We start from the raw sequence: 144,179 nt of genomic DNA on the forward strand, positions 1-144,179 counted from the left end.
ATATAATGTATTAAATTGTGCTTGCATGTGTGTATAAACACACACATGCATACAAAATGATAGTCTTATAAAGAGGTTTTCTAGGATATTAAAAAATACGTGTAATAGTGTATATTTGTTGTTAGTTCCAGATGATATCAATATGTGAGAAGGGGGGAAATGAAGAGTCATATTATTCTTAAATGTGCTGATACGGGAGGGGAGAGGGAGGGAGGGAGAGAGAGAGACAGACAAGTAATACAGCATAAAGAACCCACAGGCATCTGGGCTTTCCCACTTCTGTAGCAAATAGGGGGAATTATGGGTTGGTGGTCTACTTCACATTAAGAGGACACCCCTCCATCTGTTCTCAGTACAGCCTGTTTCCAATTTAAAACACAGATTTCAATACAAACCTCAATCTCTTTTCTCCATTTTATATGCAAAGTGAGGTTTACGAATCGGTGTCATTGCCATAAGGGCTCAGACCAAATTTCCCCCTAAAATTCACAGGCTGTTCATTTGAATACCTGCTTACAGTGGTACACAATGGGCAGCTTTGAGAAGAAAAATTGATAATCTTCACGGAAGAGTAATTTGAATGAAATTACACTTGACAGCCCGTCTCCAAGCAAACAAGGAGAGTGAGGGAGCCTTAGCTAAGCTCTGAGGACTTGCCTAAGCCTCTGCTGTTGGAGCTTCCAAGGGAAAAAAAAAAATCCACACTTTTTCCTACATCTGACTGAAGCTTTTGATTAATTCTGTGTAGCTGTTTCTAGTGAAGAAAGGTAGCCATGGAAGAGAATATGGAAGAGGGACAAACACAGAAAGGTATTGTGATAAAATTGCTTTCTGTTTGTGAGGAGATAATTATTTTGCAGTTCCTTGTTTGCTTTAGCAGCATGCTGTAAGGTTAGTGAATATCCTTATGTGGCAGATGGGGAAAGGTTGCCTTTTTTTTTTTTCCCCCCTGTATCACTTACGTTCATTTATCTCTCTGCAGTAGCACCTAGCATTAATATAGTGATTGTCATCTTATATTTAATATTAAACAGATCTAAACATCGAATTTCACATTTATACTTATAATTTTTCAAGCATTTAGTGCAGACTGCTTGCCAGACCAGTCTTTGTTAACCTTCATTTATTTCATGTTTTCACGCTTGTCTGGCTGGGTCAAGGGAGCCTAGTGTGAACTATGAGAGAGCTACTCACACAATATCTGGAGCTAGTTGCTGTTGAATATCTAACAATATAACCAGTATTTACACCTTGAATGAGAATCCAGTCTGAACAAAGACATGGGGTATATATTGTATGTATTTAGGCAGTACTGATATTTCTCTGCATTTTTTCCACTTTTGCTTTGCTATGTGTTGAAGCAGCCTTGCTATTTACATTGTACAGATTTGGATCTTGTTGAATTTCATTTTGCACAGTGCAGCTGAAATTGCTTTAGCAAGATGTACATAGCACGTTCAGAGCATTTCTGTTCTAAGGTTTCTAGTCAAGTTGATAATAACTGAACACAAGAGGATGTGTTAGCACTTAAAGATGCAATTTAAGATTATTGCTGATCGTTTATTAATTTGTGAATCTCTGAAAAACAGTGTTCACAATGTCCCTACACTTAAATGCTATTCTGTACAAGTAGCATTACAGTCAAAGGAATCGAGTTTTTTTTTCTCCTTTCACTTTCGTGCAAGCACAAAGGGTAATCCTGATGAATATTTGCCACATTAAATCATGTATGCTCTTCATTTTGCATTTATTTCCATTTCTGAGGAGGATTTAGGAACTCACCAAGTTGGTTAATATAAATTGCCTGCAAAGGCATATTTTTCTGAGCTGATGACATATTCTGTTTTCTGCTCCCTGATCAATCTGCTTGCTACGTGTAAATGTCATGCTTTCTCATTTAGTGACCCATTTAGACAGAATACAGCTTTGGATTGCTTATGCTCTTAATTTTGTCTAGATGCATGGTACATATAAAGAGAAGACTAAGGGAAGACAGATCTGCACCCTTGGTGTATGCATACTTATATATAAATAGATTAGTATCTGCAGGTGATTTCAGCAGTTCCTTCAGTTAAATTTTATTTGCAAATAGTAGAAATAATGGAAAATAAGGCTTTTCTGCATATAAAATCAGTGCTTTCATTACATGTTTGAATTACTTAGGTTTTCATTTAGAAATTGAAGATATGCTTTTTTTTTTGTCTGACATTTTTTTTCTCTTTAGAACGAGTAAATCCAACTGTTTGATCACTGAATCAAAATGTTTCATTGTTATTGCCTGAATAAACAGTGTGAAATGCAAAATTCCTAAATTTTCATTGGGTGAAAAAATCAGAGAAAAAAGTGAATCAATTCATATATTAAAAGCACACGTTGTTATTGATGAACTGTGTCCTCATTGTTCATATGGTAAGCAGTTGAATGACCAATAGCCAGGCAAAATGGTGTGATTAATAGTGTGATTACAACAGCTAACACTACTTATTCTGCCTCCCCCCCCTACCCCCCCTTCCCATTTATAAAGCCATGTGTTTCGCCTTTTTTCCCCTGTATTGGTATCCAGCTGTCATCATGGACAGTGACAAGAGAATGATACGAGCTGACAAATTATATTTCTTCTTCCTTACTAGTGTGGAAGGGGATACTGCTTGGTTGCTGTCACCATATTTGTGAACCTGTCATTTCAACCTGTCGTGTTCCCACTTTGGATTCTGATGATTTTTAAAATGTATTTAGAGTTTGAAGAAAATGTATGGTTTAGGATCAAAAAGAAAAATTCCTGAGAAATAAATTTTGGGGGATGTTTGAATGCAGATGTTGGAATTTTAGCAAAGTATAGGGGATGATCATGAAATCATGGGTCCCTTTAAGGTTTGTGCTTTGTACTTGAAAAGTATTGACTGTTATTGACTACTTGATACTCCTCTTTCATAGTGCCTGTTTTCTGGTTTTACTTAGCATAATCTATCTATTATGTGTTTTACTGATATCTTTAGTATAGTTCCAGACTAGTTCTTCTAACTATAGTGCCCTAAGAACTTTAATTCCTGGGTTCTGATTTTCATCTTCCTACCATTTTGAGTGGAACTGTTTTTCTTTCTTCCTCCTCTGCTTCCTACAAAATCAATGGGAGTGTAAATTGCCACTGCTTACCAACTCCTGTGCTCTTCACAGCAGATGTTTTGAACCTCCCACTGAACAGCATTACGTCTTCCTAGCAGCCATGATGGAAGTGAATAGTTTGATGCATTTCATAAATATGATAACGATAGTTCTAATAAGAGGCTTGCAGTTTCGGGAGTCTTGTTATTTTACAGAATGTTGTGCAATAAGATATTGATAAGTGAAAACATAATTCTTACCATAGTGATTCCAAATAATGATTTTCTGTCTTACACAATCTCTGTACATTCTAGCATTTAACACGTACAATTTGTTTCTGGCTTTAACTTGGAAAATTGTCAGCAGGGGAATATATCACATCCTGTTTCTGTAAGTAGTGCACTACTAGAAATGATACAGTTCAAATAAGGATTAGAAATCAGAAACTGTCTTATTTTTTTCCACCGATATTTTCTTATATTGCCCTTGGAAAATGTTTTTTCTTCTTGCATCAGTATCCTTCATTTGGTAAATGGAAATAATGCTGTTGTCCAGCAGTTTTCATGTGTGAGGCTGTAGAAATCTAAACCACGTATAATCTGTATTTATACTTCTGCTTTAAAGTATTATACTTTTTTTTTTCTTTGTTGATATCCTATTTCTTTGGTTTGCAAGCCAGTGCAGGTCAGGGAGGATGCTTCAAATATATTTCCTACTCAGCTATCTGTAGCTGTCCAAGAAATGAAGGTGCACAGAAAGTCTGTATGAACTGTGTGCTACAATATGCTAAAAACGCTAAAATATTCTAAGAAAGTAAAAAGTCACAACATCTCAGAAATATCAACTTGTTAACAATTTCCATAACACTGACATTATGCTACATGCCTAGGAACTATAACTTATGAAGAACTTTGATTGCAAATTTGCTGTCCGGATAATCCGAGATAACTAAAGCCTGTAATTTCAGTGACTGGCTTATTATTCAAAAATGATCAGGTCGACTAAGAAGCATAAGTTTAAGTCGTGTCTTTAGGGATGCATGCTAATTTTGAAAATCTCGTGCACAAATTAGCATGTGTGTTAGTGGTAGGTTTCAACTGCCAGTGTCTGAAAGACAAGGATGTCAAACTGTCAGCTATGTGCAAAAAGCTCCAGCTCCTGCAGAACAGGTCCTCTCTCCATGAAAGCACTGATGATGCGATGATGTCCCCCACCCCAGTCATTCCCATGATGAAAGCGATGATGTCCCCCACCCCAGTCATTCACCATGCTAGAAGACTTCAGAGGGCAGGCACTGTAATTTTTGCATTGTGTGGGACTTAGCAGTGTGGAGTTTAGAGTTATTCTTACTGCGTATCTATTTCAGGAAAAAAAATAATAATCTATAGCACAGCAAGATATACACCACTTGAAAACAAACATGCTTTTTTATGGCTCATCCATAACTTTTAGTAGTTTGAATTCCTTTATAGAATAAACTATCGGGAATGGGCAGAGCGTCTATTTTTGTGCAGCAGCAAGCACAGGGAAGAGTTGATTTTATTTTAGCTCTCTTGGCTGTAGCATACCTGACAAACATGGAAAAGGTTTCACTGGTAACATATAGAAGTACATAATATTACTGTGACAGGTAATGGTTGTATATTAGAATTAGTGAGTTAGCATTTGGTCTGAATTAGTGATCTCAGTGGATTTGCAGTCTATTACCAAAGCTCTTTTGGTTTGGTCCACAGTATGCCAGTGAAGGAGAGCTTTAAGAAGTTTCAGAAGAATGTAATGGAGTCTAGGGTGCTATCTCATTAGTGTGTACACACACACTCTGTTTCTTCAGCCATGAGAAAGAGGTTAACTGCTTCCTTTTACTCTGGTATATGGAGTGAATTAGTAGGATAATATAAACAAGATGAAAGTGACTTTTATTTCCTATTCAGAAATAACAGCTGAAATAGTCAAAACATTGCTGACATTCTTTGCAAGTTAGTCTTTTAAATCTTTTTACTTCTGAAAGAGAGTTGTCCAGTTTCTCATTTGACTATTGCTATTAAGTAGGTTAAAAATGAAAAAATCACAATATTTGGCACTTTGATTTTTGTGGGTGCCTATATCTGTAAATAAACCCAAGCAGTTAATTTCCATCCTGTAATGTAAATGCCAGACAAGTGTGAGCCATGCTTGTATCTTCAGTTAGATTCTTATGTTATTAGCACTCTGTTTGGCCTTCTAGGACCCCTGAACTATAATCAATTTAGCAAGTAATTTTTGTACAAATTACTGTACAATTTGGTCTTATAAGTAGGAAGTAGAAGAATTTTGCCAGGTGATGTTCTTCATTCAAAACGTGGATTTGCAATGCTTCTTGAAGAAAACCTGATGGGCAGAGGTCAATCTCTCTTTACTTTGGGAATATGTTTTAAGATCTATGCTTAGTTACCAAACTTGTGTTCAGGATGGATTTTTACAGGTTCCTTCAGAGTAGCATGGTCTTAACTTTCAACATGTTTATTAAACTGCTCTTAAAAATGTGTGTATATGTATAGTAAGAGTCAGATAAAATACTCACTTGACAATCGCAAAGCCACTAACAGAGTAATTTTCCTTCTTAATCAATGTTAAATATGGAGGAAAATTTTAGCATCTGGCAAAGTCTCTCACTATATTTCTTGCTTAATACTCCTTAGTGGTTAATCCATTATTTTTATTAAATAAAAATGCCATGACATCATTCAATATGGATTTGAAATTAATTGTTCTAAAATTGTATGTTATTTTCCTTTAATGTAATAACTACAGACTACATTACTTAAGATTCTTATGTTAGGAGCTGTAATTTGAATATCTGTTGTTATTCAATATATTAGGCTGTTATTCACAGATAATGATGCAAATAAATTTAGTCTTCCTCCTTTATTTAATCTTTAACATTGAAGCGTCTCTCTTAATAGCAGAAAAGGGTATTTCTTACTGACTTAATATGATAGGCATGATGAAGTCATAGGCATGAAAATCCAGCATCAATATGACCTAATTGTACTTTTCTATGAATCCTTAAAGGGCAAAAAGTATTCAAATGAATCTTTCTTTCAATGTGTGAGAATTTAAGACTTCATGGTAATTTTGACACTTAACGTGTCAACTTCATAAATAAGCTATTTTAGAAGAAAGTTCTTTCATATGAAAGATATGTAGATGTTTAGAAAAAAGTGTCAAATGTATTCCAAATGTCTAATTTATGCCAATTCTTTAAAAGATATAGTATCAAAATAGTACTATAAATCTGTGCAAAACTTTGCACAATTTTGCACCACAATTGGGGGAAAAACAGTATGCTGTTTTTCTAATTACTCTGAAAAAATCAACATTTAATTATGACAAAATTCTTCAGATATAGCAAAAATAAATTAGATTCAGTTTAGTGGTTAGGCTCTAAATGGAATTGATATATATAAAAATTATTTCTTTTATATTCTGACTATGCCTTCATTTCTGATAAGCACTTTAAACAATTTTGCCAATGTGATTTTTCAATCTGTTTTCTCCAACTGGTGAGAACCTGCTCTTTCCTGTTAAGTCTCATATGGTGTAGGAAGTAGAAAATCATCAGCTACTACTAAGTGCAAGAATTTCTTTTTCTGTTTGCATTTATAATAATCCTGATATTTGCGCTTGAACAGTTTCTGAAGAATTTTCATTTGGTTCACATAGTAGAGGTTTCTAGTAGTTTTGTTTTTTGTTCCCTGGTGGTGGTGAAAATACATCAGTGAAATAAATGAATATTGTATTAAAGTCAGTATCAATTTTAGCAAAAATCTGTCATTTTAAGAGGGGTGTGACGGAAGCTATGCATTTGCTGCACTTGTTGTGACTTCAGACTTTTTAGCAGAAGGTGCACTTGCTGCAGTTTTGGTATATAACCTTTGCAGGAAGGTGCTACTGCTGGAGTATAAATAAAACTCAAACAAAGTATAGTATTTGCAGTTCCAATAAGTATTCCTAACTTCTTAGTATCTTCCCATTTGTACCCCCAAGAATGTTTTGTTTTTCTTCTTCCTATTCCTAAACAAAACCAAAACCAAAGATCTTTGTGGTTACTGTCCCACTTTTCTGTTTCTGTGGAACCCTTTTCTTAGCATCTGGAATGCATGGAAATGAAATCCTACAGCATCTTGTATTACGTGTTCCCAGAAGAAATCAAAACAAGTACTACATGAAGGACTGAAGGAGAAGAATCTAATAAAGTACAAGAATCTTAGGTGATCTGGAATTTTAATCTTTATTAAGCGAGTCATAGCTGCTCACATCCCACTCTTCTATCTGCAACAGGGTGATTTTTCCATAGGTAATTTATGAAGGTAATCAGACATTAAGGAGAAATATGAAGGAATACAGTATAGTAGCATAGCAAAGTGATTAAGCAGGGATTGCTTTGTATTAAGGCACAATGGGAAAAAAGTAGAGGTGATTATGATGATTAGATGATTAGATGTTAAAGTGAGGCGGTATGATGGAAAAAGGGAAGGAAAAAGAGGTATGACTTGCAACACCTTCGAAGGGATTCAGAAGCTTGAAAATGCTATGGAAAGATTGGAAGACAATATTTGACTAAAAAGAATGAAAGATACATTTAGTCTTTCAGGCCAGACCTGTAGAGGACCTTAATGGAAATTCTGGCACTTTATGCACAAAACTTGTGTTTTGAAGTGGGGTGTTTTGAAATGGTTTCCAAATCTTTACATTTTGTCTTTTAAGGAAAAAACAAAACCCCGTTAAGGTGTTGATATCATGATATCAAGTTCAATAATTTTAAATACAAAACAACACAAACACAAGCACTCTGATCAGAGTAGTAATAGATTTATATTTGTGGATTAATGTTGGTAAATGCATCATTTGAGAAGTTTTACACAAAAAAAATTCAGAAGCATAAGTTCAGATTTTCTTTTTGAAATAAAGCATGTGTAGCTTAACAGTTTTGGTTTTTATTTTTCTCCTGAGAGAAGCCTGTAACATGCTACATTCATGGCAGCTGCATATATGAGTAATATGGCAACAGTGAGCAATGTCTTAGTACTTTGAATTTATGCACAGGTAAGGAAAAGAGGGAGAGCAAATTTGTTTTTACCTTAACTCAAAATGATGAGAGATAGAAAAGACTTTCTTGCTTGGAAAAGGAGAGTATATCACTTAACTTTTGCAATAATGTGATCACAGTTGACCTGTTGGCCTAGATTCTCTGGGGAAGGAAGCCAGCCTGCATATCCTGCCTAGCAAGGTGATGTAGTCAGTGTGGGAGGTTCCACACTGTAGTGGCACCATCTACTACTGGTGAATCAGCTTAGCTTTTTGTGTGTAATTCATTAAAACTTGCCACCCCCTGATTTTCCACCAAATCTTCTCGGACTCTGTTAGGCTATATGCAATAGCAAGCAGCTGGCATAGTTTTGGATCAACTTAGAAGCCTTTAGAAATCTACCATGGGAAGACTCTGGTGTCTCTTTACAACTCTTAAGTGAGCTGTGCTGGAACATGTTTGGCTGTAGCTAAGAATTTAGGCTTCCAAAATTTTATACAGGAGGGAAAAAGCAGATCCTGAGCTTCTGGTGACATGGATCTGGTCTATCTCAGGGGATATATGAAGCCTAACGGAGCCAGGTTTTGGATGACACAGTGCTCCGATTCTTGCCTTTCCAGAACAAAAAAGCTAATGCATACATCCTGTCACGTTCTGCTTCCATCTACCAAATCACTTGCTTTCCATCTCCTCTAACTTTCTACTACAAATCTCACCTCAGACAACTCTTCACCTTCAAAGCTCTCCTACTTTTATAAAATGCTGATTACCAACAGTAACCTGCATTTCGATGCTTTGGTGGTACTTAAGATTTCCAGGCTAGAATTTGCATGCAGAAGTTCATAGTTGATGCTGTCATAAGTTTCTCTGGTATGACAAAGGGAATCTGGACTGTGGTGGGCAATACATTGTTGCAGCTACTGTGGGTGAATCCTCCAAGACTGCGCTGGAGGTTATGGAAAGGCTACGGAAATCTGGCACTGTTGCTAGTTCTCTTACTTCTGTTCTGTCAGTGATAAAGTCCTGACTCTTAGGGCTATTCTTTAACATTTCACATTAGTAAACATCTGCAGTTTGGGGTGTTTTTTTTTTTTTTCCTTCTGATGGTGTTTTTCTTTCTTCTTGGAGGTTGAGTCTGGTCTCAGGGATGCTTACACCTGATATGCTCCCTTTTTTGAGCAGACCCATGCTTCTAGACCTTACCTGAGTACAATGTTAAATACAGCAGATAGATGCTGTAGAAGAAAGGGGATGTAGTAGCTGCTACTGGGCACAGTGAGCCCCATTCAGCCTCTCTGGCTGTTGGATCGGTCCATTGTGGAAAAACCTTTAATTGAGCAGACTTCCCTGAGCAGATCTTTATTGTTATTTTTACTGATAACAATAATGGTAAATAATACCATTTTGAATCCTGCATATGACACAAAAGAGCTGATAAACTTTTAAAGGATAGTGTTTTAAATAAGGGTTATACCAATAACAAGCACGTACTTGTTGAATTTATGGGGATAGTAGGTTGCTAAGTTACTGTAAATAGTAACAGAATATGCATAGATGAGTATGGAAGTAAATGTTTGAAATTGCCTTGAGAAAACGACTGTTGACTACTGGCTGCTGTTGTTCATAAAGATATTCATTTATATTATTGAATGGTGTATTATTGATTTTTAACAGAGTAGCTTTAGCAGGAAATGCTTCCCACTCTATGTGGTTTGCTTTCATTCATGACTTGCTGATAAACCACAACTATATAGAAAAGGAAGCTTACATTTCTAGTTCAGTGGTACAAATACAGTGATTTACTTTCTCATGAAATAGTCTGAGCGTGTTAGATTTATAAACTGTTTTTCCTATCTGTTGGGGTGCTTCAATACAGCGGTACAATTGTCTTCAGAGATTTTTCCAGCCTTGTGATTTCTCATTGAGAGGTTATTGGCTACCTCTGATTAACCAGTCATTCTGATCCTCCTTAAACTCTTTTAAAATAATAAACAAGCATATCCATGATCTTTCACTGCCTTTCCTCTTCGTAGGTTGCATTTCCTTATAAAAATCTGCAGATTCTGTTTGTAGTTGTCATGCTATTCAAAAGAATCTTAATACCATGTGGCCTAACAAGATTACTGAACTAGACAAAGGGGGAACGATCTCTTGTTTTCCAAGTGTTCCTTCATAACTAGCTTGAGATCTGCTCCTCTTCAAGCCATAAAACACTTCTTCCATTTTGTCTTGACTGCATTTGTTACATAATGCTTCTCCTTTGCTGGAAAATTCATAGTCCTAGTACGTATTAAGGACCACTTTGATTCACACTATCCAGCATTGCTGTAAAAATGAGTACCATTTTTAGATTTATATATTGCTCTTGATTTTAATGTAACATAATGCCACTGAAATAATAGACCTAAGTAACTTCAGTATCTGGAAAATCAGTAACCAGGGCTCTGATCCTGAGAAGACTTACATATATGTTTTTGCTGTCATGCACTGTCAGTAATCCTATAGGTTTTATGCAGATTATTCACTTATGCAAAAATGAAGCATGTGCACGGTTTTAAGATTAGGTCCTAACATTGCCACAGAGTAATTTACATGTAGCTGTCAGGTTTTTGGCAGGAAATCTGTGAGAGGACATTGTGAAGCAATTAAATGGGGTCTGAGAGGAGACTGGAAGGAAGGCTGAATGGAATTTAAGATTTTTTATTTTATTTTATTTTTTGCTTGTTTGCATGGTATTACAGTAAATTAATATGCTTTGAGGTCTACAGGGGCCGTATGTAGGTTCCAAGAAATACTACTCTTTTTCTCTGGCTGGTTTAATTTTTGTGTTTTTCCTTTGAATTACTAGAGGTTGGACACACTATTGGGCAGAGTAAAATGGACCTTCTAGCAATACTGAAATATGTTGCTGGTGTATCTTGTTCACACACTTAAGCCAAGCTGATCATCAAATTTACCATGCAGATGGAATTCTGCCCAAGGCAGGCTGCTAGTGACCTTCTTTTTACCTTTCTCCTGTAATATGGGAATGGTCTGCTTTCTAAGATTATCTGGAAGCTTAATTTCATAAAGTTCATGCTGCTAGTGCAAGGACATGCAAAATTGGTGTTATCCTTCTTGTTGTCATCCTGTAATGAATTATAAGTGAGACTTTTGGTCTTTCAATGCAGATCTGATGCAGCATGCTGGTTAGTTGCCTGTGTTTTGTGGGGAAGAGTGCAGTAGACCTTTGATTTTAAAGCCTTCTGAACTGAGTGTCTGTTACGTGTTTGTCTGTGATTAGTAGACTCTGATATCAACGTCTGATGTGAACACAGAAAATGGATGCTTGTTTGATTTTTTTTCCCATATTAACTAACTATGCTATTAAAATCTTAAAGAGAAAAATGAAACAAATTTCAGCTATTTGTAGAAATAGCAGGAATAACTTCTAGTTTTATAATTCCATTTTATTATGCAGATAAAATTAATCAGAAAAAAGATGCTTGTCACTGTGGCTAACCAAAGTTTAGTAAAACATGTATCTACAGTCACACCCAGGGCATGTAGTGCAAAGGCCAGAAAATAAAAGTAAATTTATTGCAGCTGTTCTACAGCATATGGAAGCTACCATTTCTCAAAGATGTCATCTTTCAAAATTATTATAGGTTTATGAACAGTGTTCACTAGTGAAAACACTGGAGTAATTATAACCTAGTGGTGAGTAGGCCTGTCAGGTCAGCTGTGTTTATGCTAATGGTTCAGACAAGATATGTTTTCTGCCCAACCCATCTGCTGCAGTCATTAAATATTTAAGACACAGGGGAACCTGTTATGTACATTGGGGGTCCTTTATTGGTTTTGTGGCTGTGTTTGCATAGGGGGGACTTTTGCTGTTAATTTTTTTCTTCATTTTGACACGTCCCATACCATCTGTATTGTCTGTGCTTCCAACAGATATCTTTCCGTTATTACTTGTCATATCCCATGCTACATGAAAACAGGTAATTTCTTAAATATTTATTAACAGCCTTGTTACTTTCAGAATCCAGCTCAAGCACCACTACCTTTCCTGAATGTGTCTGAAATATGCGGGTTCAAAGATTTTAAAGTACCTGTAGCTATCTGTTGATGTATTTTGTGAATATTATAGATGTTCAGAGAGCTGAAATACTCTGTTCTCTATTCCTGAGAGAGGAATGCAGTTATGTACATGTTTGTGGAGTTCTCTTTTAATTTACGGTTATTCCTACTTGTCTTCCTTGATTTATTTCTCATATAGGCTTATTTTTATTATTATTATCTTTTAACGTAGACTCAACTAGATTTGACATAGCTTCTGCAGTTGCTAAATCTTGTGATGTCCTCTGGGATCTCATTTTTCTCTTTTGGTTGTTCTTGCCTGTGTAATTCCTGATCTGTTTTGAATGTGTACAAACTTGGTACTTTAAGCAGGAGAGACTGACTGTCTACTACTAGAGGTCTGAAGGTACTGCCACTCAGAAATGGCTGATCTGTAATCATTCCTTTAATCTAATATCCTGCCAAGGCAATAGACTTCAGAGTTGCTACAGAATGTGGTTGTTTTATTTCTAAGGGATAATTTTACTAGGCTTTTTGTAGTCCTTCAGGGACAATGAATTACACAGTGGCACAGATGTAACAACCGATATAAGAGTAGCAGTCATTAAACTAAATTACTGCAGTCAGCCTTACTGTCCTTATTTTTCTTAATTATTTTTATTTTTTTACCTATACCATCAGTGTGATAGACTGTATAATTTAAAATCTTCCCTTCAGCGTGAGGAGTAATAATTTGGCTAGGGCTAGTAGTGGGTGGGAATGCTGCTGAGCTTTTTCAGGTAGGCATGGTCATAAATTCTGCAATAAATTAAGCCAGCAAGAAGAATGGAGAATACTTGCATGGAATGACTGTAATGAAACAAACTTACTCTTTTCAAGTGGGGAAAGTAGGTTAGAAACCTCCATGTCAATTGTCGCTATTGTCAGAATATTAAAAAAAAAAAAAAAAAAAAAAAGCTATATATATTTTTTTCATTTTAATGACGTTATAAAAAGAGGGCAATTATTTGCATTAGCTTTATGCAATTGCTTTGACTGTTTGTTTTTATTCTTTATCCATTATGACTCTCTGAAATTGTTTATTATTCCTTTGTTAAGAAAAATTGAGGAAACACTGGTCTGTTTTCTAAGTGCCTTTATGGTTGTTGGGATAGAATAGCAGTTGCTCTGTCAGTGTCACAGTGTTTATTTTAGTCTCTGAATTAATTTTCTTGGTTGCTAGGCAATTCTATTTCATAGTTTTAATGGAAATGACTAATTCATTCTCTCTTCTGCTTTCATTCTATAATCTGCAATGGTTTCAAACTAGGTTTCTCTGACATAATGCTTGGCAAATACTCCTGTCAATGTACAGTTTTAGGACTATAGTTTATAAAATGTGTCCAGCCCTATATTTCTTGTATGTTCCAACAAAGCCATTGTAAATCTAAGGTATTCAATAAAGGAAGAACTGGGCTTTTATGTGTAGAGGATAAATATCTGCCCTCATGTCTGACATTTTAGAAAGTTCTAAGGGGTGGGTTGTGTTTGGAGTTGGTACCAGCTGAGCCTTTTTACCTCCAGTGGTGATGGTGTAATATCTGCAAGCTAAGGAACTGAGATCTTCAGCATTTATAGTCAGCAGGTCTTGCTTATTACTTAGCAGTGCAGAAAGGTTCAAAAATAGGTATGAATATTCAAAGAACTGATAACCACATTATTAAAGAAAACCTCTAAACAGTCCACAGTTCCAGAGCTATTTTTCATACTGGAAAATATAACACCTTAGGACAGTTTGTTTAAAGTATTGTTTTCTGATTCTTTAATCCTATTCTTATTAAAGGCAAATATGAAGGAAAAATAGCTTTAAATGAACCTTCAGGATAATGCAGAAGCATAGGCCTTGTTTATTTTGTTACTATCAGTTATGCTTTCATTTCTTCTGAATCAGCTAGTGAAATACAGTCTTTTGGCTTGCTATCTTCATTCATCTTCTTATGTTTCTGTGCTGGTAAACTGCACAACTTGGAAATGATTGAAATCCACCTCACTCACCTGTAGCAGGAGAAAAAGCATCCTGTGGGCCCAGAATGTCAATGGCATCTTCTGTTACGCCCTGTGCTCCTGACATTGGTTCAAGGTCTGTCAGCTTGTCCAAAGTGTGAATTCTCAGTAAGAGTAAACTATTAAAAACATGAAGCATCACAGCAATAATTTCCATCGTGCTTGATAATACTCATGAACAAAGTCATTATCTCAGTACTGATACAATACTACAGTCAAAAATTGTATTATTGGATTAAAAAGTAAGCTATTCTATCAGCCAGTAACTTACAAATTACTGTTTTAGAGATAATGGTGTCCTAATAAATTTCACAAAATTTTAAGATTCTGGATCAAGATATGAAAGATCTGAAATGGATTATGTATCTTTTGCATTTTTCAATTTGACCTACAGGAACTACTACAAAATCTTGCCTTTGAAAAAAATCTCACTGTGCCTTTGTTTCCCACGTGTCAAAAATATATAAAACTTTTCTTCCACCTATTCTATGATTTTCTTATTGCTTTAGTAGGTCACAGTCTTCCCACTTCTACAGTGGGACTCTCATTTTAGTTGAGGCCTCTAGATACTACAGAAAGATAAAGTATGCAAGGGAACACTTACTGATTTATTTTTAAAAAAGTACAGCCATTAATTAGTGTTCTTTTCTATTAAAGGTGGAATAAAGGGTAATTGAAGTATCTTGTCTGGATTGTCCCACTTTAGAGTTTCTAACCAAATATTGCATTCAATTGAACAAAACTAAAGGAGCTGCAATCATTATGCATATGGCATATGTGTTGTTAAAATGAAGAGTGATAGACCTTGATTTTTAGCAGAGACATAATCTAAGGCAGAATGGTGTGATATACATATGGTGGATGTCTGTTCAGTATGCCAAAAGAAGGAACAGTTCAGAAAGTTGTAACTTCAGCCCCTTTCAGTAGAACTACGTTCCTTAGTGATAATAGATGTGATATGGAAAGTCCAGGACAGATATGATCAATGCATCTTTTTGCTCATTTCATGGAACTGATGCCTAATGGTGACAAATTGGCCCATGTTGGCCTGCTAGTTTGTTTAAATAATGCATTTTCTCAAGAATATTCTTCTCTTTGCAAAGGTGATCACATTTTTGTCTAATGATGGACAAATTTGTTTTGTCTTTGGCAGCTGAAAACATAGACTCTCTATTAACAGCAAGATTGAACTTAACCCCAAATACAAAGAAAATTTCAGACCGAAGGAGATTAGCAGACCTAACTCATTAGAAATATCTTCAACAGACTGTTTCTTGTATTCAAAGAAAGTAGGTAAATCCATTTGGCATACTGCCCTCACCAGAAGGGACTCTGAGCATCTTCCCCAGCTGGGCACAGGATGAGTGCCCCATCAGGCCACCACCAGCCTCCACCCAGAACCCAAAACACCACCACCATCTCATTTATCTTACTGGATATACTGTGTTGAGCTCTGTAGTGTTAGAGCAAGATTTGTTTCTGTTCTTTAAGCTATCTTGTTTAAAGGTTGTTTATACATCTTTAACACTGGTGTCTAACAAGATGTATGCCTAGATTAATTGTTGAAATAAGCAGCCTTCTGCATGTCATGCCCCTCATTTTGTTGGAAGTCTGAAGTACTCTTAAATAGCAGCTCTTGAAGTCACATGATACGAAGAAAATCTTGGCAATTGCATTTTAAAGGCAAATTTCTGCACTTCAAGTGTGCACTTCAAGACTTGAAAGAAAAAGTTGTTCTTAAACTTACGTATGTACCTTATTCCGTCCATAGGACACATTATGCAGAAGTTTTGACCATGCTGGTTAAGTGCATATGCCCTACACTTATGCTTCCAAATAACTTGAAATGCTGTTTTTGTTTGTTTGTGATAAAGAAGTGTAGTTCTCAGGGTTTTGGATTTTAATTTAGTTTTAGGGTCAAAGCACATGATTGACCTAGCCTTTGCAGCTAAGATACTGTATAACAGTGACAAACAATTCTACCTTTCTTGGGGTCTGATTGCATACAATAAGTGTCAAGAGTAGAATGACTGAAAACAATGTCAAACTATTATCAATTTCCCTAAATATAAAAATAAGAAGGAAGGATTTATTAAAAAGGAAACAGATGAAATTATGTCTCTGAAATTAGAATCTCTAGTATGAGGGTTGAGGAAAAGAGGATGGAACTTTATCTTCAACATCCAGTCAAGAATAATAAAATCAGAGGAAACTTGCTAGAGAATATTAACAATAATGCTGAACAGTCAATCCACTAAATCACCAACTCATGTGCCACATCCCTGAGGAAACATAGTTTCATGCTGTGTGTGTGAGTCCTTTCTTAACTCTTTATTTCTTCATGCTCTGGAGAACAAAAATGCTTTTTAAAGGTGCATCTTTCAAGTGGGAGGGGAGGGAGGGGAACAGACTTCGTTTCTGCTACTAACAACTTTCTTAAGAGTGTCAGTGGGAAGTGACTTCTCCAGCCTTTCACAGAAGGAATTAGAATTCCTCTCCTGCTGTTTTATGAAGACTGCGAGTTTTCTGTGTAATTTTATTTAGTCTATAAGCATTTGTCTCCTTGCATGATGGGGAGCTAAGTTTTAGGAAAAACAAACAAAAGAAGTGAATGGCAAAGTTTTTATAGTAGTCCAATATCTGAATGTAGACTAGTCATAATATATTGGTGTATTTGTCACTGCTTGTAATGATTATCTGAAAGTTGATCCAATCACTTTCACGATGAGCTCTTTAAATTAGTATCCTGGTGACAGCAGAAGGATGTGGCCTGTTTAAATCCTGTACATCACAAGAAAACATGAAGAAATTGCTATGACTCAATGGCAGATTACCAAAAGCAAGCAAAAGGAAGCTTTTATTGCTGTGAACTTGAAATGGCTCATTGCTCACAAACAGTAGAACCACAAGTAAGTTATTAGGTCATGCTAGATCATTTTGAGTAATGAAGTAATATTCATCAGCATGTTATGTTATATATGTCACGTATACAAATATGAATACTTGCTGATAATTTTGCGGAATTATCTCTTTCCTGCAAAACAAGCCTTAGCTCTGCAAAGCCAGCTTTTTTCTTTAACAATACATTTTGTTTTGCCACCTTTAGACATCTTGGATTACAGAGATAATAAACATTTCCTGAAGGGGTCCAAAAAAGAGTTTTTGTAACACATAAATCGCAGTGTCCTTTAAATATCAGTACCCTGAAATGCTGTACAACTTAAGTACTTGATTCTGCTAGAAATGTGAAGGAGGAGGATGGGAGTAGCAAAGGGAGAAAGCAAGTGGAGAAACTGCATTTCCAATTTTTTTCCTCATGAACTCAAAGGAAAGCTTTGCATGAATTTTATATAATTTTGACACAAACCTACAGACTTGTGTAATTTGAATTACTTTTAGTAATTAAAAATTTTTGAAAAAACACGATTCTCTTAGAAATTCTATCTAATCTTATGGCAGTTTCTTGGGAAGGCTGAAAGTTTTATTCTTTTTTTTTCTTTTTCTGCTGTTAAGTGTAGTGCTTTCTTTATATTTTGACACACACAAACTGCTATTTGTCCAGAAGTAAACACTGCTATTCCTGAGAGATAGATACATTGCAGAAAGAGGCAGTTGGTTTAGTCATAAAAAAGCAGAAATGCTTTTCTGAGTCCTAAGCAGAGGTATATATGAAGTAGCAAAAGGTTTTCAGAATAGAAGTGTAACATGGCCCTGTGGTCTTTCACCTAGATATGCTAGGTGAGTGGGAACTCATGGCAATTTTATCTTTCATGCACCTTCTGTCTCCCAACCAGTAATATATAAACATGAAATAAATTTTCCTGGCTACGTCAAAACTAAGCAAGGATGCACCCCCTCATTTCCTCAAATGGCTTATAGGAACCTAAGGGCCCCATCCATAAAAGTTACCATATTTAATAGGGCTGTGGCACAGGTGTAATGTAACTGAGGTTGAACCTCCTCATTTCTGTTCTCTGAAGGCAATGCTTTCTAGAGAGTAGCAGCTTTGCACACTTACTGGATAGCATTTAAAGACAGGTTGTTTAGGGCTGAGGCACCGGGGGGATGGCTTAGCTGGAGCTGCTCATGAATGATCTGGAGATCACAGAGAGAAAACAGCTGATGGGGATATGCAGGAAGGAGGATGGAAAATGAGGAAGAAAGGTGGCTGTATGTGATGGGAGGCAACAGAGGTTAATTGGTAATTGGGAGATGAGATGAAGCCTCTGTTCAAAAGAGACAGAAAATGTACTTGCTAATAAAGATCTGGGAAGGGTTTCTTATCTGCTCTGAGAGAAATAGCAGGAAAAAAAGAAAAAAAAAAAAAAAACCCTTTGCCTTATGTCTCATAATTTTGAGGTTTTGGGGATTTCAGTATTTTGTGAGACCTTGTTCATATCTATCAACAAGGAGAAACTGTGGTTTAGTAGATCCAAGTAGTACTTACTAGTACTATACAACTAGTACTATTAGGTCCTATTTTTTTCTACTTCTCTGATAGATTTCAAACTCTGGGGGACAGGGATTACATTAATGTTCTGACTTATCTCACACACAGCTTGTTACTTAAACATGTTGTCACCTCTAAACAATTTTATTACATGCCATGGCCTGGATTTCTGTTTATTAATTCATTTTTTTTCATTAAAGGAAATAATCTGTATCTCACTGGTGATAAAATTCTTTGGTTTCTCTTGAGTCACGGGTTATAGTACATGTTAGGTTGTACTAGATATGCAGTAATTATTGTATACCATTTTGTAAATACTGCAGTTGCCAGAAAAGCAGTGTGCACAAGTTTTTGCAGAATAAATTTTTTCTAGATTCTGTGGTACAAACTAAGTCCTATAAACGATGACGAATACATCTTTAAAAAAAATATTTGGAGGAAAAAGTGCATTTTGTAGAGTACCTGCCTTTCTTGTGAACCAAGTGTTAGGTGTTTCAGAGTTGTGATATCAGAGACCAATAAGTCTTCCTCTACTAGCAGCATGGATAGAGTACAACTGAATGTTGGTATTTCTTGCCAAATAAAATTAGGAGAGGGGAAAATGGAAAGTGATCACAGCTTTCCCATGCTCTACTGTTCAGCAGAGCCAAGTAGGTCTAGGGGTGAGCTAATCTGGAATAAAGAAATGATTGCCATTATTCATTGCCACTTGAGAACAAAAAGCCCAGAGTGAATAGGACTTCCATCACGAGGAAATTTTGAGCAGCTATGCAGCGCACAAGGTGGCTGTTGCCTGGAGTTGTATGGCATGGCTGCTTAAGTTTTTAAAATTTCCAGGTAATAAGGATTAAATGCAAATATCAGTCTTAATGTTATAAATGTAGAAAACACCTTGAAAATATGGAGCAGATGGATTCCGAAGGCTCGGGAATCAGAAAACAACTCAAAGAATACAAGCAATCTTTTCTTTCTTTTTCAATTAAAAAAAAAATGTTTTAAGTGTTCAGCATGCACTTTGGGGATCTGGGATATAGAGCCCTGGTATCTTTACAGTTTATGGCAATTAATGTAGTCTTACACAGATAATTAGTTTACAACAGCAAAGCTCATGACCCTGCTGCTGCTGCTTGGGTGAGAGCTGTCCTTCACTTGTTCCTTTCACTAAGACATGGACTTTCTGGCTCCTAAAGCAGGTAATAACAGATCTACTCAGAGGCTGTGTGTCTGTGGGAGCTGTAAAATGCAGTGGGTGGATAGATACTGAGCGTATAACGTTAGGTCATTATATCTGTTCAGTGAAGACCTTCAACACTTGCAGCCACTGGAAAACGAAGCATGTCTGACAGCTCAGAGACTGCCAGGGTTGTATGGTGTTATATGGCTGAGAGGGAGCTGCTGGAGTTTCTGACATAAATAGATGGGTTAGGAGTGTTTAATGTAAAAATAGAGCCATTAAATTAGAGGGTCTTTTGTCTTTTATTCTGTGTCTAGGGGATGTGATAGGATATCTGCATGACATTTTACTCTTGCTATTTGCTATCAAAGCATGAAGCTGAGAGAAGAAAGCTGGAATCCCTCTTCAGCTAGAAGGCATTTCTGTAGCAGTTACGCTGAATCTGTGCAAAGCGGTGTCGGGGGCGGCACTGGCACCACGACTTTAGCCAGCGAGGAAGTCTTGAGGACTTTTAGCATTTCCCCTGGGCAACAACAGAGAGAGAGAGAAAATGCTATGTCTGCTTCTAGCTGAAGAGTTCCCATGAACTCTTGGCCCTGTATCACTAGTTACCTTGTAGTGCTGTGTAGGATGTGCACATTAATTTTTATAAAAACATTGCTTTGCTTTGAGCTGTAAGTCTTAAATATAGTCCAATGATAAAGCTGTTCTTTGGTGATACTTGCCAAAAGCTGAGCGCAGCATGTGCAATCAATCATAAAGTGTTCCTCTAGTACAAAAGAGTAAATTATCTCATTTTTACTGCCCTCAGCCTTTGGCTTTGGGAAATGCAGCACAGTGTCAGAAAGCATTTGTTAGTGGTGAATGTATTTTCTGTGGTTTCTCATGGAGATTGGAGGCATTGGATTGGAGATTGGATTCGATTCTCCCTGAGCTGCTAACTAGGAAGACGGGTCAGAGTTGTATAGGGGAGAGGAGAAAGCTACCTAACGGTGAAAGCAGACAGAGTCTGGTTTTCCCTTCCACATGGGGTTTGAGAAGTAGAAAGAAAGCCGTAGTACTTTCTTCCCTTCCCAAGTGCTTCTGTGAACATCAATGCCAAGTAAAATTTGTGAAGCTTTGTTTCCACGGAGGCAATCAAAAATTCTGAAATCATTCTCTCACGACGATTCTCATTTAGAGATATGTTGAAGGGAAACCACGGTACTGGCTTTTAGTCAATGGCAAATGTAAAGAAGGTGATCTTATGGAAATATGTAGAAGCTTCACATGCCTTGCAGTCAAGGACAGCAGACTGTGCTGCACAAATTCTTACCGAATTAACAAGAATTGGAAATCATGATGAATTTTTTTTTTTATAAACTAGCAGATACTCCCTCTTTACCAGGGCACCATAGGCTTTGAACATGATGCAGTCAGTTCAGGTAATTCTTCCAATGCCCAGTTTTGCAGAGATGCAGGAGAAACCATGCTGTGCCCCATCTGACATGGACTGGACTCCTGACAGAATTTGCACAGACACAGCAAATCACTGCTGGATATTTGCATGTGTGTACCACAAATTTCATGGACCAATTCCAAGGCGATATTTAGGAATGCTTCAAAGAACAAATTAAGTCTGTCCTATTGCTATTTTCAAGTCCCTCCTGTAAAGCCTAAAGGAAATCCTAAAGTTTTTAAAGAAAAGCTTGCTAGGTTTCCCACCTTGAGGGCAAATTAACGTGTTTTCCTTTAACTTCACTCTTTGGAATAGCGGGAGGTTTTTTGGCTGAAACTTTTAAGACTTTAGCCTCGAGGGATTACCCTACATAAACAGTTTCATACTAAATAATTGATTTAGAAAAATGAGTAAATAAACTCAAGTGTTTTACCATGAAAAATATTGGCAGAATGATGGAAGTCCCTAATTCTGAGAGAAGTTGAGCATAAAGAAGAGGGGGAAAGGCGTGGGAATAGCAAATTAACATAGGTATGTATCTGTATTGTTGGTGTGGAATATCTGTGAAGAATGAGAGATTATGGGTTTGATAAAATATATGTTGTGTAAACTATTAATGTGTATAATTTTATAAAGCACTATAATAATATTTTGATGTTCTGAACAGCAAATATGGAGATGAATACGCTGTGTAGGGAACAAGGCAAGACTGTAGACAAAAATAATCCTCCTGGAAGCTAGAAAAGAGAGCCCATGTCTTAATTTTGCATGGCATAGTAGCATGGGCCTAGGGAGCGCTTTCAAGATATGACTGTGTGGATTTAATTCTGGAGGAAAAAAAAAAAAAGAAAGGAAGTCAGAAGCTCAGAGGAAGGACTAAGTGCTCAGTAGCGTTGAATCGAAGGAAAGGTGGCTGGAAGTGAAAGGATTGTGAGTGGCTCGCTGTCTATGTAAACTAACTGAACTATTAGACAGTGCTGCAGGAAGATTATGTAATTGAGGTAACATCAGATTGCTGCAGTATGCATTCATGTCGTCAGGCAACTAAGACATATGCAAAATATTAGGAATAAACATGTAAATAAACCCTCAGTGGTTTAAAAAATAGCACGCTCTATGGAGACTGCAGAAGGCTGCAGCTCTGTTTTGCTCTCTGCACGGCTCCTCAGATGCCACCAGTTACCAGACGGAATTAAATGCCTTCAAAACGAAACAAGAAATTGCTGATTTTCATTTAAAGTGCCAGGGCAATATTGCTAAGAAACTAAAGAATGTAGGTAAATATATATTAAATATGTATCTTCGCATTTGGCAATATGCCATTATGTACATTTATTTCTCTTGATGGTTGCCAGTTTCATAAAGCAAATTATTTAAATCGAACAATCTGGTTGCGGAGAATGGAAGTAGCAGAAGGCAACAGGGAAGCGAAGGGGGAAGCTTTAAAGCCTGAACACGCCTGTGGTAACATGCCTGTGAAGGTGCAGCACAGCACGGGGAACGTGTAGCTAACCCGCACGTAGATCGTTTTGAAATGTAAATTCAGGGCGCACTATTTGTGCAGTTTTTGAGGCCCCAGTACGGTCGTCCCCACCCGCTGCCTGGACCGGGCCGTAACTGGGTCAAGGCGCTGCGGCCGGGCCCGCCTCGCCCGCCCGTTGCCGCGGCAACCGCAGCGCCCCGCCGCGCATGCGCGCAGGTGGCCTGGCCTGTGTGTCCGTTTGTCTGTCCGTGCGCGTTTGTCCTTCCCTTTGTATGTTTACATCAGTATTGAATATAGTATTCCAGAATAAAACTGAAAACATGCCATAAAGCTAGGACTGGTTTCATGTTCAGTGTTTGTAGTAGCGTGTTCTTGATATCCTTAGAGACAGCAGCTAAAACAGCAGTTAAGTAAAAATCACGTGTAAAGCCACCTTTAGTTAGAGGTAGCATAAGGTGGACGCTACGTGTCTGCATGGTGAAATTTAAAGACAGTGGAGCTATGTAGGATCTTTGCTTAAGTGAAATAGGTTTGGAATCTGTGGCTCCAAAAATCTCAAGCAAGGAGAGAAATTCCTTTGTATCTTACTGAAGAGGAATCCTCTGTCCCACCAACATATCCGAAATTAGTTAAATATTTCAGAACCATAATAGATAAAATACTTACCTGTTTCCCTTCCTGAAAATTACAGGTTTGTCATTATTTTCAGAGTCTCTTGAACCAGTTTAGAACCTAAATGGGCAGAAATGTATGGGAAATGCTCTTAAACTGCGTAGTGCAGATCACAGAATTGTAGGGGTTGGAAGGGACCTCGAAAGATCATTGGGTCCAACCCCCCCTGCCAAAGCAGGATCCCTAGAGCAGGCTGCCCAGGTAGGCGTCCAGACGGGCCTTGAATATCTCCAGAGAGGGAGACTCTACAACCTCCCTGGGCAGCCTGTTCCAGTGCTCCGTCACCGTCACTGTGAAGAAGTTTTCACATGTTGGTGCGGAACTTCCTGTGCTCCATTTTGTGGCAATTACCCCTTGTCCTATCCCCACAAACCACTGAAAAGAGGTTGGCTATATCCCTCTGTCTCACACACTGCAGGTATTTATAAACATTAATAAGATCCCTTCTCAGTCTTCTTTTCTCCAGGCTGAACAGACCCAGGTCTCGCATCTTTCCTCATAGGGAAGATGCTCCAGGCCCCGTATCATCTTTGTGGACCTCTGCTGGACTCTTTCCAGGAGATACCTGTCTTTTTTGTACTGGAGATGCTTATCTCTCCATAAGTTAAGAATCTTCACTTGCAAGTGAAGATGAGAATTAGTAGTGCTGTTCATTGCTGTTTTAGTCGCTTTTCTCAAATGGGTAGAAAATTGCAAAATTCTGCAAAGCGAATATAAGTTGCTAGCACTTTCTATTTATTATTAGCATTTATATTAATACTATAAGCTGAATATTTTGATTTAGCTAGAAAAGCCCAGAGTAGAAAGAACTGCTATTTTACCGTAATCTTTAATATACGTTAATTTAAACCAGGCATCCAACGTTCAAAAGCAATTGGCAATAATTGAATTCATACCAGTTTCCTAAAAGTAGTTCAAGTACAGAGGAAACTGATTTCAACATCCATAAGTTCATAGCTGATCAAATTAACTGATTTCTACAGTTGAAGATTAAACTTGAATATTACCACTAAAATACTTTGCAAGAGAAGGGCTGTGAATGGAAGCAGAAGGAGGTTTATAATGGAATGGAGATTGAAATCTTTCCCCTGACCAATTCAAGGCATCAATGAAACTCTTGCATCTGCAGGAAGCTGGCTTTGTTAGTGACATTGCTCCATGGACTATGTGTTCATCTGCTTCAGTCGAGTTGCTGGTAACTGGAGGAGAGGGTATTACTGTTAACTTGATGGGCATTAGTAAAATCAACTTAAAAGTATTGTACCAAGCTGAGGGACATACCATGTTCTGTAGTTATAAATTTTTTTTATATATGTTTTTTCTTGTTTACTTGTTTCTTTAAAGAAATAAAAAGGAATTGCCACTATCAGTTTTGCACTGGTTACAGTAGCAGCAGCTTGCAGCTCTGTTTTGCCATTACTACTGACATACGGACCCAGGCTTTCCTATACCTTTTGCATAAATCAGCTAGTCCAAAACACTGGGAGCTACAGTGTGGTAATGTTGCATGTCTGGACCTTACAGAGCATGCAGCTCTTGTCACCTTCACAGTGCTTCCCTTCCCCATCAGCTTATCCAATATCATTTATTTTTGCTGAAGAGGTAACCAGCATTCTCAACACTTCCCTCAACACTTCACACTTGAGGCCTGCAGATGTTTCGGAAATAGCATAAAAAATACAGTTTGGAACCCTGTTTTATGTAAACAGAAGTCGAAACTACTGGGGATTTTAGAGGGGTTTTAAAATATTTCAAAATATCCATGCTTATAAACAAAGGGCACACTGGGCAGCTAAGAAGTTGGTAAGCTCCAACTCAAAGTAGCTGAAAATGAAGAGTGGGAAAAATATTTATAAAACTTAAAAACTGAGGGTGGTTGAACACCAAGTCATGGTCTGGTGCAATGCCACTTCATGCTCTGCGTATACTTTAGGCAAAAGGGGGAAGAATGTGGAGTTATCGAGTTTTGGTTCTCTCAATGGTTTTTTTTAGGTTCTCTTTCTCTCTTATTTTCTCAGAAACCATCCATGTCTGACTTAGTTCTTGCCCTGCATAGTTAAATAAACCAACCTTTAAATAAAAGAATTTTAAAATTAGTTGATTATTTTTTTGTGTTTTTATTTTTTTAAATAATAAAAAAGGTTTAGGGAGAAGAACAGGACATTGGTTTTGTTTTGTTTTGTTTTTAATTTTGTTATTACAGTTTCTAAAGTAGTTAAATTGTCTATTTTAACTTTTCACCTTTATTGCCTAATTATTACCTAGACTATTAAAAACTTTTTAATAATAAAGAAAGTATAAACAACAATATGTAAGCATTTTTAAAGGCCAGCGTAGACATATTAGCTAGTCTATTTGTTCTCCTTAGTCAAAAGATCTAAGAAAATTCATTCATTTTGGGTGCATGTTTGAAGGAACTCCATGTCATTTGAAATAATTATCCCTTGAATAAGTGGGAGGAAATCTTTTCTAAAAACATTTTCAGTGTTTCACTGCCACTTTTTTTTTTTTTCCCACTGTTATATAGTCAGACCTTAAATAATATGCCTCTGCAGTGCTTTGAATTTCTTTAAGTCCAGGAATAAGTACATCGTATTTCATTGGAACAAGTTAAAGAATGCGAGGGACAGAGCTGAAAAAACGACAGGGACAGTAAATAAAACCTGCCACAACTCCAGTTGTTTGCAGGAGGGCCTCAGATTTCTGGAGGCTGTGCTTAAGGAGTTTATGTTCAAGTGGGTGCACAGCACAGGACATATGACACAGTTTTAAATCTTACAGCTTCTCTCCCTTTTATTTCCTGTTTGTAGCTTCATAACTTCCAATGTGTTATGTACTTCCAAAATGAACTTTTGATTTACAGAAGATTTGGGAATTTGATCTTGTTCATCTGTAGTGATGCATTGTTCTCTTTCAGTTAGAATATTTAGAGACGGCTATTTAGAGACCTGTAGCAAGATGAATATCCAGTACTCACTGAATATCTGTTTTAACAGATGGACAACAGTGAGCATACATGAAGGTGATGCCAGCTCCCAATTAGCAAAGTGTCTTAGAGACAAGGATATCTTTAAGAGGTTAAGGAAAATAACTTTCTCCTTCGATAAAAATGCCCAGGCCCCCCAAACAAAATAAGCTTAAAAATCCTAGCACTTTCAATTTCGATGAGTGATTTGCTGTATATTTAAAGTAATGCATTCCTTTTTCAGAAAAAAACAGGCATTTTCAAATTAAAATTATTTTTTGTTAAATATTTTTATTAAGATTTTTTTTTATTATTATTTTTTCTCCTGGGGCTGGTTGTCATGTCTGTTGAGTAGCCTACTGGAAGTGAAACCAGAAAGAAATTTAAGGCACTCTAGAAGAGATGTGAAGACCCTCTTTCTCCGTAGAGCCTGAGATCCCATAAGGCAGGACTTCTTACAGTGTATTTTCCAGTTATATTTAGTTGGATAGATGGTTTTGAAAGTGTTAGATATGACTTCTGCTGCATTCTTGGGGAAATAGCCCATAGCCTAATGGATTTAAATATCACAGGGTCTGTTTACATTTTTCTGTATTTTGAGATATTACTGAAGTTAATGGAAAGCCACTAATCATCTCTCTCCTCATTTCCAATTTGCATAGTAGATATATTATTGGAACATATCCTACAGTAGTCTTTTATTTTTTAAGTTTCCTTGGAAACTTGAAGTTCTTCTTTTCATTTCTCTTCTGTAGCAGGACAGTATTAAAAATGAAGTAAAAAATGTGAATGGAATAGGAGGAAGAGTAGTTTTTGAGATATCTTTCTGCAATAGAGATGCTGGGGTTTGACCATAATTTTGTCACAGTTCATATGAAAGTAGAAATACATTTGCATGTATGCAGCCTTAAACCACAAATATATTAGTTGAAATCTTGATGTTTTCTTCCACAAGTTACTCAACAATGCTCCTCAGGGGTTTACATCAAGTGTTTGCATCTTCGACTTCCAAACAGGATGATTTTAAAGCATATCTATGATTTAGGATAAATGAAAGCTATTTCTACTCTATGCAAATGTGGGAATACAAGCTATCTAATACCAACAAGAAGATTTAAAACTTCTCACTCTGCTGTTTGATTTATTTTTTTCCTTCTCCATCTTCCCCAAAGGCTCCAAGGTGCTTGTCCGCAGAGAGTGGAATCTGTGGCAGTAGTTCATGTGGCTATGGTGGACAGTAGCTCTGTATTTTCAGGTTCCCAGCTGAATCTCTTGCTGTTGCTCATGTAAAACAAGTGGACAATTCAGGACCCGTCAAAATGGAATTAGAATTTAGGTTATGTGCATTTTAAACTTCTCAATAAAGCTCGCAAAGTTTTGCCTAATCCTGGAGGCTTCTAAAATCTGTATGTACCAAAATATTTAAGCTGCATTAGAGACATCCTAGAGGTGGAACTGCCAGTAACTGGCTTAGCAGGTTTCACCTCTTTGTGCAGTTCATCTACGTGCAGGGTGTTGCTTTGCCTGTGCTCATTTACAGGTTTCACCTGTGAAGTGTGATCCAAAAATGCATCGGGGGTGGGGAGTGCTAAGTTAATGGCTACAGAATGTGCTTGAGATCAATTTCTTTCTCACCCGCATCTCCCCTGTCCCTGAGCATGTTCTAACAATCTAGCTGTAGGTCAGCTTACAATGGGACTCCTTCTGTCCCTAGTGATGTTGGATTCTACTGAAAAAGAGTATGTAGATTCAGTGGATTAAAAAAAAAAAAAAAAAAAAAAAAAAAAAAAGTATGGAGCTGTAAAGAGAGCATTATTATGAAGCCTAGTATTTGCATGCACGTTTTAAATAAGCTGTCACTAAATTTATTTATTGAAATAAGAATTTCAAAGTTTGCTTATTGTGCTGGGCTCTCCCATGGTGATCTCCCAATTCTGATGCATGTAATTCTTGCCCTAGCCCTCTGTAGGGAAACTGTATCTTCTGAGGATTTGGGGGGTACTGTAAAAGAGATGAGATACCGAGGTTCATTTTGGACGTACATCTAGGTGTGTGTAAGGCCAGACACTGAACTAAAAAAAAAATTCTGTCAAGTTCATTTGTAATGTAGAAATAGTAGTCACTGTGTATCATAATAACTGTGTCTTGAGGGTTGTGTTTTGTTGTTTTGTTTTTTGAAAATGTAATGCGATGAATGTGAAGCCCTTTAAAAATACAGCTGATTACTCTCAGATAGTCAGCTTCTGTGGTTGTTACTCTTTTAAAATCTTTAAAATGGGGTTCAATTTAGCACGCACACCTAGTTTCAGTCTTTTCCATCGCATTAGAATACACAGGACAAAGCACTGAAGATCTTAATGGGTGCATTTTGTATATATTATTAAAGCACTTTCAATCTGGCCAAATATATAAAACATAACCTCTTGCCTAAACAGCTTAAATCTTAAATGATACTGTAAATGAAATATGTAAGATGAAGGTAAACCATGCAGTTGACCCATGCAAATATTTGGCATTTTAATATTTATTGTATTTTTTCATTTGAGATGTAGAAAAATAAAAGTAGTAGTTCATAGTAGTTAATGGAAGATATTTTAAGATGAATATGCTGGGGGAAAAACAAAGCTCATATAATGAGTGAGACATAGCAAAGGAAACTGTGAAAAACATTTTTTTCTGACATCTTCTATATGAAGTTGTTTTATTTATAGCTCATTGTTAAATGAAGTATTCATAAATGAGGCTTGAATAATTCTGTGAAATGTGATAAAGTAACAAAGTTCTGTAAAGTTTAAATTGTTGTTTGTTCTGTCATTTTCTATCTCTTTTCTTTTTATGTAAATGCATTCCAAATCACTTTAAGATTCTTTTTCAGTGACTGGTATTAAATAGGATGAGGAGACTGGAAGAAAATGGCTTTGTTAACATCCAAAATAACTCATATTGAGCTTACAAAGAAAACAAACCAACATGGAAAAAGGAAAATAACTTAAATATTTTTTGTTTGTTTGTTTTTAAATGATCATTATTACAGCTATACCTACCAGTTTTCTTATGGTCTGAATAGGTATCTAGCTAGTTCATTCCAATGTAGTCCTCATCTCCTGGGTTCATACCACTGTTTATGACTTTTCTGTGATCAGAATTTATTTTCTGTCTGTCTGGAGAAGTTCAGCTACACTGATCACAAATGACCATTATTTTCGTCAGTAATTGTAAAAATAAAGCCTAATTTTACTGACAGTGTCCAGAAAATATGAAGCAGTACTTTATGTTAATTAAACTGAAGGTGCTTAGTTTGCCAGTATTATGATTGCATAGAACAATTCCTTCCAAGTGTAGAATGATTTAATATGCGCTGAAGACAGCTTATTCATAGCTTAGCCTAACGTAGCAAGAGAAATATTAAATCAGAGTAACAATCCTTTATGTGCCTAGAGTGGCTGCCAGGCTGTGTGTATACACACACACACACACACATATACACACACCTGTAAATTTGTAAACAAGCTGTGCAAAAGCAGTATCTGCTATAACACCGCATAATCAACAGTAGTGGTGACTGTCATTATTATGTCCAGATTTCTTATTAACTTCTGTTGTTATGAGTAGTTGCACCTCTTCATTACAAGTTTTTCTCCTTGTTCTAGCATTATCTGAATTTGCTGATGTAAGCATGCTACAAGAAGCAGCTGGCTGCAGTGAATTTTGATAGCTGGAAATAAAGCCTTGATTCTGTGCACAATCTGAGTGTCCTCGCTTATTTGCTAGTTGTATCTTTGCAATCTTCACAAATTTTCAAAATATTTTAGTTTTCCATCATTAAATGTTATAGAGTTAGTTTTAATATAGAAGATTATAGAAATGTCATGATAATAAAAAGAGTTTAAATCACCTTCAAATCACACATACCCTTCAAAAATAGGCTATGTATATGTATATTGTTTTGCTTCATTTGTATAAAAGTTTGTGTAAATAAAACAGGGCTCAGTAAAGTCTGCCTAGAAGTTGGCCTTTTAAGCAAACAAAAAACTACTAGCAACCATCAAAAGTGGATGAAGAACCAGTCTTGTATATACTTATGTTTTATGTTATTATACAAAAATTTACAAGAATGTAAGATAAATACTGATTAGATTGCTCCAAATACACTCAATATTATTTAACTGGTTAGGTCTACTTAGGTTTCAATGGTTTGAGCAAAAGTTATGCAAGTATATGACTGTGCCTCTCCCAAACTGTTGAGTAATCTGTAATTTTAATTCCTTCACTGGTTGATTTGTTCATCCAGCATTAGCATTGCAGTGGTGTTATGTTTACTGGCATGCTTTATTGAGCTGGGCTGCCAAAGCAGGTAAGTTTCTCAGGAACTTATTCAGGACAGTAGCTAGAATGGTTTTTTTGTTTTGTTTTGTTTTGTTTTTTTCTTCATTTAAAATTCATTTCTGAGTTTCATTTTCTTGACCTAAGTGTCAACTGATACAAGAAGCTAGTGCAGAAAAGCATATTGCCCTTCACCTCCTGTAGAGTCCATCGTTGCACTCTCTTTGGTGATTTAATTTCTGCTGCATCAGAATATGAAAGTCCACAAACCGTTCCTTAATCCAGCCTGGTAAGAGCCATGCCACTGATCTAAGATCTGTTTTTCTTTACTAACTTAAAAAACCACCAGGCAAATAACCTTAAGCTTTGGACATAATCAAGCTGTGGACCTAGACTTAAATTACTCTGAAGTTGGCTAATAGAGATACTGGGTAGCTGATTTGTTTGAAGAGTTGAGACAAAATCTGTGGCTTAACTAAGTCTTCTGGCTTTCAATTTTTCAAAATTGTAAAATCAAAGTGTGGTAAAAGCCCAGTACATTTTATTCACATTTGTTTACAGCTATGTAGTAGCTCTGCAAGGGTAAAAGTGGGGCCACATTTTTTTTAATTTGGCCAGTACACTTGGAAATAGTAATAACTGCTCAAAAATACTGTGGTTGTCCATCTAAAATCTGGACCTGGAACTCTCTCCGTAATCGTATTGATTTTTTTTTTCTTGAGTATTTTTAGTACTTGGTATTCAGTATTTTTCATCCAAGTATGTGATTCAATTTAATTCTCTATAAATGTGCTTGCAGTGCGGACCAGTGGTAGACACATTGACATGTAGATTGACGTGCTTGCATGCTGCTTGGTAGCGAGATGTCTTACTGACTTCTGGGTTTGCATCTCTTTTTTTTTTTTTTTTTTTTTTTTTTCCTAAGAAGCTTGGATTGTCTTCTTGACAACTGACACTTCTCTTGTGCTTGCCATTACAAAACTACTGCATGTGATGGCGACACTGCTGGTTTGCACTTACAAAGGAAGAACTAAATACAGTGCTTTAAGTTGTTTTTCCTGTTGATACTGTCAATAAGCACGAAATAAAAAAAAAAATAATAATGTTTATGAAATTGTTAGTTACAGGTACCTAACATTTGTCTTTCACAATTAACTTCTGTTTATCCACTGTCTTCCTCCTAGAAATCTTGTAGGTAACAATGATGATGACAGGCTCATCTGGTGATGAACCCGTCAGCTTGCCATTTTAATGACAGTTAAGCAAACATTTAGTGTGTGTATATTAGCATTAGACATTTATTTCAGCTTCTGGCTGGGAGAAAGATGTCCATTCAATCTGTTTATCAAGTGCTGGTGTTTTGTGTGGATCTCATAATCAAATAATCAAATATTGTTTTTCTATGAGTTGTGGTTTTATATATATATATATATATATATATGTAGTAGTTACTTACAGGAGACAGGAATGTACTTATCACTTTCAAAATGCTCCACGTTAAATTTTTTAGGTATGCAGCGCTTATTAAAAATTTCAAAAGTAACACGAAGCTGCTCAGCATGTGCATTCTATATTTGTTGATATTTGAAATGCTGGCATGATAAATTATTGAACATATTTATCTGGATTGACCCCTCAGGGCTTACAAGTGAAATAGAGTATTTTTTTTTTTTACCTTAAAGTTGCTTCACACTGGTCTTGATTTTCTAGGAAGGTTTTGAAGGCATTTTGTATGCATAGAGTACTTGTGATATAATCCATTTAAGTCCTGTCTATTTAATTTGAACTGTAAAGTCAAGTGCTAGTCTGTTCTTCCTCTGCATTAGCATGTCTGGTATTCTATCTGCATTAGCATATGGTAAAGCTTCTATTTTGCATAGATATCAGAGGCGTATGGGCAGCAGCTCATCCAAGACCAAATCAATTTGCATTTATGGCTTACTCTTTAAGAGCTACCTCTTCATGTTTTGTTCATGTCAATAATCCTTACACTGATTCTCCTGAGACCCATAAAGAAGTCTTGTCTTTGTGAATACCACCACTGGTGCTATGCAGCTGCAGTCCTAGTTGTTTGCTGTGTTCTTGGTCACCTCTTTTAAACACACATAGAACATTTTTGGTCAGCTGGTAGGTATTATTATTATTATTTTTAAATGCAGTACTCAGTAGTGATTATTTGCTAGAATCACCTTTTATATGAGTCTATGAATTTTAGAATATATTATTAGCATCCTGACTGGATGGTGTGCCAATGAAGTGACCTGAATAAATTACTTTGAACTCCCCACCCCAGGCATGAATTCTTAGCATGTGAAAAAGATAGGTCTAAATAAATTGTGAAAGGTGATGGTTTTGGGAAGAATCTATCTTTCACTTCACAGATGATAGAGATGAACATATCAGTAATTAACTCAGCTGTGATTTCCACGTCATGCTAGGACACTAAATGTTATAGCATATATAGCTCTTGTGTAAAGAGGATGAAAATATGAAAACACCAAATTGCAATTGAATAGTAATACTCCTCTTCCAGTAGCACTCTTGTATTACTCTGATGTTGCCCATCTCAGAGATTTCCAGGATGAAAAGCAGGAGGTAGAATAGTCAATGTATTCATACTTCGCCCTTGAAGGAAAGGCTGTCTGTAGACTAATAGAGAGGATATTTTATTCAAGGACACTTATTTATTTTTATTTTTTAAAGCCCATCTTTGTAATGTTCCTAGGGTCAGTATCTGAATAAGCTATACATAAACTAAATTAACGCATCACAGAGAGATTTTTTCACATCTGACTCTCTTTGGAACCGATCCAAAATTTGGTTTTCTGAACTGTGCTAATTAGTTTAAATCCCACTATTTTTTTCAGCTGCATCTGAATTCACCTCTTTTGTGCTCTCAAGTAGCTGAGTCACTGTCTGTATGCCAAGTGTTATGATGAATACCCACTTTGAATGAGTTATATGAAAAAAGACTTGACGTGTTTTTTTTATTTTTCTTTTGAAATTAACTACTAGTTAATATGCAAAAAAGTCATTTTCTTGCCTTCTGTGTTACGTATAATTGAATTTTCATTGATACAACTAAAAATTTGCCACAGAAAAGAAGTCATTTAGAATATAGAAAGAGTATGTACTTTCTTAAAGATACATGAATGCACCAAGATACAGACAAGCATACCTAGATTTGCATTTCTGTTCCAACAGAACAGACACATGACCTTAAAATTAAGATCTTCCATCTTTCTAAAAAGACTTGGATAGAGTTATTGTGGCTTTCAAGGTTTTGCATCATGTTAACTTTGAATTTTGGAAGTGAATCTGTTCAATGCATTAATATAGCTTAAGTATACCTTCTTGAATAAGAAACTTTACTCATTTTATATCTTATAAGTGTGTAAGCAGTTCCTAAAATACACAATAGTAGGTGGAAGGAATTTCACTGTTCAGTGGTGTGCCAGGAAGCAACACCGTCTGTGCTTCTCTGTGGATTTTGCTAAGGGAGTACAAATTGCAAAACTTGCTCATATTCTGGCCATCTTCAGAGAGGCCAGAGACCATCAGCTTCAACAAGTCAAAATTTATTTTAGCTGAAAAAAGTATAGTATATTTTAGCTGAAAAGTATACAATTCCCCTGTGTTTGTTAATTTTATTTTTTTTTCACCAGCAAATGAAATTACATCTGGATGTTTAAGTAACCTAAACATACAAGTCCAAGCTGTATTTTCAAGCATTCAGATTATTTTCTTGGTTTTCTCCGCTTTCCACAAATAATTACTAACCAGTGAGTATACCATTTAAAAAGATCTCTGAGCTTTTTAAAGCAACCAGGTTAAAATGTCTTAAAAAGTGCTGGGCAAGTGTTCTTGATAAAGTGTCGTCCAGTGTACAGTATCCCTGTAATAACAGTTATTGGGACAGAGACCACATAGTATACATGTTCTCTGATAAAGACATTCCAGTGTAGTAACATCTCCACCCTTTCTCTCCCTTTCTTAATTGTTCTGTTCCATCCAAGATTTTTCTCCTTGCAGCTTGGGTAACAATATCACTTCCTTTTACCTTGACTATTTTATGGTTTTGTTACTGCTGCAGTTTCATATTTTAGGTAGGTGTTTGTATTGGAAAACCATCATCTTTGAAATTAAAACTAAAAAAAAATACATAAAATCATTGCTAGATTATGTGCCAGGACCCCAAGGCTGTGAGATCTTTCTAATGAAGGTTACATTTTCAACCCATGTGGAACAGTTTCTTTCTGAATTAAAATGTAGTCATTACTAAAACAAAAAAAAGGTTTTTGCCAGCATTTAGCAACTGGGTAATATCTAAGATGTGCTGGTTTTGTACCTTATTTTGAAGTTGGGAAACATTTTTTTTTTTATTCCTGCTTAAACAATAAGCTCAGAAAAGACACAGATGTAGACATAAAATCCAAGTACAAACAGCAATAAAAGTACGAGTGCATGTTTGTGTCTTGTTGTCCAATACTTCCAGAAGTACTATTAAAAAAAAAAGTATTGTATTATTTTAGTTTGTTTGTTTCTTTGTTTTTTTAATTTACTTTTAGCCCTAAATCATAGATAATACATAGTGAATAACCTGCAATTCTAAAATTCTCCTAGGGTATACCATTTGCACTACTTTCTCACTGATATTAGTTGTAAAATAAGACACTACATTATTCTTTACTCAGCTTATAGTTGTTATCAATTGGCTGACTGCAGCAAAAAACTGTGGTCAATTTTTCTTCGAAGAATACCATGGAGTATTATACTTATTTAAATATATTTGATATTACCAAATGTATTTTGATGTCTATTTAAGATATTTAGTGGCAGTAACTCTCTCTTTCCTAGTTGTCGTATAGTATACCAGAAGTAAAGGGTCAGCTCTTAATGAGACATTGATTTGTACGTAAGAGGAAGAGACGATAACGCAAAGGACAAATGCATGTATGACCAACACATGGATGTAAATGTTTATCTTAATAAGCTGCAATACCTGTAGTAGTAATGTAGTAAGCTGTTTTAAAATAAATTGGAAGTCTTTGCACACGTGCTTTTAAACTTTAACTTATTTTTTATTTAGCTTTTTCTGGAAAAGCTTCATGTTTCTATGTATTAGAATATTCTATTCCTTTAAGTAATAAATATTAAGACAGTGTCTTTGAGGTACATATTAGCTAGTTACAGCTCTTAAAGCTTTGTGTTTGTGACATTGATTGCCATTAATTTGATCATATTTTGAAAATTAGAAGAATGGGCATTAGAGACAGTGGCTGGTGCTGAAATGTGGCCAATTCTCAGGGAGTACCAGTTTTCTGTCACTTGAATTTCATTTATGATAAGTGTAAATTGCTCAGAAGAGAAGACTTCAGACCTACTATTTAATATATTCATAGCTTAGAAACAGTACAATTTAAAAATATTTCTTTTGTTGCTATTTCTTCTTGTGTACTTAACCACACAACAGTGCTCTGCATTGTCAGCAAATAGAGGAATGGCATTAGCAAGATGTGCTCCAGCCATAGTTTTGTTGCTATAGAAACTGTTGCCTCTTTCTCCTATATCTGACAGTATTCTAAGCTATGTAGGCAGAATGGTCCAGTCAAATCAATGTAGTGATTTTGTACGAATGCCGTTAATTTTAAACTCATTCTTATGGACAAATTATGGACAAATTCTTCTGAACTGTTGTTACAAACACACTGTTTGGCTGGAGAGAGTTAACAGAGAGGACAGAGGGGAAAAGGGGCATGACAGCTCCAGTGAGATTTCTATTACCTTGCACAAAGCATAGAAAACCAGGGAAAGGAAAGACCAGAAAACGTTTACCTTGTTTCCAAAATGTTTGTTTATTTTGAGGTGCCAACAGCAGGTTGTAGAGGTCATGCCATAGGGTCTCTAGCCTGAATTAAACAAGGACATTCATAAAATTATCTTGAATAAAAAGCTTTACTTTGATTTCTGTGCAAATAATTCAGAATTTAGTGTTTAAAAAGTGGATGTTCTGATCTAAAGGCTTTGGGGGAAAAGGGTTTATTTCAGGTTCTATTTTAATAACTTTAACATAAAGGATAAGTGGGATATACTGAGGTATACTGAAGTTTATAAACAATTTGTAAATTGCCCCAAATGCTTTAGAAATGAACTGTATAGCAATGAAATTTTATTGCCAAATAAGTAAAGGCACTTGCCCTTTGAAAAATAATCTTGGCATTTGTTGTTTAAGGAAATTGCATTTTGTTTCCTTTGAATCTTTCTAAAGGTACATGATTTTCACTCAGAAAATAACATTCATGCTTTAGTTAAATATGTCTGAGCATTCGTGTAGGTAAGAGATATAAGATTAAATTTTTTTGATGTATTTATTAAAGGTGTCATATGCCTAGTTGTTGAATGATCTTGATTTTTCATAAATGTTTTATGCATTTTTATTTTTTATTTTTTGGTAATACTACTTTTGCCTTGTGAATATTAAAATGAAGTTGTGGAAGAAAATATTTCATTGAACTATGTATTTCAGGTTGCTTCAACCTTCCTGTACAAACAACATCTGTCACAGTGGTCACTTTTCACACACTGGGTGTCAAAAGATTAGGATATTGAGATTTGTGGAAAAACCTTTATTGCAGCATAGCTCCTTATTGTACAGTTCTATACTGCCTTGTAGCCATTAGAGAAGTAGTTCCCGAAGTTTGTCTTTTGGGGACATCCTTTTCTTTGTCACATGTTGTGGTCCATGATGGATCTCCCTGAGTCATCTTGGCCATGTTGGAAACCAAGACAGCAGCTGAGCCTGGTTTAGATGACACCATCTTTTAAAGCTGCCTGGAAATTTTCAAATATATGGATTTTAAATCTGTTTTGGAGTGAATACCTTGTATCTTCCATTGGATCTTCCCCATAACCTCATGTTTCAAGTACAATTGGCAGTTATTGACAGCTTCTCTTTCCAAACTGGTTTATTTCACATTTCCTTATAGGCGTGCTGACCAGGCTTATTTCACAATGAAATTCAGGATAATAATAGACCAAAGGTGATAAAGCTACTGAACCTCTTCAGGGATCTTCATTCATTCTTCAAGGATGTTCACTTTGAACACTTTCTTTAACGTGCTATATATGCATTGTAACTCAAACTGAGAAAAATAAAATTCATTTCTGAATTTTTTTTTTTTGAATTTTGGGAATAATTTGTTAATTTACTATTACAATAATGGATAATTAATTTTCAGTATGTGCGGTATAATTCATCTCAATGAGACTTCTTTCCATATGTTAACTTCACAGAGACTTAGAGGAAGCTTTTATGACAGGTACCTATTTTTCTGTTTTCTATGCTCTTCGTGTTCATAGGAGATACAGTATATGCTGGAATAGTGTGTTTACCAACAACAAGTTATACTATTTGGACTCTAGAAGTTTTGAATTGAAACAGAAAGTTGATGATTGAAGCTTTTTTTTTTTTTTTTCTGCCTGCTTTATACTGCATAAAATAGTGATATGCAAAGGAGGCAGTAAGGCTGTTTGCTGTAATGAATTTATGTATTTCTCTGGAAATTTGTTCAGTGACTGAGTTGTTGTATAAGAACTCTCCAAATTTTGCATGTTTTGGTTCTGTACTGTAAGTACAGTTTCTTGCTAAGAGAGAATTGGTAGGGTATAAGCTTCATTTAATGGCCTGAGGCATCAGGTTTATTCTCTCTGTGGAGCATAAGCTGTTGCTTCAAGGTCATTTGTATGCTCTTGATTTTGAGATGAGGTTGGGTACATGCAGTACCCATTGTTTTTTTCCTCAGTGCTCTGAAAGAAAAGCAAGTAACAAAAGCTGCATATTGAATCCAAGTATCTTAAAAACAGTATTTTCACTTAACTGGCTTTCACACAGGACCACTTATGAGAAGGCATTTTATTCTTACAGGAGATGTGAAATGGGTACCTGGGGAAGTAGCTAACAGAAGTCTACAGAAGTAATGAAAACCAAAGAATTCAGAATGAATTCAAAAGGTGATGATAGAGAGCAAAAAACCTACGATAATAAAAAGTCTGCAGTGGGGGTGGCTCTATTAAATGTTAATGATTTTTGTTTTTCAAATGCTATTAACCAATTTTGTGTATGGCTCTGCTGAACAGGAAAGGACTTGGTGACTATACTGAAAGAGTTTACAGGACGCTATTAAGAGTTAGATGGCCAAATAATGTCTCCTTGTGAGCAGTGAGATCCCTATTTACTATAGGGTTCCTACTTCTCCTGCATCCTCTAAGAGCATACAGTGGCTTGTAAGTAAAAACACATTTATTAATGTTTTCCAAAACAGTTTTATATGCTGTGCCACTGCATCCTGGTACAGAGGTTTGACCTATTGAGTAAAGGTTTGACCTATTGGGTAAGGAGAGAAATCTATGTGTATCATCTGTGTATCATCTAGAAGTGGCACAATTGAATCAGATTGAAATCTGGTTTTGTCCTAATGGGAGTTCTGTGTATTACTGCAATAGAAATGTCCCATAGGAAATAATGGTGGTTTTTACTGTGAAATTTTTACAGATTTACATCACAGATTTCTAAATGCTTTTAAAGCATTACACATATTTAAATCAGTAAAACTTTTAGGTAGAGGATTTAGTGTACTACACATGTTTAAACAGAATTCTTTTTAGAATTCTTTTCTTTTTTTTTTTTTTTTTTGGACCAGGTTATTTATTTTGTTTACTTATTTTACTTTTAGTTTAGAATTGTCATTACCTTCGTGTAGGCTGAAAATCCCAGCTGCATTGTTACATGTGATGTTGGCATGCTTAGATTTTGTTTCACCTAGTAAAACGATACACTGCTGGAAGTGTATTATTTTATTTTATTTTTTTTTAGAGAGGAAGAGATAAATATGGTGTAAAAAAGACCTTTTTTATTCTTTTAAACAGTGTATAGGCTTAACAGCATGTTTAATGCATCCTCTTAAGAATACGACAGGTCATTTTTAGGATCTCTTTCAGCTTTTGCACTGAAAAACAGGGGCTGGAAATTTTGATAAGTATCTTCATACAATACAGGCATATTCTTTTCAGCCTTATGACAGTTGGTGAATGTGCATTAAGAGATCATCTTCCTGTCCCCCACAGGAGATCACCTCTACACAACATATGCAGCATTTATCTGCCAAAATTCAGAAGTCTTTTGAATCAAGCTTTTCAAAAAATTCTTCCATCTGGAGCTCTTAGTGTTTTCAAGAGACTCCACAAATACTACCAAAAGAAATTCCAGAATGTTTCAGATCCTATAGTTAAGCCGAAATATATTTTTAAAGGAGAACATCCTCTGAGCATTGTAAGATAAGAAGAGCATAATTTTAAAGCTCTGTATGTATGAATGTGTATGTATTTCTGTGTTTTTATACATCAAATGATCTTTAAGTTTAAAAGAGGGCAGCATCAAGGACTAGCATCAAAAAATAAATAAAAATAAAAATAAAAAATGCTTTATGTTCCCTGGGACATATAGTTTGTGATGATCTCAATACCACATTCTATTTATTGATAGTAATACTGATTCCAAATTTATAGTATTGGCAAGTTACAACTTTATGCTGATTTTAGATGTGAAAATTTGAAAAAGACAAGCAAAAATAGGATGACAAAATAAATGTAAATTGCAAAGCCTTTATTTTTTTCAGACCATTCTCTTTGGCTTACATATACAGGATCTAAGTCCCTAGCTGCCTGGACAGGGTAAGGAAGGAGAAGAAGTGATATTATGAATACTAAACAATCTCTTCAGTTCAGCTTTCTGGCTGGGAAAATTGTAACCTTTTTTTCTGCTAGCTCTGCAAAAGCATGCTTTCAGTTGTGGTGCTCAGCACTGAAAATTAGTATTGAAGAAGAGTGGGAAGGAAAAAGGAATAGTTGAACTGCTGTGATTTTATAAATTCCCTAGAGTTTGGACTATTTACTTTCAGTGCTAATAATTTGGAGAATGACAGTTGTGGACTGTGATAATGGTCAGCACTTGCAGACTTGAAGTAGCTTTAAATGAAATTGTGAAATAATTTGAGAGTTACATCATACCAGCTGACTTCTTTTAGCCAAAGGCTCATTTTTTAAAGAGTTCTTGTTTCCTAACAGGTTTTGACAATCTGATTTTTAAAAATGGTTGTCCTGGTAACCCATTCATTTTGCTTACATCTATGAAAAAGCAAATGAGAAAACGGTAACCTGACTAGAATTGTTTCTTAAATCTTCAATGATTTACTTGTTTTTATGTTCACGCCAGATAACACAAAACCTGGAACCCAAAGTAATATAAATATGTAACATGTAACACTGAATAATGTTGTCTGTGTAGCTCACAGGCAGATAGATGCTCTACCCTCACTTACTCAGTATATAACTCACAGGGGTTTTAATTATAAGCTCTTCAAGGCAGTGACCTCATTTTCAAAGACATCTGTAAAGTGCCGAGCACAGTAATAGTGCTATCTGAATAATAACAGAAAAATTCTACAAAAGTAGTTTGTGAGGCAGAAATTGAATTCATTCTTTTTTTTTCTTTCTTTTTTTTAAAGAAACCTTTCCTTTATTTACATACTTTTTAAATTGTTGTCAAATTGGTTTGAATTTTTATTTCTATATAATGTTTTAAGTTTATGACATCATGTTCTCAACATATAGTACTCGGACTGAGTATTTGTAGTATGATTGAACATTTGTTTTTTTTTACTCTTTGTTTATTTCAAGTTACAATACTCAAGAGAGGAAGGGGGGATTAAACTTCACAGGAAAATTTTATTACAAAACATGTTAATTACAGGCAAACTATTGAAAATGATCATAAAATAAATTCTTATGGATTACTTGAAACAGCATGAAATTAGGACATCTCTTAGCTGTGTTTACAGTCATCTTGGACTCAACCTATAATAGCAAATAGCCACACACAGAATCTGGGAAGCAAATATGAAAGGCATTGAGGAATTCAGTTAGTAAAGTGAAAAATGAGAAAGAAAATTCTGCCAAAATGGAACACAGTCTTAAAAAGCACACTGGTTAAGGCGTGACTGATCACATCTGTAAGTGAACAGAATGAAAGAAACAGGAAAAAAAGCCAAGTGCCTTCATGATACACTGTTAAAGATGTAAGGCTGAGAAAAAAATAGCTCCTGAAAGAAAAGGGAAGCAACCAAGTAACAATAAAAATAATGTCAGCATGAGTTAAACTGGAAAGGAAAAAAAATATCAGGAGAGCATAAAAGCAAAATTAATTCATTTTAGTGAAAAGGTAAGGGGAAAGGTAAGGGAAATAAAAGCTTTTAGATAACTACGAAGAGATAAAGAGAAATTAGAACTGATATTAGATAAGGTAGGCAAGATTAATGATGTTTAAAAAAAATAATGAATGAGAGCCAAATCCTAAGGTGTTCGTCACTTGAATTTTGCATTGTCTTTTTCTTATGGAAAATTGAAACAAAAATTGGTCTTGAATTTTCTCTCCCTTTTCTCTCTCTTTTCTCCACCAACTCCTACAGGGATGATAACTCATAAAATTAAAAAAGAAAAAGCTTTTACATGTGAGGGAAAGATTTGCTTTTGGTTTTATTTTGGGAGATGCAGGGTTTCATTTTCCACACCTTGTTTCCTGAAATGTTTTTTGAGTTATGGCTCTAAAAACTTGTTGCAGAGCAAGAGTTCAGGATAAGCTTTTATTAACAGTTATGTATTACATCTTACCTCAGATTTCTTTTCTCTTTTTTCTTCTTCCTTTTTTTTTTTTTTAATAGAATCGACTGTGAGAAATTACCATGATTTTTTTTTAAATATGCCAGTATTCACCTTCCAGTTCCAAACCACTGGAAACCAGCAGAAATTGAGAAAAGGGGAAAGTCTTGAAGAAACACAGTTCTAACGAACTTAGTCTATTTGTTGGTGGTAGTTATATAATTAACTTATAATATGCTTTCTCTTATTCTGAATATGGCATGCAGATGTCCAGAAGACAGATTCTGTAATTCATTGCTGGAAAACCTGTGGTAGTGACCATCTGTGTAGTTCAATTCACTGCAGTGGTTTGTGGACCACTTACCCCTTACCCCCATTCTGTTCCTGTTGTACCTGAGATTCAAGGATTTATCTGAACATTTTATTGAATGCCAGTGTGTCTCAAACCTTACCCAAGTCTCCTTTGCTTTTGACCCCTGCTATATCAGCTTTTACATGGCCTGTGCAGCTCCAGTGGGGACCTGCATTGTTATCTAATTGATACTGTGGAGAATGTGCTGAGGATATGAGGGATATATTAAGGTTCTCCAAGACCAAGCTTATAAATTCTCTAAGCTCTTTTGTGTGAATTTCCTTGCTATTATCTATTCCCTGAAATCATATTTTACTCAAACCGAAGTAAGTAAAGAGGCAAGTATAAGCATTTATTTATACAAACTTAAAACAGGCAGAACAAATGATGCTTAGGTAAAGAATCGTAACAAAAACTGCTCTTAATCTATTACTGTAGTGGTATATATGACTCTTCCTCTTCATTCTTCATCTTGCTTTGTTTCCCTCCTGACTAAACGTTAGCAGATGTTTTGGCATTTTTTTCATGCATTTTTATTTTTTGAAGTGGTTAGTTTTTATAGCCAATCACTTTCAAGTCTTCTCAGGGATTTTGACTGATTTAATCTTTTTTTTTTTTTTTTGTGAAATTGTTTAATTTGTTTCCTTCAGGAGGAGACAGTTGCCATTTAACATGACAAGAAGTTTGAGTTGCTTTCCCAAATTCTTTCTTTGGTGAAAAACTTCCTCCAGTAGTGAAAAACTTACTGCCAGTAGCATTATCACAGGAGGGAATTTTCAGTCCCTTTTTTCTCTGTGCTGTATACCCTCCCTGTTTTGGTATGTCCCCAGAAGGCATCAGCACTTAGATTGCTGTGGGCATACAATTCATGTGTGAATGTTGAGTGCCCGAAGTCATTGGTCAGTGGATTTGCTGAACAGAAGGTCCTGGTGCTTGGGCACATGGCTGTACATTACATTTTGGGTAGGCAAGACCTTGACTTTACACACACAGAGTAGTGTGAACACATACGTTTTATATTTTAGTATTCATAAAATAATTTGAAAACATGGGACATAAAATAGAAGGTGACATGCAGTGGGTTAAACATATGTATTTAGAAAGATCATTAGTACTCTGTAAGAGAGCATGCTGACAGTTTTTACATCACTACCTCATGCATATATTATCTCTTTCCTTCCCTTAATGGAACAGATTTTCCAAAGGAACATTATCTTTGTGTGTAATTTAAAATGGAACTGTAATTCCTCTCTGCTATGTATTTTATGTTCTAGAAGGCTTTTTGGCATGAGTTTTCATAAGCACACACCTCTTGGTACTGCTTTCCAATCAGTTTAAAAAATATAATTTTGTCCTTTTCACAAGACTAATTATTCCCACCCCCCAAAATATAAAATAGTATTCATTTTGTGTGCATGATAGACTGCTAAGCATACTGATTAAAAGTGTCAGCAGAAGAGTTTTAATGTAATAGAAACAAAAATGTCACAACCCCCATTGTAACTTTCTAGGTTGCTCAGTAGTCAGAGATATTTGACCTGAAATAATAATGATAATATTTATAATAATGATAATAAAAATAAATGATGCTGAGGAATAGATTTCTTTTTTGTTGTTGTTGTTTGTTTTGCAACTATTAAAAGACATCTTGAAAGTAAGCCTTTACTTTCTTGCTTGCCTTGTAACTATACAAAGATCATGAGATACTGAGTATTTGCCCCCCCCCCCCTTTTTTTCCTCTGTTGTAAATTCACTTGGCAGATCATAAAAAATATTTTTGAGAGTGATTAATTGCTGAATGGGGAAGTCAAAGATACCTATACATTCCTGACACTCTTCTAATGTTTTGCAAGAGTTAAAGATGAGTTGAAATGCTATCTGATTCCGATGACTTGCCATGAAGAAATTTGATGGGAGCAAACCCAAGTTTAAGTTAGGTAGATATGGACGATGCAGGCAACCTTAGATAGATTTTGCTGTGTGTGTATCTAATAGCTTAAACTTCATATATACTGACATGCTACTCTGGACTGTTTATGGTTTCAGGTGGTCTTTTGTGGGGAAAAAAAATAAATCTTGCAATTTCCATTTAAATAAGCTTTATACAAGGCAGAATGAGTTCCCAGCCTAGTCCAACTACATAATGCATCACTGTTGGCTCCCTTAATTACATGGCTGTCATTTGTTGGGAACATGGAATCACAGCACAGTGGATGCATCAACACTCTCCCTTAGCTGACATACACCTCTTATGCAGAGAGGCCTCCAGGGATGTCTCAAGGACAAAATAGTTGCCTTTCTGTAATATCTGCCCTTGAAAATGCATCCCAAACTGGCTCTCTGGTAATTTGATTGAAATTTCTCTCTACAGAGGTCTGCTGTTTACTGGATTGGGTGGACTTCTCTGCCATGCACATATGTTCAGGAATATATGCCACCAGCCTCACAGGGCTGACACTGGCAAAAGGGTGCCCTGGATCCTTCCCAAAAGATTCAAGATATCAACCACTGATTTTGTAGGCAGTCCAAGCTTACTCAGAATGACATGGAAGCTAAGCGCTAGCCCCAGGGGTACACACACAACACAGCTGGTTTCTGGAAAAGGGCTGGCAAATATGATTGCCCATATCACCTTGTTGATTAAACAGAATCTCAATGTGAGACCTAGAAATGTAACTTTGCTTCTGAAAATTTGCCTCTATTCCCAGAGGCAGATTTGCCTTTCACTCAGAATGAACAAAGGAACTAATCTGTTCATTTTGTTAATGGTTCACAACACAGAAGAGTTTGACCAAAGTGTTTTTTTTTTTTTTTTTTTTTTTTTGTAGACCTAAGCAAAGTTAATGTTGGTCCAGGCTTTTAGGTCAGAGTTTATAAACTGGATTTTAACCAAACACTTCTCTGTACGTTTTAGACAATGCTCACAATCTTTTATAATCCTAATTGTGGTAAGTTTGCTCCATCTAAATCATCTAAAAGCAATGAGAAAGTTATTTTAATTGCAGTGAGAGTGTCACTCATATTTTATCACAAATCCAGTACATGCTGGATTTCACAAATTGTGATGTGCATTGAAACTTAGAATTGAAATGAGATTCTTGTGACTGTGAGTTTATATAGGATAATATAATGATGGATGATGCACCTGTGATACTTTATTTAAATCTTGTGTCTTTGATATTTAATTCTGTATTCAAGTAATACATGGCTCTGTCTGTGTTTTTGGGTGTGATATTAGTTATGCTTTTGAAGGAACATTTTAAAGGGTCAGTTATGCAGGCATTTAGAGGTGGGCAAGGCATCTCTTGCACATGGATTTTAACAAAGCCCGTCATTTCAGATACCTGTTGTCATATGTCCCTGTTATATTTGCTGTTATTTTAGCTGAGTGAGGCAGTGGTGACTGATCAGAATAAAAAGTGAAGTGAACAGATTGATATCTACCAGCTCTCTTAGCTGGCATACATTTTGTCCCCAGGCTCATCCAGTAAAAGTATTTCCCAAAGTAAGCATGTTATTTCTATGAAATAATGAAATTGCTATGAAGTATGAATTTGTCTGTTTCTTCTGTTTGAAGAGGGTTATTTTTTGTTGGTTGCTTGTCTTTGGTTTTGCTGTTGTTGTTGTTTGTATTTTGTGTGTTTTGAGTGCCTGTAGATATGCAGTAGAAAGAAAAGCATCCATCTGAGATATAGATGTCACTGTCCCCAGATTGGTCAGAAGCCATTTAGACATTTTGAACATCATTACTCATCAGCCTTGAAAGCAATGTCAATTGTAGTACCAGAAATATCTTCCTCCCAGTAGCCAAAATCACTGGAAATAAAAATATCTTTCCTGACCATGATCTCAGAGCCATGATCTCTGAGCCAGTTCTTTCCAGAAGGCTTTCAGTATACTCTGGTTGTACATTGTGAATTCCTGTGCTCTTCTAAGCTCCTGCAGCGCTGAAAATCTGCAAATGAGGAGCAGGAGGGCAGAGCAGCAATTGTTGTACCTGACTAGAATCCTGATAAGGCTTGGATTTTAATTTTTCCTCAAAGTTCTGTTGTTCTTGTCTTGGTTCAGGTTGAAATGTGTATATAAAGGGAAAATTGGTAAGGAAAGTATAATTAATATAGTATGGGACTAAAATACATCTCAATATTTACTTTAGTAGAATTCCCTGGTTGGCAAGGCAGAAAAACCCTAGGAAAAACCCTTTATTTTACATCATTTTACAGTTCTGGTTATGTCCATTTGTAATTCATATCAGAGTACGTTTTGTGTTTTTGAAATTACTTGCTTTTAAAAAAACATCCATAGGTTTATACTCATGTTACATGAAATCGATATATGAATACACGTTACTGATATAAAGATAGCTGATAGTGGATCTGAGTACCACGATTTATTTAAGAAATAGCAGGACTAGAGCTTTTCCCATACTTGATTATCTCACACTCTCACTCAGTAATGTGTCCACCCAGTAATGAGGTCCATCCTACCACCTCCCAGCACAATTTTCAGTAAATCTCAATTTCCTTGTTCAAAGGTTGCTGCTGGCCCATCGTGGTTGGGCAGAAAGTTGTGCTGGTGTCTGTGTTGCCTGCACATACATATATTGGGCATCATAGGCTGAGGACCCTGGAAGTACCCAGCATTTGTCTTCATCCAGTTTGCTGATCTCCTGTACCTTCTCCTATTTCCAGTCTCTTTCCTTCAGCCAGGATCTTCATCCTTTCCAGACTTCCTCTTTCTTTTTGACCTCCTTTTCTACCCACAATCCCAGGACCCCAGATTTCCCAATCTAAGCAGCCATTGTGCAAAAACACAACATGGGATCAGCCTCCTAATTTGTGATAGTTTCATATGTGTAAAAACTGGAGGATTTGGGACATGCCACTTTTAGTCCAGGTGTTATCAAAATTTACAATTAGCTGGTACTGATAGCGGCTGGCAAGTAGCAAGCTTCTGCCTGATAGTTCAAAAATTCAGTTTTGGACATTGACCCCTCCCACACAGATACACTCAATTATGTGCCACCTGTTAGTGTTCAGTTTAAGCAGGAAGATTTTTTGTTTGTTTGTTTTTTGCACTTAGGACTGGTGCTGATACTGCTAAGATTGTACCACCTGCAGTCTGGCCCAGACTCACACTGATTGCTGCGCTACTGCCCCACATTTTTCCCTAGAGTTTCATGGTGCAACCTCCCTCAGGGCTCTCTGCTTATGTCATGGTTGGGGTGGTGTGGTGTTTGCCATCCACTCACCTTTTGCCTATAGATCGAAACAAATCTCAGTACCCTTCTGGACAGAGTGTCCAGCATACAGCTAGATAAATACAAAATATGGTGGGTGAACAGTTGAGTGATGGGTCCATGTGTATGGTCCCTGTGTCCCAGAAAGGAACACTGAATGTAGAGCCATGACTTGCTAGAAGTCTGTGTGTCCCTCAAGGGGAACTAAACTGGGGTAGGCAGACTTGTAATCCTGCAGAACCTGGAGTGAGGAGGAAGTGTTGTATACACATTGTACAATCTTGGAACTATGAAGCACCTTAGTGAAGAAATACAAATGTTCACACACCTCTGGCCCTAGAATATATGGGTAGGACAGTTCACAATATTATCAAACTTTAAGATTTTTTTTTTCTTCTTTCACCTTGTTAAACAGTAGTTGATGAAGCAAGAAAACATTTACATATTTTGTAATGATAATCAAAACAACTAAGACTATTTTTTTCTAGTTTCTTATAAGTGCAAAAATGTGCTTGGAAATAAAATCTTGCAGTTTCTCTTTTCATGTTGTGTGAGAAATATGAATATTTAATAAAATACTGGTTGTATATCAATGTCTTTCATTGAGAGTTACCAATCTGCATTTATCTCAGATGCAGTCTTTGTAAGGTACAAATATCCTTTGTATCTTATAACTGCACATGCTTGTGTGTTTGACAATGTGCATTTATAACCTTTTTATAGATGCTTTGGTGCATTAAAAAGATATCTGATGTCCAAAGAATTACACAGAAAAGCTCACTGACATCAAGTGAGTGTATAAGGATCTTTGCCACCATTTTTGGCAGTCAATACTTCATTAGCAATCTCCGGTTTATTTATAAGCCTTTTTTATTACTATTTTAAATTTTGTTTGTTTATTTATTTTACCACTATAATACACTCCCGAATTCTAATTTTTAAGAAAAGATACTCTTACAGGAAAAGTTCATACAAGTAGGTTGTGTTAGAGAGAATTAATATTCTGGTCATATCCCCAGTGGCAGCTGAAGTGAATCCAGTCAAATAATTTCAGGCACAAAGCTGTGTTACTTGCAGCTTGTCCATGAATTTAGCCATTAAGTAATTATGTATAAAAAGGAGTATCTACTGCTTCTGATTTTTTATATACCAAGCATTAGAGGATGATGTATTTCAATAAATGAGCAAAAAAAAATCATTTATTTATTTATTTATTTGTGATTAACCAGAATTCTTCCAAATTATGCTTAGGTTAGTGAACACTGACTAAAAGTCTGATGCTTGTCTTGTCTTCTGCCTTCACTGATATGAATAAAAGCTTGAATATTTTTCTATGGAATTTATATTTTATAAATTGATTAACAATATCAGTATAGTACAGAAATAGGTTTCTAATATTTCTTTCTTTTCATTAATGCTGGATATAAAAAACAGATTCTGTTTTCAGGGTTTCCATCATAGCTTGCTATTTGCAAAGACAATTGAATTTGCATGAATATGATCATGAGTAATTTCTGTAAACATCATGACTGTTCTGATTTGTTTATGCATGACAATAAGACAACTAACATTACTAGGCCAATTCCTGAATTTAAAAAAAAAAAAGTGTGTTGATTTCAATTTTGTTCTTCCTCATTGCCACTATTTCTGAAAGTCCCTAGTAAACACAACACTTTATGAACTCTTTGGGAGGTTTATTTTGGGTTGAGGGATTTTGTTTTGTTTTCTACAGATTTCCTTGGGTTATACACTGCATATCAGATAGGCACAAGCAAGGAACAAACATATTCAGGGAAAGCTGTAGCAGTATCTGGGATTATTATTGGATATTTCTGAAGTTTCTTTAAAGCTGTATTTCTGTGAAAAAGCTAGTTGCAGAAATATATTGATGTAAGATGTGAATGATTTGGTGACTTGATGCAGTGAAGGACATTGAAGCAGCTGGTAACAAAATATTCTGGTTGTGCTGGATGCCAGGTTCCCTGTTTCTCATTATCTAGGAAGAGTTTAATCACAATTTTGCTCTGAGGTTTCTTTCCAGCCTGAAAAATGTCTAGAAAAACATGGTCTTGAGTCATTAGGGCAGCTGTGAAATTGCACAATTTTCAATTAATGGAACAGACATTTCAGCGTTTACCAGGCATTCCATTAGTATAACAAGAATCAAACTGGCTGTTGTAACTCTGAGTATCCAATGAGTTTAGATAGAAATGATTGGGTCAGAAAATGAAAGAGTCTGATAACTGGATGGATTTTGGAGCAAAAGCTGTTTAAATATCCTCAAACTAAAATATCTGAAGTCTGAAATACTGCGGTGTTCCTGACAGTTGAGAAAACACCTAGAGGTTTTTCTGACTCTTCAGGGACTGTTTACTTAAGTTCTGCAGTGTATTTGCAGTAAAGTAGGTAGCATTGTGGTTTATTATATTTTACAGAGTGCAGCCTGAAGTCTTCAGCTCCCAGAAATATACATATTTTTTTTTTCTAGTTTGTACTTCTCCTGCTAAATAATTATTTTTATTTTATATTATTTAAATACTCTGAAGTACAAATAAGCCTTCTATATTCTATACATACTATTATGGGCTTGATAGAGTTCTAAACTTCCTAGAAAGACTGTAAATTACTGAATTGTTCATATTGCCAACTTGCAAAAATCCAACCCACATTATTCCTTCCTCTTGAAGAATTCTGTTTCTTCCTCTCCTAACAACAGATGTTTAGTTCTCATTCAGCATTTTTCAAAGCATTTTCACATTATTCTGCTAGCAGATTTCCCTGTGAGTGAGTGAACAGCTGGAACAGAATTTTCCTGTCTATTAAATCCTTTTTCTAGGTTGCAGTTGTAGAGAGCTTAATAAAACAGCTCTTCCACTGCCCCATTTCCTTGGACTGTGCAAGTGAAAATTTCTGCACTCTGTGACCTTCTGAAAATTCCTCTGGAAATGAATGTAGGTTCCAGATCTTGCCTTGCATTTAATGCATACTTTTTACAAGCAAAGCTATTGCTAAAGTTTCAGTTGTTGCATCCTGTATCTTACAGGACAGAGTAGTGCAGTAGTGCTTATACCACCCTTGATATCATCTAATAGAATATGCTTAGCTTTTTTTTTTTTTTTTAAACCAGCTTTGCAAACTTGAGAAGGCCATTGTGAGGATCTCTCTCAGTTCTGAGAGAGAGAGAGAGAGAGAGGGAGAGAGAGACTGATAGATTTGGAGATTCAGATAAACTAAATGTGTCAATGAAATCTTCTATCTGTGTTACCTCACTGAATACAATAGATTAATACTAGTGCTAATGAAAACAAAAATCTTAAATGGCGTCTAATGCAGAAGGAGAGCTTTGACGTATCTAGAATTTAGGTGTCAGGAGGTTGTTTATTTATAACATTTCAGCTGAGAAAAACACAAGAGCTTTCCATTCTGTTACTCTCCAAAGTACATTCAAAGCCTTCATGTATTTTTGTTGTAATAATGACATACTAGTAAAGAGAGAGAGAATAACAATGACCTTCAAAGAATTATCTTAATTCTTGCTTATCTAAAGTCAAGAAGTTGTATTCCTACAGAACATTCTTTACCATTTTAAAATCAGGAAGGTGTGTCACTGTTATGTTCATCTGTGATGAAGAACCAGTTATTTAACTGTTCTAGATGTATAAATATCCATGAAAATATTCACATGAAAATATTTTCTTGAATTTCAAGGTGTATGTTTTTTATTAGTTTCCCCAAATATTATATTTTATTGTTGATTTGTAAGATCTTGGACATTCAATTTTTCACACCAGGAACGTCCTTGAATTAGAGGTTGTAGAAATGCTGACAACAAAATATTTGCACGCTTACAGAAATTGTTTTAAACATTAAAACTTGTTTAGTGACTTATTTAATCTTAGTTAATGGATGAAATGATGTCCCATGAAATGAAGAGAACAGGCTAAACATTGTGTCACTTACTTAGCTTTATTCTTCTGCACACATTTCATATGTTCACATTTAATTTTATTACATATCGTGTTTGATAGGTGTCACTCATTTCATATTACTTCCAAGTTCTTTCAGCAGTAAGAGATAGGATGGAGATTGCAACCAGGGCTCTTTAAGGCATTTTCATATTTAATAAGAAATAAGCTACAATAAATAATGTAATATCTTATTATGATGACAGAACTATATCTGGATCTAGACTCTCAAGCAAGTAAGTACATGCTGTATTCATTGGTTCAATTCATCGTACTTGGAGAGAAATGTAATTAATAGAATCATAGAACATCCCGAGTTTCTCTTGATTTCTTTTTTTTTTTTTTTTTGTAGATTTGTTTTCTGCAAGTATTCCTGTTTTATTCCTAGAAGCTCCTCCACTTTTGAAGATTTGTCCTCTACTTCTTTTGTCTTCTTGATGTAGAGATGAGAAGTTAGAGTATGCTTTCATTGTCTTTTAAATGAGTAAATGAGAACGGTGGTTATTAAATGAGAATATACTGAAAAGCTAATCCAAATCAATTCCTTGTATTGGGAGGTAAGAGAATGTCCATTTGTAGTGGGTTCTGTGATCAACCGAATAGTTGATACTCATATCAATTGAGTTAGGTATTACTGGTTTCTCATTGGTATCAGGAAATGGTCTAGATGGCTTCTGGAGGTGTATTCTTTCTCATTTTCTATCTTATGATAGAGTGAAAATCTCCACATCCCAAATATTACTATACTTACTGTAGATATTTCAGACAGCTCTGTTGTTCCCTTCAGGGTTAGGGAGTAAAGAAAGAATCAGCATATGTTACTCCTTTTATACCTTTCTCATGACATCTAGTAGAGCTTTACAACTCTGTGTCATCAGTATGCTAGCACTGGAAATAACCCATATTCCATACAGGCTTGGTAGGTCACTATGCTTCTTTTAACTGTGTGAAAAAGTAAAAAGCTAGTACAAAATCTGCTCATCACAGTTTGTGAAGTGCCAGGAACCTCTTTGCTTTTATAGCTGCCATAGCTGAGAAAGCAAAAAAAAAAAAAAAAAAAAAAAAATCTACTCAGACATAGCTGTGTAGTCCATGTTATGACCAATAGAACTGTTTTGAATGGTAAAGCTGTTAAATCCTTTGAACAAGAAGAAAATTAAAGAAAAAATATTCAGATCTAAAGTTTGATAAAGTGATAGTGTAGAGGTTAGAATGAAATCAGATTTACAAGTAAGAGGCAAGGTTGCCACAACTAGGAATCCATAGAGGTTGGAGTTTGAGCTAATTGCTCAATTGGAAGCCCTGAGGTACCTTTAAGCTATTATCTTTGAAATCAACATCTATCCTACTGATCTTTGATGGTCAGTGAGAAACATAGTGTTCTATTTCTGTGGTAGAAGATGTGTAATTAATTGCCCCAAGGCAAATAGTATGTCGACTAGATTAAGGGAAGTAAATAATTAATATAGCAAACAAATCTGACAAATACTAAAATTTCTGATAAGCCCCTTTATTTGTAGGAGAGCACATTCATACTCCCCCCGCCCCCAAATGATGGAGATGGACTGTCATTCAGGTTCTTTTCTTGTACATGTCTTTGTGCTCTCTTTAAAGTTTTGTATAGACTACTAGAGGTTTATATGACAATGATGTCAATGATGTGTCTTACACTTAGCCAAACTGTGCAATGACCTGGTTTCGCAGTCATCAAGACATAGACATTTTGTGGAAAAAATCAGTACATAAGGAGCTCTCAGATTCAACCCAATACACAGAGATAATGGTATCAGGAAAAAAAATGTTGGTGGAATTTTGCTAAAGCATTAGTGTCAGACCATTGGCTGAAGACTGAAAATAATGCTCAGCTAAGCCAGCTCATCATTTAATCTTGAATACAGCAAATGCTTTTATCAAGATCAAAACCAAAAACCCTTAACTGTCTTCTTTCTTCAGCTACAGAAGAGAAGTTACTGTTATCATCTTTAGAATAATGCTACTCTTTTATTTAATACTGTTCTCTTTAAAACAGGGAGAAAAATGCTTATCCTTTTGATGTCTTCAAAATAAGATTTAAGATTCTGTATCACATTTATGGATGCCAAATAGGTCCTGGAAAGTTGTATTCTTTGCAAACTTCCAAGACAACTATATTTCTGAAAGATACTGACAGAGCAGACTCTGTCTTTAAACAAATACTAAGCCAGAAGAAACTTGATAATGATCCATGAACATAATTTCCCTGTTAATACAGAAGTAAATGATCCTGTTAGCATGAATCTGTTACCCTTGCCTAATGAATCCCCAATTATTGATAATTTTGATAATAAATATACAAAAATTTGTCCTTCCCTTTACTCCTTGAAAGTTGCTTTGTAAATTGTTCCTTAGGGATACCTGGTTTTGCTCTACTTATTCTTAGAGTTTCCATTAGGAATGTCATCAATATTTTTGTAAGGTAATGGTCAATTTATTTTGACCATTGCTATGATCAAAATAAATTATAAATATGGAGTGCTATGAGATGCACAATTATTTTCTGAATAAACATCCATGGAGAAAGAAGTTCTTGTATTAAATTTTCAATGTATTTGACTAAGTGAATGTGCTTGAATGAATAATCCAAGCCTTTAAATGTTAAGACTTCTAAGCATACACGGTACGTGGCTTTAAAGTCATTGTATACTCAAAAAACATAGCTTTTGAGAACCATGAATTAGTTATTGACTCAAAGTATATGTCCCCATTAAGTTTAAGTAGTTTCTGACATTCAAAACATTACTTTAGAAGTAAAATTTTCATGAAAGTTGCTAGACCACTATTCATCGTTGCAGAAGTAGCTTTTGAATTCTAGTATACTTGCAAATATAATTCCTAAGATTCCTGAAGTTATTTGCCAGTGCTCTATCAGGAAATGATAGAGTGTAAGAACTCATTTTGTCTGAATTAAGAAAGCCAGAAAGCTTTGAAAATCTTACAGCTTATCCCACACTAATCTTTAGCAATGTGCTACACACATGGGGTATCAGAACAGACAAGGAAGCCTGCATGTCTCATTACTAGAACAAAACAGGTAATTAAAATAAACTTTATATATATATTTTTAACTTCAAATTAAGGGAGATGTTGTACCACGTTTTTGCCATCAAAGGTTGTTGTTTCCTTTTTTCTTTTTTTTTTTTTTTTAATGAAGTCGTTTCATTTTTTCTTCCCCAAGGAGAATAATAAACTCATGATTCAGTTCTGACTGAATCATTACTCAGTGTATCAACGAAAATGTGCTATTTCCTAGCTGTTTAGTGTTAGTAGGAGTAAAGGATCTCAAATCTTTCTATTCATTTATTTGCACAAATGTATAGAATGTATGGTTTATGCATGTTGGTGTTTTGCATTTGTGTCTGTCCCCACACTCACTTTGGCTGGTTTCTACTTGATTCTTTGTCTTCTAAAGACAAATTATTGACAGCAATTTTGACCTGTGCTTCACTGGGAACAAATGTTTTGGCAACTGGCCATTGTAACAGATTTTCTGGGTGATATGCACATTCTACAGTGATCACGCCAAAGCCTGGCATTTCAGATAGCTTCCTTTTCAAGAGCAGGTGTTCATTTATTCCACATCATTCTGCAACCTTGGCAGATAAGCTAAAATTCAGAATAGAAGAAAAAAAAAAAAAAAGCTTTGATCCAGCTCCATAGAAAGAAAATCCTAATGCTTGAGCTTGAAAGAGATCCAGAAAAAGAAATAGATGTGTGAAGTTGGGTTGTAACTGGGTGGGGGAATAGGGAAGGATGGCAAATTGTAGAATGTACTACTTCATTAACTTGTCTGGGTTCTGCATGTTTTAAATATTGTAATACTTTGCCTACTCAATTACTTAAATCATTTATGTACTGATGGGGTTTGTCTGGACAGGAATCTTAAAGTATCGGTAAAATTCACTTTACAACAATTCCTCCAACCGTAACAACACTGATTGAAGTTTTTTTTCTAATTGCGTTAGAGTTCTATTCTTTGTTACAAATAACATTTACTAGTTCTGTTCTCTTAGGAGGTATAGTTTTCTTTGAATATCTGGACTTTGTCAACATTGTTTTAATTACACATAGTGTAAACCATCAAAATTCATCATTAATGCAAAACATAACACATGTAAATGTGTGAGACCTGATAGGAAATCTATGCTTGAGAACTGAACATATAATAAAAAATACCTACACTGTATCAATAAAGAACATTCTCAGGCTGTGCAGTTCCATGGCTATCATACACTTGAGGATGATAAATATTTGATGAGTTTCATTCTGTAGTATACTATTTTCTGTTTATTTAGATTGCAATCATCTCTTATCCCTTGCTTACAAAATAGTAGATGTATTTTATCTTTATAGCATTCCTTCACCTTTGCATAGGCTATCTCAGATTAAACCAACTGCAAAACATTTTTGTCTTGTGCGCTTCTTTATTTATCCCTTGGCCAGTTTAAATGTTAAAAGCAGTTTAGCAGTATTCTGTCAAAAAAATAAACATTTTTAGCTTATGAAGCCTGCTGAGAGAGAGAAAAACAGCTTACCATAAAAGCTACAGGGTATATGTATAAAATCAAACTCAATTTGAGCCACCTGACTGACCCACCTACCTTGTGGACTGATGAATTTCTATGATGAGGTAGAATCTTCTTGTCTCAATTATATGGGAATTAAGTAGATGGGTCCAGAGGACCTATTGTAAATTGATGGTATGTTTAAGGGGAGAAAGAAATAAGGACTTAAAATATGACAGTAGCTCTTGGAGACATCTCTGCTCTTGCTTCACACACAAATAGTGGTATATTCTTACCAGTGTACACTGGAAATAATGTAGGCCAACAAATCTTCAATTGGATTATGGAGTTTGTGTTGCTACATATTGACACAACCACTTTGCTGACCATACCTGAACATAATATAGTGCGTATATCTGTATGTTTTAGAATACCAGCAATTACTGTGATACTGTAATTTACAACTATGAACTCTTGAGCTCCAAATGCTGTATTATTCTTACTATTCGCAACATGGTGAACACTTGCTTTTTTAGAAGATCCTAGCAGGGAACAGTTTTTCAACTCTTCAGAAATTGGAATTCTGAAAATTCTTCATCAAGGTAAAAGTCAAATTAAAAAAAAATATGGAAAGTTAAGTTTAGCTTGCAAGTCAATATGTGCCCTTTGAAATAGATTCACATCTCTTCTTTGAATGTTACTATTAGGCAGTATTCTGCAGTTGTCATACTCTTCAGTAGACATTCCAATCTAGAAATGACAGAAGAAAATTTTGTAAAATATATTTAATCAAATCAAATATGTTCTTGCAAAGTATTTTATTTCAATTGAACTGGAGTTTTTTGAATGACTTTTTGAAAGAAAAAAATTACTAACCAGACCAACTATTATTGAAAAAAAAAAAAAAAATCAGATAACTTTTAAGTTGCCTGTAAGCTATTTTTTTTTTTTTTTTTTTAAGCTTCAAGACAAAAATGTGTAGTTATAGTTGTTATCGTCATCATGTTAAGGTCAACATCTCAGTGACAATTTTTTTCTCCTGCATTCTGGAATCCTATATTTTTGCTTGATCTACAAAGCAGTAGAAAAAGTGTTGTTACATTTTTTCTGACTGATTTGTCTTAGAATGCTGTAGATTAATGTTACATAATTTAAAAAAATGCAGAAGTCCTTTGGTATCACAGCATCAGGATGTGCACACAGATAAGCCAGAGCATGAAATGTAGTGGGGAAAAAAACACATTAGTAATAAGTACTCAAAAATACGAAAATTAAAATTTCCAGTAAAAGAGAACTGAAGCATCTCTATTGGGTCTTTCAGATTGAACTTATTTAGTGGCCTTGGCACAAAACCTTTTTCGGGGGAGATTTATACTTGAGACTTTCTTAAAATGTTTTGCATAGTGGATGTGAAAAGTGCAGTTTTCCTAGAAAAGATGTTAAGAATGTTTTCACTTCCATGTCTTCTCTTACGTCCTTTCTGTCAAGATTTTTATATTTCTGAATCTAAAACAGGATATACAAGCTTGTATTCAAGGTCTTGAACAGAAGATTTAGTTGAAAGATGGGACCTAAGGTGTTTAATAAAGTTTAACTTACATTGGTCTTGGTTTTGTTCTTGTTCTCCCACCACCCATCCTTTTCATATAAGTGTAGTGGCTTATTCCTGAATCCCTGGCCACCTCCTTCTTCCTTCACAATCATTTCACTTTCTTTCCTTACTACATTGGTTCAGAACATACATAAATCATGGAAAACAGCTGTGTAGCTAAACACGATAATCAGAGATATTGGAGAAGCCAGGCACTGCAAATCACTGTAATGAGGGCTCTAGAGAGGAAAGAAGAGATCCTAGCTCAAAACCACGTGGAGTTAGGGGGAGGGAAAGGGCACAGTAGCTATGATCTGACAGTTGCCTGTGACCAAAGAGCAGTACTACTGTCTTTATCCTACTACAGATAGGAAATGTATTTACAAGTAATTCTGCTTTTGGTGATGAACTTATGTTCATAGTCTAAATCATGAAGATGTTTGTTTGCATTTTAACAGAGAAAATCATGGGGGGTTTCTCTTTTAGGATCTTGTTTAAGGTAATCCCACCTAACAGCAATGTAAAGTACTAGAGCATCTGAATAAAACTGACTATTACTGGAGACTTAGCAACACATCTTCTAGAATAAGCAGTCCCAGAGATTCTCAGTGCTGTTACATCTTTTTCTTACCTACAGTTGTCACATAAATGCCTACAGCTAAAACATGCCACGGTAAAGGACAAGAGTATAGATTGAGAAATGCAAACTGCAGGGAGAAAATAGGCTATAACATTTTAATTGGTTTTGACAAGTGGTAAATTCATGTGTTTTTTGGCCAATTTTGCTGTAAGTTTGTTTTTCATCTGGTGAGACAGTGATGTTGCGTGATTATTACTGGAAGATTCTTAAAACTGCCTTTTTTTTTTTTTTCCACTTAGGGGTTTCAGCACTTGGTCCTGGTTCTTTGTTTGTTTAACATTTGGAATTCCTTAAAGCCATATATGTATATTTTGAAACATTGTTTTAAATATCAATAATGGTTCTGCAATTTTAATATTCTTCTCTAAATTGTGACCTCAGGCATTCAACTTTGTGTTTGTTCCTTGGTGTCATTGTTTCACTGATTTTGCTGATTTTTCACCTAAATTTTGTATTAGCCCTTATAGCACTAGTGCATTGATGACTGCAGAAATAGTAGTCTTCTCATGAGAAATTGTAATTTTGTGTTGCTGATGACCTTTAAAGTATTCAATCTCTGCTTGGTAGTAATCAGCTAAAGATTTTCTGTATCCCTTATAGAAGGCATTTGTAGAGGTATCCAGAACACAAAAGAGCTGTTTTTGGTGTGAGCAACCAGGAAAATAAAACTTAGATTATAATTCCTCTTCAGAAAGAAAAAATTTCTCCTCTTTGTGAAAAAAAAAGAGTTTGAGTAAAATTTCATCTCAGAAAAATGTAAGTTGGAACATCTTCATTTTTTGTTTTGAAGCTTATCTCGCATAGAACACCAGCGTAATGGCCATGAGGGACCTTTCAGGCTTGGGATCTGTAGGTGCGACAGTATACTTTAACACCGCACCACAAATATTGTACCAGACTCCCAGGCTATTCACTGACTGTTTATTCTGATAAAATTATATATTGAGCAGAATGTGAATAAAGGTTTTGGAGATACTTAACTATCATAACTTTAGATGTGTGGATGTGTGGGAATGGGCATCATCTAGAAAATGAGCTTTTTTTTTTTTTTTTTTTTAAATGTAATTTTAAAGCCTGTTGAGCCAGTGCTATTCTTCAGAAGTCTGCCAGTAGGAGACTTTGAACCTGTAGTAAGGTTGAAATTAAAACAAAACAAAACAAAAACCAAGAAGCCTTCCATCAGCAGAGTTGCAAATTGTTCCATGCTGGAATACCATCTGCTCTCCAAAACCATGGATTTTTACTAGAATGCGGCTAGTATTGCTGAAGATGTACCCTGCCATGTGTTTCACAGTTTTCATTTGTTGTACTTGCCCTACCTCATTAAATACTTTTTGAAGTCTAAAGTATTTATTAAATGTTAGTCTAGTGAATTTTAATATGTACCTGTCGTCTGAAGGTATGCCTAAGATTTAAAATTATGCCTAGGTTCCTTATCATCATCATTTAGTAATAAACATTACTGCCATTGTGCTTTGTAAAAGTGGGTAGTTTTCTGTCATTACAGGAGGTATACTTGCAAATTCACTGAGATTTTTTTCCTAGCTTCCTGGAACTTGTTGGCAAAATGTATTGCCAACCTCTACCTCTTTGTGCCTTCCTAGCCTGCAGAAAGGCTTTCTTTGGCTAGAAGAGCTGATGAAAATGATGGCGGTTGGGCACTGCATTTCTGCTCTCTTGTTAGCATTTTAGGTATATAAAATTTATATATTTTGAGATTATAAGCAGAGTAACTTGTCCTTTAATTTAGAACTAAATGTTTAGGAAAAAAAATGAATGTCTTCCCTTATGATGGTAAATACAAGTTTTTTTATGTTATGTTTGGCAGTCTGTGGAAATTGGAGATTTTTTTCATTGCTTCAAGTGTCTTATCTGTCCAAGAAGAACTTCACTTTAATGGAAGACATGACGTGACTCTGCTCTCCTCTTGTAGGCCTTGAGAAACACTACTATTCATCTGTACTTTGTCGACATTTGATTTTTTTTCCTTTTTTTTTTTTTTCCTAGGAAAGTAAAAGGGATATATCTGTGTTTTGGAATTCATAAAACTATTTTTTAAGTCACCACCACAGTGAGAGGTGAGACCAAGTATCGAGATGGTTGTTTCGGTCAGTTATGCTTCCTCCCTCTCTCATCTTTCAAATGTTTTGCCCCAGCCCTGAAAAAAGAGTGAAAATCTGCTTCCACAAATGTGGACTCCACATTTGTTTTATCACTAAGTATTACTGATTTCTCTAAACAAAATAAATGTGATTGTGAAGGTATCTTAAAACTAATATGTAATTCTGTTCCACTTTGTAATGCTTATATACACCTTGTTCTGGTCACTTAATAATTTTTTTTCTGAAATGGAGAACACAATTTTTGTTCACATCATTCTCACAAAACTACACAAAACTACTTGTATCATGCAAATTGCTTTTTTTCCTGTAGATATAGCATTCTTCCATGGCTCAGAGACCAAACACAGGCCAACTCTCCAAAAATCCAAGCGTGAATCTACTGATTCTAATAAAGAGGTTTTGGAGGCCAGTTTGTGTAATCATAGGTAATGTTTAGTATAGTTTATTCATAAGTCCCTTGAGCTACTTCTTTTCTTCAGTACCTCATTGAGCTGTAGGAATTGGAATTCTTTTTTTTTTTTTTTTCTTAATGAATGGGTTTCTTTCTCCTTTTGCACAGATTATCCTTTCCCCGATTCTCTTTTTACAAACAGTAATCAACACAGTTATTTTTTTATATTCTGAATTCACAGCCTTTAAATTCTTTATAAAGTTATTGTCTGTCATGTTGCAGAAGCATTTGTACTCTTAAAAACTGCTAGCAGTTGATGCCTTAAAAAAGAAAAATGTAGTGTCCATTTCATCTACATTACCTGTATCTTGTATTACTTAGTTTATTGGTTTACTTAAGGATTACTTAAAATTTTGCTTTGGGTACCTAAATCCTATTCACAGATGTGTGAATATAGTGAGAGATTCGAACTTCACTCAAGCTCTGCAGTGGTCCTCACATTATGAGAAGCAAAAAGTGTTGTACTGATCTTTGGTAAAACACCTTTATGTTACACAGAATAGGCTACTGCATACAACAGGATAAATTTTTGTGCAAGGCAGAAGGGTTAGGAAAGGTTGTATTTCATTCTGGAAACTAGAATAATGTTCACAGCTCATTCTTTTTTCTCAGGGTTATAGGTCTGTAGATCTAGCTGGGGAGATGTAGAGATATAGTAATTGATGACTTCCACTAAAAGTGGAAGGAGGACTGTTCCAATGAGCTGCGTTCAGGGTCTATCTCTATTCCATATTTTTGTGAAAGACACAGATGTTTTCTGATATATTTGAAAAATACCAAAGTTAATACCAGACTGGCAGGACGGTGGAGAACAAACTTAGATTTATTGAATTTGTCAAAATAATTTTTAAATGATATGGAAAATTCAGCAATGTCAAATGCAAGGCAGCACTACTGACCATGCAAATACACAATATTAAGCAACTGACTAGAATAACAGAGTTTTGTTAATCTGTGTGTGCTTGTGGGTCACAAAACAAACATGAATTTGTGCTATCATGCTCTTTGGGGAAAAAAAAAAAAAAAAAAGGAAAAAAAAGGTAAATTCCAGAGTACTAGCATACAAAAGAAGAACATATAAGGTAAATAACTGTCACAAGTTATTCTAGAGAGTCTGAGAATGGACTTAGTCACTTCACAAGATCCTTCCTAGAGTGGTGATTGCACTTTGGGTATTTCATGGTTCATGACTTCTACATTATATATATATATATTTAATTCTGCTAAATGTTTTGTGACACAGTCATCACTGACTCTTTAAGGAAAAAAAAACATCATTTGCATATCTTACCCTACTCAGAATATTTTGGCTGTTTACTAAAAATCTGATTTTCATGAACCTGTCTTTAAAAACAAAACAAAACAACGCACACAAAATTATTTTCCCAGAATTGTAAATAATTGACTATATAGCTGAGTCCACTGCTAGTGGCCTGAATTTTCAGATTTTTAAGCCTGATGAAAAGAATTTGGTGGTTTTTCACATGCAGAAAAGCATTTTTTTTTTCTTTGTGTCTGGCTGTGTAAACCTCCTGCTGTGAAATGTCGAAACAAAGATAAGCAAAGGCATGTGAGAAATTATGTAACCATGAAACAAAGATATTGCTTCCAGCTTCCCTATGTGTTTGTGTGCTCAGTATGGAAACTAGTTGGTAGTGTCTGTTTGGAGACATTATTTGGGATGTTATTTTTAAGGTAAACTTGTAGCATTGCTGCTTCTCTACATATTTTCCCTTTAAAAAGTCTGTGCATATATAGCTGCCTCCCCGACCGTACGTTCTGCAGCCACACTGAGACTTGCCAGGAATTGTGTAGTTATTCAAAAAGTGACTCTGCTTTGGGTGTTCAGCGATGGAATCATTTACCACAAATTGATTATTTTTTTTCCCCATCATCTCTTTGGATGAATTCTGCTAGGTCAGGAAGCTGATGAAATCCCTGGAGGCAGCTGAATTCTTGTTCCCTGTGTGCTTGTGGCTGTAACCTAGCCCAATTACAATTAATGCATGATTGAAAAGCAATTTGCAAAAACTTTCTGCTACTGCATGTAACATACTGGATATGCTCCCTGAATTAAAATAAAATTGAATATCATTCCAATTTTTATAAAAATGCAGTGAAATGACTAACAGTGATCTGAGCATAATTTTGAAAATTTCCCATGATATTTATCTGCAGCATGTGGAATTATAGTCAATTACACTTGTTACAATAGTAGTTAGGGCACTTTTCATAGTACTCCCTGGTGATGTTTGCCTGCAGCACATACAGATCTGAAATCCTTGCTTAGGGAGAGAGATCATTGACTTTGGAGAGAACTTGCATGCATTCTTCAGCACTCAGATGCTCTTAGATTTGGCTGTCTGTAATGAAAAAGACATTGTCTTTAGTAGACTGGGGAAACAACATGATCAGTCATTGAAAGTCATTGTTATTAGCAAAGAATGTACAGTTCAGTATTCTTTATCATAACACTTAAAGCATGAGTTGTTTGCAATTTGCTTTTTTTTTTTTTTTTTTTTTATCTTAGCAAACAGACATTTGTAGCTTTCCATGTTGGATAATATCCTGTTCATAAAATGCAAATTCTCAAATCAACAGTGTTTCAAAAAATTAAGTAGAAAACTTGTGTACTGTTTTCTGTTGTCTTCTAAGATGCCTTGTTGTAAACTGTCAGTCAGAACATGAATGTCATTAACTTGTCTTTTTCTCTTATGCACATTTAGTATTTTGCTTGTTGGTATGCTCTCAATGTTGTTGATATCTAATCAGAATAACTACAGTTCACTGAAAATTCAAGACTGTGTTACCTTTAAAGAAGAACCATTCCCTAGACAAATCGACAAAATACTGATAGTTTGACTTCAATTTCTTGAAGGTGACATCTAACATGCTGAAAATTATTAGCTCTATTCAAAGGAGAAAATGCTTTTCATCATTGGAGAAGAAGAGGACTAATTTTCAGATGTTGCATTGTTGCCCTGCTTGAGCACAGCCTCTGCTTTTTCAGTGCATCTGGGGCTTAGCTTTGTATGTCATTTATAAAATGAGACCTGATTTTATTTATTTCCTTCCACTTGCAACCACTTCCCTTTAGCTAAAGGGATGAGAATTTGACTGCAGAGCACGAGAAGGAAGGAGTTGTCTGTCCTGGGAAATATGTTTGTAGGTGTTAGCAAAATGAAGATAAATAGTAGGTGGTGTTCTGAAATAGCATGAATGACAATAGCACCGATAAATTTAATTAGAAGGATTTTTACAAATTCTGTTTCATTTCCCATGTGTATAGGATTTCATCTGGTAGACAGCCCTCTTCCAAATCCGTAAGTACCTCCCAATGTGAAGTTCAGGGCTCTCTCCTGTGTTGCCCATTCATGGAAGAGAGAGTCCAAGTACTGAGCAAGTAAACCAGAACAAGCTTTTCTGAGATCCAGCTAATGTATGTATTTACAAATGAGAAGTTCAGTACTCTTCAAGTATCTTCACACAGAACAAGTAATGGAAGAGGCAAAGTAGCAAGGTTATCTTAATCTTGATACTTTGTTTTAGAAATCATCAGAGAAAACCAATAATATATACTTTCATAATGGCCCAAAGTCTGTTTCTGTAGTGTTTTCTCAGTGTCTTAAAATAAAAGGAACAGGAGTTGTGCACCCCATATAAAATTTTTATGTCCTGAAAGAGATTTTTTTTTTTTTTTGAAATCTTAGACTCTTTCGTAAACTTCCAATTCAGAAATAGGGTTTATAAAAAAAACAAACAACTTCTGTTTGTGTATTTTATTTTAATTTGGGTTATATTTAAATATTCTTCGTTATATATATTTTTTTAATAAAACCTGTTTAAATTCAGACATCCAGTTGAAAATACTGACATTTAAAATTAAAAACACAAAAGGTCTGAAAAATATGTTAAAATCATATTTTTCCCTTCAAACTTTTTTTTTTTTTTTTTTTTTAAATAAACATTTTCTGGAGTATTATGGGGTGGGGGAAGACATTGCTTAAAATATCATTAAATACGGAGAGAATTCCTTCTTGCCAGACTGTATGGTACTGTGAATATCCCCTCACTTTCAAAAAAAATAAATGTCTAGAGGCAGTCAGAATAAGAATATTCTCTACTTTTGGTGTGTGGGGATGATATTAGGCCAGAAGAGCATCTGATTCTTCCATTCGCAAAATTTCCTGTATATTGCAAATGCGGGTGCCCTGACTGTATCCTCTTGGCACATTGCAGGCAGTGCAACATAGCTCTGTTCTTGTGCACCATGAGTTTCCTATGTAAATGTGGGCAAAGGTGTGTACCTTTAGTAATAATGTAGAAGAGGCATACTTATAATTCCTAGAGGTAGGATTCATCCTTGTGTTCCCAAATCTAGACCTAGCAATTGTGAAGTCTTCTTACTATTTTTCTTTGAACAGCAGTGATTGTACTGTGACCTTTTATGAAAAGATTTTTCAAGAGTGTTTGCACCAAACCTGCATAGGATTTTATAATTTCTACCCATTAATTTAAGGAACAAGTATTCAGAACTTGGCTTCTTTCTTTTTCTTCTGTCTTTACAGTGAAAAAAATGCAGATCAGTAAATCAAGGGCCACATTTTGCATAAATTTTTATCTAGGTCAAAACACCAAAGTCGGTTAAGGATAGAATTTGACCTTTGCATTTTATAAGAATCCTGCATGGAAGGTGCATGCTGTGGTATTATCTATAAATGAACACTATGCCTCTGCTTTGTTGTTAAATATATAGGCAGTACAATTACTAATTATAAATAATGCATTTCAATGGAAGAATTTACTATGGATTTTTTTAAGAAATTAACATGAACAGGAGGTGAAGAGGTTAGCCATAGAAAAAGCTGAAAAAAAAATGAGGAAAAAATGAAGTTAAAATCATAACTGCTGCAGAGGAAGTCCTGTTAAAAATATATTCTGTTTATCATCAATCATAAAATGGCAGTGATCTTTGTAGAAGAAATACATAAATAAGCAATCTGTAAAATACAAAGTAATTGAGTTGGCATGGAGAATTTGACAATGTTATGTAACTGTTGCCTGATTAATATTAGAAAAAATCTATGGAATTAATAACTTAAAATATTGTTTGAGTCTTAAAAAAAAATTGAAAAGTTTAGTTTGTGATTAAAGTTTTATATCCTGTCTTCAACAGGTCAGTATTTTGGATTACTTAGTTTCATTAGAGCACAAAAATGCTACAGCATAAAAGACACACATTCTCTGGTTGCTTTGTGTTAAAATACAATTTAAATTATGTAGATACTTATAAGTAAGTACAATATAATAGTAACATATATATATGTTTTACATTAACAGTTTTTTTTTCAAATATGCTTATCTTTTCATTTTTTTAAAACCTTTCTGTCTGTTGAGCTTTTCACTTTTTATTTATTTATTTATTTATTTTTAATTTTTCAGAAGTAGAATATACTACTATTAGAACGGTGTTGAAGAGACTATAATACATGATCTCAGTATTTGTCTGTGACATTTTTTAAAGACTAAAAGGCTTACTTCTGGATATGACTGTGCTAACCTAATTTTGACAACCTAAAGTCATTTTTTTGTTTGTTTGTTTGTTTGCTTTTTAAATTGTTTTTACATAGTGCCTTATAGCTTTTTAATTTTAGGTTAGAAAATTATATATTTTCCTTTCCACTAAGCAGTTAGTCTTTTCAGAAAATATATATACATATATATGCCATTAATTTTTAAAGTTTAAAGTTTTTTTCTCATTTGTCTGTTTTAATTAAGCTATACATAAAGTTAAAATGCTTTTTAAAATAGGAGTTCACATTATTCAGTTTGTGATTTCTGAATAAGTAGAGACTTATAAAATGAAGATAATACAATGAATACAAATGTAATACTCATCAAGTAGTGGTTGACCATATTCACCATGGGACTTGTAAAAACAATATTAGGTAAAAATCACGGCTGTAAGAAAAGAAATGTCTGTTATTTTTTATGGGTCATAACAGCTATGTATTCCTAAAGCAGTTATTCACTTTCTGTAGTAACCTTATTTTAAATCACCAGTGTATTTGATAGGATAATATATTACATTAGAAATCTTTTAAGCTCAAACCTTTTGAGAGAATAAGCAAAAATCATCTGTACCTCAAAGGCAGACTGGCATACTACCTGGAAATTTTATTTGGTTTAAAAATAAATAAATAAAAACTTAAAATAACTGAAAATGTTTTAAATAAGGGAAATCTAATACAGATACTCCACATTATTAACAGAATTTAAGACTGCCACTGCTCAAGTCCTAATATTTGCTTCATTATATCCCTGGTTTTATTTTGCATATGTTACACTGTCTTGATTTTTGCTTCATTTCTTTTTCTGGAACTACTTCAGTGAAATAATTTACAGGAAGGCGGATATGTTTGGCTGTGAAAAGTGAGATTAGAGAGCGTCCCATAGCAGTGGAGTAACTGTGAAGATCTACAGAGTACTTATGCTGTATAGCACATCAGTGGAACAGGAGATACATGGTAAATGAGAGCTTATGCATCTAGTCATCACCTAGGGTCATTTTCCTTGATACAGATTTTCATACCCTTACTCTTTAAAAATTGTCCCTTCACTGAGTACTTGCTGAAATTACTGTTCCTGCTGGAGTCAGTAATAGATGCTGTTTAAATCTAGTGAGATCTGGCTTAGGTTTTATATGTATGGTCTGTTTTGAAGCCAATGGAAGTCTGGCTACTACAGATGTTTCTTTTCAAAAGAAATACATAACTTATTTCGAGATCTTGGAAGAGGCATTGGCCAATAATTACTCAAATCAAGTGATTTTTTTTTGAGGTTAATATCATCATTAATTGTAAGCTTGAGAAAGTATGTAAAGTACTGTTCCATAGAGACTTTGGTTATGACCTGTACGGTTATAGTTGGTATCACTGAAAAAAAGTGAATGGATAAATTTGTACTGAGTAAATCATACCTTTAAATTGTTTATTCTAAATTCATTGCACTTTGATTTCTGTGTTTTATTTGTCTGCAAAACTGTTTATTGATAAATTCAAAAGTTTGTGTTCTTAAATGGGATTAAAAGATTATTTGCCATATAGAGAAATGTAACACTATATTAAAAGTTTCACACATTTTCACATACTTATTCTGAAAATTAGACAAGATGGCATTCATTAGTTTTATGGAACTGTTGTCCTTAAAACTGGTCAAGGCATGACTGGATTATTCAGATAACACTGAAGGTTGACAGTTGTCTGCCCCATCATTGTCTATTCCTTCATCTTTTTTTTTTTTGATCTTTTTTTTTTTTTTCTTGAGGTGTTGAAATGACAGTCATATATAAAGTTACCTAATGCTTCCATTAAAAGACTATAGTTTTATTGCCAGACCCAAATGTTCAGAATATTCAAAATTTCAGACAGGAGCTTTCTATGCTACTACCTTTTTTTTTTTTTTTTTTTTTCTTTCTGTTTTAGTTGACATTATTCTCTCCTTTTGGATAATAAATACAAACTGTGTATGCATGTTTCATTGAGGAGTATCTCAATGCCTTGGAGAGGAGTGATGGAATTAGGTAGGTAGAAGAGGGAGATGAAGCTGCATTGCCACCACTCATCCCACAGAGCAGATGATCCTGCTCTCTCCCAGCTTTGCAGAGAATGAGCACGATTATCTGTTACGGTTGTTTCTCAGGCAAATATGTGTTCAAGGGGATGAAAGTAGGGTAGAGGTAGTCTGCAGGTAAAGGGAGCAGATGTCAAAGAGACAATTTTGAGATAAGAACAATGAAAAATAGGAGGATATAGGATCAGAAATTGCACATGATGTGGAATAAAAAGCAAGGGCTATGTGATGCCAGATGAAAGAAATTTTCACTCACTACCACATCCAAGAGCTCAGTATTTTTGAGATCCAGCATTTCACTGCTATCAGCTAACAACTGCAAAACCTATGCGCACTATCGGCTTTAGTAGTGGAAAAGTTTATAAAGAAATAGAGATCATTTAAAGCAGCTGAATATTTGGTATTGTCCTTATATACTTATTTCCTCTGTGTTCTGAACAGCTGCTGAGAACAAAGTATTCACAAATCCCCTAATTGCATTTTCATTATTTCTGAATGTTAAGCACGTACAACTGCAAATGACATCAGTGAAGTGTGCTTTGATCACATAAAGGTCTTATATAAATGTAAGTACTCTGAAAAATCATATTCATGCTATCCCCATCCTTGGAGGTGTTCAAGGACAGGCTGGATAGGGCCTTGGCCAACCTGATCTAGTGGGTGGCATCCCTTCCTATGGCAGTGGGGTTGGAGTTTGATGATCTTTAAGGTCTCTTCCAACTCAGAGCCATTCTATGATACTATCATGAGGACCACCATGAAAGGTCATTTGGCAAATAACCTATTTGTTCATCTATTCCACCACCTGAAAGAAAGGGGATGTTACCTTCTCTAAAATGAGAAAGTTGTAATTTATGAATACCACTGAAAGTCTGTAGAACGTTCTACTTAAACAGATGAATGCACAGAAAATTCATGGAGGAATGTTCTCTGGGTTGCAAGATTTGGATAATGAGCTAAAAAAAAAAAAAAAAAAAAAGTGGCTTAAAGTCCAGTGGAACTCATCCTATTTGTGAATGAGGAAAAAATAGTGCAGAATCACACATTTCAGTACATGCTACATAGTAGTTTTCCATTTGGGAGAAACAGCTTTGTTCAGGAATGAGGAGGTGGAATTAGTTCTATGAAGTCTAAGTGAGAGGGATGAAAAGAATACTTATTTTCTAGTTTCATGTTCCATAACATTGCCATTCACTTTATAATGAGAATACAATTCTTAATGTTGTATAGAATTAGTTCTCTTACAAACCGTTATTGTTTCCAGCAGATCAAAAATATGGTTATAGTATGGTTATATGGCATTATTGATACATAGAACAAGTTTTTAACTTATTTATTAATAACAAATTGCTAATTTATTCACCACACAAATCTAAATTACATGATATAAAAAGTAAATGTAATGGGCAAACCATTTTAGTTGTTATATTTTGTTAGTGTGAAACTTCGTTAGTGTGAAAATTGGACCAAATTGTTTGTATCATATTTAGAGGAATTACTTTCCTTCATTCCCTTTAGCTTTAGAGTGATTTTGAAGCTGACAATTGTTGTCTGTGTTAACTCAACCAGTAGTATTTTTTAAAGACAACAAAGATTGAGCATGTTATACCCTATGGGCTTGTATTTCAGGAGGGGACTGCTCTGTGTCAATAACTTGAATGTTTATGAACTGTTAGATTAAGATTTGACTCATTAAACAGAAATAAACCTAATGTACTGAAGAGTATATAACAGCTAATCACAACCCAGTTTTCTGTATATTGTCACAATTGTCAGCGTCCCATAAATATGAGTCTTCATTTTTGTTCATAGTTTAATTCAAAGGTGTGAATGAATATGTTTTTGTATGTATTTACATCAAAGATTTGAATTAATATTTTCTCTGGAAATGTTGCATTAGTTTACACTGCAAAATGTAATGGTCCATGTATAAAAAAAAAATGAAAAAAAGAAAAAATAAATCTGAAGCATGTACAGATCCCCACGCCATTCTGCTAAACCTTCAGCAGTCAACATTGAGAATAACTTCTGTTGAGCTGTGAGTTCAATATCATTAATATTGTCACTATAAAACAGTATCATTTTAGAACCATTCCATCATTCAAATACATATTGTCCCTCAAGCACAAAGTCTACCACAGAGCCACCACTGAAACTGCCTGTAGTCTGCAAGGCATTATTAAAACTGGAGCTGACTGCATGAAAAAGCTGGAAGGAAACAGAGGCAGAGACTTGATTTTGATATTTTGGAAAAGCAAAATTAGGGTTATAGTTTTTTTTAGGCCTCGATTTTTTCCATTACAACTCCAGGCACTGAGGAAAGAATGGGAGTCACTCCTGTTCCTTCTCTGAAAAATAGAAACAAGACAATTTCAAAGCACAGTTCAGAGCATAGGCGAGCTCTGAGCTGCACAACAGTTTTCATTAGCTGGTAAGTACCTGGTAATAATGGAAGTGTCCTAGTGTGTTAAATATGTTAGGAAAAGTCCAGATTGTGTCCACTTTTATAATTATTCTTTATATAGAACAGCCAGGTTCTCATTCTTATTAGATTTTGCAGCTACTTGTACAATACAACTGTCAAACAATATAAATAGGCTTAAGGAAAAGCAGCAAAGATGATGGCAGTTGGGTAAAAGGGCAAGGAGATAGAAAGTGTTTTATAGGGGCTTGTCACTCCAAGAAGTTTAAAAAGAAAGAAAAAAAAAGTTATTGGCATAAAAACACTCACAAACTAGTACTGTTTATTGTCACTTATATTTGTGGACTTTGTTTTCATAGGTGATTGCTAAAAAGAACAATTTATTCAAGTACAGGATGAGGCCATACTATTTGGACATAGTTGTGATATCTATCTATCTGTCTCCTGTTCTGATATCTGTCAGATATTTGTCTCCTTTTCTGTCTATTTTATTGAAGTTATAGTGTTAATTTGATTTTAAGTTGATGAGACAGGCCACATGTTTACAGTCAAGCACATGCTCAATACCTTACTAAATGGAGGCTTGTGTAGGCACCTAAATGGTAACTGAGCCAATTTCCTTGACAAGCTGTGAGATGTGCAGCCAGGAGCTTTCACTTATTTAAGTTCTTTGTCACAATTACAAATGACAGGGTTGGGAAAGGTGGCACTGGTACCTTAAAGGAAGCATACAGCATGTAGGATGACCATTTACCTGTCAAATAATAATAATAATAATAATAAAAAAAGTGATGAAAAGAAAGGCTAAATTCCAGTTTGACTAGCAAGGTTGATAAGGCATTTTGCTTTAAACATGTCGTTCCAGTCAATTCAAGATAGTTTTCCCATGTTGCCAAGACTTGTGTAGTAGAAGAGGTCCGGAGAGTGGCTCTTTGTGATGTTACCCAGCCAAAGCTTTAAATGCATCTTCACTACATGAAATCTAGGCCTTTGGTCATGATTCATTATGAACCTCTACTGCCAAACCATTGATTCTCTGCTATCGTAATAGCTTAGATCTGTGTTCTGCTAAGAAGGGCAAATCATGTAGCCTGCTCTTTTGTTGACATTTTGGTATCTAGTAATTCTCATCATTTGTTAGGAAGATGTCCAAGTACAAAACATATTTTATCAGAGTACTTTGGTGCCACAGAGGAAGCCAACAAGCTATTTATTCATAAAAAATCTGGCCTGATGAAGGAGTACAGGCTAGTGTGACTGAATATGAATTTTTGTATTCCCAACATTGATTATTGCTGGAATATGGCCAAGATGAAAGATCCAGTGAAATTGTTGTATCATAGAATGGCTTGGGTTGGAAAGGACCTTAAAGGTCATCCAGTTCCAACACCCTGCCATGGGCAGAGACACCTCCCACTAGATCAGGTTGCCCAAAGTCCCATCCAACCTGGCCTTGAACACCTCCAGGGATGGGTCATCCACAACTTCTCTAGGCAACCTGTTCCAGTGCCTCACCGCCCTCATAATAAAGATTTTCTTCCTTATACCTAATCTATATCTACCTTCTTTCAGCTTAAATCCATTACCCTTTGTCCCACCACTACACTCCTTGACAAAGAGTCCCTCCCCAGCCTTCCTGTAGGCCCCCTTTAGGTACTGGAAGGCTGCTCTAAGGTCTGCCTGGAGCCTTCTCTTCTCCAGGCTGTATAACCCCAACTCTGTCAGCCTGTCTTTGCAGGAGAGGTTCTCTAGCCCCTTGACCATCTTTGTGGCTCTCCTCTGGACTTATTCTAATACTTCCATGTCCTTCTTGTGTCGGGGGCCCCAGAGCTGAACACAGTACTCTGGGAGGGGGTTGAGGGGTGGGGGGCTCAGTATGTGCTGGTTAATCCCTATTTACTTTTGTAGATATATTCAATTCAGTGTAGATACATATATATTAATTTATTTCTATTCCATGCTGAAAATTATGATAGAACTATGTATATATATTACCCATATCCAAATCTGTATCAGTTTCCCAGGAAAAGAGGCAGCCATTTTTTTCAGATTTCAGTGTAGTTCAGGAGGATGGAACACAACAGAAACATGTTTGTTATCTCTGGGATAAGTAATGGCATATATGTGACTCCTAATCTAGGAGAAAGAAAGTACCTTTTCTTGCTTGCTGTGTAAATTGCCATGCTGTGTGCTTGGTAGGAATTAAAACCATGTTTACTAAATTTAGATGTGTCTTTAAACTTAGTTGAAACTGTTTTTTAAATATCTTTTAGCCCAAATATACATCTTTAATTTGTCTTTGGAAGTTTATTATATCAGATGGTGGTAACATAGAAATTATAGATCTCTCTGACAGGTGGGTTTATAGTTGTTTGAACAGCACAGTTATTCTATTGTGGGCTTCTTGAAATAATATTTCTTCTTTTTGACTAGGAAGCATATTTCATATTAGTACCACTTTGCGTTAAAACTGAATTATTTGGAACCCGTTTAAGCAATCCATTTGAGATTTAATTACCTTGAATATAATTGAACAAATATGTTGAAGGCATCTGATGAAAATACAAATCTAATTTATACATCTGATATAGAATGTACTGTGATGGATTATTAATGATCTTACTGATCTGAGTTTTTTTCTCTAGCAAATACTTTTTTTTTTTTCAATCTGTAATTGCAATTGGAATTTTGAGTAGTTAATAAAAACAAGGGACAGTTCTGGATGAAATTATAGCTAATTTTAAGTAGTGTAAAAAAATTACAAATTCTGTTGCCCTTGTTAGGTTTTAGTTGCCATTGTTATCCAAGACTCAGAACAAGAGGCTATCAATATGAGTGAGGGAGTGTTTTGGTTTGTTTGTTTGTTTGTTTTGTTTTGTACTAATAGTATTATTAAAATGCTCTATAACCTACAGTTCCCCACACTTCTCAATGAAAATAATTGTGAACAGAAATAATGTCACAATCTGTACATGCACTTAGAATTAAAAAGGTAGTCTTAAATTGGTTTGTAAAGCAATTCTTTGAAGGTCATGGTGGTGACTGTGCTACTGTTTTCCCATAGAAAAAAAAATTGCTTTCCAATGCATTTTTCCCTTTTAACTGTTGTTGGCACTTTCACAAGGAGGTTTTGCAAACGTAAAAGAAAAAAATCTTCCATTTTATGGGACATTTGGGTTCACATTGGACTACTGACCTAAGTTGGTCTTAATTCCAAAATTTCCAACTAAAATATCTCAAAATTTGATTTAATTAAAACCACTGTAAGTCCGACCAATTTAAGATGAATTCATATAAAAATAAAATGTATTTTATCATATTTAGATATATGTGTGTGTGTGTGTATACATATATATATCAAAGTACCTGTAAGTCTTTACTTTTCAAGTACAAGTGCAGAAAAATCTTACATTGGCATAGGATAGAGTAAATAATTAGTTGACTATTTCAGTTTTATTTCTTTGAGCCTACTGAGGATAAAATAAAATAATGCTAGAATGGAGCTGAACTAAGAACTAAGAACTAAGCTAGGTTCCTTAGCTTTTGACCCCTTTATTCCTTTTATTGCAATGACTGCAGGCAAGTTTCCAAACATTTTCTGGAATTTAAGGTACGCTGAAGTACCAAACGGTTCACCTTTACTGCTTTAGTTTCAACTATTTCAGCATTTAGCCCCTTAAGAAAACATCAATTCTTAAAGATGGCAATAAAACTATGTGCCTTTTGTCACTAGAAGATTCCTCACATATATATTCAGTTTATGCAGTCTCTTAACACTTCATTTTTAGACTATTTAATTGTATTTAGATCATTTTTCTTGTCATTTTTCATTTGAAACAGGCTTTAAAGGGTTTTATAATCTATTCATGTTGCTGAAAGCTCTGTTTGTAACCTGAAGACAAAATTTGGCAGTAAATATGATGCAAAATTCTGGTTTTTTACACTGCAATATTATTGTTGTTATTGTGGCCTGTGTGTGGGTACTTTCCAGATCCATGCTGAGATAATCACAATATCATTTAAATAATTTGTCATATTCCTTTGATGACTGAAGCTTTCAATAAGTTAGAGAACCAGAGCACAGTCAGTAAAGAAAGAAAAACTTTTGTTTCTTTTTATTATTGGATGAGTTGTGTGAAATTATATTTCTAGGGAGGGACAATTGTGGAGGTCTGAGACCTTAACAAGTGGCTTCTGGTGGTAAGTTGCTGAGACGTTGATCCTTCCTGCAGTTTTCTGGATAATCACGTTATCCTAACCAGTGCACAATGGTGATTTCCAGAATATTTTTAATGCCAGTTAATATAAAGCGAGACATTTGAAGAAATGAGTTGTCCTCAATATCCAGCATGATCAGACTACACCCACACTGCTTGAAGTTGTCTTTTTGGCCAGTGGGATACGTGCTAGCAAACATGCATTGCAGTAGTTGTGAGAAGGTACAATCTTAGATATTTTAATCTGTTTCCAGAAATTCTACATCTCAATAAACAAAAGTCTTTTCACAGTTCCTCTTAGCCTTCATCCCATGTTGAGTGCAGCAACTGATGCAACTGTTCACTGTAGGATGACTACAAAGGCCTAAACTGTAACATTTTGAATTTCCATACTAGATAATTTCTGATTATCTATCATCCAGTCACTCTAAGAAGATAACAAGTCAAAGTAGGTCCAGTAAAATTACAGAATTTAATGTGCAAGAGGATACCTGCATATTTTAGTATTTTCTTGCAATTAATTGTCTTTTTCCTGAAAATCCTCTTGAGATTTTTTCTGTGTGCATTATTCTTACTCTTCTACACGGAGTACTCTTCTACATTCTTACTCTTCTTCTCAGAATTAACTATGTGGTAAAAGTCATTTTTATTTGCTGGATAGGTAATTCTTTAACAGTAAACATTTTCATAGAAACCAAATTTAAAGGAGTAACATCTCTGGATTCAGATAAAGAAAGGTACTTTAGTTGTTAGTATTTGATATAACAAGTTTTCTTCTTGTTTCTAGTAGTTCTGGTATAATGGTGGAGGGTGGGAGCAAAGTGAAGACATATTCTGTGAATGACCATGGTTCACAGCTAGAGGGCAATCATGCAAGATATGTCTGCAACACACGTTTTCCAAATCACAATACAAGGACGGTCTTTGCTGATTGATTCTGAAATGGTGCTTCCTCATATTTACAGCTTTGCTAAGTAAGCTATATCTCAAATGCCTTGTCTTCTGTACTTGGGACAATATCAAGAGAGTTGGAGTGCTTCTGCCTGTTACTCTGCTGTGAAGTAGTTAGAGCTTCCAGGTCAGCAGGCTCTTTTTTCTTAGGTAAAATTAAAACACAATTTGTATGAAGGCCAAAGGAAAATTCCATGACAAAATATAAATATACAACTGAAACCTCCAAATACCATGTGCTAATTCAAGCAAATATTTTGATCACACAACTTGAAGATGAGGAAGTGAAGATACAATTTTCATCATATGAAAATCTGTATTTATTTTTGTCATTACTGAGTGATACTCATGTTCCTCATTATTCAGCAGATTTTTTTTTATTCCTTACAGTGAAAACCACTAAATGTGTAAATAATGTCTGGTATTTTTGCAGATGTGACTAAGCTGTAAAACTGATTTCAGATCCTGAATCTGAACATGTACACATGAACATGCTTGATGAACATGTAATTTAATTTACTTCACCATTGAGACAAAGACTGGTCATACTCCAGGTTATATTAGAGGAATTTCTACTCCATGCACATTTTTAAAGATTGAAAGGAAATCATAATGGACTTGATTCATAGATTGCAAATACAGTATTGGCCTTAGTATATTTGTTCAAGTAAAGTTTTAGTTCTGAGTCAGGAATTTCTAAGCACAAAATAACTTCTGGAAATTGAAATGATGTTTAAAAAATCTTTGGGGAATATGGTGCTATTTGAAATATGGTACTGATTTATAAGCAGAATATTAAAAAAAGAAAGAAAGAAAGAAGGAAAGAGGTAGGAATCTATTTTATCTGATGTCCATTTGTTTTGCTGAATATTTCTTGGGGACAGACCTGTAAAATGTTATGGAGAACAGTTTCAGACCAAGAAGTCATGCCACGTGTTGAATAATAAGTTTAGTGGTTTTTTTTTTTTTTTTTTTTTTTTTTTTTTTTATATTAGATCTGAGAAAAAATGTGTTGCCTTTTTAATTCTTTTTTTTTTTTTTTCCAGAATTGCATGTTTTGATGGATGTATTTATCAAGTCAAATATTACATAAGAGTAGCTCTACTTCATGAGGTTAAGGCTGGCTTAGCAAAATTCAGAACTAAATCTGTATGTTTCATGGTTATCTGGGAAACTGTATTTGAGTTGATTTGTCATGAAAACTGTGTGTCAGCTGGTACAAATCTAGATATGAAAAAGTGCATGCTTAGCCAGGCATAGAAGGCAAGGAAGAATTTCTTACTCTGTTTTACATTTCAAGTTTCTGTAGTTCATGTTATTTGGGCTCTACTGTTCTGTCAACTAACATTAGATAGAAAAGTCTTTAAGAAAAATTAAAAAAAAAAGTTAAGAACAAATGTCATTAGAATGTTATATGATCTTCAGAGGTACTTGCTCACTTGTATCTGTGATTAATCTGTGATTAATCAATACTGGACTCTCTTAGAAATTCTATCTGGAAATGCCTTCTGAAGGCAGAACAATGCAAACCCAAAATATACCTCTGTACTCTCTGTTTATTTTTTCTTCTGTGTTTATTTTTCCATAGAATTCTGGGCAAGATATGTTTTCTTAACAGCTTGCTTGGAAGACAGTATCATAATTTCATTCTGTTATTATATCACTGTTTTATACTTCACTTTCACAGATTGATGTGGCAAGAGATGTAGGTCCTGAATATCTTTTATTTATTTATTTTTAAATGAACTGTCCAGAAATGTATTTTGTTTTATTTGTCAGTTATATATCCTGCACTGAGGAGAAAGAGTTCACATATCACTGAAGCACAAAAAAGGAAGTGATTGTGATGATGCGATTTGTGTGGATAATTAGCAAATCACAGTCACAGCTTCTGCTTCTGCTCAAGGTCTGAATCATTTCTTTCCTTAATGTAGAAAAGAGATCACATAAACAGATGAGGTCAAATTAAGTTGGCTGGTGCACTTGGAGGTATGTTAGAATACTTGCACACATACACACAAAAAGTGTAAACTAGAAGCGTAGTGCACAGATTTGTCTAGACAAAGCCTGTGTAAAGAACACTTTACAAGCCTTTTAAAACAGAAGTTTGTATACCTATACCAGGAGTATTACTAATAATAGACGGTAAAGATTCTACTAAGAGGAGCTGAGGTAGCTGCCTATGAGATCTTCTCTGACTGGCTAATGGATGTATGAGATGAAACATTAATTTTGGTAGCTAAATATAGCCAGTATTTGGAGTTCAACATTATCCACATAAAATAAAATTCCTTGTCTTGTCAAAAACTATGTATTTTACTATTACATTTTCTCTGTGGAATGACATAAAAAAAATGATCAATGCAGTGCTTCATGTTTCAAGTACTAAAGAAGAATGGTACTTTAGGTTACTTCCTATCATTTGTGTAGAAATACATAGTCCCAGCAGATCTAGATTTTTGCCTGAGGGAAAATATGGCTAAATTTAAGAGTAGTAAGTGTAAATGCTGAACTGTATGAGGTTGAATAGGCTCATTTTGCAGAGTAAACAGTTTGAAAGTACTGGTGCCTCTATTTCCAGAGGAAAACAAACATCAAAACCCTGTACACTTTTAAAAATCTTTTCTAGTAATTATTTCTGTGTCTGTGTGTTGTAGCTACCTTGTGAATATGGTGCTCAGAGCTCTGAATGGCTGTCAGTCATACAGACATATACATACATGGTACAGCTGAGTCAGATTCTGTACTGGTGGTTCAATAGCATTTTGCTAGTTAAAATAGCATTTCTATTGTTCTGTTATTAAACAGCTATTTTCATTCTGAACAGCTTAAAGAAAAGAATTGGAGCAAATGTTACCTACAGCTCATTACCTTTTGTGGTTTATGAATGATACGTGATATCCATTTTAAAATCTTATTCGTAAGATTCATTGCTTTTCTTTAGTTTTGTGTTGGTTTGACAACACTGAAAACCCTAGAATTACTCATTAAGTAAGTATTGAGAAAGGTAGTAGGCCTGTGAAAGAGCTAGATAAATGATAAATGAGTATTTACTCATTGTAAATGACTAAAATGAGTATTTACTCATTTGCAATGCTGTCTGCTCTACCTCTGCCACAGGTTCCTGCCTTTTCTGTCCTTCCAGAAGGTAATAGGCAGGGCTCTACAGGATGTAAAAGTTGCTATGGAACTGGGGAGATTTGGTAGAGATTTTGCATTTGTGAAGCTGTTTGTCAAACTAGGCAAAGTAGTGCCAGAAACTTGAGCAGGCATGCTGGGGAGAGGGTTTGTTGTGGAACTAAGCATCAATTTAGAGATCGATGGCTGGAGAAAAGGTTGTCCCGGTATAAATCAAGAGCAATTGCCCTCACTTAGGAAGGTCAAATAAGCGGCAAGAAAATTCAGCTTCTACAACTGTTTGTTAATCTGTGCCTTTTGAGTGCATATCTTCATCTATTATTGTGAGGTATTTCGGCAAGTGAACACTTGGTTACACCCTCAAAATGGTGCTATGGGGTAGAGAAATTCTGTTGTTGGTATGTGCAAATGAAAGAAATGGAGTAAACCTATGGTGATGGAAGGAATTGAATAGGATACTCTCTGTGGTTCCCTATTATTGAGGATCCTCCTCAGTAATCCAACAGCTGAATTGTGAATATTGGAATAACCTAGAACTGACAATAATCTGCTCTGAGTAAAAACATGAAACTGTACAAGGAACTAGCTGTTTAAAATTTCATGTTAATCAGCTGGCCTTCTACATTTAATAGGTCAAGTATCAACTGAGAAAACTCAGAAGTTCAATTAACATTTGTCCTCTCACAGATTTTTCTGAAATTATGGGTTATTATACCTGATCAAATATCTCTTCACTTTTCAGAAGCATTTCTCACGAGAAAAAGTTTTTTTTTTTTTTTTTTTTTTTTTCCTTCGTTGATATAATATGTTAACACACAACTTTCTTTTCATGTAGGGTGCTTTGAGTGTTGCATCAAATGCCTGGGAGGTATTCCCTATGCATCTTTAATTGCTACCATCTTGCTGTATGCTGGCGTCGCGCTGTTCTGTGGTTGTGGACATGAAGCACTTTCAGGAACTGTCAACATTCTGCAAACCTACTTTGAGATGACAAGAGTTGCAGGAGATGTTATTGATGTCTTTACCATGTAAGTTAATACTTTATTTTAATTTTTCCCTTTTCTGTGAAAACTGCTGAAAAATTCCATGTGGCATATAAATTTAACTCAATAAATTTTGTTGTAATAAAAATCATAGAAAGAATTATCTAATGTTGGATAAGCTCAGATGAAGTTTTGATAGAGCTGATATATTTTACTAATTACAAACAATTTTTAATGCAATTTACTATCATTTAATACTAAAAGTACTTCATATATTGACAGGCCTGTTCCACACAACATGTTTGTTTTTATCCTGTGATAATTTATTTGCTGAAATGTGTAAAATTTTCTACTCTGCAGTCCAAGCAAATGAAGCAGGAGTGTATAACAAGTAACAGATTAGTTCTGGGAATGAATGCAATAGGGAAGTAACTGAAGTGTTGTGCAGAACCTTACTGCTTGTAGTGTCAAACTTTTGTTGCCTCTGGTTTACCTAGAATTAATCTATTCTGAAGCTTTCATGCTTTGCTACTCTTGAAACTTATTTCTGGAAAGCCTTTGTGAAAAATTTTCAATGTTACTTTTGTTGGGAGTCTCCTTCACTTAAGTAGATTAATAACATTTAATAAAGAAGTTTACTCTAAACATTATAATCTTATTGTCTCACTAAAACATGATTTTCCTGGGTATTTGAAATCCAATTTCATATCTGGCTGCTAGTATTCCTAACTAAAGCTGAAGAATCCTACCCACACTTTTGTAAACATTTTCCTTATACGTTTTTTTGGAGAAATGATTTGATCATCCATCAAAACATTGATATCTTACAATGGATACTTCCATGTAAACTCAGTGCTTAGCTGTTTTCAAAAGCCAAATCAAATACAAGGATTACTGTGAAAGTCATAGAGAAACAGAGAATTTTATAATGGTAAATGTATGGTATAAATCCATCTTTCATCCATATCCTGAATACTGTGCACAGTTCTTGTCCTCCCAACTTTGATACACCAAAGAAGGCAAAAAAGAATGATTAGAGTTCTGTAGTAGAGGCTATATGGTTAAACATTAATTACCCTAGAGCTAGAGAAAAGGTGAGTAAGAGGTCTGTAAATGTTCTGAAGAAAGTAAGGATATATTGTCTCTCTTCCAGTACAAGTAGGAGGTATCAGAGGAAACTAGCAGGTGTCAGGTTCAAAAGGCACAAGAAGTGATGTTTTTTCAATTGTATAGCAGACCTGTGGAACTAATCGGATACTGTGGATGCCAAAATCTTATATGGTTTCAAGGGAAATCTTGGAAATAATGGATAATCTTGGAAAACAAATCCATTGACAGTTTCTAATGGCATATAGACTTATCCAGCTCAGGAAGTCCCAGATGCTGAAAGAGCAATGGGGAATTATCCTATTGTCTTGCCAGTTCTTACTCTTTTATATCCATTGTTTGAGATAGGAAACTGAAAAAGAGAGGTGTACAGTCTGAATCTGAAATCTCTTGACTTGTGCAGTGCTATGTCAACATCCTTCCCAAAGCTTCTTTGTGAACACTACCAATATTTGTGGAATTAGTAGCCAGAAGGAGGAATTTACTAAATAAGTACATGACTGCTTCACCGCATCCAAATTTCTTCTGTCTAGGACTGAGGAATTTAAATGTTCTTGTATGATAATATATCAGGTTGATCGGAAGTATGTTACTTCTGCTTTGAGCTTTTTGACTTGTCATTTAGAATAATGGGTCTAACTTGACTTGGCAGCTAAGGTTCATTGTTATCCTGAATGAAAGATCAGTCTTTTTATTAGGCTCTAACTTATTTTATTAGTCCCTAGGAAGCCATTAGTGCAGAACAGCCACAAATCAATGCTTTCTCTTTACAGCAAGTTTTCTAGCTTCCCTCTATCAGATAACTGAAAATATCAAACTGGAGATATTGTTCAAACTTCATTGGAAATGATTAAGAGAGTGTAAAGGTGATTTTTTTTTTCTTGTCATTTAGTTTCTTGGCTTTGCCGGGAGCTTTCTGGCTTGTTCATTGGTTTACTTAAAGACTTACTAAAACCAAATATTTATTTGAAAGACATACTAGGATCAAAAAATCAGTTTATTCATTTGTGAAAGATATCTCTAAAATTATGTCTTAAAGGGAGGAGAAGGTAATATTTTTAAAAGCAGATGAGCCATTGTTGGTAACTGGATAAACTGATTTTCTAGGAAATTTACAATTGTCAAATTTTTACAGGCTTAAACAGACAGTACTCTGCTTTATAAATAATATCATAGGGTGAAGCAGTGCTTGGTATTTTGTCATAACTATTGATTAACAGTTGGGAATGCAAAAGCCCTGCAGTAACTCTATTCTTTCAAAAGGCCAAAAAAAAAAAACCAACAAACAAACAAACAAAAAAAGAAAACAATGTGTAAGTAGAAACAAGCAGTGCAGTTTCTACATTATTATAACTATGCATACTTAAATGGAAATACAACTTTTTTTTTTTTTTTCTGTTTACAAATAATAAGAATAAAAAGATCTAGCAGGTTGTTCTACTAAATTACACTTAGCTTATGTAAGACATTTTGTCTCTTAATGTTTCTGCTGCTCTGAACTGTGTCAGGCTGACCTGAAGCCTATCCCTCAGTGATAAATGTGTGAGAGAAATGCTGCAGTGGAGTGAAATGTGTTAGATTCTGTTTCATCATGCTTATGGTTGCTGTCTATATATATTTATTAGCATGGTGGATTTAAAATGTCATTCAGGATAAAAATCAATCCATATCTGAGAACTACTTGTGCAGGTGGTAAGAGAGAAGGGCTTTTTTAGCTGTGACCACAACTGTGTTTGTTCTGAGCTCGAATAACAGCTCACAAAACATCCTTTATCTTTGTCAATATAGTTTCTCATTGCAATTTAAAAGAAGGAGCAGACCCCTATAGCGAATGGAGCTTCTTTCTAGAGAATAAACAAAGGAGGTCTGAAGCACACTTTATGTGCCTGGAAAGAAAAGCCAAAGCACAACAAAGCCATTCAGAAAGGTCAGTGTCACAGTAACAGCAGCAAAAACTCGGTGTCAGGGCCATGAGGGATCTACCCACCCTTACTGCCCCTGCCCAGCCTCCCTGTACCCTGCCCATTTCAACGCAGCCCTTGGTCCCTCACAGGGACACTTGGTGATGGGGCTAGGGCTGTCCCCTGCTGGGGTGCTGGGATGGGCCTTGGCCACAATCCTGCCCTACCAGCCCCATGAGAAGCAGCTCATGGCCCACATCCCACACATTGTTCTGATGCTTGGGTGGGGTTTAATTAACTAAAACCTATAATGAGGCCTTCAAGTCCCCTTGGAGGGACCTCCCCTTGAGGCTTCAGCCAAAAGCAGCAGCCCTGTGAGGCAAAAGAGGCAATGTGAGCACTAGCTCAGCAGAGCATACGTGTTTTTTCCTTCCAGATTCATGAACCCTTGGTCAGGTTGTACATACCAGCTGCAGTTCATATTTGCTTTGAAAATATTAATGAGTATTAAATATTCATAATTTTGAAAGATTAAGAGTGGGTTTTCCAGCTGGTTTTAAAATTCCTTAAATACCAGACAGTTAAACCAATTTCCTCAAATTGATGATTTCCCAAGTTAAAATATGCAGTAATCATTGTTAATACTTTAAGATACTGGAAACTTCCTGCAGAGATGCTGGGTAGGGTAGAAATAGTGCTTTTATAGCAATGGGTTACAGTAATGAATGCTCTTTTGATTACTTGTTTGGAAAACAAACAAAAAAAACAGTCTTGGTCTATAATATGGTTCTAAAACCAATAGGTTATAAAAAGTAACAAGGATGTTGTAAAAGCAATTTTGTCTCAGAGTACTAGATTACAGCCTGATTTGAAATTCTTCAAAGTGGTGTGGGTAAATCAGATATTCTAAACTCTTGAAAATTAAAAGAAATCAAAAGTATTAAAATACACGAGAACACATGTACATATTGTACAAACAGGTAGTCCTTACAGAGAGAGAATATATTCAAAAATCGCAGAGCTGAGGGTAGATCTTCTCTCTTTACAGTCATTTCTAAATGTGTGGACCTTTAATAAATTGGATGTTTACTGAAAACTAAAACCATCAAAACACTTTGAATTGTCAATGAGTGGACTTTTGATAAGGACTACCTTCTACTACATCGCTTCATTGCTTTCTGAATCACTTTTGTGAAACTTCATTCCCAGACTTCTTCACTATCAACTTTATCACTTTTTTAGGGGATACATTATTTTGTTTTTGTTATTTTTTTCCTCTTTTTTTTTTTTTTTTTCCCTCCAAGTGAAGAAGTTCAGGGAATTAATATACAGAAATCATAAGCTGTGGTTGGGACGCAAATTCCTCCAAGTGAAAGTAGAGTGGATATTTTAGCTCCTTGTAATTCAGAAGGATTCTAAAAACATAAATATGGTGGTTTAATTTACGCTTAAAACTGCCTTTATGATATTTTAACTCTAAGGTCAATGGTTTATGTTGCCCGCTTTGGCAATTTAACAACTCTGCAGGCTTCACTGAAACTGGAAAATCTGCTTCAGGCAGATGTGGTGTTCAGTCATTTCTCTGCTGGCTTAATAAACTGCATTGAACAATATATCTGTGAAGTAATGGATGCTAGGTTCACTTAATAGCTGACTTAGATAAGATTCCAAAGGCAGGAGAAATTGATGGACAATTGTCCAAAACTATATTGTGTGAATTCAATTGTCACGTTTTTCTGGTGTTTGGAGCAAATTTCAGAAGATAGTTTTAGGCAATCAGCAGCACAAGGTGTGTTTGTTGTATATCCCAATAGTAACTTTTCACAGCTCTTTCTTTTTAGTGTGCAGGGCCAGTTGGTGCCATCTGTCACGTTTGTGATATATAGGCTGTGAAACAAGGGAATCATGCTCTTAGAGTAGAATATGAAGAAACCTTCCTGACAGTATCATTAGCAACATTTTCCTACTACAGGTAGAACTAATTCAGGTCATTGTAAATTCACTTCCTTTTAAAGGTGCAATACCAAATAGTATACTAAATGAAGTTACTATATGTAAATCTGTATTCACTATTCTCACTATTGGAACTGCTATGGATAATTCACAGGAGCCATCTTCTTACAGCTAAAAATTTCCTTCTTTTCAAAATGCAGAAGTCCCAGATTTGGTTGTATAAGTGTCCAGGTTTGATGGTTGTTAGTAACTAGTTGGTGTATAGTCATGGTTTGTTAAAAGGATATTACTTAGTAAAATAGTGTATGCAGCTGTTTTGATTTGAGGAAGAATAAGAGCACTCATGGAAGCTTTTATATCTACCCCTTACTGTTTGAAAACACTGTTTTCTCAGGTAGATGAAGGAATGCTATTCTTATCCTCTCTTTGTTTTTGTTGGTTTTGCAGTTATCGCAAGTTAAATATTGGTACCACTAAAAGTAGTCTTTTTATCATTAATATTGCCTTAATATTAATGGAATACTGTGAAAAGTATTACAGAGAGATCTGCAGTAAAGAGTAACTGATATGAAATATGTTTATAAATATTTGCATTAGATCATGTGATATTTCTGTTTTAGTCATATATTTAACATGCAATAATACTGTTTTTCCCTATATGTGTTTGTTCTGTTACAAAAGTCCAGTGCTTAAATTTGAACTTATGTTATATATAATATATGCATATATTATATATTTATATTATATTTATGCATATATAGTATTTATTTATATATATGTATATTATATCTACATAATGGAGTTGTAGGTAGTATCAGCCCTATAGAAACTGATGGGTAGACCTAAATGCTTGGTGCTAATGTCTTGTTGTTTGTACAATATTCATTTCAGAGATTTATTTTGGATGAAGTTATGTCTGATACAATGCACTGAACATCCATTAGCACCTGGAGTTCAGAAGGAGCACTCCTGGAGCATACATCCTATTTAGTTTCATTGCAAAGGAATTCATATTGTACACTCTGAAACACAATGCAAATCATATCCCAATAAGTGGGGATGTCTGAGGGACTCACAATAAAAAGAAAAAAAAATCCATTCCTGAGCCAAAACATTAGTGGGGATGAGCTCATAATCCCTCCTGCTGAAAGGCTGAAGGTTGACCTTCACTCAGGTCAGCAGTAAAAATGCTAATGAGGCTGATAAGAGTTCCCACTAACAGCACTGTGTGAGGTCTTGTGTCTGGATTCTGACTGTGTGTAGGAGAATGAAATCCTTTCTACAAGGAAAGCCTATCTTTGACCTATGTACCTTGTTAATTTCGAACCATCACTGAGAGCACAATATCATTGAAGGTTGCATTTTCCATTCAAAAGAGTGCAGTTTACTTAAGGAGGACACTATTTCCCTGGAATAGTTCAGTCACGTGTAGAAAGTAAAACAGCATATTAAGGGTTAGATGCAAAACATAGCAGTCCAGATCTGGTATCATTTAGTAGATGTGCCCAATACGACAAAACACGCCAGCACTTGAGAATATGACCTTCTCAAGACTATACAGTGATTAAAAGTAACGTTTGCTGCATATGCATCTATAGCCTAATGTTCTGTTAAAAGCAAAATCAGTAGCTATGTAAGTAAAGTGTGGTATTTGGAAGGTACCTGAAAAAATGTGCTTCTCGTTTCATGAAACAGTTGAATAACGGAATTCTTAGCAGCACATGTTAATAGCAGCAGAGAATACATACAGAATTTTTTAGTCTTCATCGGTGCCAACACAGTCCACTGCTTTAAGCAGTCAGATGTATTATTTAATTTGTGTTAAGCAGATTTTTTTACTTGGTTGTCTGGAATTTAGATTCACTATTATCATTGTGTGCCTGTGATTTGAAGCATTTGCAGTAGGCCTTTCTGAGCAGGCAGTTCATCTTCATATGACTTTTTAAAGCAATTTTATTTCCATTTAATCCTAATTTACTTTATACAATTAATCTTACAGACATAAAATGGAAAATGTATATACCTATGTAATGTGCATATTGCTATATCCTTCTTTATGTGCCATGAAAAACCAAGACAACTGGTCTTTGTGCAAAAGATCTTAAAAGAGAAGAATTAACCATTACCATCCCAATCTAAACTTTTAGTATCAAGTTATTGGTTTTATCCTATTACTGTTTACTGTGCATGACTCCAAGTTTACATTTGTAATAATGAAACAGAAATCCTGTGGTAGGATTTGCTACGTCTTTTTGTGCTATGTTCCTATGGAAAGTTGAATAGGAATTAAATATCTACAGAGTATAACACCATATAATCATAGAATCATATAATTCTGCTGGAAGTCTGCATGTTGCTGTGCACTGATTCCAATCTATTTTTGTCCTTCTTCAGGCAAGGAGAGTTCCAGATTTCCTCTGTAGTAATCATCTTTAAAATTCTTTCCAGGAAAGTAGTTTTGCTAGAGGTGAGAAGACAGAACAGGCCTAGATTATCAGAAACAACTTTGACACCCATTCTAATCCACATTATAGTCAAAACTTTGTGTTTTGGTCTCAAACAGTTAGTGTTCATTTAAATTTTTAAATAAACATTTAAAGATCCTTTCCTGTTCCAAGAACATTACAGTATTCAAAGGGTGGAAATGTGGTTTGTGCTGCTATTACTCCTCTTCCATTAGGCTGTGAATTCTGCTGCTTTTGGAAGTGTTCCTTGAAATCTCAGCTCAACTGTCCATTTCCTATGAAGGAAGCAACCATCAAAATTTTAGAGGAGAATGACTTTGTATAGGAATGCAGAATTCTACCCTGAGTTGTACACACACAACATATATTCACAAATTAATCTGTTAAAAACAGTGGCACATGGCTGCTCTTCAGAGTAAAATAACAAAATTTGGCATTTGCAGAATGGAAGTGTGTCTTGCATATTCTAAAATGATGGTCTTTTCATTAACAATGAAAAGTCCTAACAATGTGCTTTATCTTTGAGCAAATTTGCATATGATTTTATACAGAAGTTCTTCCAGAAATACAGAACTAGAAGACGTATTACTCAACCTGTTTTCTTTTTAGTGAATTTTATTTCTTCCTTAAATAAAAATAAATACTCTTAGGCCTTCATTGCTCTTACCTTTTGTCTGCTTTTAATTCTTTCTACTTCTATCATTTTCCTATGAACTCTAATTGAACATCCTATATTCCAATTTTGTTCTCTTTCCACCTGTATTTTAGAAGTTTAGATTTTTTTATTAACCTAATCTCTGAAAAATCCCTTAAGGAGTTGTGCTGACATTTTCTTACCAGTTTCATTTTTCTCTTCTCCATACTGAGGATATTTTAGTCTCTTACTTCATTTATAGTGAGTTTTTTAGTCTTACTCTGCAGGTAGTACATGACTATTAATCTTCCTTTCTCCCTGCTGACTGTATATTTTTCTTCAAAAAAGGAAAAAATGTCTGCTTGTCTCCTCCCTTTGCTAACAGTTCCCCTGTGCTTCATCGTACTATCTTGTTTGCTTAAACTGTTTAAGTGAATACTATCTTGAATTTATGTTAAGAAATTAAAAACTTCTATGAGCCATGACTTCTGTAGATCCTGTACAAACCTTGTATCTTGTCTATTTTCAAAAAACACATTTGCAAAACTGTTTCTAAAAGCTGGAGATAGCCTGAGGAAACAGGTTGCTATCTCAGTCTCTCAACCTTTTAGGATCAGTATGTCTGGGGGCAAAAGGATCATCACAAAGGCCAGTTTTGCTTTCTTACAGAGTAACAGAGATTAGTGTGCGTTCTAGGTGTGAAGATTAAAGTTCCTTGTGATGGGAAAAAATAAAATAGCAAAACTGACTGACACTAGTAGTGATGATTACAATCAGTACTCATCTTTCTAAACTGTCTATTCCAGCTATAAAAAAAAAGCTGCAATTTTAAATTAGAAATTTTATTGTGATAATTTAACTAGTTTTTTAGTGTCTTTGATAGCTTTGGTATTGTACTTTTCTTATTTTATAATTATTATATTGAAAATATGTATAATTGTCTGAATTTACTTGCATTCACTGAATATACAGTTTGGTGTCAATTACATGCACCTGTGGAAACTGAATGACATTATCTGTATTTGGAGAATTTGTTATAGATTCAGGAAGAGAAATATGAAGCAGAATTCTAAATGCTAAAAATCTGCTTCCACAGTAATACCTGGTATACTGGTGGACTAGACCATTTAAAACCTCTGATACATTCCAGCTGAAATGTACACATACATTGTTCAAATAAAAAGGTTTTCTGGGCAGCATGAGAATCACGTGTCATAGAGCAATTTTGGTGGTTGTTGTTGCTCTTAACTGAAAATAAGTGTCTGGAATGTGTTCATATTTTAACTAAATTAGAGAAAAGTATCCCTAGATAATATGTTGATTGTTCCAAAACAATATTAAGTTATTTTGATACAAAAGTATATAGTGGTGTGCAGTAGTTAAGTGCCAACCTTTAGAACTGAGGGTGGAAAATGTACCATGATTAGACTGAATAGTATAAAGGCTTCAGGGTTCCTACAATTGTAATTCCTTTTGGAATATATTAAAAGCCAATGTTAACTGTTCTTCTTGGTTTATCTGTTGGGGTAGTAAACACATTTATTATAGTGGAGCAGTACTGATTTACTCCAGTGAAGCAACAAGTTTCTCAAGCTCAAAATATTACTTCTAGACATAGTTAACAGGAGCTAGTTTTGAATATTGAAATGCACTTATAACAAGATGGAATAATTACTTATGTGTTCATTTGATTGAAGGAGTCTCAACAACAAAATATTTTTCTTTAGCACTCTTCACAAAAGTTTCTTCTACTCATAGACAAGATCATTCATCAATTAATCTTATTGCTTGCTGATATCTTTTTCAATCTTGTATTTGTCAAAGCACCACAAAAATACTCAGTAGGAAATCTGTCACATTCATCTCTCTGAGAATGTTTTCACTCACCTCTGACTTGTCTCTGCTGGGATAGTCTACTATGTACTCAGCGACAACCTGTTCATTAAGATATTAGAACTTATGGCTGCCATCAGTGACTTCAGTTGGGGAAATTAAGCGTTTTCTCTACAACTATTTTAATATTCGTCTTGTTGGATGGAATCCAGATTCAGATTAATAAATTAGGAAGTCTGCTTAATATGGAATAATTAATGACACAGCAGTAGGCAAATTGTTAAAAACTGAAAGAATGACTTGTCACAAATTGAAAACAGTGGTGTAAATCAGGCCTGGAACCCATAGATTCTCCTCGTGATTAAGACAATATGCAAAGTACATTTTAGCTTATTCTTTAAAAAAAAAGAAAAAAAGAAAAGGAAAAAAGAAAAAAGAAAAAAAAGCTTTCAATACTTACACTATGCTTTTCACTATTAATGTTTAGATAATCGTTCAGCTTATTCTACCCAGCAACAGCAGAATCAACTTGAATTTGTGAAAATCAGAATTATCTTTGCAATCTTAATTCACTGTTTTATAGAAATGTTTCATGGCTGTAAATATATCATTATGTAATAACCACAGGAGTCCTGCATTTAGTGAATAAGTATGCAAGATTTCTTATTGTTCTTCTCAGAGTATCCTTAGTATTCACATGTATGTCTTTCCAATACCATCTGAAGCACAGAATTTACCTCTATAATTTTGTCTCTGCTTTCTTTGCTTGTTATCTACCTCTTTCCTTCCACTCCAGCCTGCACAATTGTGAGCTGTGCTTGTCCTTCTGCTTTGCCCTTGTCCATCTCACCCACTGGCTTCTGTTCATCGTTCATTCTGCCCTTTACCTCCCTGGTTGCTCTGGTGCTGCGTCTGCAGCATTTGAGACTTTACTAAAACATAGATGGCAATTAATCTCCCTGAGTTCATTCACAAAGAATTACATTTTATTTTTAAAGAATGGCAGTCTCCATTTTACAGGGTCTATATTTTAGTAACTATTATAATTTCATTGGAAGATCAAAGTTTATGTGAATTTATGTGCAGCATTAATATAAATGCTGCAGAATACTTTAATACCAACACTGTCTTCAAAACGAATATGTGATTAACTTGTTACTGTTTTAATATATTTTCTTTAAATATAGCATTCTTAATAGTTATATTGCAATGCAATTCTATCTGACTTCTTAAAAGGTAGTGGAGTGAATATTTCACTTCTGTTGTTTATTTCTTTCTCTTTGCATCTTATGAGATCCCTTCTCCTTGCAGTAAGTCTGGCTGCTTCATCTCATGTAGCCTGATCAGTGGAGATTTTCCTACTTGTCTCTGTAGAGTGTATATCAGGAAGAAATTGATTTCTATATTTGGTTAGTGTGTAGCTATTTATATTTTCCTTGTAGAAGGCTTAAATGAAAGTTATTCCTTTAGTTGCACATAAGGCTGAGGAAAAAGCAGAGATCTTTTGGTACCCTTTTTGTTATGAGCAGCTCAGTGGGAGGCTCAGCACAGATGGTTTAAAGAGCTGTTGCAAGGACTGTGAAATAGTCTCTGGAGACTTCTCCGAAGCCATAATCCTGTTAAGGCAATGCTGCCTTGTAATTTCTACAGCACTGGGCACACTGAGGTCTGTGAGGAGCTGTTGGTGGCATAACTCCCATACTTCAGCCTCCGATGGAGGTCACGCTTTATAAGGAGTATAATGTAGGAGTTGGAAGAGATCCTATGGCATAGTCACAAAGTTGCTGTCTGTTTCCTACGGTAACTTAACTTTTGTCAGTAATGGGAAGATAGGCTCAAAACATAATTTCCCTGTTAAAACAGTGTTACACCAGCTGAATTACTATCATCTTTTCATCATCTAATACTGTCAACAGTGCTAAATTTATTCCACCATCTTGAATAATTTCTGTATCTATTCCATACAAATATCAACTTACCATGGTTTTCACTTGTCTATAAAATGAAAAGTGATGTGGAAAGAAGCTGAGAGGACTTTGTTATTGGGAAATAAAGGAAAAAAACATATTCTTTCTCATTCCCAGAACCCTTCTGTTATTGCCCTGTGAAAAATGCTATAACAGATGCTAACAGCATTCATTTATTATACATTCCATCCCACCCCTCACCAGCTAGGTCATAAGTTTAACTGAGTTTTTATGAGAATAAAGCAAGCTTAAGATGCATTCAGTGAAACTGTTGTCACACTTGTACATCTGAAATATCAACTGTAAACTTGAATCTGACTTTGAATCTCTTGAAAACCATTCAAATTCAAAGATATGTTAATGGGCTGTCCAGCCTTGTTACTGTAAATTGTGTGTTGAGAGTTATCTCTCTCAATACAGTAGTAAAAGGAATACTAGGGAAAATGTGAGCCCACTGCTGAATGTTGGGGAGGGGGGAGGCTTGCACTAGTGATGGAGGATACAGAGAAGGCAGAGATACTGAATGCCCTCTTTGCTGCTAAGGTCAGCCCTCAGGAATCCCAGACAAGTCTGGAGAAAGGACGACTTTGCCTTAGTTGAGGAGGACTGGATTAGAGGTTATTTAGGCAAATCTGACATGCACAAATCCATGGTCACTGATGGGATGTACCCATGAGTGCTGAGGGAGCTGGCAGATGTTATTGCTAGACCACTCTTCATCATCTTTGAAAGGTCATGGAGTACAAGAGAGGTGCCTGAGAACTGTAAAAACAACAACAACAACAACAAACAGTGCCACTCCAGTCTTCAAAAAGGGCAAGGAAGAGGACCCAGTCAGCCATCCCTGGAAGGGACAGCTTATCCTGGATGTCACCTCTAAGCATGTGGAGGAAAGGAAGGACTAGTCAGCATGGATTCATCAAGGGAAAATCATGTTTAACCAACCTGATAGCCTCTATGATGGAATGACTGGCTGGGTAGATGAGGGGAGAGCAGTGGATGTTTTCTACCTTGACTTCAGCAAGGCTTTCACTGCTGTATCCCACAACATTCTCATATGTAAGCTCAGGAAGTATGGGTTAGATGAGTGGACAGTGAGGAAGATTGAGAGCTGGCTGGATGGCAGAGCTCAGAGGGTTGTGATCTAGTCTAATCTAGTTGGAATGCCTGTAGCTAGTGGTGTCCCCCAGCGGTCAGTACTTGGTCCAGTCTTGTTCCATCTATTCGTCAATTACCTGGATGAAGAGTCAGAGTACACTATCAGCAAGTTTGCTGATGATACGAAACTGGGAGGAGTGGCTGATATCCCAGAGGGCTGTGCTGCCACTCAGAGGGACCTGGACAGGCTGGAGAGTTGGTCAGAGAACAGCCTCATGAAGTTCAACAAAGGCAAATACAGGGTCCAACACCTAGGGAGGAATAACCCCATGAACCAGTACAGGTTGGGGGCTGAAAGCTGCTCTGGAAAGCAACTCTGTGGAGAATGACCTGGGAGTTCTGGTGGACAGTGGGTTAACCATGAGCCAGCATTGTGCCCTTGTGGCCATGGCCATTGGTATCCCAGGGTGCTTTAGGAGGAGTGTTGTCAGCAGGTTGAGAGAGGTGATCCTGCCCCTCTCCTCAGCCCCAGTGAGGCCACATCTGGAGTACTGCATCCAATTTTGGGCTCTCCAGTACAAGAGAGATATAGAGACTAGAGAAGGTCCAGCAGAGGACTACAAAGATGAGTGGGGGGACTGGAGCATCTCTCTTATGAGAAAAGGCTGAGAGAGCTGGGTCTGTTTAGCCTGGAGAAGATAAGACTGAGAATGGTTCTTATCAATGTATACCAATATGCTATGGGAGGGCGTCAAGAGTATGGGGCCAGATTTTTTCAGGGGTGCTCAGCAACAAGATAACAGACAAAGGACACAAACTGAAACAGAGGAAGTTCCATCTGATATGAGGAAAAATATCTTCACTGTGAGGGGGAGAGAGTGCTGGAACAGCCTAGAGAGAGATTGTGGAGTCTTTTTCTCTGAAGATATTCAAAACCTGTCTGGACATGATCTTGTGCAATGTGCTCTAGGAGACCCTGTTTGGCAGGGGGTTTGGACTAGATAGATCCTGAGGTACCTGTCAACCTCAACCACTCTGTGACTCTGTATCTTTTGGGTGACAATTAACAGTGTGATTCTAAAGAACTGATATTAAATAATTCCTTTCATAACAACAAAGATACTGATCTTTATGTCTTGAGAAACTTTCAGTTTGGGTAGTTGTTTGAAGCATGTCAAAATTCATCTTGCAGATCCTAATGGGTCTCTGGCTTTTTTTGCATCATACTTTTAAATAAGCGGTTTTATCTTGACCTGGACCATATGACTGGAATTACTAACACCTTAAGCCTGCACATTACCAAGAGTTACACAACTCCTGCCATATCATGTGAATAAACCGAAACCTACTGTGGGTAGTTTTTTAGAGAAATCCAAGCATGAAATACTGAAAACTGGTGATCCAAGGCGAAGGTCACAGAGTTTTTCCAAGCTTAGACAATACACTTAGAGCAGAGGTCCTTTCAAGTATCTCTTCACAAATCTTTGTCATGAGAGAACATTTAGTAGGCAGCATCTCCTTGTAGGAGTCATGAGCTTCTGGACAGTGCTAGGCAGGACAATCACAGCACAGCCCAATTAATTTTCTTTTTAATATCTTCAGCCTTCTGGGCTCTGAATGGTATACTCTGAGCCATCCTTCCATTTCTTGACCTTTGGGTCTGTGAAATAATGTTTTTAAAGCCTCGTTATACAAGAATGTCAGATGATCTGACCTTACTGTTTTTGAGAAACATATGTTTCTGGTTTGAAGTTAGGGATCTCTTTTAAAGACTTCATTATTATGTGTCAGATATTTTCTCTATTAGGTAATAAGCAGAAAAAGAATAATGAGGAGAAGATAGCGGTGATTGGCATTGCAACTTGAGAACTACCTGTACACGTAGTAAGATTTATTGAAGACTGTGACAAAATACCTTGTCTATAATGAAGTCAAACCTCAGTGCTAGGTGCGCTGTGTGACTCAGGGGATGTGCCAGGTACTTGTTTCCTTTTTCTTTTGTTTTAACTTTGCCACTTTATCTAGATGAAAAATAAAATGACTTTCAAATTATTCTGACAAATTGGTCTCTAACCTACACAAATCATTTTTTTACTTTTTAAATTAAATGTCCCAGTGTTTTTTCTATCAATGCTATTTTATTCCAAAGCTCACTCCTGCCCTCAGCTTCAGCTGTTATTATAGCAAATCAGCACTTAGGCTGACTCCAGAGTAGAAACTTTGCTGCTTAGAATCTGATTATTTCACCCTGAAATTTCAGAGTCAGCTTTAAATAGTTATGCAGATAAATAACTTTTGCTGTTCCTATACAGGATTGACATCTTCAAGTATGTGATATATGGTGTAGCAGCTGCATTCTTTGTATATGGCATTTTGCTGATGGTGGAGGGATTCTTTACAACTGGTGCCATCAAGGATCTCTATGGAGATTTCAAAATCACCACTTGTGGCAGATGTGTCAGTGCCTGGGTAAGTGGATAAGACAACTTTTGTACTTATGAGAATTTCAACATGATTTATATGTTTGTAGTGCATTGTGATGTTATTCATTTTTATTTCTTTAATATTTTCTGATACTTCAGTGGTAGCATCACATTGCTATGAAGAATCATAGCAATGGATAATAGAGTATTAGAAATACTCTCTATACTGGTTAATCAGAAAGTAACTGTAGTTACTTAGGAATAAATTAATTCTAACATCTGATTAGGAAAATGTATTCTCTCAGCAATATAAGCTTGTTGGGCCACAACCAAAAGTTTATAATGCCTTCACCTGTAGTAGGCAAGAAATATTTTTCTTACTAATATTTTCCCTGTTAGTTTAGAAATCTTGCCCATTCCTCTTTGGGACAAGTTGAGTCCTGTCATCAAGTTCCATTTTGTTTTTAAGTGAGAAACAGCCTATTATTTCTTCCTATATTATCTCTGGCTTGAAGATGCCATTCACTTATGTCCCTGGAAAACTTCATTCAAAAAATTCTAATTTGAACTTAAACAAAGGTTTCTCGAAGTGAAATGGCTGACTGTTTGGGCCTGGGATTATTTTAAGATCTCCAGGTGGGCCTGTAGAATATCAGGTAAGTCATTACTTTTGTTTTTTTTTTTTTTTTTTGTTTGAGTATTCTGCATCTCAGGTGAGAGGACTGGACACTTGGTAGCTGTTGGAGCTGGATATTTCTGCAAAGACCACGAGTATCAGCACGTCGTATGTTCTGATGAAAAACAAATGGTTAAATGTAGCCAGATAGCTCTGGGTGTTAAGGTACACTGGATAGCATGCTATAACGACAATAAACAATACATAAAATAATAGAGTTTCTTATCGTGCCCTCCCACAATTGTCATAATTTATGTTATGAAAATGTAATGTTTTGAAATGGGAAAGCACTTCTTTTTATCTCATCAAAAATGTTGGTTTAAGGTTTCGTCCTGGCAGTTGTATTTCTACTTTTTTTTTGGTATCTTAGCTTTTAGAAGATGTACGTTAAGTCTCTACATAAAGATGTTTAATCTTGTGAGTTGCACTCACTAGTATTATCTTCTGTATATTAGTGTTTAGGAACCTTGTATTTAAATGTGTGAAAGGGATTTTTCTGCTATTTAAAATTATATTGGCTACCTGAATGTCTGTGTGCTTTTTTTGTCCATGTTTTTCGAAAAAAAAAACTAAAAAATGAAATTTGAAATTTCTGAAACCTTTACAGATTTTGCTTTGCAAGGAAAACCGTGGGAGATTCACAAATGTTTTGAAAAAACAACTCTGAGGGATGTGAATGTGTCATTTCATCTTGTCCTAACCAGACAAGTTATTCTAGAGGCAGTGAAACTGCACCATATTGACATTTGATTCTTTGTGTAACAGAAGGAACACATTTCAGTGCAGGCTCAGCTGGCTTTCCCACCCAGAGCAGTTGCATCATTTCTGAATGCTAGAAATGAAGCTCATTTCTCAAAATCAGATACCATATCTGGGTATTCTCGTGGCAAAATATCGACTTGTCAGACAGATGCATCTTCTTTCTGATTGAATACTACTGTATCTGATGCAGAATGCTTCATACAGAATGCTCCTTCATTTATGAACAATAGAAAATCTCTCTCCAATAAAGCAGATATATTTATGGGTCTAACTCCCTTAATCCAATCTTCATTATGGAAAGCATTTAACAACAACAACAAAAAAAACTCCTATCCACATAGATGCTAAATAGTGAATGCTTTAAATGGCTCAGCCACTGACAAGAAATGGGTAAGGTGAGCTTCATATGTTGATCTGACCTTTCAAATTGCATAGTTCAAAACCAAAATCACAAATTATTGTCACAAATGATCCAGAAGCTAGCAGAAAAGTCATTTTCAGAGGGAATATGTTATGACACAGATGTATCCCCCCCTCACTTGGAATGCCTCTGAGGTTGCAAAGATAAGGGCCTATGCTTCTTCAGTACTTATAGAATCATAGAATGATTTGGGTTGGAAGGGACCTTAAAGACCCCCCTGCCATGAGCAGAGACACCTTCCACTAGACCAAGTTGCTGAAAGCCCCATACAACCTGGCCTTGAAGGCCAGGGAACCTTCCAGAATGGGGCATCTACAACTTCTCTGTGCAACCTGTACCAGTGCCTCACCACCCTTACAGCAAATAATTTTTTTTCCTAATGTCTTATCTAAATCTATCCTGTTTTAGTTTAAAGCTAAAAGACCCCCTTGTCCTACCACTGTACTCCCTGATAAAGAGTCCCTGTCCAGCTCTCCTGTAGGCCCCCTTTAGGGGCTCAAAGGAGAGAAGGTTACAGAAATTTTCCCAGATAAGCTGAGTTTTTTTTTGCAAATGACTATCTTTTTTTTTTTTTTTTTTTTTTTTTTTTTCCAGCAAAGATAATAGCCTTTAAGTCTTATAAGTTAGTTCTTTTAAATTAAGCACTTCAGTCTACTGTCTAAATTTAGGTAGGATATATCCCACTTTACCCCTCTAATTTAAGTTTAGGTAAATAATACTTGCTATCTAAATGCTTCTAGAATTAGTAAAAATAAAATGTATTGATGGTTTTATGCCTTCTGGAAGCCTTGTTAGTTCTGGATATTAGACCAGTGTTGGAATTTCTTTAGAAGACTGGCTTCCTTGTAATCTTCTGTGCTTATTCTTGAAATAGGAAGGAAAAGCCCTAACAATAATTCAGGACATGTCTGAGTGGTTATTAAGTGTCTCTCTCATTTTTATGCCATTACTTTTCCAACTTCTTTGTTAATACAGATATGGTTTCTTAAAAAGAACGGTGAATGTAAGTTTTTTCTTTTTATTTCTGTCTGACATACTTTGTAGAAATCTGCAATGAGCTCCAAAAATTGTTATATATTTATAGATGGCTTCAGTCTGTTTTATTTCTGTAATCTGACTTGTATTTTTTATGATTATTTTTTCTTTATTTTTACATTTCCAGCTTTTCACGCTCAGGGATATCACACATAAAATCATAATTTTGTCTGATCATTCCTTTTGTCACATAACTTACTGCGTGTTTTATACAGAGATCATTTATTGTTTGTAGACTTCATTGCTTCCTTCAATAGAGGAGTGTCTGAGGCATCATAACATGCCTTGCTAGCAGCTTGTCCAATTCTCTTGTGCTTGTTGCTCGCTGACAGGATTTTTATTGTCAGTGATAAACTGGACAAAATTGTTTTAGCATTAAATTGTGCTCTAAGTACATCTTTCACTTTGAGGACAGCATTTTTCCTTGGCATGTAAGCCCAGACAATAAGCAATTTTTGTTGATGGAACTGTTTCCTGAAAAAGTGCTATCATATGTTGCCAAAGTGTGCTTGACTGTGGTACCTGTTAACCTTTCTGCACAGGCTTTGTCCTTCTATTATGAGACATCAAAAACTAGTCAAGCTGTTAGTTTTATTTCCCCCAGGTTTAGATTATCCTTCTCAGTTTTAACTTGAATACTTCATCAGATGATCATCCCTGAACCTTGTTCTCACCTGGCTGCCTTTGTCTTTTTCACTCCATGTAGACATCTTACTCTTTTTATAGTTCTTTAAACATGTGAATGTCAGTGGCATTATCATAAATTCACACTTTAATGGTCAAAGGTGCATTCTTTATCCACTCTCTGTGTTTTCTAGCCTGTTTGTTTCTCAGTTCTCCCACAGAAAACTGCTATCACCAAAATCTGCCAAAACCATATTCAGCTTTTTGTTCTTCATATGAACTGCATCTTGCTATTGATGTCTCATACATTTATAGGTGTATTTTCTTGGTAATAACTGAGAAATGTTTTCTGGGCCTGCTTGCCCAGGAAGAAGGGGGTAACCTGTAGTATTTTGTGGACTAAATTTATTCCGTCACTGCTTGTACCCTTTTAGTCATATGTAATGATTAGCATTCAGGTTAAGCTGGTTAGGCTTAGTCAGCAACGCAAAGTATTTTTAACAATACACTTCTTTCAGCTGAAGAGCTTTAACAATTTCTAAACATCAAATAATAAGTTCCATCATACTGTGGTTATGAAGAAAATCTCAGTAGCTTGAGCAGCAATACAAAGATCCTGCAGTCTCAGGAAGGTAATACTTCTCAGAAGTGTGAATGGTCACGCTTTAAGAATCTTCTGGCTGATTAAAAGCTCAGTCACTGACTTTCATTGCTTGGGAAGCCAGCAAACAAGAAAAGAGAAGGTCCATAGCACTTGATTCTCTCATAGGCTTCTCCAGTCTCAAGCTGATCTACTACAAACATCACTAAAAAGAAGAAAAAGACGAGGGAAACTTTGAGAATGTGAAAATGTAAGCATACACATTTTGAGAAAAAGTAATTCCAAATGTCAAACTAACTATGAGAAAGAAGTGTTTTGAAACCATCACTGTGTTAGAAAAAAAATCCTGTCTGGAAGACTGCAAAACTAGACAGGAAATTCTGCTGCTGTTAAACAGCAGATAGGGTCCAATGCACTATGTAGGACTTCAGAAACCTATCAGACTACAAAAAATGACACACAGAATACCTAATGCTAAAAATTTTAAGCAGCATAATGCTACAAAACCATCAACATAATAAAGACATTTCAGAAATAATAAAATCAAATATATTGTTTACAAGAAAGTACCACAGAGATAAATTATAAAATCTTCAGGGAAAACCTAGTCATCCATCATTGCAGATCCATCTTTTTCAAACTGAGTGCATTCTCATGGTTATGTAGTAGATTTATTTACAAAGCAAAATTTCAATAACATGAAAGAAATTGTTAGAAAAATCTTCTTTTTGTATTTGTGATGCAGCTGTGGAATTTTTCTCCCCCACTTCTACCAGTAAATCAATTCACAGTACATCAGAAATTTAAACATTTTTTTATAGGCTACTAACTCATTTCAAAGCATCAGACATCATGTTTGGAATATTTTAACCTTTAAGTGAAGGAATTTAAAGGTACTGTAGAAAAAAATGCATGAAGCCGAAAAGAGGAAAGTAATGGTGATAATTGACTTTAATTTTATCATGATCAGTTTTTCTTCCATTTAAAATATTTATGAAATATAAGTGTTTAAAAACCAGTCCCATTAAATGCATGCTTAAAAAGTTTAAATTTCAAGGATTTGATTATTTTCTGGTAACAGATTTTAACAATCTAGAGAATGTCACATTGGCAACTATTTACTATGTAAATGAACTGCAATTAAGCAAACCTGAGAAGTTATTTTGGCTGTTACAGTCTGCACCACTATTAAAAGAAATTTGGACTAATATTGCAATATTACTGGCTTTTTTTTTTTTCTTTTTCCCCTCTTGAAACAGTTGACTTGAATGCCAGCCAAGAAGAATCAACTACGCAACAGTAATAACATAGCATGAAATGTAACCATGTTTCAACAAGAATCTTGGAGCTTTGCCTAGGAATATAACATGTCAGAGATAGAGAGGATGAACATGTTTTGTAGAGGCAATAATAAAAGACCAACAAGTGAGTGTTAGGAGTAGTGAGTGTGATATTCTAGAACAAGCAGAAAATACTTTGCAAGTGTGTATTTTCTGTGATTCATAGCACATTTAGCAGTACTATCAAAACATCAGTCTCTTTATTCCAGCAGCATTATATGTAAAATGAGATAAGTGGAAATATTCATGTTTCATCTTTTACTTCTATTCAGGAATGAGGCATGAGGCATGAATGTAGGAAATGCTAGTTAGCACAGAATGGAGAATACTGGGGAGTCCATTTGGTTGTAAGCTCCTTAACAGTCCTTAAACATATTTAGATTTCCTACTGGGTGTAAGAAGAAAGCATTTGAATGCTAAGGGAGGATAGCTAGGATGACAAACAATGATCTGTAACATCTTAAACGTTGATATATCAGTGAGTTTAAAGATATCTGTATAATTAGGTTTTTATTAGCATTGAAATCAAATCTATAGATGATTGAATACAAGTGTGACATTAGAGGGACAGAGCAATTTAGAAAGAAATTGAAAAGATATTCCTGTTCATGCTTATGATTTGCCATCTGCAAACTGCAGAAGAGAGTTTCTAAACCTGTGAAGAGGTTTGGAAGGAACATCTTAGATCATCAAGCTGAAAATAAACAAGAACATTTTATGGGTGTATCACAGTAGATAATAAATCTAAACGAGATATAAACACAGCAAGGCATCCATCTTTTTGTAACTCTTTGGGTTTAGAGCTCATGTCAGGGAGTTCATATAAAATAAGTGTATGACTAAATTAAGAACAAGTATAGATGTTAGTACTGAGTGGTTTGCAACAGATAAAATTACATAGCAACAGGTTTTTAGAGTTGAGCAATTTTTCAGGCACTTCTGAATTTGTTGCTGTATTTCTGTATATATAGATCAATTTATTTATTTTGTAGTGAGCAGCAATGTCTTCATACAGTAAAATGACTAGAGTAACAACTCAAGTTTACTTTGTTTGCATTTCAATCCATCTCTTTGTAGTAACAGAATTTTTAAACATTTTGTAATCTCTGTCTCCATAGTGACTGAAGCAGTCATAAAATATTTCTTTAGGGGGTATTAAAATATTTTTAACAAAACTAAAATAAGAACAGTATTAGAAAGTCAATCAATATGCTTTTCATGGGACCAGTATCCATAGATTTTAAAAAGAAAGGAGTACCTGAAATCAGGTTATTAAAACAGACAGTTTTGTTAATGTTTTCAGTGGAAACAGCATTCCACCCAGCTGTGACTGCCATGAAAGTTGTTGTGCTGTATACATATCATTTCAGAATGTACTATGAAATCTCCACTTACTGACACTCATCTGTGGAGATTTTATAGTAAAATATTTCCGAAAGGGTTGACGACTTGCTTGCTTTGATAATTCATGACATCTGTTATTAGCAATGGAAAGCTTGTAAAACCTGGTGGGAGGGTTTTACCAGCCATGAAAGTGATACAAGAATTTAACTACTTCAAAGGGTAAAGATTTGTTTCACTAGCATGGTTATCTACTTCAGTTATTCTTGTTTGTAAAATGAATTTCTCTATTGTTTCCACTTTATTTTGTGTGTTTGGCTTCTTACAGTGAAAACTGAGCTGACCAGAAAAAGTCATTTTCCCTACAAATAAAATACACAGAGTAGTAAAGAACAAATTGTGGTACCTCTTAAAGATACCGTACTGCTATTTCATGAGTCTTTGGTTTGTCACATGGTAGAATGCTACTTCAGAGGAGAATGATCCCTTTGAATCTCAGAGACTGAGTTCTGAATTTAATTCCTGGAGTGAACAGGCTCCTTAAGCATTTCTCATATGCCTTCTGGAGCAAAAAGAGTAGATTAAAAAGGAAATTATTAAAAAATATATATGTTTTTGTCCTTCACCTGTGATTTTTAAACAAAAATATTCACAATTTCATTCAACTATAATGAGAATTCATAAGCTAACTTCTACTGTTGCTAGAAAATAATAACTTGTGCAAGGCAAACCTTTTGTATTTTACTGCTCCTACAGCAGAAAATGTTCTAGAACAGAAAATGTGTTATTGCCCAGATCACTGATAGCATTGCTTCAATAATTATTCCTTCACTGATAGCAGTAGTAGCAGCTTCCAGGGACAGATATTAACTTCCAGTAGATTTAACATGAAGTTTTGCACTTTAGATATTCTTATGTGAAAAGAAGGAAATTTCTCTATTTTATTATGACATGGATATGAGTGCATAATTGGCCACCAGCCCATTAGTAAAAAGTGGCTAAGGGAGGGAAAAATGAAGTAAATGAAGTTCTTATTTTTGTAAAATATTTTTTTAAATAAAACCAACATTTGATCCCCTTTTTCTGAGCCACTAAACCGAAGATTCATATTTTTAAAGGAAAATAAACAAGCATGCAATTCTAAGCAGGCAGCTCCTGTGACTCCCAACAGTGATCATCTGACAGATTTCTGCTGTTCTTATTCTATGCCCCAGGCATTTTTTATTTTATTTATTTATTTATTTATTTTTAGGATAATGAGCCCTGTTTTTCCCCTTTGTTGTACCAATGCTTTGCATTATGTCAGTACAGATTTTTAAGCAAGCTTCCTGTTCTAGAGTACGGAGAGATAGAGACAACCACAAATATTAAACTGGAATTGTTACCTTCATATTAAGCTTGATCTTTTTATTCCTTTTGGTGGTAATCACAGACTGGGAAGGTTCCTGAACCTGTGTAGATCCTAGTCTTATAAACAGTAATAACAATTCAGTAATATAACTAATATAAAGGATTTATTTCTGCCTGTTAAATCATCATACAAGTTCTACACTGAGTACTGTACTAAATTTCTTAAATGTTATTCAGAAATTTCAGAAAAAGGCTCAAAAATAAGGCCTCAGATTTAGCTGCTTTTGACAAACTCATAGCATATAAACTAAGGAAGCTGTCTTTACTGTTTTCTAGCAGTATTTTAAAGGTAAACTGAGAACATAAAATAATAAACTGAGAATTTATAGTTTGTTCTGAGAACACATGGAGAACATTCTTTCTTATCTGTTGCTTCTACTTTAGAAAAGCTATATGCAACTCTTTAGCTCGATAATAAAAAAAGTAAGATCAGACATAACATTTCAGTTGAGAATTCATAGCCCTTAAGTGAATCAACATTTCCAAGTAATTTTCCAAGTAATTATTTGTAAATGAGTGCCTGGGGTTGAACCAGATGTTGGCTCATCAGCTTTAACACTCTAACACGGAGAGAAGAAAAAATGCTTCTCTTCTTTATTCACCTATATCATTTACTTTCTTGCATCCTTCTGATAGTTATTTTTAGTGCTGTAAATTCTCTAGATTTTCAAAGTACTGCTGAAAGTCTCTAGGGACAAGTCTCTAGGGTCAATCAGGAAAATTAATCTGAATCGAATTTGAAACTGGATTAATTAAACTACATTAAATCCCTATGTAAATACACTTACTCAGAATTAAAATGGATTTTAGTTAATATTCTTTGGAAGTGAGTTAAGGTAAATCAAATTAAGGTCTTTTTAATAATGCTTGACAATGCCCATCCCATATCATCAAAGTAATAAAACTTCCTCACCTAAAATTCAAACCTTTTGTTGCTTTGCATTTTTTTGCCTGAACAGGTCCAGATGGACAAGCTATGCTTCTAATGATTTTCACTACTGTTTACAATACTTCACATCTGAAATTATTTGGTTTCAATAACTAAAACCCACATTTATATTAGGCTTGTTCCTTTCTCACCTAATGTGAGGGATCTTGCCTTAGACAGAAATACAAAGTGGTTTCCATTTTCCCTTTATTTACTCTTTAAGGTTTAATTTTAAGCAGATTGAGGACTGGCTTATTCTGCTTTCAAAAATAGACCTTATTTCCTATTCTCAGATTCAATGTTTTTCTGTGGCAAGCAGTAACAAAAAAGTCAGTGTGCTGAAATTTTTTTTGTTTCAGCAGTCTGATTAGATTCATCAGCATTTCTGAAGCCATCAAATCTTGGTGCTATTTGGATTCAACATTTAGAAGTTAACTTATCTTCCATGTTTAACCATGTAGCATCTTCATATGCTTTCCACAGTATAAAATGAGAAGGTAATTTGTTACTGATGAATGTGTCTGGTAGTTGTCTCAGGTTAGCAGCAGAGTAGTAACGTAGCATGCTTACATATTTACAGAGGCAGGGTGTGCCAGCAACTACCAGCCCAGAAGGCAAGGAGAGTTCAATGCTTCCTACATGCAGATTGCTATACACGCAGATTGCTATAATCTGGAGGCTCATGGCTAAAAAAAGAAAATGTGTAGCCTTTGGAGAATACGTATTACAAAGCATATAATTTAATGTATTCCTTACTAACAGCAGTAAGCACCCTAGTTTGTTCACTGTGATTAATTCCCTTGTATTTCTTTCTATCTGAAATAAGTCTAAATATAGCAACAAAGTGACAAATAGATGGTCTCACTGATTCAGTGCTAGTGAGATTCTGTGATAGCCATAGATAATGACTCATTTTTGTTAAGACTCAGATTTTAACAGCAAAAACAAGCATAGTGTATAGCATTTCATTATTTCATTATTTTGTATCATGAAAAATTGCAGTAAAACCAATCACAATAGTCTCTTGTCTTAAAGAAGTAATGATGGGAGAGATGTAGAGTTATGCTTCAGAAAGCATGCAGTACTGTCAGTACTTTAGGTGTGGTGCTTTGCATCAATCATAGACCCAAGAGTGACAGGAATGTGGAGTAAGCTTGCATTTCTGGAAGTATCACTGCTTTGTTCTTCAGAAACATCATGGTAGTGCTCTGTCATTCACTTTGATCAAATCATGATTTGATTATCAGACCCAAACCATAACGTAAACAAAGAAAAAGATGAAAACAATCAGAAATGCTTTTTTTTTCTTTTTTTTTTTTTTTTTTAATTGTGTCAGTTAAATTCTGACTTACCACTAGTTTTGTTTTTCCCTCTTTTTCTATAGTTTATTATGCTGACATACATCTTTATGTTGGCCTGGCTTGGCGTAACGGCTTTCACTTCTCTGCCTGTTTACATGTACTTCAATCTGTGGACCATTTGCCGAAATGCCACTTTAGTGGATGGAGCTAATCTCTGCTTGGATCTTCGCCAGTATGGTACGTGCAAGATTTCACAATAGAAAATGTCACATTACTTTATTTCCAAGTATCTGTGATGATCTGCTTCAGTGTTTCCAAAATGCCTGTGTCTACCATTTTACCCACAAGTCAAAGCAGTATATCAGTCACTGCATTTCCAGGCCTGATGAAGATGAAGAATACATATAGTAACTCTCTATGAGGCTACTGGAGGAAGAAAGTGGGGCTACAGGATGAGCTATGGAGTTTAAAAAAAAATTGCAATATAGACATTTGTGTGTTTGTGGAGGATGGGGAATTTGGACAAAAGGGGGTTTGGAATGCTAAAAAGTCTTGAGAATTCTTGGAGTGGTGATGATAACTCATTTCCGTTCCGCCACAAGACTGACTTAAGTCTAGATACTTTGGTCTTGATGGTTTCTCAGCCCACAAAGCTTTGTTGAATCTTATTCTTGTTGGACACTCCTGTGAGTCTTGTTCGTTTGTTTCCTTCACCTAATATAAATGTGTGGTATGTTTTTAATTGCTCTCAAGATATAAAACTGCTGTATTACTTAAGAATGAAGGGGTTTGGTTAATGCTGAATATTTCACTTACCCTGAAAGAAAATAGTTCAAAATTATTGTTTTCTTGATGTTTTCTTGAGGGATTTTTATTTATTTATTTATACTTGCCTGCCCCCTCCTGCCTCCATATGACAGGTGACTTGAAAAAGCAACTGTCTGTACAGATCTCATCAAAAGTATTTGTACTTCTCTCTGAGCTTTTGTTTTGCTATTTTTTTTAATTAATTTTATTTAAAATGAGCATATGGTACAAACATGTAAAATGTATGTTCTGTGAATATATCTGTTTCCTATAAATTCAGTGTAAAATCTGCTCATTCCTAACAAGAAAGAAAAATACCATATTTCATGATTAACCAGTTACAGCAATTTTTTTCATGCTTTGATTTTGTACATGGACATTAGCTGAAGTAAGCAGTATAAATTCTGTTTATTCTATCTGATAGAAACTATTATTAAAATAAAGTATGTGTTTGGGTAGTGCTGTTTTTTTTATAACTTTTGAATGAAGCTCTGTACCAGATCAACACATCTGAATACAATATACAGCACATTTCCCAACATGAGGGTAGAGAATATTTATGAATATATTGGCATGGTAAGTGTTTACACTGGCTGCAAATTATTTTCTGGTGTTTTGATTATTGTGCTGATTAAAATCTAGAATAAAGGAATAAAGACTTTTGTTGTTGTTGTTGTTTTTTAAATTGGCCAAGAAATTATTGCCTACATGTTTCCTAATAGGCTTTTACTAAATAGATGATGTGTTAATTTTCTGATGACTGAAATTAGGAAGATTTTATTTTGTTGTTAAATAAATTTCTGTGTAGGAGCCAGGAATTTGTATTTCTTAGCAGCCTTCTTCAAAGCCAAGAAAGCTATGTACTAGGAACACTAAATACTGTGAATATCTATTCTGCTCCAGGTATTGTCACAATTGGAGAGGAAAAGAAGGTTTGCACCACATCAGAAAGTTTTATCAAGATGTGTGACTCTAATGAGGTGAGTAAATGTGATGATGCTTTTGTCAAACTTGTATAGGAAATAACTGATAGGTATGTCTTCTTCTCACTTTTTATATTCCAGTTCTTGCTAGAATGATAAAAAAAAGCCCAGTGGAAAATACAGTCATCAAGTACTTCTCCTGCTCTTTTACCACGTGCTGGATCTATTCAGTGTTGTTTCTCCAGCCGTTAGTTTTCTAAATACATTTGTATTTTATTTTTTTTTAAGAATTCCATTAAGTCATGTATATATTTACTGTGATGTTTTTGAAAGCTAATGCGCTTGCTGCACAATGAAGAGGTCTGTATATGGAATCTCTATTTGAAGATCTTGATTACTGTTGTGACAAGAGAATAATGTTTTCAAATGGATTTGACCAAATTTTGCAGTGTGTTAGGATAATAACTCCTTGTACATTTTTCTTTGTAGTTTATCCTTTAGGCAAAGGCCTCCCATTTCATTGCAGCAGAGGTTTTTGGTTTTGTTTTTATATGGTCAGGATGAAGATAGGACAGACAAAATTATGCCCATATAAAACAAAAGGAGAAACTAAAATCTCGATCGCTCTGAAGTCAGAAGGTGCTTCACTAAATGTTTTGCTGGGTCTTACTCTGAATAAATATTCCTAGCATGAAGTTACACAATAAGCCTTCTTTTATACCAAAAGCATCTAAGAAAATGCAACCCTGGCTGTTCAGTCAGCACTCACTATGTTGACTTCTGAGTAAACCAGATCACTGAAATGAAAAACAGATGTAATTATTTAGTTTGAGATGGGATGGGGAAGGTGGTCAACTTGGATTACTTAAGTAAATTGGTTTCTATTAAAGCACTATACACAAATTTTACTGGAAAAATTGGGAGGAAATTAAATCAGTATATGAGGCTAGAAAGCTACAGTGACTGAACCGAAACAGTTTCTTCTTAGGCTGTCACTGCCACTAAAGAAACTATAGTATTGTAAAAATAATATATTTTTTAAAGTGGGTCTGTTTATTTTTAAATAATAATTTTTAAAAATGTTTTATGACTTTTTTTCCTTGATGTGAGTATTGTAACAACACAGGCACATGTACAATGTCATGTAGTAATGTCAATCATTTGGAAAAAGTATTAGCAATCATTATTTTTGTAGTAGCAGGAAGGTAGTCATTTGCTCTACGTTACTCAGACTTTTTGTTCAGTTTTCATTTAATGTTGCCACCATAAAAGTTCCTTTATTTGTCCCCCTCTGCAGCTAAACATGACATTCCACTTGTTCATTGTGGCACTTGCTGGAGCTGGAGCAGCAGTCATTGCTATGGTAAGCTTCCCAAAACCCCTTATTTCCTTTGTCATCTGAATCACTAATACATTCTGATTGTTGCTTAGTATCAGTTATTCAATTTGCTTGCTATTAGTATAATATATTTCTGTAATTCAATACTACCTCTTACCTTTTATTTTTATTTTTTTTAATTTATATTGTTGGATTCCCTTTGAAGTAGAATACCATGACTACCTCTTTGAGTATAAAACACTGTCAAGTACCTGCTAAGAATTTTTACCTTTCTGTTGCTGTATTGAGACAAGTGTCTGAAACCCTGTGTCTCTCTCATGACCATAATAATATCCTTATATGATCTATACTTTCTGGGTATTCATAGGATTACCATGCTGTTATTTTAAGAGCAGGGTCTTTTTATCTGTTCTGTACATGCATGTGAATGTGTCATCTTTTCTTTCAGGACTAATTTCTGCCATTTTATAACAAAGATTGCCTTGGGTTTGTTTGACAACATTCTTGCCAGTGAGAATATTACAATGAGAAAAAAGTGTGTGAGCTAGTGCCCTGCTCTTCTGTCTTTGTCTGCTTTGTCTGCCCAAACATCAAGATATTTTTAGAGTGGGTACTGTATGGTGTAGGTTGCTGTGGTACATGTTGGTACATGGAAGGAAAAAGTACTGTTACTCTGTACTGATGCATTTTGTAAGAGAACTGTTAGTGGTGGTGATTGCTGTTACTATTGCTATTAATATTTTTTCATTGAATACTAAAGCCATACATTTTTTGTTCTCCCTAGAATTACATGTATAAAAAGAGACAGCCAAACAATATTCAATGAAGCAAGTATTCCTGTTGCATTACTGATTTTTTTTGGTCTTCCCTGCCGTGTTTTCAGTATTACACGACACCCTGACAACAAAGCAGAGAGAGCTGAAAGAAGAATACATATTTTAATTTGTTGTTGTTGTTGTTGTTTCAAATCACAAATAATATGTACAATAGTGTAGTAGTGTTTTATACTAATAATTTCGCCAAGTTTCCAAAATCAGTTTTTTTCTGCTTCCAGCTGAAAAAAATGAAGACTAAATAGTAATGATTGTAATATATGTATTAGTATTATGAAAATATGTCCAAGAAAACATTATTTCTCTGGTGCTGCATTATTGTTTTGAAATATATTCACTAGTAATTATCAAATGCTAATTTGTTCAGATAACAATTTTGCATTTCAAATAAGAGTTTTGAATCAGTACAGCTACCAAAAGATTTTCAGTGAAAACAAACTGAATATACCTTCCTTCAGTAGAAACAAGTTAAGTAGGTACATTGAGCCATGTAAGTTCAAATACATGATACTTTCAATAAAGCTTTAAAAAACCCTTCAAAGCTCACAGTACCATATCAAAAATACCTTAGATGTGCTACACTAAGCACTGATCCACTAGGAATTTTGATGGCTCCCATCTATTATCATATTTTTTAAGGGTTACCCCTATCCAAATGTGCTTTTTATTGGATTCTGTGACTGCACAGAGCAGGCATGATAACACTGATGATTTCAACAGAAATGTATGTTAAGAAGAAGAAATATAAGTTAAGGACATAAGTGCTAGTAAAGTTCAAATGCTAGTAAAGTCCAAATGCTGGTAAATGTTTGCTTAGCAAGATTTATGTGTCTTTTTACCCTTTGTTATGTTTGAAGCTCTGTTGTCTGTATTTTTATTTGTTCATGAATTTGTTGACTTGTTTTTGACACTGTGGTTATCTCAAGGTAAAGACTAGCACATTCTACTTTTCAATGGTCATAATTTTAAAACTGACATACAAGACGACTTCTATAGATTGGGCAGTGTGCTTCACACTCTATGGTAGCCCAAAGACTGGGGACAAGACAAGAGGGAAAGCTCAGAATTTAGTTGGACAAGCAGATATTAACAGGTTCCCTTTCTTTAAGGGAAGTTTAATTTCTCAAGAGAGAAGTAATTTAGGGGAGTGTCCTGGTTTCAGCTGGGACAGAATTAATTTCCTTCCTAGTAGCTTATGTGATGCTGCGTTTTGGATTTTTGATTAAAATAGTGGTGATGACACACCAATGTTTTTAGTTATTGCACAGCAGTGCTTGCACAGAGCCAAGGCCTTTCCAGCTCATCATGCTGCCCTGCCAGCGAGGGGGCTGGGGGTGCACCAGGAGCTGGAATGAGATGCAGCCAGGGCAGCTGGCCCAGGCTGCCCAAAGGGATGTCCTGCACCATGTGGTGGCATGCTCAGCAATAACAGCTGGAGATGTTAGCAGGGGGGCTGCTCTTGCTTGTGGACTGGCTGAGCATTGGTCAGCGGGTGGTGAGAAATTGCACTGTGCATCATTTTCTTTCTTTTTTAAAATTATTATTTTTTTATTATTAATTGCTTGTGTTTTTTGTTTGCTTTCTTTTATTTCTTTTTCTTTAAGCTATTCTTACCTCAACCCATGGTTATTATCCCCCACCACCACCCAATTCTCTCCCCCCTCTATCTGGAGGGGAGTGAGCAAATGGCTGCCCACCAGTCTAAACCACAAGCAGTTGAATGTATTTTGTGTCCTAAATGCCTCATATAGCAAGAAGAAAGATCCTGTGCTCAAATCAGCAGAAGGTGTCAACAGTTGGCTAGGGTAAAGAACAAAGTGTGCAGAGGCCATTTAAGTCACTGGAGAAACAAAGTCCTTCCCTGTATGTGCTATTGCAAAAATAAACACAAATATATTAAGTTGATGAAGTTAGTTTAGTGTCTTTGTATATATTCACAAGAGTAGCAAGTCTCCATGTCTGTGAATTTTAATGAGATTTCTTAACAGAAAAATGAGATTAAAAAACCTGTCCTTTACAAAAGGAAAGCACATGAATTTATTGCAACTTGATAATATTTCTTACAGACATTTTCTTTAAACAAGAACAGTCCATCTGACTGAAGTAGTAAGCATTTTGTATCTGTTACCAATCAGGAGTAACACTGCAACATCTATGAAACTGCTGAATAACTGAAATGGTAAAATCACCATTTTATGTCTTTTAAATGACATTTGGTCATTACATTGATATACTTCACTGTATCATCAGTTCTGGAGATATGGACAAATTTACCAAAGAAATCAGTTTGCTCATACACATTAAGACCATCTGTCAGCAAGATACTTTTCATTAGTCCGTATTTTTAAAATATAACATGTTAGAAAAAGTTTTTTGCAAAACCAGCCAAAAATTGTTAGAATTTGCAAAGACATTTAGTTATAAGTAATAATTTTCCCATAGCTATTACTTTAAACCCTTTTGGTCTCAGGTTTGTATAGGAATGTTGATTATTTTTTTTTAAACAGTTAATTAGATATCTGTTTAGTCTCCAAGAGAGAATGCTATTTTGGGTTCAAAAAGAGAATTGGTCTATAAATTAGTTGAAGTATAGAAAAACTCATACTTTCAAGATTATATGGCAGGGGAAACTTGATTTTGCAGAGAAGGAAAATGTCAAATAGTGTATTTTGAAAAATTGTCATTCTTAGACTTCAGCAGAACATGAAAAAAAGCCAGAAAAGTGTTCTTTATGTTGTAGGTACTGTATGTGAGTCTTGAGCACAGAAAAGTTAGCCAGGATTTTGAACTATACTAAATTTGCGTTATGTACGATTCTGAACATTAATATTTTTACTTGTGTCTGAATAGAAATAACTGAATACACAAATGATCATTGAAGTAATGCATATTAGTTTTATTGTTTTCAATGTTGTGCCAGATAGAAACCAGATGACATGAAGTTGTTTAAATGTAAACACTGCCATCCCAAAGGGTTGATTGGCTATTAAGTATCCCACCTGTGATATACTACACCACTACACCAAAACTGAATTATAATATATACATTTTTCCCTTCTCAAGGAAGGGAAAGTTATTATCTGAGCAGTATTCTTCTGCCTGAAATTCCACATAAACTGAGTTTAGTTATGTCCTCTAGAGGTTCTCTGAAGAGGTGATCAATTATCCTGAAAAAAGAAGCAGGGAAATGTATAAGTGGACTAGTTCCTCTCCCCCAGGTGTAACTGTATTCTTTTGAAGGATATTAGATGCAGGTAAGAGGACAATAAGTTCTTCAGACTTTTGCCCAGCTGAGGAAATGAAAGAAATAAAGCAAAACAAAAACCCAACCCAACCCAATGCAACCCTAAAAAACAAAGAAAGAAAGAAAGAAAGAAACAAACAAACCCTTCCTAGACTGGGTACAAATTCTACAGATTTGAAAAGTTGAAGCATACTTTATCTTTTGGAAGAAATCCAGGCAGGAACATTTCACAGAGTATGGAAGGACCTTGCATTGTCTTTTGTATGTCTGTAATTGAAACGTCCTGAGGCAGACTGTGGAAGCTGCCCTGCTTCAATTTGAATAAGAGTTGACAGGGCCCCACTGGCTTCAGGCTACTCAGGTCAGGGAAGTGTGAAATGCAATTAGACAGCCACTTAGATATGACCTCCTTTGTGTGATAATGTTATCTAGGAACTTGGTATTAATTTTTTTTTTTTTTAAAGTGGTGGGGTTCTTTAATATATAGGTAATTATATCATAAATATGTATTTGAGATTATAATCATTATACAAGCTAAAATAGTTGTTTCCAACAACTCCAACAAAATGGAAGTTTTGATCAATGGTCAATGTACTTTCACAGTAGTTTTTCTTTTTTATAGTTTTTGAAAAGTCAAGAAAAATGCCAAATGAAAATACAAGACATTAGTTTTAAATTTGACTCATACTGGGATATTACCAAATATTTTGAGTCTATAAGAATTTTTCCCCACATGGGGCCTACATCCCATTTTCATCATAATCTTCAGCTGCAAAGTTTTCTGGTTTATATATTTTAAAATGTCAGGAAGATGTAAGTACGCTGCTCAGATACCTTCCACTTCTAGGATTCTCATCTGTGTACTTAGATGTTATTTTTGAGAGGTTCATATTTTATTTTCAATTGAAATCTTGCCCTCAAAAAAATATCATCAGTGTTTTCATTGGTTGTAAATTGTAATTCTCTGAGATGACAAAATGATTAGGATTACCAGCCTGTTTCTTTGAATTTTGGAATTTTGTCAAGAGTTTTACTGGGGGGAGGCGGGGGAGGTAGCGGTGGGTAAGGTAAGGATTTCATTCATCTTAATGGGGATTTGACAACAGTGTCTCTCATTTGATTTAGAAATGCCTGACCCAAATACTAGTTATGGTGATAACTTTTGCAATAGTTCAATAGTTTAGCTTGATACAAAGCGTTTCTTTTTCCTGTGCACTAAATGATGACCAGAAACACAGTGTACGCTGCCATCTCCAGCATTTGCACTATCATCACATGTTTTGCTGCTTGTATTGTACTATGGATATTAAAAAGCTTCTAAGGATACACGGAAATACTCATATTTGTACTTTTTTTTTCCTGGAGGACAGATTCTCTGAACAGTTGTTTCTATTTTATGACTCTGCAACTCAGACCATTTTCCTCAGATACATGTCAAATGAAGAACAGGAGAGCAGCTTGCTGCTCAAACAGATAGCTGGAATAGATTTAAACTGTAGACAGCCACAGCTATGAAGACTAAGCAAACTACAAAAGGGACTGAATGCAGATAGCCTCTGAAGGAGAAACTTTGAAAAAAGTATTTTTGGAAGCAGTTCCTTGGAGACCACAGCTTCAGCCTTTTTACTGACTTTGTGTTAGAATTTTTCACTCATTTGTTTATTAATTGCCACCGTTCAGAAGACTGGACATCATCAGGTCATTAAGCTCTGACATCCATACTGTGTGATTTTTAAAATAACTAAGCTCCATCTCAAAAGGAATTGGCTATTTTACATCCTCTATTTGTAATGGAAAACAAGTGCACAATGTAGTTTTTCTACTGCTAAAATACCTCTCACTAACTTTCAGATTAAATTTGCTCAAAGCTGAGTGAAAACATTTATTGATGTGACATAATTGCCAATATCCTTTAACTGGTGTTTAATCCTGAAATGTATTCATAGACATCCTGTCCTCCCTGTTTGCTAGTATAAATAAACCAAGCTTTTTGTGAATATATCATTGTAGCTCATCTAGTGATTTGTGATGGCTGCAAGCAAGTCAGATCCAATCTCCAATACCCACCAGAAGAAGGGGAAGTTTTCCGTTTCTTTTCAGATCTTTTTGTATTTTGTTTTTGGATGGAACACTTGGAAAACTCTCAATTCTCTTTCCCTTTAAAAATAAATAAATAAATAAATAAAGGTTGATGAAATAGCTACAGCTGTAGGTAGAAGAAAGAAAATGTGGCTAAATGGAAAATGTGGCTAAATGGAAAGCCAATGCTAACTTTAAGAAAAATGCAAATCTCTCCATAATTATATTGGATACGTAGTCGTAAGGCTGCAGAGTATCTATGGCAAGTTTCAGTCTTAAGCAACTGCTTTAATAAATAGTGATTCAGTAGGTAAAACTCTGAAAGAAATTACCAGAAGCCATTTTTCCACATAGATTTACAGACTTACTTAATTGGTGAAATTTGTTGAATTTCAATTCTTTTAATTTTTTACACTCATTGCTACCAACTGCTAGTCACACTAACAGTAACTCAGCTATGAGCTAAGTAATTTGAGGATTAACAAACCTCAGGGTTGAACTTTGTGTCATATTGCTGTACTACTACTTCTTGACTTAGCAATGCCTCCCTTCTGATAAAATCCCAAACTCGATCCTGTAGTTTTTGAAGCGTGAACATGCTGTATTCTGACTAGGTCTGTTGGTGCCTAACTCCATGTTACCTTTCTTACAGGTCCATTATCTCATGGTCTTGTCTGCCAACTGGGCCTATGTGAAAGATGCTTGCAGAATGCAAAAATATGAGGATATTAAGTCAAAGGAAGAGCAAGAGCTTCATGATATTCATTCTACTCGCTCTAAAGAGAGGCTCAATGCTTACACATAAAAGAATCCTTCTCTTACTTTCTAACATGTGAATGCTTTGTTGTTTAACTAAAGGTCATCCAATCATTTTAAAAACAATTGAAAGTGCTTCTCACAAAAGATAGTTTGGGTGACTTACATATCACCCATATACAATTCTTGGTTGTCTAGCACTTGGTTTCTTAATTAGTTCTTATTTTGTGTGACCATTCTCTACCACAGAGCTCCTAAATAGCCTTTCCTGAATCCTTTTAAGCTAATTAGTTCTGCTAGATGAAGGATACTAAACTACTGTCAAATACAAATATGTGTTTGATTTTTTTAATCACTTTGTATGTGTTATGCATAACACCTTTTGCATTGTTTCATATATGTTTTTGGAAAAAAAAGATAGCTTTTTATACTTTTTAGTTTTGAGTTCAATAACTACTTTAACTACAGGTATACTTCAAAGGGACCATTGTACATGATGTACAATATATAAAGAAAACACTGATGACTTTCCTTTATATTTGGAAATCTTGCCAGATGGACCCTGATCAACTTGAATGAAGGTCCTAAGAAAGTTTTAAACAATCAAAGGTGCAATTTCTAAATTTGTAATAGTGGGTAAAAAATGGAAAAAAAAAAAAAAAGGAAAAAGAAAAAAAAAGAAAAAAAGTGCTTCTTATCTTTGTTAACATTGTATTATTATTGATGTTTTTAAAGAATATTCTCTTGTTCCAAGTTCCATGGGTGATAATTCCTGTTTGTATTGTGAGCATGCAGACCGTGGTGCTAACAATGCATGGCCACTTGCCTTTTGAAGGAATTCAATACCACGGTTACCTGTTAAAGAGTTATGGTATATAGACAGTTGTTAATTAAGTGATATAGTTATCCATAGTTTTTTACAGAATGATCTCTCTTTAATTAATTCAATGATGGTTATGCTAAATTGGAGCTGTTCATGTGATGATGTGAGAAATTACTGCTTAGCTACATTTATGAAAGTAATATATCAAAAATACAGTGACCATAGGAGTCAGAAGTCTTTTTACCTGCTTTAAAAATTTAAATGGATTGCACCTGTCTGAACTGTACAAGATATATTAAAGAATACTTCCATAAATGTTATAGCTTGGCTTCTAGCTTTCCTACACATATTTGTTTACCTGTATTATGTTAAAGTAAGGTGAAAGACCACTACAGAGCTTATTATTTGAAAGTGTAGTAATATATTTGAACATTTATTTTGATAGGAAAATGGTATCAGAAAGATAGGTCATCTTAATTTGAAAGAATTACCTGTATCAAAAATGAAACAAAAACCCCTATTTAAACAAAATCTGTATTATTGGACCAAATTTGGTGGATTTTTTTTTTTTTTTGCCTATTTCTAATGCTACAAGAATGCTGTAAAGTGTCTTTTAAAGTGAAGTAGCCTGACAAGACATTTTTGTCAGTGTTAAAAATCTTAGGTAGTTTTGTGCACTTATTGGACCATTGTGAATTCTCTCTCAGTGTAAGTGCATTTCTAATAAAATTTCTTGAGTAAAACTCTTCTTTGTACTATTATTAGTCATGCATCATCAGTAATTTTTAACAATTCTTGTAGTAAGTAGAGGGTAATACTATAGTTATTTGTGGCATGATAATGCAATAAATAGTATTAGTTGACTGATTTTTTTTTTCTTTTGGTTGTTTTGTTTTGTTTTGTTTTTTTGATTGTGTTTTTGATTTTATCTTTTTTTTCTTTTTTATTTTTATTTTATTTTTATTATTATTTTTTTTAACACTTAGGCTGTCCTATGGGGTCAACAGTTTTCTGATAATGTGCAGTACCAGTATTACAGTTCTGCAAAAAGTATTAGGAACCTCTCTTTTGGATTCTATATTGTAGTGTTTCAGTTTTGTGTCTTAAAACGTTTGTGCTGATTTTTAAAACTATGTCTTTTAAACTCATGTAATGATGTTAATGCTTTTGGCTCTTCTCTGGTATTAGAGTTTGTATTTTCACAAAGAATGCTTTGTAGCAGGCATTACAATTAATCTGTTTTGTACATAAATGTGCCAACAGCTTGATGGTGGCGTTTTTGAAATGTAGAACAAAGTGCTTGCAAAAATGTAATAAAGACACTTGTGTACTTTGTGTACTTATTAATTGTTTGTGTTGTGTAATTTTTTTCTTTGCCTATACTTACCGAATCATTGTAACCAGAAGTGGAAGAAGCTAGTTCCTTCTGTTGCCCTTGCTACTGGAACAGTGTTCTCAGTTGTGTATATTTTTTTGTACAGTCCACTTTCAGATGTTGTAGGATATAGATCCTCTGGCAGAAATTATGAGAGCAAAAAATAAAATTAGAAAAAATAATCTGGAGATGTTGCATGTATTATAGAACATGTCTCTGTCAAATTTATGATAAAAAAAAAAAAAAAATCATTTCAATGGAAGATGTAAAAGAAAATCCAAAACCAAGAGTGATATTTTCATACCTTTCATGACTCTAAATTCTCTCTGGACTGTACCTCTGTCTAATCACATACAGGTAAAAATAAAATATGCAGCTTTCCCATGATGTGGAATTCAGTTATAGGTAATATGGGTACTTCATTAAAATTCCTGACCATTCCTAATGTGTAAATTTCTTCAAATGTCTTAAAGAACATTTAGGATCAGAAATGATATATACTAAGAATAAGAGAGTAATATATATATATATATAAGATCAGAATGACAGAGTCTAGGAAGAGCAAGTTTGCCTGGACATACTTGTTATAATTTTAGCCTGTCAGTCATGAGAACAACTGCACAAGATTGGCATTACTGAGGTCTCATTTGGAACAGCTTACAAGAAGCCGGTCTGGCATCAACGTGAAGACTACTGAAGATATTGGTACCTGGAAGTTACAGTAACTAATACTTTAAAACGTTGACAACAATTCTGCATTACTTGCGTGCATGTAACATAATTTAAATGGTTAAGAAAATGTTGTCTGTGTCTGTGCCAATTAACATGATAACAAGGAAAAATAATCATGATATAAATCCCAGATGTGTTTACTTCTCATTTAACTAGCTGTTATTTAGCTCTTTTTGTGCTCTTGATGAGAGCGTGTTCCATAATAGCAATTTTTCATCAGTAGCACAGGCCAAGGGAGCAGCAGAGCTTCCCATAACACAACACATCAGTCATAACTGGTTCACTTCAAAGTATACACATATTTGGTACATTCCAAATGTTCTGCTTCCTGGCAGCCAAGGCTAACTTATCTTGAGGTAGGTTTCATGGGTCTTGATTTCTATAGACACTTCTGTGCTTAGTCAAACTGTGACTATTGTGCTTTTCAGAAATGAGAAAATCAATTGTAGATAAATGTTTGGTACAGTATTATTTTATTTGATTTATTTTATTTTTATTTGCTGCAGAAAAGGATGTACTTCAATGAAGACTCCAGTTTAAGAATTTCCCAACCCTAGGTCCTCAGTTTCTTATTTTCTTCATAGTTTGCCATTAGTGTTATTAGCACCATTGCTAATCAATTATTAACATATTAGCACTATTGATTATTAGCACTACTGATGGGTAATCAATAGTGCTAATAGCATGTTACAAAATAGATGCAAAAAGTGCTTGAGTTACAAAACCTTCCCAACTGTTTATCTCTATCCCTATCAACTTCCCTTCCCTTCCCAAGGTATTTTATATATCAACAGGATCATATCAGTGTTTCTGTTTTCAGCAAAGCCACAGAAATCTACATCAGCATGATTTCGGCAATGGTGAAATTCACTGCAGATGTGGGGATGAATGTCCACAACAGGCATGGAGAGAAGGGTGATTTTTAAGCCAGCCTTACACCTGAAGTCAATGTATCATGTAGTTTGTCTATATAGTTAAAAACAAGAGACACTGAAATTTGCCAATTTCATGTTAGCAAAAGTAGAAATGGTGAATGACTCCCCACCCCGTCTAAAAAAAAAGCAAAAAAGAAACAAACAAACAAAAAACCAACTCTAGTCTTATCCCATAGATTTCAATGTAACACAGCTGACCATGTTCCAGATAATTTCTTAAACTACTAAAATGGATTAATTAATAAATTAAAAATGTAATGGGGTTAAATTAATAACTTCATTTAGAGAGGTCTTAAGGGAAAATAATTTGACTTCAGACATTGATCAAAAGTATTTGTAGAACCTACCCATGGTGGCATTCATCTACAGTTGGTATGGTAGATTTTAGGACAGAACATTTCTGTAATGTACCTGCTATAATAATCAATGACGAATGTTTATATAGTTCTGTTCATTGTTAAGTTCCAATGCATTTGTCAAATTAATTTCTGAATTACCACAACTATTAATATAGCTGGTTTTCTGAAGAGACCACATCACAATTCAACTAAGCCATAAAAGAGCAGACTATAATACATTCCATCCCAGGAGAGGAGAGGTGTTGTTTATGCAGGCTCACTCTTAGCTATAAGCAGCATTTTCTTTCTAATGGGTTGCACAGAAATGCTGCGAATAAACACTATTTAGGTGGCAAACTGATTTATGTCTCCAGGTGATATCCCCTTTTGGCACTTCCAACATTCTGGGTAGATAGATTATCAATTGAAGAGGTCAGCACTTAATATATTTATCAGCTCTTTCTGAGTTTTTCTGACTTGTATTCTTTAGAAGGGAGGAACTCCAACAGTTTCTGAATTCTGAGGTTATCAACTATAGTTTCTTATTCTTTCAGATATCTGCAGAGGATTCCAAAGCTTCAGAGGGTTATTCCTGGATTTAACAGTTATTAGTAATGATGGCAACAGGTAAGTGATACCTGCTGGTATGGTGATTGGTTGGTGATTGGTAGAGAAGTGGATCGCCTTTGGCTTGCAATAGTTTGACCATTAGCCAGGAATGCTGAAGCTACTCTGCAAGGAGAAATTTGTTCTGAGAAAATTGTTCTGCCCACATTGTACAAGCTGTTGTGGACTCCTTCCTCTCATGTCAAGATATCAGGCCAGATATATGTGAGGCCCAGGAAAGACAATCTTGGTTGGTGTTTGAATTGGCGATTCTGATCTGAATCAGTGTTGCTGAAATTTCCCTGGTTGGAAGGGATGACCTGGGAGTAGGTGTATCTCCTCTAGAAGTGGTGAGGTGATGACAAAGAAAAGCTCTTTTTGCAGCAGCTGCCACAGCTTCAGCAATAACAGAGCAACAACTGAAATTTTGCCACTAGGTCCCAATCATACTACAAAAAAAAAAAAAAAAAAAAGACTAACGAGTGTTATGTCACATGGCTGGACAAAGATGAAGGGATGAAGATAGAGAAAAAGAGTAGTAAGATTTTCCATCTAAAGTAGCCTTAGCAGCCAACTAATAACCTATCACAGGACCTGTGCCTCAAAAGTAGGTATACCTTATAGGTTTCAAGGAGTACTGAGAGCTTCTGGCAAGGTACAAATGGCGTATAATGTCTGGAAAATCTTAATTTTGGGCAGTTCCAAGACATATTTATCCTTAAAAGAACAGATGGCTGAGAGAAACCTGTATCTGCAAGTTGCCTTTAATTGTCACAGTAGGACCAAGTAGCTGGTGGTGTGGCCATGTGCTCTTGGTTTCCCTTCCCAGCATGAATAATGTGATGGCATAGCAGATGTGTTACATGTGCAGCAGCATGAAACAAGCAGGCAGAGCTTATGTCATTTAAAGCAGATCAGTGGATAATGCAGAAGAGGGCTACTACTGCACAGACACAATCCTGGTCCCACTGTGGCAAGGGTCCATTTTATGAACAGAAATGAATAAAGTCAGAATTTCAGGGTCAGCAGTCTGGTAAGTCTGTTTTTTATATCATTTGCTGAAAAACAAATATTAGGATTTTTGCAATGTAATAGTTAAAAGTTAAGTGATTACATTTTCATATCATTTTACATAGACACACAGTGCATGGTCTGATAAAACTTTTTTTTTTTTAATGTGCAATTAACCAGTGGTCAGTTATCAGATTTTTTTTTTTTTTTTGAAACTACAGCAAAAATGGGTACAATTAATGGGTACCTGAATAAATCAAATGCACCTGAGGAAACACAGCATGGTTTTTTATAAATTGAAGTCTATTAACAAACCTATTGGAGTTCCTTGAAGGTGTCAGCAACCATGTGGATATCAGCAGTCTGATTAATTTCCAATTTATTTAAACATCATTTTCACATGGTTTCTTGTCAAAAGTATTTTAAGATTAATTAGCCATAGGAAAGTTCTCATACATGTAAAAAAAAAAAAAAAAAAAAGAGAGAAAGTTAACAGGTAATAAATAAGACAGTTCTTAAATGGGAGGAAGGTCATTTTTGGACTTCAGTTTCTAGATTCATCATTGAGGATGGTTAATGCTGCAGCTGCATGGACACATCCATCCCTCTCAGAAGGAGTATTTGTTCATTTCTGTTTTACAAGGACGGTGGTTTTGTACTTCTTAGTCTTTTGGGTAATGTGGTTCTCTTTTCCTAGTCCCTAGTTTGAATTTGTCTTATCTTTATCATTCTTGATCTCTTTGTGTTATGGGTGGTGAGCAGCAACCAGTTTCATCATTGAAGACCCACCGTTTCTATTGCCATAGGAAATTCACTGATAAGGTGAACTTTTTTCTTGTTAAAAATAACATTTACTCTATTATAATCATCAGATATTTGTGCAAATGGTATGATTATCTATAAAATTAATAGCAGCTTTGGCTCTTTATGGGTCTATTCAGCTCGATTTGATTTCTGCTAATAGCAGACCTCTAGACCTTCATCCTTCATGTTTTTTTTTATTATTTTTTTTCCCTTTAGCTCTTCCAAACCACCTGACAGTTATGTTAAGCATAACAGTACTTAGGATTTCTCCCAGCATTTAATGTGTGTATGTGTATGAGCAGATTTTTTTTCTGTCTTAATTTAACCAGCTAAATGCTGTTCTTCCCCTTCCCTTACAGTCTCTGGGGGGTAACCCTGGGTGCTGGAACTTCATGCTTACTTGCGTCCAATCCTTTTCCTGGTAGCGCCTTCACCAACCCATCACTGTCCCCAGGCAAACCATTGCTGTGCCTGTCTGCGACCTTCATTTGTACAAGTAAGGTCTGCTCCAGGTGCCTGAGAATGGTACCAGGACTGATGTTACCTGACTGAGCAAATGTGAAGCTGTGCCCAGTTAAGACCCTGCCATAATCGTTCATCATATTTCTTCTTGAATATTCTCATCCTGACTGTTTAGATTTGAGGAATATGCTCAGTATGGTAAGGTTGTTACCCTGTGAATGCTATGGAGAAGCTGTTAACTAAGGAGAAAAAGCTGAGCCTCTTAAAGCAATTTCTATTGTCCTTCAGTATTCTTAAGGTAAAAACATGGGAAAGTCAGGACGGGGGGAAATAGGGAAACCTTAGATACTACGTCAATCTGTGCTATGCAATAATTTTCAAACAATACTGAAGATTTATTGTTGCTTTTCTTTCTAACATTATTAGGTCATTATTAGGCATGATTTTGTTTGATTTGAAAATAAAATATTTTCACAAAACTGGGTGGGGAGTTACACCGGGACAAAAAAACTGATAATCAAAACAACAAAACTTTTTTTCATGAAAAAAAAAAAACTAGTTGAAAGTAACAATGTGAGTTTATACCACAAGATATAAGATACAATATAGTGATATATGATACAATTAAGTGAATATATGATATATGTGATATGTATATATGATATATATATATGATATATAAATATATGATACAATTAAGTGAATAGTAGTAGATATTCATTGTTTTATCTCAAAAAAATGTTTATCTAAAAAGAAAAAAAAGGAAGAAAATCTTCTTGTTTAAAATACAGAACTGGATAGTAGTATTCAGAAATGACACATTTTAATGTTTTGATAAATTGTGTAGGAAGTGATATTTTTGCATTTTAACAATAAATACACAGATTCATACATGCATTTGTGTTTCCTTTCATTAAAATAGAATAGAGAACCATGTTCATTGAAGGAGCCATGAAATTTTGTGAAAGTCATCTCCTCTTACCTAAGGTTTCTTTGTGTTTCATGGAGAGGTTATTATCTGTATTAATCTCTCTACTGGGTTTAGTTCTTGATAAAAAAAAAAATCCACTCAGCTCCTGGACTAGGATATGGGCCAGATCTGTGGAACATGTATTTATGAATAGACATGCAGACAATTTGATTGTTTATGGTCCAGAACTTGAGACTGTGTGCAAATAAAAAAGTTGCAGTAAAATTATTTTTAAACTCAGCAGTACAGATTTTCCCAGGAGGTTAACTCCACAATCTTCCGCTCTTTGTAGTCATGCCCTTTCTTAAAATATAAGAAATAAATAAATAAATTATAGAGGGTCTTCTGAGTGAAAACAAATCTGTTTAAACCCACAAAAAATACATAACCTCATGTTACAATTCATTTTGTATGTTTAAATGTTTTGGAGATTATTCTTCTCCATTATGAAGCAAAGACCATGGTCAACCAGAATAAAAGACAACATTGCCTTGAAAATCTGGTGTCAGAAATCTCATTTTCCTGCAAGAAGGTATCTTCCCTTATTTCATGTTTTTCTTCATTTTGACATCTGCAGTTCTGATTTCATATACTGACCTGATTTAATTTATTCTGGGTTGTAGGGAGACTTTTTCAGTGGGATTCCACTTGTTTCATACTGAAGTTTCTGATCATTTAAAACCATTTTTGATTATTTTTGAAATAGATTTTTTTTCTACATGAATTTTTGAAAAATCAAAAGTCTCAGGTCTATTTCTTTCAAGGAATTTGTTCTGACTGAGAAATCTAACTAAATGTGTTTACCATTTCCTTTTAAAGCATTACAATTTTCAGAAGGTGTCTGAAGTTCAAAGTGAATCTTTCACCTAAATGATTTGATTTACACAAAAGCGGATGCAATCAAGTAAAAGTGCATTGGAGGTACAGAAATTCTAGACATATTTTAGACAGACAATTCTAGACAAGTCAGTTCTGAGCTACATGTCAGTGTTTGGTGCAGCTGGTCTGTGGAACAATATGCTGTTTAAACAACCTTCCTATAAAATTCAGGCAGTTTCTCTCTTGATGACCACTCTGTTTGATGTAAGTTAAATAGCCATCAATTAATTCCCTAAAAGCAGTAAAAATATGATGGAATTCTTTTTTTTTTGTCCTTATGACAGATGAGTGTTCCAGTAAAAGCAATAAAAGACACTATTGTAGGTAAAGTCTTTGGTCTTCATGCTTATTCCTTACTAAATTTACATATGATTTACAGAAAAAACAAACAAACAAACAAACAAACAAAAAATGCAGCACAAGGAGATTATCCATGCAAGGTATTATTTTGCAACTTTTAATGATAATGAGGAGGGTGAATGGGAGACTGTTAAATCTCAATAAAATTTGTAAAATACTGACATCTGGTGGAAGAAAACACCTAAATCAGAAAGCTGTGTTTGGTTGAAATCACTTTCAGAGTATGACTTGAAATAATGACTTTCACTAGATTATTCTAGTCTATTCCTTTTCTAGTTCTGTATATTTGGAAAATATTCTGTAACACACCTTAAAAGTGTCAAAACACTCTTTCTTTCTATAAGTATATAGGTAGAATTATCCTTAAATCTTAGTCATAATTGGTAAATTTTCAGGAAATGAATAATAAAAGAATTTCAGCGGTGAACTTCACTTCTTGTCATTTCTTATTATTCTGAAAGCATTTTTTAATTTTTAGCAGTTTTTGCCACCTACTTGAAAAATAACAATTGTTAATAATTATTGTTGCAGGGGAATTATCTGAATCAAAAATATGTTAATTTATATGTTGTTTTTTTTCTAAATATTTCAGGTAAAATTTATAAAAAAATAGTATTTATGATGATTACTTACATTAACTGATGGGAAACAAGGATGCTAGCTTTTGAAAAAATCTTTTATCACTTTCTGGAATAAACATACATTTAATTTAAATTAATGTGTGGCACAATCCACTATTTTATCTAACCCTATTTGGCATTAAACAACAATCACAAATCTAGATTCACTTGAACCAGTGGTGGGTGTAGTTGATTCACAAGTGATGGGATTGTGAGATCCCGTGAGAAAACTCTGCTTCATAACAGTTGCAGTAAGTGGTGTTACCTTCATAGACATGGAAGTTAGTTACATGTTACCTTGACAGCTAGCTAGTCAATTGGTTGTTCAAAAACAAGTTGTGTTATAACTAGAACCTTAAACATTAAGGGGACTAGACCAGATGATGCCTATGGTCATTTTGGATGCCTTAGGCTCTCTCTCCTGGTCTTCAGCTGCCACTCTAGATAGGGTTTCAGACAGGATATGTCTTCCATCTGCTAGCCCTGTGAAGGGTATCATATATGCTAAAACATGCGCAATGACACTAAGTTACTAGATTTAGGTAATTGACTCTTACATCTTTTGATCCCCAGTGTTTTGGCTCTGGCTTCTCAGCACAGGAAAGGCTATAGAGCCAGCCTTGCTGCTGCTGTCTCTGGCTCAGCCCTCCAGTCTGGGCTCCTTGGCAAGACAACAAAGGCAAACCCATCTGTGGCTCTTCCAGCTCTCACAGGATCCCAGCCAGAGGAACAGCGTGTACATACATTGCACATATAACACTACTCTTGATAGAACATTTCCCCTTAACAGATGATTAAAGTACAGATATGAAGTAATAAAATTCTAATTAATGGTTATGAATATTACAAATATGGACAAAATTACTAAAATAATAATTAAGGGTTATTAATAAAGGGTTGCTCTTTAGGACAGATGAGAACCTTAACCCTTCATGGTCTGGTACCTTTGTAAAGGCATACTTAGTGACTGAAATGGAAAATTTAAATTTAATATCAATAAAAAATATTTTAAAAAAACACAACAACAAACATGAATTCAGTTAAGCTATGTTATTTTCAAGTAATGGGAAGCTATTCAGAAGTTAAGTCATTATCAGAATAACATTTTGGAAAGAGGAGCAAAACCTTTGGAAATAAAATAAATAATTTAGCTGAATGTTTTGCCAAACATGCAATTTTCTTAGCTTTCCCTTAGTTCAGTTTAACAGTGAATAGTTACTTCCAAGAAGAAACTTCTAGGCTAGAACAAAAACATTGTTTGAAATTATTCAAATATATTGCTATTAAGTGAGATCAGAGTGGTATTCAGATCCACGATATGACAACTACATGCATCCTTAAGCATGGGAGTCTGGATGTGCTCTATTTAGTTCCTAAGTTCCCATCTATCATGTGGAGTCTATTAAACAGTTCAGAACAGTGAAAGATAATGCCCAGGAGTTTGCCAGCTGTAACACTGCAAGTTCCATCAGCTATTGATATTACTCCAGTCAGTAGCCTAACCATAGGTATTTATTGAGGAGTTCTAGGATATCCCACTTGGCCTCCAGTTGCCAGTGCAGAAAGGCATAAGCTTTCTGCAGGTCTTGTGCCAAACCTATTGAGACAACTGCCAGTCCTATGCATATCCTAAGGCATCATCTCATGTATATATGTTTAGATGCTGAGTCGAGCTTAAGATCCAACTGGCTATAATGAGATCTTAAAATTTTGCTTATATACAAACACTTAAATTTAGGTGTTTAAGCATTCTAATACTTCAGAATTTTCCAGAGGTAGGAGCATTATTTGGAAACTAAATGCTTGATCAAAAACTAGAGAGCCAGGAGTAATAATTTTTTTTTTCTTTTTTTTTCTTTTTTTTTTTTTCTCTGATGTTAGGTATTTTCTTATAATAAGCCCAGCCTAAGCCAAGAAGCACACAACCTTATGTATTCAAGCTAGTTTAACTAGAACACAAGCCCAGTAACCAAGAAAACTTGAGATACAAGTCTCCTCTCTCCATCTAGATGGAGTTTGATATACAGCACATTATCCCATCATCTGCCTGCATGTCAGAACCAGGTCTGCTATACTGTTTGCTTCCTTTTGCACACAAATCCTAAATATCAGAGGTAATATCTTAGCGATGCGCCTGGAGCTGTTTTCCCTTTCAGAAGTCATATTTCACCTTCCTGCAGACTCAGGCATACATTCTTCCAGCAAATATGATGGGGCTGTATTTTTAAGGTTTTCTAACGAAGCCTAAAGACCAGAACTGGAAGGAAAGGTTACACTATGAAATAAACAAAAGTCCAAAGATAAACTCCATGACATAATTTTCAAGCACAGTGCACAGGGAAGAGGAGGTTTCCTGAGAGCAGCACATGACAAAGTGGCAATTCATACAAGCAAAAAGAAAGAGGAAAAAAGGCTGAAGCTTAGGTACCTTATATTAGAGAAAAGAAGTTATTGGAACACGAGCATATGAAGCAGAGCAGTAGGACTGCAGTACAGAATTTGAATCTGTATAGTTTAAGCAGAAAAGGTGCCTAGGGAGAGAAATCAGTGAATGTGAGATGAGAAAGGATCCTCACTGGGTTCCCGAACCCTGGATTTCCTTTCTGAAGTTTTTTGAGACATAGGCTTCTTGGCAAACATTTTATCTTAAAAGTAATTAAAAACTGGCTGCAAAGAAAGTCATCCTTCTATGTCCAGGATAAGGCACCAGAATAAAGGACTACATAAACTTAAATGGAAAAATATCTCCAGTTGGATTTCTAGTTAAAGTGGAAATGTTGGCAGAGTTTAAAGCATGCTAGCTGTGAAAGCCTGACATTGCTGTCATAAAAAATGTGTGAAATATCTTCCTGCCCTCCTCTCAATGTTACTTCTGTCAATCTCTGTAGTCTGGAAAGAGACCTGGAACTGAGCTTAAATGCAGGTAAAGGGACTGTCAGCACTTAATTTTAAAATATACTTATCTGAGCTTTTTTTTTTTTTTTTTTTTTTTTTGGTTCATTGCATTTTCCACATGTTAATACTTATGCTGATAGTGACAGTGTCTCTCCTTAGCTGCCACATAACCACCAGTGCTTCCACACGTGATGTTGATGTTTTGCTGATTTGTGTAGGCCTGTCAGAGAGAGACAGGAGCTGGTGGAAAGCAAACTATTCTGATGAATTGGTGTAGATGAATTGATGTGCAAATTAATTGAGGGAAAAATGGGCAAATGGCAGATGGGTATTGCTACTAGGATAAAGAGGATGCGATTAAAAAAAAAAAAAAAAACAGGAAAGACAAGACAAAATGAAAGACCGCAGGGTGAAAAAAACTAAAAGCCTTGAAGGAATGAAAATGAATCAGAAATTGTTGCAGTGTAGCAGGGAGCCTTGAGAATAAACACAGAGCAGGGACAGGTCATACCTGGAAGAAGGGACGGAGTGATAACCCACCCAAGGGGGTGATAATCACATTCTGATGGGAGGCTGGAGGGCAGAGCTGAATGAGTGGGAAATAAGGGGAAAAAAAAACAAAACAAACAAACAAACAAAAAAACCACAACAACACATGGAAGGAGAAGTTTAGATGAAATGTAAAACTGTTTAGCAGTGTTTGTAGATCCCGGATACAAGTCCAGAGAGAAAAAAGCTGTGGACAATTTACAAGTAAGAAATAAAGAGTTCATTTTTAGTCATAATAAGTATCCCTTGACTATACGACGTCTGGGAATATCTAAAAGAAATACAAAGCTAAAAGAAAGCTGAAAGATCTATGAGTCTGTGAGTCACTGCAAAGTGACTCAGTCATTGACACCATGTAAGAGGATCACATAGAAATGGTGAATGGAATGAAATAAGAATTTCAAATTTATTTATAAGACCAGAATTATAACAAGCAGCAAAAAGGTTTTATATGTGAAATTTCTTTGTTGTGTTCTAGAAAAGCTGAGAAGAGTATTAAGAATTTTTACAGCTTATAATTACAGTAAATAAAACAAGCATTCCCAAAGGTCATCTGGGTAATTTCTTTCCATAAGAATGTAAATTTACTTGATACTATTGTTTACTCAGTCTCCTGTAGTTTGCATTTCTACCCCACGACTTCAGAAATGGAAAAAGTCTTACTTTATAGAGACTGAGTATTCAGATTTCCAAAACCTACTGATGTACCACTGAACACTAAAGGCTATACAGACTGTCTGATTAGGCTGGTACCACTTGCTGATAACTTTTCTTTATTAAAACAGTGGTCATAATGGAAAAAATAAGCCCAACAATACCAAGGAAATTAAATATAGTGCAAATGCCTGCTTTCAGTTTCAGAAGGTGTTATATTTTCATATTACCAGCAAGATATATCCTTTATGGCAAATGAATTTGTATACAGTGCTGCCCAGCCAGGACAATCTGATCTCCCAGGAAACACACAGCTTGTCCAGCTTTCAAAAAGCTTGTCTATTTTTTATTATTATTATTTTTTTTTCGCTATTGTCAAAACCTTCTAAATTCACTTGAGAAATCTCTTTGATAAGAGGTGAAAGACAATGCAGCACAAATATGTTTCTTCTAATATCTGCTTGTTTTGTTATCTAATCATTCTAGTTGTCCTAATCTGACCCTCTATTTCATGTTTTTATAATTATTTTGGGGTGATAAGAATCGTATGTTCCCTGTCTGTGGAGTATTTCATTCAAAGGGTGGGGTTCTCTGACTACATGTAGGTGGTAATGTGTCAACAGCTTTTCTTGTTGGCTAGTCTTATCTCCTAGTTTCCTTCTTTTTGCTGCATCTACACAAGTTTCCAGCTCTCAGGAATGTCTTTTTCTTATCCTGTATTTGTCTAGCAATAAGCACAAAAATAAGCTGGCCTGAGAATGGTACATGATAGCAAAGTTATGAAAGATTGCTTAGTGTCATACAGGTTTTTCTGGCCTATCCTTTAATGGTTTGCTCAAATTAGTTGGAGGATACTAAAACAGATGGAGGGAAGTGGTAGTCAGAACTTAGTAAAATGCAGAAATATTACTGTTTCGTTGTGTGTAAATGAAATGAATAGGTTGAGGAAGAGGAAAAAACTCTAAAAATGTATTGACTTCTGTTATTGTGTGAACACGTCCTTTTGTATTTTTATTACCTTCTATTTCTGAAACTGAAATGTTTTGTTTATTCAATAAATTATTTTGCTGTGCCTCACATGAATGAGAATTCAGGCTGATGGTATCTCTTTGCAGGACAACCATGGTACAATTCCACCCTGGCTGGCAGAGCTGCTTGGACCATAACAGGGAGGTTCAGACAGCTTTCAGAGTATTAGGAAGCTTAGCTGAGGAGACTGCAAAGGCTCACATTACCTCCTCCCCAAAATGCAACTCTAAGGAAATGGTATAGCATTATAGTTTTTTTTTTTGTTGTTGTTTTTTTTTGTATGTTTGTTTGTTTGTTTTAAATCATTCTGAAATAAAACATCAGGTAGCTTTGGGTTGGGTGGACTAATCCAAAACAAAACATTTTATTTTAGTTTCAACCAAAAATGTTTGGGGAACATTTTCTCAAATAATATTTTCTCTTGAAGGAAACTGGTTTCATGAGAGGTGTCACTCCATTGGAAAATAACTGGTTACCAACTGTATTAATGCTTTGTAACCACTGTTTTTTATTGAAGGCTACAAACAGATCTCATGCTGCCATCTGGTGTTGTCACATCGAGTGGCTCAAATAGTTACAGGGCTGTATTTGCGTTGTAATGTACTTTCTAAGCAGTCTTTAAACAGGGAGAAAGTATACAGTTTTCAAACAAGTACAGGAGATTTTGTTTTCAGGATTAAAAGAGTATTTCATACCCTATGTTCTGATTTATTTGATAGTGATATAAAAATGGCAATGATATGCTAACTGTACTGACCTTTTACTTGTGCAAACAGTTACATGAGAAATAATTTATGGGGTTAGATGCTAAGCCAGAATGTCAGCTGGAGGTCCATTCAGGTCTCTGCCCTAAATATGCTTGCGTATCTGTCACTCATCAAATTTCTTGCTTACGTATCCACATAAAATCATGCATACAGCTGTGAAATTAAAAATAAAATAAAATAATAAATAAAATTAAATAAAAATAAAATAAAATAAAATAAAATAAAATAAAATAATAAAATAAAACAAAATAAAATAAATAAAATAAAATAAAATAATAAAATAAAATAAAACAAATAAAATAAATAAATAAAATAAAATAATAAAAAAAATAAAGAGAGGAATGACTCTTTCTAGCAGTGTCTTAGAAGGCAGCAAATATCTCACAGTGTGAAAGAAAAATTACTAACTGGGGAATGAGAACAAGAGTCTTCTGTATCAAGAGGCTTCTGTAAGACAGAAGAATGGCAGCAACACTTCCCTGTCTGCCAAGACGCATTTGTTTGGTGACTGGAATGTGGATCCAAATCACTGGTCCTGGGGGTTACACATGGTTTGAAAAAGTCCTCTTAAAGCTTCTCTCATATTTTCTGTAGATTTAGGCAGACTATCAGATATGTTTTTAGAGATCTATTACAAAAACAAAACAAACAAACAAACAAACATCCATAAGAGTTCTAGTACAAAACCAAAAAAGCAAACAAGGTCGATTACTGACATTCTGATGCAATGCAGGATTACTGCTGCCCCAAGCTTAAAGCCCTTTTTGTCATCAGGCCTGCACCTAACACTCTCAATTTGTCAAGCTTGGAGACACATTGAAACACATCAATGAAAAATTTAATTTCCTTATTCAAAAATATTAATTACAACATCTTGCAGGAAGCCAGTTTATATGTTTTGCACTTAAGATTACATTCTGATTGAGGTGAAAGGTGAATTTACACATTGAAAATCTGTTTGCTTTGTTTGTTTTTGTTTTTTAATGATAGCAAAGAAGCAAATGCAGTGATCCGTTTAGGGATGCAGGGATCTCTCTAGGTCTGCTTTTCTGCCTTCATTTCCAAACCATTAAATACCAGAGGAAAAATATATTTTCAGTGCCAGAAGAGAAGCACGAGAAGAGGGTTTCACAGGGGAACTGTCAGTTAAACAAGTTTTACACAACTGTTCTCTTATCTTCAGAGATCAAGGTAAGTTTTTTTGTTGGTGGTGGTGGTTTTTATTTTTATTTTTTATTTTTTAAAAATTTATCCATGTCTCTTTCCACTTAAATGAGATACTCAGTGCTTCACTGAATTGTTTTGAGGATGGATAGGATTAATGCTCAGAAATATAGTGGTATTTTGCAACATCCTACAATATCTGTTCACTACATTTCAACTCTTAGTAGCTGTTTTTCAGATTCAGCTTTCCATTCAATAACCTGAGTCTGAATTTTGATCTGCTCCAGTACTGTCATCTCCCCTCCTCACCTCTTATCCCCTCTTTTGGTGATTTTGGTGATGAGCTTAGGCTCATCTAACTGAGAATTCACTTTTGGAACTGTAAAGTCCATAACAGGACAAATTTCTCTGAATATACTAAATATTACAGATACATTACTGGAATGGTTTAGATCATGTCAAGAAATTCATTTTTATACTAAAAAATAGTGTATGCAGAAGATTCCCACAAGATGGGGATGAAGTGATGTTTCATATCAAGGTTTGCTTTTTACAGGATTTAGATTATAGTTTGTACTCTGAAAAATTTATGGAATAGATATTTCAACTTCAACTTACAAATCAGGGATTCAAATAAAATATTCATGAAAACACTATCCTTTCAAAGTGATGTATGATATAGGACAGACTTCTTTTAATATCTTGAATAGCTTAATCCTAAGGGTTAGTAAGCATGGTTCAATGTTTTTTACTTTGTTAGACTTAAAACTGATCCTATACTTTGTCTGATGTTGTATTACTCTAGATGTAAATTCTAACTTCCTAGTTTTCTAGTTATGGAAGAACATGTTGCCTTATAAATGCAAAAATTCATCTTGTAATGCTGAATCCAAATAAGAATGGCTGTTGCAGAATAATATGAGAGAAAATTAAATGCAAAAAAAAAGAATAATACATGTTAATCAGAACTAAGGAAATTATGAACTCAGTGTAATAGGAATGAAAGGTTTTACATATTCATGGTTTAATGAATTCTCTTACTAGAATGTTGTGCATAGTTCTTATATTTGTGTAGTAATCTTATTTCAAAAGGGACACAAAAGATTTCAGAGCAGGTCCACTTGCATGTTTGAAAGACACTTTAAAAGCTTTTGTTTATTAAAGAGTAAGATAAGCATTGGCTTGATAAAGAGAGAGATGTAATTATACAGGAAGTAGAAAATGCATGGTATTAGGACCACAACCCTAATAAATCTTGTTAATTTAACTATGCGCTGTATTTACACACCATCTAGAAATGGAAGAAATACTGGATATGACTCATATCAAGAAGAGGCATATGCCTCAATCAAGTAAAGAAGAGGCTTGCATACATTTGCTTGCTTGCAAGCTAAACACACAAATATCCAATTTCAATTATTTCTACATAACCGTGCCAGGTTATATTAGGGCCCAATACCCTCTGCTGGGATTCTGTTAGATTTTCAACACATGGAGGGATTAATGCTTTAATACTCAATTTACTTAATCAAAGATGTTTGACTCCACAAAGGATTTTGATTTAGCAGAATACAGCAATGTATTGAAAACACAGTAAAAACACAATATAGAAATAGTGTCACAATAAAAGCTTGTTTTCTATTACCAGTCTCTTTGCTCACTGTCACAACACTGGGCATCCTGAGTAGCTGGGAGGAATACACAGGTTGAAGACAGCTCAAGCCCCTAGCCTTCTTCTAAGTTAATTTTTTTGGTTGCTCAGTTCTTATTCACTTTGTTGGGCTGAGACACTTATATGTTTCCCCTTGCTGGCCTGTCTAGCTCATGAAGACATGCACACCTCTTTTTTTTTTTTTTTTTTTTTTTTTTTTTAATCTCAGGGAAGGCCATTTACACACCCAGTCGATCCATTCAACTGGTACAGATGTTTGTCTAAAACAAAGGCTACACACTAGTCCTCTTTTTGCTAAGGGTTGCTAATTGTGGTCACTCCCTGTGTTCTTCCATGAGCTTCATGAGCACATCACCTGTGCCAACTTACTCGAGGCTTCTTCTATTTGTTAAACCCAGTTCTGAGTTCATTATTTCAGCTCTTGATGCTATTAACCTGCTGTGTTTCTGTTCACAGATCTCAGCTACCTAGCTAAAATATAAAATAAATAAATAAAAAAAAAATTCTTCCCGTCTTGCTACATGGTGGTAACTTAGCCAAGTAATGGAGGGGGCAAGAAATTAACAGAGAAAAGGCGACTCTGAAGCAGACCTGGATTCTTAAGGCTTCCAAACCTTGATTAATGAAATAAAGTAATTTAAATAAGATGTGAGTTTGACTTCAGACTCAGAGTCTTCAAGTTGAGGACTACCTTGGGAAGAATATAAACCCATTGGCTAAATTTATTTGCTCCTGAGTTGGCTCTAATTTTGACTTCTCAGAAGGTCAGAGTGTTTTGACAGCTAAACTCTGCCTGACTGTTGCCATCCACTACTTTGCAGTAGAATAGGTAAGAAGTGTACTGACTGGTGTGTGTACTGGTGACCAATTAAGCAGCCACACAGCATCCTGGATCTGAGCTATGGATCCTAAATCAATGACATTTTATCTATTATTCCTACATCTATTAATTATGATCCTGCATTATCATGTCTCTATCGTGCCATTTCTACTGGTTTTATGCTTCTTGTCTGGATGCTAAGAACATACTCAAATTCCAGTCAAAACCAGCACCATGTTTAATTAAGGCCATATAGATACACATATTACATTTGATTTTAGATACTTTTCCATGTAACACTACATGTGTCCATTGCATACTTTCGTAAGTTTTGAGGCCAATAAATATCTTAATAAAACTTTTATTAACTCGTAGCACTTCCATTAACTCTATTGGTTCATTAACTTTGATACAACAGAAAAGTGCAATTTAGTTGTAAACAAGAAAGTAATAAAGGGATAGTTTGTGCACCACAGGATAATTTACAAAAGCAATAAAGTTTAATGAATTCTGTTATTCATTTTTTCTTTTAAAGGTTCACTTTAGATTATGATATCAAACATCTGGGTAGTGAAGCAGGTAAGAGAGGGGTCATTCTGTCCTAGTATGGCATTTATAGTTTGCACTCAAAAGATTAGAAGGAACATATAGAAAATAAACAGTTTCCCATAGGTGATGTAGATGTGGTTCTGTGGTGGTGATATTTTGAACCTCTGCAGAAGCCTAGATTGTCCCATCAATGAAATATTGAAATGAGTTGGTAGGACTTGAATAGGACATCCATTACAATGAATAGATACAAGACTGCTTTAAAAGGACTTGCCTGTTTTAAGGCTGGAGGGAGGACCTGAATTCTAGAATACAGGGAGGCCTCCTGGGGAGGATGTAATGATTTTGAAAAAAACAGAAATTTGTGTTTTGTAAGAAATCTTCTCAAGGGTTGGGGAAGAAACAGAGGTGGGTTGAAGCTGTGTTCTGTATATGATCTTAGGATTATACCTGATTCTATCTAACTAAAATTAAAAACAAAACAAAAAATCCAATGTGAACAGATGTTAGAAATGCAGAAATGGGCTCTATCTTTCTGTCTTCTCAGGTAAGTGCTGTAGAGGTGTCTAAGGTCATCATGCTTAGGCCTATGACTCTCATATTCCTGACCGCACTTCTGTCTAGATTCAACAGGAAGCACAGAAAGAATGCTTTCCACTGAAGAAATGACTTGGTGGCTAGGAAAATCCCATTGCTTTATCTTTTTTTTTTTTTTTAATCTTTTTTTCCTTTTGTTTTTTTCTCTGCCTCTTTTTTTTTTTTTTTTTTTTTTTTTTTAATTCTTAGGTGTGGGATTGAGCCTGAACCTTTTACTCACTTCTTAGTGAGGAAAAGGTTGATAAGGCATAGTGAAATGCAATTTGTCTTGCGGTTTGTGTACATGATGCTAGTCACCCTCTCTCACAGTGACAATAATCCAATTCCATGCTCTTTCCTGGCTCCTCACTCCTGTTATTCTTGACTGCACTGGATCCCAAACCATGCCTTCATCTAAATATCTCTTCTAACTTTTACCACCTCACCATCACAGTACTGGCTCCCTTGGTCCTGTTCTGGTGTCCTGAGGGGGGACCTAAGTGCAGGACTGTCTGAGTTTTTTGGCCAGACCTTGTGAGTAGCATGTCTGGGAGAGACAGGAGCTTCTGATGAGTTGATTGATGTTACCTGACAGTCTACAGCCGGTAACAATCTATTGTGCAGCAAACCAAAACAACATATGCACAATTATTGTCAAGACCTGCCTGTGATTGTTAGAGTATGTCTAGAGGCTGGTTGCATATGGCTAGTTTGCAAAATTTGCATTAGGCTCTTCTGCAAAAGGTGGCCTTTTTCTGCCTAATCAGGCAATTTGAAATGAATTTCTTGCTATATGTCAGTGTACCAAGCATGCATATTGGATCAGTTTCCTTAGGGAACTGAGGTGTGACACTGTTCATTTCCTGAATTTCAAAGTGCCTGAGGCAACTGGATTCCTACCTCTGCCAAGGAAGTGGGACCTTCTGGCGTATACAGTAGCAGAATTTCAGGTACCTTGGTGAAGGGTGCCAGTGGATGTCTAAGGCATCTCCCAATGTAGAGTTAGACAAAATTGCTCTACCCTCATTCTGTTTTGGATGTTAGTTTACATAAATGAACAAGCAATACTGTAATTGTAATCTGCTGTAAAAAGATCTGTGTGTGCCTTCTCATTTCTTGACTTATGGGCTACCATATTTTAGCAGAAATAGAGTAAATTGAGAAAACTAAGTTAACTGCAAGGGAATGGCCACTATGCTTTTCTCAAATTATTAGCAAGTGAATTTTAAGGAAAAAAAAAAAATGCAACTGTCACTGAAATTGTTCACTTGAAAGTTAGAAGCCACTGAAGATATAGAAATTGAGTGAAATATGTATGAGGAGTCAGATAAACTTCTCATTAGAAAACATAGTCATACAAATGTCAACATTCAGTCTATATCTCTAGGTTAAATCATAACCCAACATATTTATTGCAATTTATATGTGCAGAAAGGAAAGTGAATGAGAATGGATACCTGATCAAATATCTGAGGACTGACAGAAAACAAAAAAGTGCAACCAGCTGAAGAGCATAGCAGCCGTACATCTCAAAACACAGAAAGAATAAAATGGAGGAACTTTCCAAAAATTGTGCAAGGGGTTATTTTGGTCCCAAGTTTGTAATTCACTCTCTTATGTTCAGTTTCCATTTATCTACAGTTCTTTTAAAAATGATGCAGGTTTAAACTCATCTATCAGCTATTGCAGTCAGCCATCACTCACTCAGTGTAGGGCCACTTTCATAGAAGGTGGCTTATGTGAAAAGTTAATTAGTCTTCCACTGTTAGAAAAATTGGAGAGCTGGAATGGTTGCTCATGAGTTAGAAGGACCAGGACCTGCTGTCATAGGCAGATGGTTTGTACAGACTCTTTGCCAAGTGTTTTTTTTTTTTTTTTTTTTTTTTTTTTATGCAAGAAAGATTTCTAGGAAATTCAGTAGAAATTTTCACCATATAAATCACTGAAAGATTGGCTCAAAGTAGCCACAAGATGTCATTGTGGTTCTGCTGAGATAACCACTGTTAGGGCTGTAAAAATCATATATCTTAACAAAAGTTAGAAAACAAAGCTAGTTTGCTCTTCCATAAACTCATCTAAAATAATATATATATGTATATATGTATAAAGACTTATGTTATCATGTATTTAAAAACATACTTTGGAACACTTTAATATATTTATTTTTTTTCTGACCACTTTGGAATACAGAAAATCTAAATACACAAGTGCTGAATATCAGCATTTCAAGACTGTTAGCCTTCTGTAAGGCATCCATGGCTAGAGTAAAAAGTTTTGGATGAGATGAAAAATGTTTATATGAGGAAAACCAACAACTAAAAAAAAAACATTCAAAGAAAAGAATAAGGAAATTAATGAAATTCTACAAATGCTTAGGAGTGTTAAATCATTTTTTCAATATGGTCTTGAGTCTTAATTATCCCTTCCAGAAGGAATCCTGCACTTAGAAAAATAAGATTTTTTTTTTTATATTGTACACAGTTCTTGAAAACAGACATTTACATCCCTCATGAATATGAGGATGTAATAAAGACATTTTTTTATGACTGGTACATGATTTTTTTATTTATTTTTTTTTTCTCCAATATATGAAGATTAGGAATTTAATGTATATTACCAAAATTATTTTCTGGTACAATAAGCTATAATTTTCAGACCTGGCCTAGTTGAATTCCCAAGATCAAGATAATTATGAGCTAGAAGACTTACAGAGAAGCTTAGGCAGTTTGATGGATATTGAATAGGTCATAATATAAGTTAGGTGATGCAATATTTAAATTCAATTATTAGCCATTTTATCAGTTGGAAAAATTCCAAGGAACAGTGCCTGGGAATGTTAGGTGTATTGTACAAGGATTCACACTAAATGGTGAATTACTGAAGCACATTGAAAAGTGGCAATAAGTAAGGCTTACTTAATCTTGCACCTTGCAGAAAGTAAGGTACACTGTTCCTTGAGTCAGGAAGGTACCTTCACTCTTCAGAGGTTCATAGTTCTTAGCCATTACTGGAGGTTAGTGTCCTCCAAAGTATTATATGAAGTTCTCTGTTGAGAAGCAAAATGTAATTAATGCTGGAGAGAAAGAAAAAAAAAAAAAAAAAAGAGATTTATACATTTATAGGGGCTATACTTAATATGTATACTTAGAGAAGGAATATTGGCAACACATTGACCTCAGTGACCTGTGCTCAACATCAACAGCCAGAACTGAGATGCATAAAACAGAGATTTCTCTGGAGAAGTTGCAATATTGTTCTACGAAGAATTTTGACTCTATGAGAAATTATGACATTTCAGAATTTCTTACTCAACAATGAAAAATTCAATCACTCCTATTAAAAAATGAATGCAGTGTAAAGGTGCCTTTTTGTTCTGGTATCACAGACATTTCTGATCTAATTACTCTGGTTTAAACACCCTGGAACTGGTGCTTTTTCTAAGTCAATCCATGTTTATTCATGAATGACATGGGCTTCCATTTGCTGAATAGAAGCTATTGCTCAGTCTTGCTATAGGCAACATTGAATGCCAATTCACATTTTGTAATCTGACTCCCAATACAATGATTAGGAAAACATTCAGAGGGACCTTTATTTTAAAAAATAAGGCTTTTTTTTTTTATTAAATAATTGTACATTTGCTCAACATCTCTTAGCCATTTTATGAACTTCAAACAGGATTAGTTTGGCTATGTGAAAAAGAAATGTTACTGTGAAAGGAAAAATGCAAGTAATGTTTTTTGTTACATACAATAACACAGTTTTCTTGGCATTGGTAGGATTAAGATATGGTTATTGTTGTTTCTTCCTGAAAAAAAAAAAAAAGTTATCAAAAGAGTGACAAATGGTTTTAGCATTAAATAAAGAATATCTCTGCTTTCACTATAAGGTGGTAAACATTTTGCAAGAGCTAATTATTTTTATGTATGCCAAACCTCACTTTTTTGTTTAACTTACAGTAATCTGGAAACAAACAAACAAACAAAATATATCTAAAAAATGTGGATAAAAGCTATAGCCATAGGGCACTTAATAAAAATTTACAGCTAGTATGCAAAATACATAAATATATTTATGGTGGTGTGTCAAACATAAAGTATCAATTGAATATTGTTATTAAATTTTGCTTAGACATCTTTTAGGTTTCAGAGGAAAAATCGATTCTTATCTACTTTACTCTTTTTTGTTTTTAAATTTTATCTAAATTTATCAACAGTATGTTTGTATTTCAGTGGGAACACAGCTGAGGTCTTAGAGAAAAACCTTTGCTAAGTTTTGGACTAGATGATAAGGATTTGTAAATCTATGCATGTTCATAATATGTTAGATAGAAGAATAATGAGCCCTCAGCAGACAGTAGTAATTTTATGGAAGATTATTCAGTAAAAGTATCTGAGAAAACTGTATGGGGAAGAATGTTCAAACAACAGCATCAAAGGGTCTATTGTCATGGTAGGAACTCCTGTTGCTAAGATGATGAGATACACGATGGTGGTGGACACTGCTGTTGTGCCAGCTGAGATATTTAAAGCAGTGGTGTTGAGAGGATTGCTGTGATGACAGACTGCCTCAGCATAATACTCTTCACTAGAAAAACATGCAATGAATGATAAAGGCAGATGATAGTGTCATCAGAATATCTTTCAATGTGAAAACAATAGTCATAAAGCTAGTAATTGCTTAATAATAATTCATAGGATGAAACAGGGAAAGGAAATTACCAGAAAAAGGCTTTCTGAGGACCCTAACCACTGGTAAAGTAAGTAGTGCAAGTAAAGGAGACGGGCTTTTTCTGTTTGTTGTGAAAACCTGTGCATGAGGTCATGTGATCATCAACATTGGAACAAAACTTTTCTGTGGGAAATAATATGGCAAATGATTCTGATTGGTCATCCATCCATAGGATTAATAAAGTTAATTGTTGAGGAAGTTTGATAATGACCTTCAGCTACCAACATGAGAATATTCTTGAGTATGGAAGGAACCAGGGAGACAGCTAGTGACACGTTCAATTTTGTTTGAAAATGTAGCAAATGGTGCTCAGTTACAACAAATGAATCTTCTGCTCATCAGGAAATTTCAAATTTTTTTCTGCTACAAAATTGAACAATTTCTCCCACCCTTCCCACTCTATTCCCAACAGAATGGAAATTCTGATATTCTGTCTGCTGTAATCAGAAATTGCTGCTCAGGCAAAGAAGACCAGTTTGGATGTATTATGCTGCAGTGAACTTGCAAAGTAATTGAAATCCGTATCCATGAACTGATTTGACTTAATTTGACACAAAAACTATATGGCATAGTGGGGCCTATGTGCTGTATCAATTCATTATGTTTTGTCACTAAATACTAATTTGTCATGGGTACTGCTGACATCTAAATTATTGTGTTTTTTGTTTTCTGTCATTATTTAACTAAAATAATTCATATTGCACTTACCTGAAGCAAACTTCAACCCAGAATATTTCATCTTCTTTCCTTTTGTGCATATAATGTTCTTTTACTTCCTTTCCTCCAACTATGAATTAGGAACTTTATATGAAAAATATATCTGTAGTGAAATAGTTCTATGCATATATAATTGCATAACCAAATAGTGAAAAACTATTGTCAGTATTTTAACACATGGAACCACTCTCCATTGTTTCAACTGTTTTTACATAGGGGTACAAAGCAGTATGAAGTCTCTAGGTTTTTCTTTATATGATTTAGAGCAAAACTGAGGCAGAGATCAAAAAGAATTTGCCACCTCAGAGCTATCTGTTAAAGACAGATCGATATGTGTCCTGGCTCCCTGGCTTGATTTGTTTCTTTTCCTCTCTCCTGCATTCAGCTAATCAGTCTCGGCCTTTCTCAGGTAAATGTGCTCTTGTAATAAGAATGATGACTGATTCAAACCAAAAAATTTTAGGTCCAATAGCTTTATTTTGAAAATATGCAAGCAACACTAGATCTTCCTTGTGGAAACATCTTTCCAAATGAAACTCCATTGCTCACAAAAGAAACATTGACATTGTGTTTTGTGCTTTATACCAAAGTCACAACATCTTTCTGAACATCAGGGATAGTCTCCTTCTCTGATCCACTGTGTAAATTTAATCTCCACTGCTAATATAACATTCATATGTTTATTAGAAATGTAAGGAGTGGGATTGGATTGAAAAAACAAAAACAAAAACAAAACATACTTAACAACCACGGAAATCATGGATATAGATTTAATACTGAAGTGTTTAAGAAAGGAATATTTTTCCCTAATTGATCGGTTGCAGTAGCAATAGCAAATAACAATAGTAATAACATAAAATATTGTATTTATTATTTGAGAGTTACATAACATTGAAAAAAGTATATCTGACATACAGAGGGCTGTTTTTCACCATCAAGTACTCTAAAAGACAACATTTTCATTTTTCCTTAGCTCTAGTACAGAATTTTATTTTCTTACATATCATTTGGTGAAGAATCTGCAGTGGGGAGCATCAGAGAGAAAGGGAGAAATGACTGGAATATAGGAGGGAGGGCAAGCAGTTACAAACAGGTACTTTTTATTGAAAATAAAGTAGTTAAGGTAAGAATTGTTGCTCTGAAAGTGGTCGTTCTCCCTCCTTAACCCATTCTGAAAACGAGCTTTAAGCTCATTCTCGCCATCACAGTACTTTGCACTTGACTACACTGTGTAGCTTAGTTAAATAAGCTACTATTACTAACAGTAATATTATGCTAATCCCTAATGACATTCAGTATGAGTGTCTTTATATTTAATTTGAAAATTTATCCTCTGCAAAATATGAATACTAAACATTTGTGTCAGTCCAAGAGCTCATGTTCTAGTCCCATACTCAAAGCTATAAATAATCCTCCATCTCTCTGAATAAAATATAGGTTAAGTGAAAATCTTATGATCTTCTTTTACATAATGATACTAGTTAGAATCTGAATTCTTTAAATTAAAAAAAAAAAAAAGTTTTTCTTCACCCAGAGATCAAAAAGAAACAAGTCCAATAAAGAGATAAAAATAGAAAGAACAATAATACAAGAAGACATGTTT

At 35.0% G+C, this 144,179-nt stretch overlaps 1 protein-coding gene across 3 annotated transcripts; it reads left to right on the forward strand.

Annotated features, from left to right (window-relative positions):
• Positions 1 to 301: 301 nt before the first annotated feature.
• On the forward strand, positions 302 to 118,704 carry GPM6A (glycoprotein M6A). 3 transcript variants are annotated; one of them, XM_040556069.1, is made up of 8 exons: positions 302 to 810; positions 4,836 to 4,946; positions 80,590 to 80,782; positions 96,008 to 96,164; positions 106,641 to 106,794; positions 108,268 to 108,344; positions 109,585 to 109,650; positions 116,435 to 118,704. In XM_040556069.1, the coding sequence occupies exons 3-8, from the start codon at positions 80,742 to 80,744 to the stop codon at positions 116,585 to 116,587; spliced, it is 648 nt and encodes a 215-aa protein (XP_040412003.1). In that variant the 5' UTR covers positions 302 to 810; positions 4,836 to 4,946; positions 80,590 to 80,741; the 3' UTR covers positions 116,588 to 118,704. The 3 variants fall into 3 exon arrangements, with proteins under 3 accessions (XP_040412003.1, XP_040412001.1, XP_040412002.1); XM_040556067.1 differs by lacking the exon at positions 4,836 to 4,946; XM_040556068.1 differs by lacking the exons at positions 302 to 810; positions 4,836 to 4,946 and adding an exon at positions 19,881 to 19,918.
• The last annotated feature ends 25,475 nt before the right edge of the window (positions 118,705 to 144,179 follow it).

This window comes from Cygnus olor, chromosome 4 (genome assembly GCF_009769625.2).
Source record: "Cygnus olor isolate bCygOlo1 chromosome 4, bCygOlo1.pri.v2, whole genome shotgun sequence".
NCBI classification, from domain to species: domain Eukaryota; kingdom Metazoa; phylum Chordata; class Aves; order Anseriformes; family Anatidae; genus Cygnus; species Cygnus olor.

Bases quoted from the DNA above. Each gene is read 5' to 3' on its own strand.
- GPM6A (XM_040556067.1), top strand. From the start codon at position 774: ATGGAAGAGAATATGGAAGAGGGACAAACACAGAAAG. The intron at 106,795-108,267 runs GTACGTGCAAGA...ATTCTGCTCCAG, and splicing joins CTTGGATCTTCGCCAGTATG to GTATTGTCACAATTGGAGAG. The intron at 109,651-116,434 runs GTAAGCTTCCCA...CCTTTCTTACAG, and splicing joins GAGCAGCAGTCATTGCTATG to GTCCATTATCTCATGGTCTT.